Source organism: Telopea speciosissima, chromosome 10, assembly GCF_018873765.1.
Source record: "Telopea speciosissima isolate NSW1024214 ecotype Mountain lineage chromosome 10, Tspe_v1, whole genome shotgun sequence".
Classification (NCBI taxonomy): domain Eukaryota; kingdom Viridiplantae; phylum Streptophyta; class Magnoliopsida; order Proteales; family Proteaceae; genus Telopea; species Telopea speciosissima.
Window position 1 is genome coordinate 20,495,402 of NC_057925.1, and position 129,434 is coordinate 20,624,835.

Consider the following 129,434-nt stretch of genomic DNA (forward strand, 5'->3'; position numbering starts at 1 on the left):
TATTCGAAAACAAGCATCTAGTAGAAAGACCGATTTATCCGGGTGAGGTGGGTGCCTAATACCTTCCCACTCTCATAACCTGACTACTTACCCTGAATCGCTGACCAGACCATATGGAATCACGTAGCCCTTTCTACTAATCCTGGATGGGGCTACACCCATTGGGTCCTAGGCTCTAATCCTAAGTGGTGACTCCATTTCTTTATGAAGCATGATCCCAATCCCCATGATGATATGTCAGAACGATATGTCGTTATTCATTGAAACCAATACTTGTCGCCATAAGGCTGAGGAACCCTCATCCCGAGGACCATGGTACTTACAGTATCCAATCTGATACCAGTACCTAATACCAATCTGCCAAAACGGCAATACCCGATACCTAAGACCAAGATAGGTGATCCTGGTCTAAAGTTCATCCCACTAGTCTCATTAATTTAATAGCTAGTGAGGCCTTAGACACAAGCCGATTTGAGTAAATGCTATTAACATGTCACAGTTTCCTCTAGTTGGTACTTGAAGAACTCTGTGTTGTGCACTTTTGTAAGTCATTAGGTGAATTAAAGCCAATATATCGTTGAGTGTGAAGAAGCATTTCCTAATTAACTCCCAAAGATATAGAAGTGAAGAAGAGCCCATCAACTATATTAAAGAGGCCATCATTACCTTACTAAAATATGTTCCTTCTGTTGATGACATGGCCACATGGCCTCATCTACAATCCAAAAGACTTGGTCAAATAACTGAATGGAGAGAATGTAGGGGCGATTCCATGTTGATGGAAAGTGTCATTGTGCTCTCCCACAACGGCTCAATAAAGACTCCTATAAGACTAACATAGCAGGGAGTTGGAAGTACACTCAATGAAGGACATATATGTAAGAGGAGCCCTACGAGTTTGCTCAATCCATTGTCATCCTCTTGTTCTTTTCTTCTATACTTCCAATTTTCCAGCAGCGTACCCATCTCAAATTCACACTTAGACTGGTGTCAGAGTTAAGTTGTGGGGGAATGTTGTTGGTATGATTCCGTAATAGAAGCGTGGATGTTGTGCCACAGAATTTAGTCCCACATCAGCTGTGCTTAAACCATGGAATGTCTATATAAGCGACAGTCAACCTTCACATGATATAACGCGTTTTAAAGCCGTGGCGGATAGTATCGTGACATGTGGGGCTCGCCGTAGACTGTGGCAATTCATTGGTATCAGAGTCAGGGTGTGGGGGAATGCTGTTGGTATGATTCCACAGTGAAAGCGTGGATGTTGTGCCACGAAATTTAGTCCCACATCGACTGTGCTTAAGCCATGGATTGTCCATATAAGTGGCGGCCAACCTTCACATGATATGACGCATTTTAAAGCTATGCGACAAACCTTAACCAAAGCAGACAACATCGTGGCATGTGGGGTCCGTCGTGGACTGTGGCAATTCATCTTCGACTGAGTTTGATCTCTTAAAACATTTTCAAAGTGAAAACGAAATACTCAGTTTCTCTATCCTAGAAAATATAAGAGACAAGCTTATATTTACAAGGACTTCCATTCATCTTTGTTGTAAAGGGGAAACTAATTACAAAAAGGCGAAATATCTAATCTAATATTTACTCCCCCCCCCCCCTTGAAATGGATTCTAATGAGGATAAAAAACAGAGAAGAGTTTAAATTCAGTACAGCATTCCTAATACATAGATATTTTCCTTTTTTTGCTTCATGTTTTACCTCTTGTCAATTTACATTGGTAGATCACCATATCATTGTAACCTGTTTTATTTCATCACCATAATCCAAGTTAATTATGACCTTCCAGTGATCCTACTTTCTTTATTCTCCCCACCCTTCTTTATTTCTTTCCCAACCTCTTATCATTGCAATCTTTCACTCACACAAAGTGATGTATTTAGGGAAAATATTGTTGTAACCAACCATGGTTAAACATCATTTTAGTTTTTGTCAGTGTCTGCCAGAGTTGTAATGAACTAATTGACCTTCGCATAACTTATGCATGGGATAAACTCTATAACTTAAGGTTCTTATGTACCTTTTAGTGCAGAGGCAAGTTCAAGATTATGTTCCCTTGCATGTGTCACAAGAACAATATCCTTTTACTACATATCCTCTTTCTTTTCAATTTCTATGAGTAGTACTGTTTTTTGTGAGGAAAGATCATTAAAACAAACAGTCCACGCCTTTGGTCTTAATTGATTTGAAATTGATCCACAGACTGAGGGCAGAGACAATGTTAGCACTACCATTTAGCATAATTATTAAGTGAAAACTTACAACTAAGAAAGGCTGAGCTCTTTCAGCTGTTAAATATTTCTCCATCTAGTTCATTACTTAGCGAAAAACAAAGGTTTCAAGACCTGTCATCATCTAAAGATCACGCTAAACCTAATGACATATATAGGAGCTTTAGACTTGCAAAAAGAATTCAATTACTCCAAACAAAAAACCCATTCCCTAGAAATTAGATTTCCTTATCAATGTTTTGATCTTATTTTCTACAATATTGATCAAATGAAAATGGTAAATTTACTAAATTCAATCACTCCAAAAAAATGTACCTGTTTCTCAAGCTTTACTATCATTCTTTTCTCCCAAGTTAGATCATCTTAATTGATGCATGTAACAAGTTCTATATATGATTCACTTTTATCAGCTATGCTCAGATTGTCTTTAAGAGACTTGGAAAAGCAAAGTGTTTAAAACCCTTACTTCAATGCATCGTAACTAGGCTCATACCAGAGCTGGTTAATGATTGATCAAAATCACATTTCAGACCACACAATAAACTTCTGTTCTTAATGATTATTGTTGAAATATAATACAATCTAAGAAAATGTGATAGATAAAATTGTCAGAAACTTGGGCTGAACGATTGTCCATCAATTTCAATATACAGGCCTCCCTGCGAAAGATGAAAGGTGTTGGTCACACTCTTACCATCTGTGCCCCGTCTAATGAATGCCGCACAATGGAGTGTTAGGTACCTCAATTTAATTCACACTAATGTTTAGTAGTTTTAAATCATACAAATCAGGGGCTGTGTTTCTGTGTTAAGGAGAAAAAGAAAATAGTGAAGTTCCACACTAGTATTTAGTAGTTATAAAGCATAAAGACCAGAAAAGAAATTATAAGCTAACCATATGCCTGAATTAATTCTTCACTATTTGTGTTTTCTCCATAACACAGAAACAGAGTCCCCATTATGTTTGCTGCTATAAGTTAAAGTGCATCTTTATTAATTATTCATAATCTCAAAATAGAATGACAAGCCCATGATAAAAACTAAAGCAGCCAATTTATGTAAACTATCAGACTAATAACACATACATTGATAAAAAAAAAACTGAAAGCACCCAACAATAGACATTACAAAATAAGCACACTTTTTTTTGGAGTTGGGAGGGAATACTGGAAACCAGAGGATGATTGACACAATTCAAGTTCAATGCACATAACCAGTTAAGGCTTAGAAAGCAGAAGCAGTCTGTCCCTTAATAAGCAGTAAACTAGAGTTTGCATTCCATACATTAAACAAAGACCTAATATCTGCTGAGTTCAGATGGATAATAGTCTCTTTACCCATCAAGAAGAACAGAGCTAGTGCCCTTCACTTCCAAGTAAAGTAAGGAGGAAAGCCTGGTAGTCCCCTGAAGTTTCCTTGGCTACTGCATGATCAAGAGTTACAGTGCTTCTCTTGTGATACATCTCCTTGATGTCCTTCAAGTCCTTCTCAGCACGTGTGACAATCACACGAGTGAGAGCATCTTCATCAGTCCCCACCTTATTAATGGCATTCTGTAAAACCTGAATTACATATCCCACAAGTCAATGAGAAGTTGAAACAATTTGAATACTTGGTACAAATATGTAAAAGTTAAGATAATGTTGTTCATGGTATGAAAATAAAGCCTCACCTTTCCAAAGTACTTTTGAGGAGCATAGATACATCGGGTAGCTACACGCAATGCCTCTAAGAATGCATCATCCGGATCCCCCACAATGCTCTACAAATGATGATAATAATATGCAATTTAATCAGATCAAATATGCAATAAATATTAATTTTTTGTAATCAGATAATGATACCTTGGTGATGGAAGTGCTCTGCTGGTCCTTGAAGCAATTGAAAGTTGCAATGAGCTGTGCCCTACTCCTTGTGCCCATGATTCTAATCACATCTTCATGACCGAATGATTTCCCTCGGATCATTTCATGAAGAATTTTGGCCTCTGAGGCTGCTAAGCGTGAATCTATCTCATTGCCATCATACTTATAAGTGCCCACAAGAGCAAACAAAAGCTGTAATACAAAACAATAAGGCAGAACAACATAAGTGACATTACATAGAAAACTAGAATCCTGTAGGGGATATCATCAAATAGGTCTAGGAGTATTGCCTTGCGTAAGTCTCCTTTGGTATGGGAAGCAACATCTTCTTCCAGGGAATGCTTGTATCGGGAATGGTATGCCCTTTTCACCTCCAAAAGTTCATTAGGAGAGTGAACACATGAAATTTCGACGATCACCCGGTAATTAGGTTTTGCATTCTTCAATGCCACATTAGCTAAAACTGCATCTCTATCAGCAGGATCCAATATCCAACGATATATTGCTTTCTAATGTTGACAAAAAATTTAAATCATTTCATTGAAAAGAGATGTATTTCACTGAAGGAAAGAGAAAATGATGATTCCTCATTCATATCAGATTATAGGATAGAAGCATCGAAAAGCAAACCTCAAAATCCCCAGAAAGCTCAGACTCAAGCTGCTTGATGAGATCCTCTTGATAAAGCTCCTCATAAGTTTGCCTGATTTGCTTCCGCTGAAATGCATTTCTGTGCCCGAGTACTGAAATAATGGCTTTCTCATCCGTCCCCCATCCTAACAAATAATCCACCAAGAATCTCTTAATATATGGAAGTTTAAACAACATATTATTTCTAGTTCTTAAAACAAAGTACTCAAAACCCCATCATTGAAATCTTTAATAAACCATTTCTTGCTCCGACAAAAAAATTTGTAATGTAAACTACTAAGATGAAATTACAGCTATAAACTGGAAAATGGAAGACCTGAATCATTCACACAGATTTAATAGATTTACAATGTCAACCCACAGATACGGATTAAATGAATGAGAGGGGTTGGGGTGGGAAGATAATGATCATGAATAGAACCCAGAAAATATATTAAAAGGGTAGAAAACCTTTGCAAGCCTTCCTGAGAATCTCTGCATCTTCAACAGGAGAAGGGTTGTTTTCGGGCACAACGAGAGTAGCCATTGTTGATTGTTGAGCTCTTCTTCTTGGAATCTAAAAAACCTCTACGTTTATGTTTCTCTGTTCGACTTTACCAAAAAAAAAATGTTTCTCTGTTCGAGAGTGAAATGTGAGTGTTTGGGTGTGGGTGCTTGCTCTTTATAGTATTTAAATTTCGTATGGTTCTTGTGACTTTCTGTCTCCGTCACATGAGAAGCGAGCGAGGGGGGAAAACGCACATAAAACGTTTCTTAGATGGTAACGCCCCCTGACAGTGCATGGTAACGCCCCCAGACAGTACTCCGTGTTTTTACGTAGGACCCAGTTTCAGGAGGATCACGAGCGTCTCCAGGGAGCCCTACGCCCAGGGCGTGCCCAGGAGGCATCCAGCGGCTGAGTGTGCTGCACGCATCTCAATGCACATTTAGGAATGTGTGTGATAGATCCCAACGGCTGGCAGCATTCTGGGCGTACTAGGCTCCTTGAAGACGAGCTAAATTCGTTTCAGACTGGGTAGGTGAACCACTGAACCGTAACTATTTTTTTTTTGTGTGTGTAGAGAGAGTTCCCTAAAAGGCATTGTGGCCCCTTGTGCCTGTGGGGGTGGGTTAATGATAGCATACTCCATACATTGAAGCATCAATAGGAGTGAGATTTCCGCCTTTCATGGGGCAGGGTAAGACGGTCATTTCATGCCTCCTCTATGTTTTGGGCACAAGGACCACATTGTCTTTCAAGGCTTTTTTCCCCTTAAAAATTGTTAAGGTATACTTTCTTGGTTGATCCAAACCTAGCTGATCTTCTCAACGTTATAAATCGCAATCGTATCTAGGACCTGGGCTTACGTACTTGGCTCAGCTTTTCCCTTTGGGTTTTGATCCATTTAATTAAGTCTTGGGTCCTATTAAATATGACCGATAAATTGGTTTAGGGTGTTAATAGCATTGTTGGAAAATCAGGTTTTCTGACTCGACTCGTCTTCTAAAAAAGCCTGATGACTCGACCTTGTCAAACCCGGTCAAGACGAGTCACGTTTTTTAATTATAATGCAATAAATATGTATAAATTAGTAAAAAATCATAAAAATAAAGAAAAATATGAGAAAAACCAAAAAAAATAATAATCAAGTAATCACATATCAATGCATTTTGAGTTTATACCATTGAACAAGAGAAGGGAGTCGAGGAGTTGAGGTTTTCTTATTGTTTTAGATTATGGATTTACTATTTGGTTAACTCCGTTTCTAAGTGAATTGGTGTTATGATTTTTTTAAAATGACTAAACTCGCTGATTTTGGCATGACTCGGATAAAAATACCGAGTCTTATTTGACTCGGACCATTTATGACCCAATCTCGTCATTTTTTAACCTGGTCTAATTTACACGACTCTTGACCAGGTTTTTAAAATTTTGACTCGACTCGGGCGACTCGCCCTAGTTAAACCCAGTTTTCCAACTATGGCTAATAGGGGGGAATGAATATATTTCTCGTATTTAAGATCACAAGCGGCATATTACACATGGATTAAATGCACAATATTAGATCCAAGACAGGGTCGGTCATCCCAGAAACCAAAATGGGATCGGATACGGATCAGTCATATTTGCCCGATATCGGTCAATAAGCTGAGTCAGCATAACTTTTGGAATCAATCGAAAAAATTAAATAAAAAAAATGTAAACAAATTGTAAAAAAAATTCTCACAAATAATAAAATTGAAGATTTGTAAAAAAAATTAAAAATAATCAATTTGTGTGAAATACTAAAAAAATACAACAAATATTACAATAAGTTTGTAAATAAATATTAAAAAAATTGTGAAATTCTAGAAGAATCCATTCAATATAAAAACTTAAAAATGGAAATAAAATATATTTTTATGTGTTAAATATTGCATAAAATTTACGATCCCTAAACAATTTCTATGTAAAATTTCCATTTTTAGTGAGCAAGGTGTTGCTTTAATCTCGAGATTATCTGGTGACAGAAGACGCACTTGACCTTCCGATTACCCTTTATTAGGTTGTTTTGATCCGATTGAGCCACCCAGGATCCGACATTTCCTTCGGGTCTCTACAAACCATCTGTAAAATTTAAATTTTAATACAATAAATATTTATAAACATGAAAAATAAGTCAAAAATTGTTGTGGTTTGTTCAACATCAACAACCATCCATCATACTGGAGGGTGACTCTCAATTGGTTATAGACCGTCTTTCTAGAAAATCTTGCGAAGCTCCCTAGGGGATTTCTGCTATTATCAACGATTGTAAATGTCTCAATTCTTTGTTTGTAAATATTGACTTTGTTCATATCTATCGTTAGGGTAATGTTGTTGTTGATCTCTCAATTCTTTGTTTGTAAATATTGACTTTGTTCATATCTATTGTTAGGGTAATGTTGTTGTTGATCGGCTCGCTTCTTATGCAGCTCATAATTTTTTTTTATTTTTGCTTCTTGGGAGATGTCTCCTCTATCCTTTTTTGTCGCATTATCTGTTTCTAGATAACTGTAACAAGGGTCAAGAACTCAGGTTTCGACCTGGCCGAAACCAATCGAAAACTAGGTCGAAATCTAGTACTTTTTTTATTCATGGGAAAACCTTAGTTGGAGGGTTTTTTGTCAAAACTACCGTATTGGAGGGGTTTCTTCAAGGTGGTTCAATCATGTTTCGACCGAAACATGGTTGAAACTGTTGATACCAAGTCGAAATCATGTAGTTTTTAAAATACCCCTCCATCTCGTCTTGAAAACCAGTGAAACCGAGATATCTCGGTGATTTTGTTCGAGTTTTCTTTCCATGGGTGTATCTCATTGAGATCTAAAACATTCATGTTATAATAATCATGACAAAATTTTCAATATTTATTTCATAGGAAAAAGGTTCTCTAAACACAAGGCATAAGAAATGCCTACTCATATGATATATCTATTCATTTCTGGAGGAGAGAGAAAAATAATAAAAAATCTCATTTAAGTATATGTTGATATGCCTCATGTTCATTTTTACATTTACCAAAAAAAAAATGTTCATTTTTACCAACAAAAAAAAAAAAAAAGATATGCCTCATGTTCAAAGAGACTTTTCCTTTATTTCATTTTTGTAACATTTTAGAATTTAAATGTTTGAAAAAATTGCAAAAGTCACATTTCTAATGTCCTTTTACACAAAAAAAAAAATTAAAAAATTACATAAAAATTGTTCTACAACCAACATATCAACATAAAGTAGTGATTGAGGAATAAACACCATCAAAATCGAGTTAAAAAGAAGGAAAATACCCCAACTTTGATATTTGGGGAAATCACCAAAGTTGAGATTCACGAAAACCAGCCACTAAACCAAAAATTTGCACGGTTGGATGTCAAGAGGAGGCAAAAATGGTGCTTGGCTCCAAATTTTGTCAAAATCAGAGAAGCAATGAGAGTTTTATCCTAATCACAAGCTTGTAAGACCAGAGAAGTTTCTTTGGTTATAAAGAAGAAGAAGAGGAAGAACTAAGTCGTGCGATTGGGATGGGGATCGGTGTATCGGCTGCTCCGTCAATCCGGATTCGATACCTGACCGATCCGAGATACCGTCCTAGGATCAGTCAGGTGTCAGGATCAGTGGGTGCTGGTAATGATCTAAGACCAATTCCTCAAACCATGATACTAGGTCATGAATCACGATAGATCGGACCCATCATGAGTGGGGCCCATCAAAAAATAATGTGGGCCAAAATTTAGTATGATCATATGTATTTCGACCATTTGATCCGGATCTGTCATTTACTATTATTTGAGGTGTGCTAAGTTGTGATCTCAGATGAGATTGGCACAATTTTTGGTTGAGCCAAACCTTGGTTGTTTCTGGTTGCTAGCCTAACCCGCCCAATATCATCTAGGCACTTTCATTTTTGTTTTTTTGATGGATTTAAGCAGAATTGCTTTTGTATCCGTAAATTAAAATACAAGAGAAAAAGTGTTTCTAGTCTAGTGGTCCACATTAAATTCTACCATATGGCAGTTTAGATTTGGCTGAACTTTTGTGAGCCTATATGTCCCAAGGCCTCCCCTATTTACATGTCAAGTTTCAACCCAAATAGAGCTCTCCATGTGACTAAACAAAGCATGCATTAAAAGATTAGAAGTGATTCAATGATGACCGGAGTACCATTAGATATGCAATGGACATACATGAGAATGCATACCAATTATAAGAAAATAATTGAATTTGGGTTTGATGCTAATGTTAGACCCCTTAATTGCCCATTTTGTTTTCATAAATTTTAGATGGAGCATACTGATTTCTATAATGTTGTGAAAGATTCTTGGACTGTCTCTCCTATTTTTGTTCTTTCTCAGAAATTAAAGTGACTCAAGCCTCTGTTAAGGGGTTGGGCACGATCCTTCTTCCCCAACTTTGATGCAGCTCTGAAGGAGACCACTATTTCTCTTAAGGATATCCAAGAAACTATGGATACTATGGGTGTTAATAAGGTGCATGCTTTTTTGTATGGAAGCAGATGCTAAGACTACCTATATCATTGGTCAATGCAAAATCAAGAGAAGCTATGGTTGAAAAAATCAAGAATAAAATGATTGAAAGGAGGTGATAGGAACTCAAAAGTATTTCCATGCTTCAGTTATGCTGCGTAGATCAAAGAATCATATCAAATGTTTGAAAAAAAGAAGATGGGACCTTGCTTGAAGATTCTACTGCCATTGCAAGCTATATTGAGTCGTATTTTTCTCACTTTCATAAAGAAGTTCCCTTGGAAGAACATCTTGATCTCCTTGACTATATTCCACCAACCTTATCTGATGTTGATGTTGCTGGATTGGAGAGCGTTCCTAGTAATGAAGAGATAAAGCAGGCAGTGTGGGACCTCGACCTGGATATATAGTTTTTCGGGTGCTTTTTTCCTGTCATTGCTAGGAATTTATTGCTGTTGAGGTATGTAGGGCGGTGCAAAGTTTTTTTTATGTCTCAGGGATCATCCCAAAAAGAACCAATAATTATTTCATCACTCTCATTCCAAAGGTTGAAGGTGCAATGACTCTAGAAAAATTTCGCCCTATCTGTATGGGCAATTTCTTTTGCAAGATTTTAACTAAAATCATAGCCAGTAGGTTGAGCCATCTGTTACCAAGGCTGATCTCAATGGAGCAGAGAGCTTTTCAAAAGGGAAAGGTTATATTTTCAAATATAAGCATAGCCTCCGAGTTGGGTAACCTTATCCATCAATCGGTTAGAGGTGGTGGTATTGGTCTAAAACTAGACATTCAAAAAGCCTATGATTCCCTATCTTGGAATTTCTTATTCAAAGTGCTTAGGAAGTTTGGCTTCAGTGATCGTTGGACTAATTGGCTGTATCAGCTTCTTGTTTCAACCTGTATTTCTGTTCTTGTTAATGGTGGTCCGGTGGGTTTCTTTGGTGTGGAGAGGGAGCTGCGACAAGGAGATCTGCTTGCTCCCATACTTTTTATCATTGTTGAAGAAGTCCTTTGTAGAGGACTTAAGAAGTTGATCGAGGTTAACAAACTCAAAACTTTGAGAGGTCCTCGGGGTGCCCCTACCCCTGGACATCTCTTATTTGCTGATGACTTGTTTATTTTTTTGAATGGCTCTATCATGTATGTTCAGACCCTAAAGGAGTTTCTTGAGAAATATCAGCCATTTTCTAGTCAAAAAATTAGTGCGGAGAAGAGTAAGTTATTTTGTGGAAAGGTCAGTATTGCTAGGAAGCATCGTATATCGGACCTTCTGTATATCCCAATTTGTAGCTTCCCTACTCGTTATTTGGGGGTACAGATCTTCAAAGGTAAAGTGACTAGAGAAGTGATGATGCCCCTTATGGATAAGTTCAGAAAGCGGTTGTCTAGGTGGAAAGGAAAGCTTCTATCTCTTGCAGGTCGTGTGGAGCTTGTTAAATCTGTGGTTTCGAGCGTTCCTAGTCATAATTTCTCTGTTTACTGGTGGCCATCATCCCTAGTGTCCTTGATGGAAAAGTGGATGCTTAACTTTATCTGATCTGGGGATGTAGAGATCAGGAAAGCAACTACTGTTAAGTGGGAAGTGTTATGTCATCCCAAGGCAGAAGGAGGGTTGGGATTTCAAAGACCTCAGGATGTTAATACGGCTCTATTGTGCAAATTGGCGTGGTCTAGCAAACATGAGGACTCCTCTATGAGTCGGTTTTTCAGAGCAAGATTTATTAACTTGGATGGCTCCCTGAAAAGTAATTACAATTCCTCTTCTATTTGGCCTGGCGTTAGGAAGATATGGGATCTTGTGCACAAGAATAAAAGATAGGTGATTGGGAATGGATCTTCTATAAATTTTTTGAAGGATCGCTGGTTGGGTAATGAATCCATTGCTGAAGCGTCAGATCTGAGTTTGGATTTATTTAAAAATAAATCAGCAAAGGTTGCAGACTTCATTGTGAACTCAAAATGGGTGTTCCCATCTGTAGACTCAAGTATTCTAAATGATATCATTTGGAAAGCAAGATCAATTACTATTCCTTCTTTGATCTTGGATGATTCTTGTTTCTGGAAACTGACTACCACAAGACAATTTATAGCAAAGTCAGCATGGGAGGACATCCACAAGCGAAATCCTAAGGTGCCTTGGCTATATATTATTTGGGGTAATTTCCTTCTTCGTAGACATTCTTATTTTGCTTGGAGGTTGATATATGGCAGAATTCCAGTGGATGAGTTGTTATCTTCGTTGGGAGTGCTTCTCCCATCAAGATGTGATCTATGTCACAATGCCTTGGAATCAAGATCCCATCTATTTCTGGATTGCGTTTATGCCCGTCATATTTGGAATTCTTTCCTAGTGAACTTTGGTCTTCAATGGCCTTCTCCCTTTTCTTATGAAGAGTTGGTTTTGTGGTGGAAGAGGAAGTTGAAATTGATGAGTTTGAAGAAAGTCTGGATGGCTAGTGTGGTGTTGATTCTTTTTTTTTATTTGGGCGGAAAAAAATGGTAGAAGGTTTGAGGATAAATCAAAACCGGGTTCTCTAACTTACCCTGCCGTTCTGAGAAGTATAAAGGATTTGGCCCCCTCTTTTAGTTCCCCGATGCAAGATATTGCAAATTGCTCTAGTGCCACCTATTTTAAAATCCCTATTATTCCCAGGCCATCCCATTTAATCAAAGAGGTTTGGTGGTGTAAACCTTTCTCGGACTGGGTTAAATTAAATGTGGATGGATGTTCCCTATGCAACCCAGGTAGAGCGGGCGTAGGTGGTACTATTCGAAACAGCTTCGGTTCCCCTATGTCAGCTTTCAGCTTATTCCAGGGTGTCAAGACGAACTATGTGGTAAAATTTGAGGCTATAATCCAGGGTCTTTTGAGGGCTGAGGCCCTTGGTGTTTCAAAACTTTGGATAGAAAGTGATTCTGTGGCTATTGTTTTAGCCATGCAGTCTAGATCGATCCCCTAGTTTGTTAGACAAGATTGGAATGCTCTTCTTCCCTTCATGGAGCGCATACATTGGAAAATTACCCATTGCTATAGGGAAGCAAATCTGGTGACAGACTACCTCACAAAAGCTGCTGCGAAGCAAGGCAAATCTCTCCCCCAGGCGTTGATTTTTTCCTCCTTTGTGAAGAATGCCATAATGGATGATATCTTGGGTCGGCCATGTTACTGATTTTCTTAGAGGTTTTCCTCGGTTCGTCATTTGAAGGGTGAGCTTCTCAATTGATGGCTTTGCTGTAGGTGGGGTAGTTCTCTCTTTTCTTTGTGTCCTTGTATTCGTCTGGGTATGCCTGGACGTTAAACACTTGTATTTTTACCTTTAATTATTAATAATATATCTTTGCTGACCTTTAGCAAAAAAAAAAATCAAATTTGGGTTTGAAATATGACATATGATGTATTTAAATCATCTCCTAAATATCCAATAGTCGAACTGTCCCCACATGACAGAATTAGAAGTCTCGAACAGAGAAACCATTACTTAGTGGAAAAGGATTCTGTCCAGCCGTGGCAAGAGCTGGAGCGTCCAGCCCCGCTAAACGATAGCAAATGCAGGGGTGTGGTGGTCATTTCACATGTGGGTCCGGACCCACATGTGAAATGACAACCACACCCCTGCATTTGCTACCGTTTAGCGGGGTTGGAGCTTCCAAGTCCCGCCACGGCTGGACAGGAGCTAGGTCCTTTACTTAGTATGCTGAATAGGGAAACTTTTTCCAAGAAATAAATGGAAAGTGTTTCCTTCTTTGTAAATGCGGGATGCAAGTAAGCGAAAGCCAACAAGGATCTCCTATAGATTCAATCAATAACAGAGAGAGAGAGGTGTGCTAGTGGAGGCTACACCTAGGAAGAAACCAAAATATGTTGGCGAAGGCTACACCTTGGAAGGAACCAAAATATGTTAGCGAAGGCTACACCCTAGGCAGGAACCATTTTCCCAAAATAAATATAAGAAAAGGGTTTTCTGAACGTAAGGTGTAAGGTACCCCTACTCACATTCTTATTTTTTAGAAATAAAAATGTGTGTACGTGTAGGGTACACCTTAGACTCAGAAAGCCTTATCGCACGGATACAGGATAACAAATAATGGTGAAGGTTTTTTTTCATTTTTTAACAAACTAAGCCCTTCAGATACGTGACAGATTGTTAGTACTGATACGCTCAAAAATAGCCAACAAACAAGAGGCCGACACATGGCAAGATCTTATCAAGTAACCCACTTGAAGGACAATGCGACATATGTCAGGAAACTTCCCTTTGGGGGGCAAACAACCGATTTAGGGCACGACTCAAAGAGTAGTTAAAACCAGCAGTGCATAAGAGAAGATTCCATTCCCCACTAGGGAACATCCCCCCTCATTAAGGGGGAATAACCAACTCCACTCCACCACGTGTCAGGCAGTGGAGGGAAGACTCCCAACCACCTCGATAACTGTGCCATGTATAAAAGGGAAGAGGGTACCCCGGTACAAGATTCTGAATTTTACTTACTGCTCTCTCCGTACCCCTTTTCTGATTATTCATCTGTGCGCCGGACTGACTTTGGCAACAGAGAGTCAACCCTCGGAGTCCGTTTCGGGTCTCTTTGTTGTCTTTTCCCACCTTGCAAGTCGCATATGTCACCAGGAAGCTTTTCGGTGGCAACAAGTACCAAGTACTTTTTTTTATTATTTATTTTGACAAGTTATACCAAGTACTTAAGTGTAGGATGTAGTGTGGTTCAATAAACAACTATGAATGATGGAAGCTCATATATATTTTACAAAAGATAGGTTTGAATGGTTCACTATACGTTTCATTAATAGATTATCACAGTCGTGGAAGACATCAAACAATTATCTACCTCTTTCTTGTCGTGCTCTTTTATTATATTTCTAGGGGGATTAATAACGTTGTTTTTTTTTTCTTTTGTGAAAAATTAATAGTGTTGCATGTTGACTCCTGGTAAGGAGGAAGGTGTCCATGGCATGTCTAACTACCTGGCTGGCCTATATCCCGGCCCATATCCACTCCTTGATTATCTGATTTTTGTAACTCAAATACCTTGCGTTTGTCATGCCGAAATAATATATAGTTCTCTTCTTAAAAAAAAAAAAAAAAAAAAAATTTCATTAGTGTTTAACTATCTAAACTATATGCTTTGTGAACATGTTCTAGTATGAAACACCATATAACATGTGGGGAACCAGATTAGATTACCTGACTTTTTTTCGATGAAAGTGTAATCACATAAACCACACACCAATCCCAAAAGGTTAACAGACTTTTAGGACCGTGGAATGGCAGATATACACAACACATAACACACACCCAATGTAGGAAGATTACCTGGCTTTTGTTATTAAAAATATTTATTTTAGATTTGGTCGCCAAGATCTTGAAACAATTCTCTTTCTAGGCATTGAATAAAATAACATTTTTAGGTAAAAGGTTCGGAATACAACAATGTTCTAGAGAATCATTTCACAATAGCACTCTCCTTTGCAGTATATATTATATGGGAGAAAGAACACTAATCGGACAACCAGTGTTGTGCCTCGACGTGTACCTGTGCCCAAACACAGCCCAGTGCAAAAAGATCGATGCACCCCTAGACCTTTCCACTTTTTCAGGAGGGAGCACCGATCTTTTCACGCTGGGCTATGTCTGGGCGTAGGCACACACCCTGCCCAATGATTGGTTAGCTAGTGTTCCCCTTCCCATGTTATATATATATAGGAAAAGAAGACGCTACTTGGGCCTCTAGGGCTTGCACATGCATCATGGGCGGAATAGTCAATGAAAGCATACATGGAGGCATCATGGGGGCGGGATTTTCACCTTTTCATTGGTGCGGGGCGGTCATTTGACGCCCACTTGAGTCTAGGCGCAAGGGATACTGGACAAGTTAGCGCTCTTTTTCTCGTATATATATCTTAAATGATCTATCTTAGTTACCTATAAAATTTCAACTTCAAAATTTTTTTTTATAAGAAACGAAAAGAAATATATTACTAGAAAGATAAAAGAGTATGTAAAATATTATGATAAAGAACAACATGTTTTTTCTTAATAGCTACATAGGATGTCAAAAAAATTGCAATGCTAGTGATGTATATGTTCTGAGAAAAGATGATTGGAATACCTTTGGTTCCATCAGCCGCTTGTGACAAGAGGGGAATTAGACGCCAGGGTTGCACCACAGTAGTTAAGTCTTGAAGCATAGCAAGAATCTCCATGTTGCAAGACCATATTTTCTTGATGTTGTAGTTTAGTTGGCATGCATAATGAAGACCTTTAGAGAATCCAGAAATTTCTATCTCCAAAAAATCATTAGTACCCAAAAAACCTGCAGCTATCAGTAAAAGTTGTTCTTCTAACAAAATGGAACACATCCACCCCGATCTCTTCAGGGAAGATTGAGTTGTACGCAAATCCGAACAGGGTAGTGTAATACGGGAAAGGAGTTCACACACATAACTAGAGAATTAGCACTGTTACCAGAAATATATACAGTTAGGGGGAAAAGTAGGGGTGGGGGGAATATTTAAGTTTGTCAACCATTTACGAATGTTTGAAAGGACCCCCATAGGATCCAGTTTGACAAAGTTATGGACCACCTTGTTCCTAAGTTGCCAGATAAAGTGACAAGTAATAATAAAAACAAAAATAAATAAAAAAACCGTTGAGGGAGATGCTTGTCCCGAAGTTTATCAGACAGAAGAGAAGCACAAAGCTGTAGTAAAGACTAATGAGAGAGATATTCCGTTCTCGATCCCAAGGGGCCAGAAACCCAAATATGCTTAGACCAGTCACATGAAAAGAAGAGATGCCATATGGATTCAAAACAAGATCCACATAAAACATAACAAGAATCGATCTTGATCCAATTCGAAAGAGACGCTTTAACAGGGATTCCTGCATGTAAAATATGCCAAAAAGTATTGTTTAAATTTAGGATGAATGGGCAACTTCTAGAGGAAGTGCCACCAACCTGAGAACCTAGAATGAAAAGACGATCTCGAGGAAGTATCAAGAAATTTGGTGGCAGTTCAAGTAGAGAACCTACCATCTTTTGAGATAGAACATTTCCAAGAATCAACAATATTAGTTGAAGTCACAGATGCACAAGCTACAACAAAACCAGTAGGGAAGCGGCGGAAGGGGGAAGTAAAGCAGAATTAAAACTATTTTGAGCAAGTAATTACAAACTAGACCCTCCTGGAGATACCCTGCATAAGATCATTTAAACAAAAACCTGGGATTGATTTAACCCATGTATTAGTCCGGAAAAAAGAGTTCTTCAAAATTCAATCATTTATCCTCCCATCTAATGCCATACCCTTTAATGCATGTCCATGTGCCCATTATAGAATCTCAAGTTTGGACTCTGGAGCCTGCGATAATACCGATTTATTCAATTATTGAGGATGCTATAGTTGGTTAAAATAAGACCAGCTAAAAAAAAGTACGAAATGGCAATGTTTAAAATGGTTTAGAATTTGAATTTAAATAAGATGACCAAAAATTTGATCAAACATATAAGAAATGAGAAATATGGGATTTAAACTTTGGACTTAAAATACAGGATTAAAAACAGATAATATACTTAAGTACTAAGTATGATGAAAATAGATCATTGGTCAGGTTTAAATATACTTATTAGGTAGAGATTAAGTAAAACATTGAAAAAAATGGAGTCCACCCTTGGTTACACCAAGATTAGAGGGAGGTGGAGTAAAACATTGAAAAATAAATCCCACTGATGGTTATACCTAGCTGATACCATCATAGGCTTTAGGGTATTTTGTTAGTTGTCAAGGGTAGATGGGTAATTAGTAGTTAAGGGTGAATGGGTAAATCTGTTAAATTGTTAAGCAAGTTGGGTAGCTAGAGGAGGATGGTTAAATAGGGAAGAGTAGTCCATGTACGAGGTATGAAAAATATAATCAATCTCTTTCTCCCATCTCTATACTAGGAGGTCACTGCCCTCGAAACCAGCATTTCCCTTCCCCTTCTCCTTCTTCAACTTAATTTCTTTCCTTTCCAAATCTAGGTTCATATCACAAGCTTAAACCTATTTTTTTTCCCACATCCAAAAGAGAGGAGAGAGAGAGAGAGAGAGAGAGAGAGAGTAATGAATTGTAATTTATTTCCTTAGTTTCATTGATTCTCCAATGGGAGTATATATAATTACAATAGATGAGATAGCTCACCAAAATATAAAGAGAAATAAATATTGTACTACACGGTTTCATGTAGGACGGATTCCAAAAATCTTGAGCAATTTTGTCCAGGACTCCATATCACATGTGAGAATACATAGTTTTCATGTAGGACGGATTCCAGAAATCTTGAGCAATCTTGGACAGGATTCCATATCACATGTGATGAAAATCAATATCACATATGATGAAAAAGAGAAAGAGAGAGGCGCAAAATAGAAAACAGAAAGCAAAGGTGAGGGTTACCTCCTTGATCATGATTGTTGGGACCCTCAGATACGAAGGGAGAGGGTATCTTCGAATTCATAGATAAGAGTGGGAATTTGTGATGGGACAAGAGTCCTATTGTAAGGTCACATCCCCATAATGAGGGAATACTTCCCACTCCATTGGTTAAGGAAAACTTTTGCTTGTAAAAAAAATAGAATGATATTTATTCCTACATCCAAACAAAGAGAATTCTTTTACAAACCATATGGATCTAGGTACGAATTTATTGATTTTATTTTCATTGATCCGTCATATTGATCCAATGGAATAAATCTAACATTGATCTCTTGTTTTAACTAGGAGAAATATCAGGTCCCCTTATGACTTATTCTGTGTTACCTATTCTGGGATACACCTCTTGTGCATATTATAATTATCCACATCACTCTGCAGATCCTTTGCTAATTTTTTTTTTGGATGAATTAGATTCTATATTAAGTGTGAACTAGTACTTGATTTGGGTCGAGAGCTAGTATTATTATTGTCTAGGCAAATTTAGGCTTCTGGTTTTGTCTCTGGTATCTCCAAAGTTCGAACTCTTTAAGCATTTTACTTCATAAGAACTCTCTTTTGGGTGGGCTTTTTTTGATGTCGAGATTGATGGCTTATGGACAGCGAAAATAAAAGTGATCAACGAATAGAATCCCTGAGGAATTTTTATCACCTGTGGTTCCCCTGTCCGGTACGGTTCCCTAATGCCTCTACTAAAAGGGGGATGGACCCCACCCGGGTAGTGTGTTCGGTTAGGGGGTGGAATGGTCATTTCAGCCCCTTCTATGAGATGAACCGCACAACTGTACCGGTCAGCGAACCTCAGGGGATAAAGGTCCATCCTTGGGGCCATAGATCACTAGCCCAATCTCAACCCACTAGGCTGATTTTTTTATTTTTTTATTTGGTAGAAGCCCACTGGGCTGATTGTCTGAAAAGATTCATGGAGGGTGCGCCCAATCTCAACCTACTAGCCTGTGATAGTGATATCTGGTTGTTTACTTTGTCTTGTTAAACCACACTATATATGTCCTACACGTATCCTATCATTCTTCCACATGGCAGTACAAGGGTGCGCCTGTGTAGATTTTCTTGGTACATTGTCGTGTACCAAATATTTTTACCTAGCAAACGTTATTTTATTCAAATCTTTACATGTATCCTATCTGAATTAAAATCCTCTACAATGTGGGCATCTCGCGGTGCACTGCAGTGCAGCCCTGAGAGCTCCACACATGGAAGAAGTTTCATCCAATGGTGCGAGCTCGATGCAAGGTAGTTTTTTTTTCCTCTCGAGCTCAGCACCGTTGGATGTCACATCTTCCACGTGTCGAGCTCTCAGGTCCACACTACAGTGTACCGTCATATTAGGGCAGTTCAGAGGATTTTTTTCCACCCTTATCTCGTGACTTCAAAGGGGATACTATTTTTTAAGCATAAAAATTAGGTAATCTAATATCGTCATCCTATTTGTCATATGGAGATGGTGCCCCATTAGGCCGGTACCAGAACATAGATTCACAAAAGTAAACCACTAAACCCTAGTTTAGGGCTTCATTTAACAAAAAAAAAAAGGAAAAAAGAACACTATCTGGTTGCGTGGCTCCTACGCCTAGACATAGTTTCGCCCTACCCCATGGGAAGGCAGAAATCCTGCATAAGTAGATATTTGTACGCATGCTCCCATTGGCCAACGTGCACATGCTGGCTCTAGAGGTCTAGGCAACATTCTCTCGCCAAAAAAAAAAAATTAGGCTATTAGGCACCAATAAAATGTAATCTGTCCACTTAAACCTACTTTGTGGAAAAAATGTGAGCATCCATTATCATGTCCATGTTAATATTTGAAGCATTTTACTGAATGAACTGTCTCTAAGACACTTCCATATGCATAGGGTGTATTTAGAACTTCACAACTTTTTATTGCCCTTGTCTTATTCTTAAAAATTCTTTAAATTAAGATAAAAATATGTTTTAAAAATGACATGTCATTATAAAAAGATGTTATTATCGTTACACATTTTTTAGTGCAATTGTGAAATAACATGATTTATCCTTACTGGAAAAAAAAATACATTATACTAGAGGGCAGAAAATAGATATTTAAATCAATATACACCTTAAGAGATGTCAATACAAAAAAGTAGAGGAAGAAAAAATATGGGTATTTTAACCTTGGGCTTTGTTAATTAAATAAGTTCCAAATGGGTGAGGTTTGGCGGGTTCGGAGTTTAGACTTCCCAAACCCCAGAGTCTCCCGTTGTCGTGGGGCCTGAGGAGGTCATCATAATGTATGCAACCTTTTATCCCCGCTTTACAAAGAGGCTGTTTCCTAACTCGAGTCACAATGGAGCAACCTTACCATTGTGCCGAAATCCACCCTCTTGCTGCCCATTAGAAAAGTAGGGTATGGTAACCTCCCTAATACAAAAATGAACTTAGAAATGCAAAATTAAATTGTGAACACAACCATAGATTAAGAAAACTATATTACAAGCTGACTTTAAAGTCTCAAGGCTTCTTAATTTATAAGCTTGCTACAAGTCTAATGGCTTCTTAGATATTCTTTTTCTCCAACAAGAAACATAATTTGCACTAAGATTGCCCATTCCAACATGTAATCCTAGTTAATCTTGTGATCAGGCCTTTTGGGAGATCATATTAGATCATATACAATCCCTCTTTGAGCTCATTAAGAATAATTTTAGAAGCTAACCATAAGTTTAATGTGCCTTTTGGACTTCTTTCTTTCCTATAAGAACATGGATTTTACATTATATGTTCTTGCCAATTTGAGTTATTAAGTAAAACATCTTCATTAATTTCTTGATTTAACTTAAAGATAGCTTATGTTAGAATTTGGCACATAAGGAAAACAAGCTTAAAATACCCAAATGAGTAATTATGGAAGACATCATAGATAATGCTTAGAAGCCTTTGTGCCAACACCAATAACAAAAAACATGAATCTATGCCCCAAAGACCACAAAAACTAGAGAGGATGTTGGGGCAGAGAACTAGAAGAAAGCAGAGAAGGATGATTCACACTCCCAAGTTCAATACAAACCATAAATAAAAAGGATTCTAAACTCCTAATCAACACTAAACTAGACTGGCACTCTCCACACCAAACACAGACTAAAGCTCTACTTTATTCAGATTGAAAATCTTCTTCTTTTAGCCATTTGTAAGAACAGAGCTAATGCCCTTCAATCCCCACCAAAGTGAGGAGGAAAGCCTTGTAGTCCCCTGAAGTTTCCTTGGCTATGTCATGCTCAAGAGTTCCATTGTTTCTTTTGTTATACATCTCTTTGATGTTCTTCAAATCCTTCTCCGCACGTGTAACAATCACCCGCGTGAGTCCATCTTCATCTATCCCTGCCTTGTTAATTGCATTGCTCAAGATCTGAAACACACAAACCACAAGCCAATAAGAACTCCAACCTATAAATGGCATAACCCCTTTTAAAATAGTATGTATGTGAACTGTTCTTCTTCTTCTTCTTCTTTGTTTGTTTAATGAATATTCACCTTTCCAAAATACTTATGAGGATCAGAGAAGCATCGGATCGCCGTGCGTAATGCCGCTAAGAACTCATCAGCAGGATCCCCCAATAAACTCTAAAAAGCAGAGTAAAATGCAATTACATCAGATAGAACTAACTCATCAAACAATGTCTCAAAAGTTATTAATTTGCTAAACATACCTTGGTGATGGAAGTGCCATATTCATCCTTGTAGAAGTTGAAAGTTGCATTGAGCTGTGCTTTACTCCTTGTGCTCAAGATCCTAACTACCTCTTCATGGTTAAAAACCTTCCTCTGGATCACATCATGAAGGATACCGGCCTCTGATCGGGCTAAACTCGCATTAATCTCATCCCCATCATACCTAAATATTCCCACCAAAGCAACCAAAAGCTGCACCACAAAACATATAACATAGAAAAACACAATTGACAATTACATAAAGAACTAAAAAACCCTGAAACCAAATCATCCAAAGTATCTAGTTCAATAGGTGCATTGCCTTACGACAGTCGCCTTCAGTATGGGCGGCAACATCTTCTTCCAGAGATCGCTTATATCTCAAATGGTAAGCCCTTTTCACTGCCAAGAGCTCTTCAGGAGACCTAACACATGCAATTTCAGCAATCACTCTGTAATCAGGTATGGAATGCTTCAATGCCACATTAACTAATACTGCATCTCTGTCAGGAGGATCAAGCATCCAACGATAGACAGCTTTCTGTGTTCACAAAAATTAAGAAGTTCCTTCAGATGAAAAGGATGTATAGATGGAATGAAACTGCCAAAATAAAAAAAAAAAGAAATTTTGTTAAATGTATATAGTTGTTGAGGTATGAGTTTTAAACCTCAAAGGCACCAGAAAGTTCAGATTCAAGGCGTTTGATGAGATCCTCTTCATAAACCTGCTTATAAGCTTGCCTGATTAGCTTCCTTTGAACTGCATTTCTGTGCCCAAGTACTGAGATTATGGCTTTCTCATCTGTTCCCCATCCTAAAAAGCCCAAACTCAAATTTTAGATATATGGAAATTGAACAAAAGTCCAACAAAGTATTCTCTAACAGAGAGCAATAATTGATAAAACAGGAAAGAATGCAAAAGTCCATTAAAGTATTCTCTAAACCTTTGCAAGCATTTCTGAGAGCTTCAGCATCTTCAACTGGAGAAGGGTGGTCAGGAGCTATGAGTGTTGCCATTGTTGTGCTCTTCCTGCTTTGAGAAACTCTCCTTTCTGTTTCTCTGGTACAATAATGTTTAATGACTTAGTGAGACTCTTTGTATTGGTTTCTCTTCCTTCTTATAACCAAAATTCTTAATGTTAATTAATGCATTTAAAATATTCAGTTTCCAAACTTAGGAAGTAATAGATGAGGAGATTTAAATTCTTTGACTGCCTTTGCCGTTTTCTTTTTCATTTTGGTAACCCTTTTGCCGTTTTCTTAATTCATAGTTATTGTCTTACTAAAATGTGTATTTTAAGTCTCTGACTTTAAGATGAGAGAGAGAAACATGGCCCGGTCAGTTTTGGTCTGGTTAATCGGTCCCCACCAATTTAAGGCCCCACATTGTTTCTGCCTATTTAGGTAATTGAACCTCGTAGGCCAGGGCATGGACTTAAACCTATTCCGACGATTGACTTACTGATCTATAAGGGCTAATCAGGCTTTAAACATACTACAAATGGTTCTTAAGTGGATCATAAATGAGCTTAAATGGGCTAATTAACCTATAAAGTATCGGTTATTGGCCGGTCATAGTCGGGTCTTGGTTGAGCAATCATCAGGCCACTACATTGCATTGGAAACGTCCAATTAATAATCGGTTGGTGATTAAGCCCGACATGTCAAGTAATTAATCGGGCAGGTCTCAGAGTTCAAACAGTTGGTTTAGGTAGGACATATCAATGTAGAAAACCTTTTTGACACTCTTAGAGAGAGAGAGAGAGAGAGCGAGCTACAACATGACGTCTCATAGAGTGAAACGAGGATATTAGCCATCGTCAGTTGAACAACATTTTTAAAATGTTTGTCCATATCTACTCTGAAGACCGGTTCAGTTCACTTCACAAGAGTACAAAAATTGATCACTACTATCGAACACACTTCTCATGCTTTTTTGCTCTCATTAAGTTAAAAAAAAAAACAAAAAGAGAAGGTTCTTTGAGCAAGCGTAATAGGAGGATACATCAAAAAGATGCCCCAAAATGGTATTGTATGTAAGAGGGTAGCGAGATCATTTCATGTAAGGAGTAGGGAGATAGATATAGAGTTGCTAACGTACCCTGCCTATGGCTTAGAAGAATCTTTTTCTTGAACAAAAAAAAAGAGGGGCTAAAATCACTCCGCAAGTTGTCCTCAAACTTTGAAGGTGGAAACTCAGGCATAGCCTTCTTAGAATTGGGTTTGGGTTTACAAGTTTTTAGGGTTATAGTTTTATTTTTCTTTAGTAAAAGGTTATGTGCATAATCGTGCATAAAGAACAGTTATACCTTGGATAGTTGTACTTCTTCAGTCTTTCGGATTTAAAGCCACTACAAGCCCAAGTAACGTTAGTCCAACCTAAAAGGGACCAATCCAAAGTATCCCAAGTCTGCCATTTAGATAGCTTTTTTTTTTTTTTAATTGAATTGGAGAGAAATTTAACACAAGATTAATCATATTCTTTCTATCCAGTGGTCGAAATTGTCACTTCATCTGCAGAACAACAATTTCCCCTTATATAGAAAAGTGATATTTTTAATCTATTGTACCAAATGATGCAATACACACTAGTCTGTATTGAAGGTGGCTTACAAAAAAGAAAGAGTATCGAAGGTGCCACTTTGCACAACTGGTAAGGGCAAATAAAATAAGGAAAAAGAACGCCACCCGGTCATGCGTTTGGGTGTGTACCTGCGCCCAGACACAGCCGGACGTGAAATGATCACCCCGCCCCCATGGAAAGGCAGGGGTGTGCAGGTCATTTTGCGTCCGATTGTGTCTGGGCGCAGGTACACCGTACACACCCAAATGCATGACCAGATGGCGTTCTTTCTCCCATAAAATAATAACATATTCTTTTGAATCAAACCTAGCCTTCACCCTTTTTTGGGGAGGGGCTATAAGGGCATGGTATTAAGTATCGATGTTATATCAGTGTATCATTTAATACTGATACCAGACCATTATCCTTGTTTAGGGGTGAAGGAACAAAAGTTGTAGAACCAAGAAAAAAATACACTAGCGTTTTTTTTTTTTTTGGTAGAAATACACTACTAAAAAGGGTGAAAAGGAAATACAATATCCAAAGGACAATATGATTTTTCTAGAAGGTTTGAAAGAAGGTAACCTGTAATTCTTGCCATTTTGTGATAGTCCAAATTATGAGATCCACCTTCCATGCTGCTTAAATAAAAGATAACCTAAACAAGATTGATTGAATTCATCTACAATGAACATGGTGTAAGTTCATGGTATTGATTCCAGGATTAGTCACCCTGAAAATCGATATAGGATTGGATTTAGATCAGTGTATCGCCTAGCATGAGAAGTTTTTTTATCGAAAGTTTTGAGTACTAAGGTGAGAGTTATGGAATTTTAAAGCATATTGATTGTAGGGTGTGAAAAAAGGGTGGGCATGTAATGATATCTTGTGAGTTTAGTAAACACATTTGGGCAGCACAACCATTGAATTTGAGGAATGAGTTTCTTTGCAACATTTCATTACCTCATTAGTTTAATGGTCTTATTGCTGCTATCTAAAGTTCAGATTAGAGATGAGCTCTTTGTTGTGCCTATTACGTCCTATTTCCTTTGGTTTTTCAGAAATCAAGTAGCTTTCCATAATGCTAATCCTAATCCTAATCGTAATCCTAATCCTCAGAACGTGCTTCGCCGCCCTACCCAACCCGGACAGTACGCTTGGGCAATGGGTAGGCTGTCATTGTGCCCCTACCTGTGTGAGGAAACATGCCCGCAGCACAGGGCAGGCGGCAATAGATGATCCAAATTATTATTCCTTCGAGTCTCATGTTTTTTATCACACACACCACACATCAATCCCAAAAAGTTAACCTCCTTCGAGTCATGTTAGTTCTTTACGGCTCTGTGGTGAATTTCCTCCAAGGATTATCATGTGTGAATCACTCAGTTATTGTAGTTTATGGTCATGATGTGGCTTTAATAATGACGAATATATAGAGAGTGCACCGGATTCTCCAGTCAACGCCATTTTACAAGGATTGCGAGGTAGATATTTGGATCGATCCAAGGAGATATCTAAATGGTTGACAAGGTAATAAGCAAAACTGCAATGGGATTTTTATGGGTTGTTATTTGGATGGGATTAAGGGTGTCAAAAACAAACCAAAACCGTTTACCAAGATTGAATCGAACTGTTTAATAAATAGTTTGATCGAAATTGACAGTTCAACACTCTCAAATGTACATAAATGTGTCATTATCAAATAGAAACCATTTAACAAAAACCAAACCAAACCGTTGAATAAATGATTAGACTCTGGAATCAAAATTGAGACCGTTTAATTAAACGGTTTAACCAAAACCGGACTGTTTAACACCCTTGGATGGAGTTATGACCATGAACTCTTTTAAGATTGTATACACTTGTAAGATAGATGGGACTGTGGATGTGTTTGCTTGGGTGCTAGCTCTTTGGGTAAGTTAAACTGGATGGTTGTGGATGTACCTCGTTTTGCTAGTACAATACTCTTCTTGTTCATAAAAAAAAAATAATCTTTCCTGTTTCATTTGTAAGATCTCCTGCATCAAAATAAAGTGCACTGCCAATGCATGAACACCCCCCCCCCCCTTTTCTCAAACAAAGAATGCAATGCAAAAAACCATTCTTATTATTTTTTCCTTTTATCTCTAAATACTGGTGCAATACGATGATTTTAAAAACTATAATTCTCCTAATAATTATTATTTCCACAAATAACACCAACAAATAGTTTAATTTTCTGCACACTGAATGCGGATACCCTCTTCATCCAATCATCCATCCCTCAAACTCAGCAGTGGAACCATATAGCTTAGATTAGTCTATTCTGATGCCCACTGAAACCGCCTTCAACTTCAGCTGAATGTTACAGGGATACGAAACTATGAACTCTGCTTGGTGTCAAAATCATCAGAGGCCATATAATGTGATACAGACCCACAATTATAGGAAGCCAATGAAACAAAACCTACACAGACCACATAGAACCATGTCAAGGGAGAAGGGGAAAAACAGCAGCAGCAGTAACAGCAACAATAGTTTCATATACAATTTTGCAACACAATCTTTAACTAGTAGCCTCGTGGAAGCCCAACTAATCAGTCAGAAAATACAATATGAGCTTCACCAAATGCTGCAAGAGCCGAATTTGACAAGAAAAATCCAAGGAATAGTTTTCAACTCAGGTGTAGGGATAATAAAGACAAGCAGGTATCGATATCCGAAAGATCATCCAGTACTCTGCTATAACAGCTGGACACTTTTACCACCAAGCCAGGAGTGGCAACCCATTCTAACCACAGTCGAATGGCAAGAAGCACACAATGCCTGAGGCCAGGCAGCACAACTTAGAAGCATTGCATTGTGTGTACTTTTTTCCAGTTGCCAGCAGAAGTGGAGCATATTTGGCCATAAGTAGTAAATAAAGAGGAAGACGGTGCATATTTCCACTGGATGATTTATATTAATTTTATCAAACAAAAAAATTATAATAATTGTATCAGATTAATTGTTCTTCCCCCTTCCCCTTTTCATGAATTGAAACTCGTACCAAGTACAAGACTCAAACAAGGGAAGCTCAAAGAAACTGCGTTTATCTAACATAAAACACTTAGGGCGTGTTTGGTAACATTCAGAACGTTGTTCAGAACAGTTCTTTTGTTAAAAAAGAACAAAAGAACATCAAAAAGTGTTTGGCTGTGCGGTTCGTTTTTTCGTTCTTTTAGAACGAACCGGAGGTTATTAGCACCAAAAGAACATTCTTTACAGACCGTCTCTGAGACGATCTGCAAAGAACAAGAACGAGTTGAGATGGACAAAAACCATCAAAACCCGTGTTTTCGAGTTTAGACGAGAAAGTTCATCTCTTGCTCTGCCCGTGGAAGTTGGAGACGACGAAGGAAGACATCTCGCACTCTCTGCAACCCTAGGTGAGATCTCTCTCTCTCTCTCTCTCTCTTGCTCTCTCTCCCTCTCTCTCTCTCTCGCTCTTTCCCTCTCTCTGTCTCTCTCTCTCTCCCTCACTGTCTCTGTGTCGATTTTTTGCTCTTTTCCTCTCTCTGTCTCTCTCTCTCCCTCTCATACTCTCCCTCTCACTGTCTCTGTGACGATTGATCCAATTTTTTTCCCTATTTTGTCTCAGGAAGTGGATCAGCGCCTTTAATCAGCACACTTCAACCGAAAAGGTATGGATCAGCACCCCTTTGTTTCCCATTTTGTCTCAGGTTATATTATATCTCAGATCTGAATTATTGTTGTTGTTGTATATGTTATCTGCCCATCTTTGCGTTTTCTGGATGAATGAATGTGTCCATTTTTGGGACTGTTTTCTCTAATTTTAGTTTAAATTACGGTATATTTATTGCAAGGTGTTTAATTAGTTTACTTTGTTTCTGATAGTTTTGATCTTCGAAATTTGTATTCTTTGAACATACTAGCCACTCTATCCTTGAATCTCATCTGATTTTGTTTTTTGAAATTCTGAAAATAAATAACAAACCATTTGGGAGCTCAGTACTTCCATCTTTTTTTTTTTTCAATTGCAAATTGGGTTTGAAGATGCCGGTCATGTTTATTAAAGGTATGATTGCCCCTAGAGATTTTAGAAGGAATTTCTCTAGCAGCCTTGGGATGTATCTGGTGTTGTAAAAGGGGTATCTTGGATTTTTGTTTACAACGACAGGTACTAAATGCAAGTGGATGGGAGAGCTTAAATTCATTGAATTACTTTCCTCCTACTCTAGATTATCAAAAAAGCATCTCAGTGCACGAGGCACTTGCTACTCTAGATTAATAACGAAGAAAACTATTTTCGTTCTATATCCTTTTGATGGAATCCGTGTTTTATTGCCACAAGGATGGCCTTGCATAGTTCTTTAGGACTATTGTTCAATACTTCTGTTCTTCATATCTTACATTCTGCAAACTTTAACTCTTGAATTTAGGGTTACCTTTAAGGTGTACCACCCTTTAAATTTTCCCACTGAACTTCTCATGCAACAACCTAGATCTCCCCACTGTACATAGATACTGATGTCAACTCTGCTATTAAGCCTATTAGTAGTAGACTGTAACTCAATTTAAAGCTTCCATAATCTAGATCAGAAGATAAAAGACAAAAGAGGGGGGAGTCTTGTTAGAACTGAAAATTGTGGGTCATCCAAGAGTTCATTTATGGGCCCAAAAAGGGCTGGACATTCAATGGAGCCTGTTAAAGATACATATATGGGAGGGTAGTCTTAGCTAAGTAATTTGGGATTTAATTGTTATATTGTTTCTCTTTCCTATTATAGTTACATTTCAGTTTCCTATTGTAATTAGGTTCTAGGCTTAGCTAGGTAAGAGGTGTTAAGAGTCCTATTTCCTTTGTAACTCTTATTTGGCTTTCTAAATATAAAAACATGAAGGCTGGTATGATATACACACCATCTATCATCCAACTCTCTTCCCATCTTCTCTTCTCAGTGATTGTACAACTCAGAATAGATAAACAAGATTGAAATTCAAGCAAGAACTATTGGAAACAAACAGTCGAATGGACAGTTTTGCTGTCTATATGCAGGAGCTAAAGCAGGCCAACGGATTTGAACCTGAATGTAGGAAATAATATTCGGACCAATAGAATCAATGAGAAGAACAGTGCACTACAGGGGGCTGCAGAAATCAATTCTAGTTGCAGGAAACAATAAAAGGAAATTTGTAGGTGGGATGGGCTTCGTTTGGTTACTTTGGTATACTATAGGTACATTGTAGCATATAATTTATGGTTGAGTGTTGGTGTTTCACCTGATGGTATATTCTGCATGATGGAAAAACAGGTCTAAAGTTGACTGACATCTATATAAAAGTGGTGTTACTGTCTGGTTAGGAAACAGTATGTTGATAAACAAAGTCCTTATCAACTTCCTTTTCTCTTTATGACTAAGAAAACATCATGCTAATTTTGGTCAAGGCAACCTTTAGGAAAATTCAGATTCCAATCCAATAGGCAGGATCGCATATGGACACAACCAGCAAAGTAAACTGGTGATATCTCCCAAACAAGAAATCTGATCAGATTCCAACACTATTTACTTCAGATCTGTCCATCAGATTTGAGCAAAAATTTGGGAAACCATTCTTCTCCATACAATTGACCTTCGACCAGCTTTTGGACCATATCTGAAACTTTGATTTGCTGTTATTAAATTTATTTTTAAATCTGGTTTCTAAATCTGTCACTGTGAAAACCATCCAAGAGAATTTGAAACAGGTCAGATTTTAATAAGGTATTGATCATGAGATGTGATCTTCAGCCCAGAAGGACTTGATTGGATGATATTGATCTGAGTATGACAGGGGAGAATGGTTCAAACTTGAACTTTTGATTTCTGATCTGGGTACCCTAGGGGGGACTATCATATGATTGCCCTTTAAATTATAAGTTGATTCAACTTTCATATCCATACCTTTTCTTCTTCCTTTACTTTTTCCCACTCACATAGGAGAAAGGGGATTGGGGAAGACAAAGAAATTACTAAGAAAGGAAGCAATGAATGGCAGGTAAGAGCAGGGCCCATCTATGTTATCTCTTAGGACCAATTTCAAAAGGTTCTGGCATTGGCACCACCATTTTTCTGTTTGTACTAATTGCCTTTTCTTTGAAAAACAAAAAATTTCTTTACTTCTCATGTCCAAAATAGCCAAGTGCTTCAGTTAGTTAAGATCATTCAGTCTATGGAATCTCTTGGCTTTCCAGAATCCAAAAGAATGGAGAATATAATTTGGTTTAATCTGTTGTGTTAATTCATTGACAACTTGATGGGCCTTTAGCTCAAATTGGTAGAGCATTTGGAACATGAGCATGTTCCAAGAGGATGGTGGTTCGAGTCCACCAAGGCCTTCTTTATTCAACTGTTCATAGCATAGTTAGTTATGCCACTAATCCACTCAAGAACCCAATTTTAATGGCATCTTTGAAATTTGACATCTTTTTATACTTATTTTGGTTATGTTAATGAGATATTTTAATCTTATGCTAAGGTTGGTAAGAGAAGGATTTTACAAGTCTTTTTTGGTATAATTGACAAAGAAATGACATTATTGTAATTAATATCAAATAGGGAGGAACAGATTTTACCAAACACCATTTTCGTTCTGAACAGCATTCTTGAGAACGTTACCAAACGGTCGTTTTCGGTCTTAGAACGCCGTTCTAGACCAAGAACGCAAAAGAACGTTTCTAGTCAAGAACGGGCGTTCTCTGTTCAGACCGTTACCAAATGCAGCCTTATTCTTGGGGAATAGCAAGATCACAGAAGCCACAAAGAAAAGTGATCTATTGATCTATTTTTCATAATGGAAAAAGGTGGAACCATATCTATTACCTAATCTAGATTCTTTTCTCCATTGTGAATCTAATTCTTTTACCCAAACCATCATCATTAGCCATCCATCACCCCATTTAGCAAACACCAAGACAACCCTACTTGATAAGAGAGTGGAAAAGTCCTGCTTATAATAAAGGCAACAGATATTCTTGCTTTCTTGTTTCCCCACACTAATCCATCAACCATCAGAGATGGCTCAGATGATTGAACTTTCTAGCATTAAGCCATAGCTGCCTGAGGTGGCATGGCCATGTTCAACGGAGGCTTTCGGATGCTCCACTTCGGTGGAATGATGTCGTTCAGATTGAAGATACTAAAAGAGCTAAGGGCAAGCCTAAAATGACCCTAGGAGAAGTGGTGAGGAAAAACATGCATAGTTTAGGACTTGTTTCAAGTATGACGTCCAATAGAGCTGATTGGAGGTCAAGGATCCGTGTAGCCGACCCCAGTTAGTTTGTATAAGACTGACTTGTAATTGTTATAGTTGTGTTCCTTTTCCTTTTCCTTTTATTATTAATTATTAATAATTTGTCTTTGCAAGGATCCTTGTAGCCGAACCCATTTAGTTGGGATAAGGCTGAGTTGTTGTTTCTTTGGTAATTCCTTCCCTTGTTTTACTCACCACCTTATATGTATGTACGTATGAATAAGTGTCCACAGAGTCCCCCAAACCAGAAAAGGAAAGCATTTGACTTGTCACTTTGTTAGATCCATATTAAATAATTACACAGATGGACAGCATGCCAGCAACAATGTACATAACTAGCAGACAGATACTGATTTCTGAATGAAAAATGAGATTGCAGATGGACATAGAAACCGATATTTTCAGCGTAAGCGACCAAGGAAAGCCAGCAAGGTACTAAAACTTGGAACTCGGTACCAACTCGGTCCCTTGAAAACCCGACGAGTCGAGATCTTGGCGAGATCTTGCCGAATTGGTGCTTTGTTTTTTTTCGACTCGAAGCCTCAACTTGGTGGGTTTTAGACCTAGTTTGGGTCTGAAACTTGGTATTCAGCCTATTTTAGGTCATTTAAACACAATGGCACTATCAGATTTTGCAAAAACAAAGTCCAAGTAGGACTTTTGTACCGGTCAAATGCAATTTGGTGTGCACGAATGCTGTCAAAATCGCTCTGAATGAAAATATTTTCTTCGACATCAAAACAAATGAATATTTTACCGCACTTTTGGTTTTTAGCAATGCTTTACCATATTAAGATTTATGGAATTTTTAGATTTGAGAAAAACCCCAGCATTAGAAAATTGAAAATTGAACCTACCACCGAAAATCCAGTTTTTGTTATTGAACTGGGGGGTTGACTTTTTTATCTTTTGGAATTTTATTTTTTAACTATTTTTATTGGATTCAAATAGGGGGGTATTTGCTTATTTATGAATAATATCTTAAGTAAATGAAAAACATTTACTTAAACGATATTAGGCATAACTAAGTGTTTGTATACCAAGGTTTGCATAGATAGGTGTCTATATACCAAGATTTTCCACCAAGATACCGAGATTTGGCACTCATATAAAGGAGTTTGGGTCAAGATTCTCGAGATCTTGGTCGAATTGTTGCACTTTTGCAACTCGTATGCCAACTCTTCTCCGTTTCCACAAGTAAATGTTTTTGTATTTGTATTTCATTTACTTAAGATATTATTCATAAATAAGCAAATACCCCCTATTTGAATCCAATAAAAATAGTTAAAAAATCAAATTCCAAAAGGAAAAAAAGTCAACCCCCCAGTTCAAGAACAAAAACTGGATTTTCGACGGTAGGTGCAATTTTCAACTTTCTAATGATGGGGTTTTTCTCAAATCTAAAAATTCCATAAATCTTAATATGGTAAAACATTGCTAAAAACCAAAAGTGCTGTAAAATATTCATTTGTTTTGATGACCAAGAAAATATTTTCATTCAAAGCGATTTTGACAGCATTCGTGCACACCAAATTAAGTTTGACTGGTACATAACTCTTACTTGGACTTTATTTTTGCAAAATCTGATAGTGCCATTATGTTAAAATGGCTTAAAATAGACTTAATACCAAGTTTCAGACCCAAACTAGGTCTAAAACCCACCGAGTTGAGGCTTCGAGTTGAAAAAAAAAAATGCGCAAGATCTCGTCAAGATCTCAACTCGACTCGGTATTTCAAGGGACCGAGTTGGTACCGAGTTTTAGTACCTTGGGGGCAGGAGAGGGTATTCGGGGAAGACACTAAAACCCTATAGGGGTTTGTGAACCCTAAGATCAATGTTTTAAGTATCCTAATGTATCTTCCGATACTAACCGATAAGTATCTTATTTTTAGGGTGTACCGATATGAGACCTAAAAAAGGTATCGACAGTATCAGGTCAATATGTGACCCGATATAGTTGATACTTATTGATACTTGATACATCTCTTATAACTATATAACACGATCAATGACTGAAAATACTTACCAAGAGCTCCAGTAAAGCATTCTAATCAATTTTGTTTTGGCAAAATCAACTTGATTCCTTGTTTCTACTGGCAAAAGCATGTCTAGTAGTTTTGATTTCATCATCATTTGGCAATTAGACAGCCTAAAATCAAGGATCGAAACCAGACTTGTGCTAGAACAGTTCTCTATAAAACTTTGGATTTTTTGAAATGGATCACTAGGTAACTGAAAACCAACCTGAATGATTGAATCACGGTAGGTTTTGTTTTACAATGACTTGTGCATCTAAAATCAAAATCTTCCCTAAACTGAAAGTGCTGAGTTATGTGTAGCTGCAAGGGCATTATGGGACTTTCCCCCCACCCCCCCCTAGCCGACTCATTATTTAGAGTCAGCTATGAGGGGGCATTATTGTAATTATATTTCTCCTCTTTTATTTTAAATATAGGGGCTTGGTGATCTTATTGATCACTCAATCATTCAGTTCTATTGGCTGCTAACATGCTATCAAAGACAAAATTCTGATCATTTATTGATCACTCAAGCATTCAGTTCTATTGGCTACTAACATGATATCAAAGCCAAAATTCTGATCATCTGGCTGCTAACATGGTATCAAAGCCAAAATTATTGACTCTAATCTTTTTTTTTTGGAGATTGTTTTTCCGCTGCTATTGGTCAACATCTGCTCCTGTTTGAAGACTGCAGATTTGAATCATGAAGAACTCAGATTCAGCCTTGCGATTTTCTCCAGAACAGGTTTTTTGATCTAATTTTTGACAAGAATTAGGATTTTATTGGCTCATTAGAAAGTGCTGATTTTTGGATGACATATTTGCCACTACCAGAGGGAGACTCGATCCACTTTTTGGCTTATTCTGACGGTCAAATTTGTGGGAATTCACAAACCCATCTCTAGGCTCAATTTCTTCACTGGTTGAGCAGTTCGATTGACTCCACTCTCTTGTCACTGTGTCTGATCTTACTACAGCTTCGTCTGGATCAGATGGATCTGGCCGTAATGAGTACCTTCCTTTTGCTGCAACTACCATCAAGTTAGATGGGACCAATTACCTAATGTGGTAGCGATCTACTAATCTAACCGTTGCAGGTCGCGGTTTTACAGGACTATCTTACAGGTACCACTGTTAAAACTGATGAAGAAGGTCCTGCTCAGGATCGTCGGCTCTCCCATGACTCCTTGGTGATGTCTTATCTTCCATGCATCCTACTATGGCACCGGGTTATATTCTATTGGACGTTGCTGCCCATATATGGAAAGCTTCCAAGGAAACTTACTCCCAAGTTGGGAATGATGCTCAAGTGTATGAACTGCGGAAGAAGATTCATGACACAAAACAAAACGAGTTATCTGTCTCCCAATATTATGCAGAGCTTCGTAAGTGCTGGCAGGAGCTTGATCACTACACTAATTATCAGCCTACCAATGCCATTGATATTGCTGCCTACCGCAAACATGTGGACAAAATTCGAGTTTATGAATTTTTGTCTGGTCTCAACGTTGAATATGATCAGATTAGAGTCCAGATTCTCAACAGAGATCTTTTTCCTACCCTGGAGCAGTCTTACGCATTGGTTCATATTGAACACCGCCACCGTTCAGCTATGCTCCACCCTTCAACTGTAGAGCGATCAACTTTACATATTGGGTCTGGTTCGACCGTTCGAGTACTACTAGAGTTGACACCTCCAAGTCTATTAAGAAGCTTATCAAATGTGAACATTGTGGTAAGCTAAGGCCACTTGTTGGAAATTACATGGGAAGACTGCTGATTTTGAAGCAAATCGTAAACGTGGTGGTGGTGGCAAGGGCCGTGGTCAGCCTACTGCTATGGCAAATCAAACTGACACCATTGCAACCCCTCCTACAGACATTGGTCTCTCTCTGGAAGAACTTCAAGCTTTCCGTCGGATATTAAAGGCCTCTTCTACCTCCGTTGCCCAGTCTTCTACACTTGTTGCCACCTCTGGTTCTGTTTCTAACTTTGCCTCAGGTATTTCTAATGGTAGTCATTATGCATCAGCAGTCTCCAATCATTGGATCATTGACTCCAAGGCCACTGACCATATGATAGGTTCTTCTACCCTTTTTCATCAGTACTCTCCTTCCATTTGAGAAAGACACTGTCCGAATGGCAAATGGGTCTCTTCCTTCTATATCTAGAAAGGGATCTGTTTGTCGCTCTCCTAGTCTTACTTTAACCTTCGTTTTGCATGTTCCTTCTTTCTCTACTAATTTATTGTTTATTAGTAGCCTTACTAAAGACCTAAATTGCAAAGTAACATTCTTTCCCTCCCATTCTGTCTTACAGGATCTGGTGACAAGGAAGATGATTGGGGTTGGTAAAGTGCATGGTGGTCTCTACTTGCTTCATAGTGGTTCACAGACTTCTGCTGCCCTTCCTTCTCACACTCATCAGTTACATTCTGTCTCTTCTGACTTGTATTAGTGGCATCGTAGGCTAGGACATCCCCCAGTTGGGACTTCATCTCATTTGTTTCACCAGTTAGTTAAAAATTGTAATATAAGAATGAGTATTTTTATGAAGCCTGTGTTTTGGCTAAACAGAATTGTTCTAGTTATTCGCCATTAAATAAAAAGAGTCTTTCTCCATTTCACATTGTTCATTTGATGTATGGGGTCCTGCTCGAAAAGCCTCTATTTCTGGTCATAGATGGTTTCTCACTTTTGATTGTCATAGTCATACTACTTGGGTGCATGTGATGCAGCACAAGAGTGTAGTATTTCGGTGTTTTCAGCTTTTCCACACACGCTAAAAATTCTCCGCAATGACAATGGTAGAGAATACATGGAGGGTTAATCTCAACAATATATGGTTGATCATGGGATTCTTCATCAAACCAGTTGTGTCGACACACCTCCTCAAAAAGGTGTGGCTGAGAGAAAAAATTGCCACCTAGAAATGGCTTGCGCCTTGATGTTTGACCGAAATGTTCCTAGTCTGCAACTCAAAAAAGGTACAAATGCTACCATCCTCCAACAAAATGTGCCCTAGTCTCCATAGACATCATCTTTCATGAGTCCTTAGCTTACTATTCATTGTCACCTCTTCAGGGGGAGTTTGACTTGGTTGGTGAAGATGTTTTGTCGTTAATTGCTGCTCCTTCCAATGTTCCAATTCAAGAAGAGCAGGTACCGGATCAGGTTCATGTTCAAGAAGGGCATTCTTTGGATACAATTCAGGGGGAGCAGCCTACTCCTAGTTCTGTTAGAGAACACGTTGAAAAAAATTCAGGGTAGACTTGATCATCCAAATCTTTGTGTCTTTACTCGAACTTCTAAGAAGCAAGTTGAAACCACCACCACTACGCCTTTACTCATCCCATTGCGATCTTTTGAGCCAGAGCCTACTTGATGCATGTTTATCACCAAATTAGGCTTCTTTCCCTAGAAATAAGTCCAGGGTTGAGTTATAGACATGTTGGACCTTTGGTTCCATGGGTTTTCTATGTAATAGGCCACTTTTATGGGCCTAAAGTTGGGGGTACATGAATTGCATATGGTATTAGCCATATACTTAGTCTATTTCATGTTTTTAATGTTTTAAATTGAACCGGTCCAAAGCTGGTTTGAACCAATGGTTCAATTTAAGTATTTTAGTAGTTTTCTTTTAATTATTTAGCTGGGTTGGATTAGGACTCTATTTTGAGTCTATTTCAATTTCCTAGTCAGTTTAAGTTACCAAATAAGTTAATGATTGGGTTAGGCCTTTCCTTTTTAGTGTAAGAGTCTAATTTTGAGTCTTTTATATAAGGTTGTAAGAGGGTAAAGTATTGAGCACGAATTTGATTAATGGAAAAGCTTTTGTTGCTCTTCTCTTCTTCTCCATTGAAGACCTGCAACTCCAAATAAGTGATTACTATTATCAGCCATCCCTCTTCTTCTCCTAATCCTCTAAACCCAGCCCCATCGATCCCCATGCCAATACTCAATCCTTATTATCTTCCTCATCCACCATTAAAACCATAGATCCATTAGAACACTAAACCTGCAACTATTCTTCTTCCCTTCTAGAAGGTCACATGCAAGGTGATTTTCGCGAGAATTCTGCCCAACAAAATCTAACCGTTAGAACCTGCTAAACTTTTGATTGAATCTTCTTCTAACCCTAACAGAGACTCAATCTAAATTTCAGAGCCATCCATCCAGCCGATTGTCTGAAATTACACTTTTACCCCTCTCTCCTATCTCTACTAGGAAACCTCCATAACTCCAGATTTAACCATCTGATTTAGCTGTAACTTTCAACATATAATCCCCCTCCAGCCAACCCACACTCGACCTAAATATTCAGCCCATTCAACCACCTGATTTCCTGTTATTATAACCCTAGATTCCCTCATCTTCCCCCTTTCAAAACCCTAATCCTAGTTCCTGCCTAAATCCATCTAACCTAATTCTAACCATCCAAAACTTATAAACCTATTTCATTAGACTCCCCTACACCTGCCTAGCTTTACCATATAAAACACACCCTCTTTGACCTAACCCTAACCCTAAAATTAACCTAAAACCTCAACTCTGCCTCCATCAAATCGGTAGCTCAACAGGTCCTAGTTGTCTGACTCCTAGTAGGCCTCCTACCTATGTAGGACTATATTACTACTACTCCATCTGGTAAAGAGCCTTCTCTTGAATTAACTATTTCTGTTTGTAAAGGTATTCGGAGATGTACCCAACATCCCATATCTCATGTTGTTTCCTATGACTCTCTCCTTCATGTCATGTTTTTGTGTCTTCTCTTTCCTCTGTTTCTATTCAACAAAAGTGGCAAGAGACCTTTGCAAACACAAAATGGAAAGCAAATATGGTGGAAGAGATGAGAGCCTTTGGAAAAAATAATACTTGGGATCTTGTTTTTCTTCCTCCAGAGAAAAAGCCAGTTGGATGTAAATGGGCGTTTGTCGTCAAGCAGAAGATGGATGGCACCGGTTGATAGGTACAAAGCAAGACTCATGGCCAAGGGTGGAATTTTTATCTGCTGCTGTAACTGGAGCGCTGCTGTGCACATCGTGCAGCGCAGCAGCAGCCATGTTGTGCACACATGGCCGCTGCCGCGCCGCACGATGCGCACAGCAGTGCTCCAGTTACAGCAGCGGATAAAGGTCCCCAAGGGTGATGTAGAATCTGGCCAGAGAAAGAGACACAAGAAGGCCCATCGGACCAGGCCCCTTTATGGGGCAGAGATGGACCAGACCAGGCCCCCTCCTGGGCCAGAACTGGACAGCCCAAAGATGCCCCATGATCTGAATGGGGATCCAACTTGACCAGTCAAAGATGCTCCACAGCTTGAGAGGAAGATTGCTCCACAATTCTGCTAAGATCCTCTTTGACCAGTCAGCTGGGCTTTAGTGCAGTTTAGAAGTTTCCCTATTTACTAGTTTCTAATTTAGAAGTTTCCACAATTATTAGTTTCTAATTTGTGGCTGAAGTATAAAGCCAAATATTTTTTTTTGAGTCAACTTCTCTTTAGATAGGATTTAGTAGTTTCTATCTTATTAAGTTTCTATTTTAGTTTAGTTTATTTTTGGAAACTCTATTGTAATTCTGCCTGATGCAAAGTCAGATCATTAGAGAAAAGAATATTTGGCAACTTTAGCCATCGTGTATGGGAGCTCCTCCTATGCTGCAACAGCTGAGATACCTATGGGTGAGAGACCCAAGGTGAAAGGCCCATCCCCCCTAACCCTATCTTCTATTTTTCTATCTTCTCCATATCCTCTGCCTTTCATCGACCCTTGAGAGCTGCTGTGTTTGTGACTGCTCCACACACTGAGAAGATCAATCGAGTGTGATTATTGATGATACAGTTCTGCTGCTGATGCTATTCTTCAGTCAAGGAGAACGAGTCATCTTGCTGCTGGTGTAGTTCTTCCCATCGAGTGCAGGCTGTTGTATCCTTGTGCTTGGAGATTTGCTGCAGATCTTCTGAGTGTGATCACCCCTCATCCTTCCACCAAACCCTGTTGGGTTTTGATCACCATTCCATCTCACCTTCCACCCCACTCGACCACCTTTTCACTCCATTCCACTGGTGGGATCTAGCCTACACCTAAACCTTCTAATTTTGGATCAACCTCCGGATCCCATAATCACACCATCAGATTAGGCTGGAATTTTCCGCAGAGGTTACTTCCTACACAAGCACCACTCGATCAGAACTTGGGCCTCTTCTATTGGCTGGCTTGACAAAATTCCTAACCTTCTATTTTATGGTTCAGTTCCTAGTTTGAGTTTTGAGACTGCTGAATATTCTTGGGTTATTTGGGACTAATTTTAACCTAAATTAGTTCTACATTAAAGGGTTTTTCTCAAACTTATGGGATCAACTACCAGGAGACCTTTGCTCCTGTTGCGAAATCGAGTACTATTCATATTTTATTATCATGTGCTATAAATTTTGGGTGGGATTTGCAGCAGCTTGATGTCAAGAATGCTTTCCTTCATGGAGAGCTTGAGGAGAAAGTATATATGGAGATTCCTCCCGGTTTTTCATCTGAAAAAAATCAAGGCAAAGTCTGCAAACTGAAGCGTGCACTCTATGGGCTGAAGCAGTCTCCTCGGGCTTGGTTTGTCAGACTTCACAAAGCCATGATTTCGGTGGGATACATACAGAGTAATGTTGATCATACTCTGTTCATCAAGCGGTCCAGGGACAGGGTCACTATTCTCATAGTCTATGTCTATGACATTGTAGTGATAGGAAATGATGGTGCAAAGATCTCCCGTCTAAAGAGCTTCCTAGGACGTGAGTTTGAAATAAAAGATCTAGGGAAATTAAAGTACTTTCTTGGGATTGAAGTTACTCGTTCCTCAAAAGGCATCTTTCTCTCTCAAAGGAAGTATGTCCCATAGTTGTCACGGCGTCACGGCGATCCAAGTCGGTGGAGGGGTGTCACGTCGATATATCGACATGTCGCCCGCCATGGCGAGCATGTCGACCATGTTTTATTTTTTATTTTCTCTATTTTTAATGTGTTAATAGATGTATACTCAAGCCATGTTTTATTTTTTCTCTATTGTTTATCAAGTTTTAAGAAGAAAATTCAGAAATCGAAGAAGAAATCGAAGAGGGAAAGAAGAAATCGAAAGAAATCGAAGAGGGAAAGAAAGACAGAAGAAGAAATCGAAGAGGGAAAGAAGACAGGAAGAAGAAATCGAAGAAGAAATCAAAAGAAATTGAAGAGGAAAGAAGAAATCGAAGAGGGAAGAAGAAATCGAAGACAGGAAGAAGAAATCGAAGAGGAAAGAGAGTCGGGAAGAAGAAATCAAAGAGGGTGCCATGGCGTAGGTCGCCATGCAGCCCTCTCGCGCAGACGCCAGGCGTCGCCATGGCGACGCCATGACAACTATGGTATGTCCTAGTCTTTTAACGAGATTGGTTTGTTGGGTTGCCATCCCTGTGATACACCTATAGAGGCTAGTACTCGACTGAAGGGCCATTATCAAAGACTAGTGGGAAAATTAATTTCTCTTTCACATACTAGACTAGACATTGCGTTAGAGGTGAGTTCGGTCAGTCGGTTCATGCATGATCCTTACTCCGTACATATGGTTGTTGCTCTTTGCATTCTTCATTACTTGAAGTCAGCTCCAGGAAAAAGGGCTCTATTGTCTCCGCATGATCATCTTCGTATTGAGGCATATACTGATGTTGACTAGGGTGGATCTCTTGACCGTAAGTCTACTTCAGGTTATTGTACTTTTGTAGGTGGAAAACTTGTCACTTGGTATAGTAAGAAACAAAATGTTGTGGCAAGGTCTAGTGCTGAAGCAAAGTTCTACTCTATGGCACAAGGAATCTATGAGTTACTGTGGATTCAAGGTTTACTTCAAGACCTTGGTGTTTCTGTTCATCTCCCAATGATGTTGTATTGTGATAACAAAGCCATGATTAGTATTGGCCATAATCCAGTGCAGCATGACCGTACGAAGCATGCGGAGATTGACAGACACTTCATCAAGGAAAAGTTGGAAAATAGACAGACTTGTATGCCTTTGATGAAGTCAGACGATCAGTTGGCAGATGTCTTCGCTAAGGGCTTGGGTGAGAAATTATTTCATCTGTTTTTGTTCAAGTTGGGCATGTATGATATCTATGAACCAACTTGAGGGGGAGTGTCGAGTTATGTGTAGCTGCAAGGGCATTATGGGACTTTTCCCCCCATAGCCGACTCATTAGTTAGGCTTGGCTATGAGGGGGCATTATTGTAATTATTTTTCTTCTCTTTTATTATAAATAAAGGGGCTTAGTGATCTTATTGATCACTCAAGCAATCAGTTCTATTGGCGGCTAACAGAAAAGGGCATTTTTTTTTTTGTATTAGTACATGTAAGAAACTCCATCCTTAATATATAATCGATTGAATGCACTTTTCTCGTCAGACTTTGTTCTCCTCTTTATACATGATATGTTTGACATATTACTTATTTATAGTGTTTTATTCTTCAAAACTGTATTTCGCATGTATCCTAAAGATTTCCATGTGTATTTTTAGTGTATTTTGTGTCTCTCCGAAACGATACTTATATGTCTCTTAATATCACCTTTCCAATACGATACTCGATACCGATACCTTAAACCTTGCCTAGGATGGAGGGTGAACCGTCCTCTATGGGTCGAGGAAAACTTTCTCCTTTATTTATCATTTGAAATCTATCAATTTCATTCAACAATGTATCTTGTAAAGGAACTAGATATAATTCCAAAAAAATGGAAAACTAAAAATTTAAATCCATTATCACCTGCATATTATGCACTTTGCTGGACCTGCCGGTGTATTTGCATTATATAGTCAACATAGCCACTAGTTCCACCATTTTGATCCTCCACAAGGTTTGCAAGTAGCAACATACTCTCTCTTGGTTGTTCGGCTTGTCTTAAAACCTGGGGCAACTGGTAATAGGAAGGGTCACTTTCCCTAAATCTCTTTAGTAACCCCATTAGCTTTCTTGACATCTCGTTGTCTCTCTCACAAAGGATAACCTGAATTTCAAGAAGAAAAGAGCAAAACAGCATTAGAGAAGGTTGACTATGGACACATTAAAAAACTGGAAAAGAGGGTGAAAGAAATTATGAGAAAATCAATCCAGGTCACAATGTCAGTAAGCATTAGCTCCATATAATTACCAAGAAATGATCCATGATACTAGGGGCATATGCTGACCATAATAACAAGAATAAATAAGGTAGTAGCCGCAATTCATAGACAATATTAAAGGGATAGACTATACTATTGTTATGAAACTTTATATTCTGATTTTTATAATTGATTTCTAAATAATCCAATCATAAAATATGATTCGAAACCCTTTAATAGCACTGTTTATCATGTTTCAGTTGCATACCCTACAGCACATGTTGCCATCTCCCTTCAAGAAAAAATCAATTTTCTTAATTAATTACAATACAGTGTCCATCTAATATAGCTTCCCGATTTCTCTCTTTTATTCATATCTAAATTCTGTTTTATGTTTTATTAGGTTCCTGATTTAATTTTTTTACCTATCATATATAATTCTAGCAAATCCCAGCAAGCCTTGCCACAATTTCCTAAGTTGGGATTACTTTGTAGTCTTAAAAAATCATAAAAATAACAGCTCACTTTGAGCCACTTTCCTTGCTTGTTACAGGCTGAAACTCGATATAGTGAGATGGGTGCATAGTCCATCATCAAATGGACCAACCCATTAGCCATGTCCACCATGTAGTCACGAAAAATACACAATCATACAAAGTTCATCAAGGCTAATGATTAGACTTTACCATGATTAAATTGCATGAAACAACAAGAGAATTCATGTAGAGGCACATAAAAAGCTAAATGAATCTTAAAGAGAGTGATATTGGAATTTGGAAGACAGCCCAATAGAAGATTCTGCCATATCTCACATCATGCAAATATCCTGCCTCATAGCTGCCTTCTTCAAAGTATATGACATAGTATACGACATAGCAATCATTATATAAGTATACAACATCGCAACCATAACTTCTTTATCCCATTGAAAATCAGCAGAAGTGGGCAATGTTTGGCTTAGCTCCTACTTCTTATATTCTACGATTCTAGATTCCTGCTTCTGAAGTTGGAGAAGCAGAATCCAAGAATCTTGCTTGGGAGTCTTCTCACCAGATTCTTGGATTTTATGCTTTGACGGACACCAGAAGCCCAAGAAGCTCAAGGTCCTGCCCTTCCATCCCCCACCCCCCCCCAAAAAAAAAAAAAAAAAAAAACCAGTGCAGGTTATGATGCCATCTGGCTTCTGCTTGTAGAATCCAGGGACAAGGAACTAACCCAACATACTGTACATACTGCTTTTTTGGACTGGCTTGTAATTTTGGTCCAGAAGCCAGAAAGATGGGAGCAACCCAAATGTGCACGTGCTAGCATAAGGCCATAACCCAGTGCAGAAATGGCATAGTAGAACTTGTATTCTCTTACAGATATGCCCTCATCTCAATTGGTGAAGCCTCAAGTGTAAACAATCCTCATGGTCAGTAGGAAGAAAACCTCACCCTCCATGCGTTTGATCTCAGCCCAATATCTAAAGGCTCAAGAACTTATTTGGCAGTTCGCATCTTCTTTCCACTCCAGCACAACATGGTTGTACTTCTCATCTTAATAGCAGCAAAGTCGCTTTTTTTTTTAAAAAAAAAAGGATCTTAGTCAGGCCATACCAATTAAAAGAAAATCTCTAAATTATGTACCCAGTCATCTGTGCACATGGTTTTCATAGAATTTAGCAACTAGAACTTAGCTCCCCCTTAAGTAATCATAAGGTTGGGGGGCTACACTTCAAAAAGCAGCTTTATTAGGGTTGTCATCATAAAGGCTCAGATAGCATTGAATTTGGCTTCTCGAATCAAATTTCACCTTCATAGAATTAAGTTGATTGGTAGCTTTTTCAGTGGCGTTCATGCAGGCAGAGATTTAAAGGGATCTAAAAAACCTGCAAACAGGAAGTACTGTTCATTTTCTACAGCTCAACTCCCCCAATTAATATCCCTTAGCATTCTTAATTGGGTACATTACCCGCAGGGCCGCAGGATGTTTAGATCCTTTTTGGATACCTGTCTGCATCAAGCATCCTTAGTACTTTCATCTTCATCTAATCTGATGATAGTTTTGGTGTAGGAAAACTAACAAATAGCCACATATCTCAGGTTTACAGGAAGAAGTTAGTGTTTGCCAAACTATGGGTTAATGCAAGTACTATATATGGGAAAATCTTTAGATTGAAACAGTACACTTGATAAGAAAAATAGCATATTTTTACAGAAAAATCATAGCCAGCAAACAAAGAACAGAGCGTCTTTATTGGCAAACATTAGTAGATGCAGTTCATGTGGAGATCAACAGGACATTGTCTCATTTTATGCTTGTTTTTTCAGTGGCATGGAGTTTTTCGAGACAGGTTCTCAATGAACAGCAAATGGTCCTATCCCAAAAATAGTGGTAACCATTTGGAGATGCTATGGCCTAGGAGAAATTTGTGGACCTCATGCCCTGACTGTATGTTGGCACTTACGGCTTGAGAAAAATTCAAAAATATATGAGGGGGGTAAAACTGTCATTAGGTTATACATTTATAACACATTGTCACTACAGGTTTCAAATTGTGTTGAATTTACAGGGATGCACGGTCCGGTTCTTAGTTAATTTAGGTAGGGAAAATACGGTCCAGAATACGTTCAGGTATAATTCAGGTTGGATTTTCAACAACATGGGTCAGAATGAACAAAGATGGCAGAACGATTTAATAGGTGTATAATATGTTTGCATTTAAGAAGTTCATGACCAAAATAACAGAGACAAATATTAAACAAGGTTTAATTTAGAGAGAGAGAAAGAGAGACCATATTCATCTCATGTAAGAATTGTAAGCCTTTATGCTCACAGACAAACCATTGAAGTCACAGTTACAATGTGTACATTTTCAACTGAGTTCAGAAAAAAAGAGTGAGGTAACATAACATTCTTGCTAAACCTTATCATAGATGATTAAATTGTAAAACCTATAGTAATCATGCTTTATCACTATCAAAAAAAGAAAAAATATCTAAATATAAGAAAATCCCAAGAATTTTAGCCCATAAAGCGAAGGAGACCATACCTTAGATAGATCAGGAAGCACAGACAAGTCAACTCCAAGTAAATTGAAAGATATAGCAGATGAAAGCATTCTGCCAAACCAAAGAATGAAGCGAAACCCATCATCATAAATATAGAGACCTCTTTGATCCAAACTTTCAGTGGATAAAGGTAAACTTTTTGAGAAATTCTTAAAATCATCGGCCTTAGTGGATCCCTGCATGCATGAGATGAGTAGCATTTTGAGATATGACAAATTAATTATTTGAGCAGGCCACACATGCAAGGGATCCTTACCTTTTCAAGATGCTCATCAATCCGGATCAAGCTGGGATAGAGAAGCTTCAGTAACCTTCTAACAGGCAAAGTCATCATAGTGAATCCAGCTGCACAGCGTTCATCAAGTTGAGCATCAGCATATCCCCCACGGAGAGGTGTGGATTTCCAAAGAGTTAATCCATACAAAGGCAAGAATTTCAGAGATTCTGGATATATCATCCTGCCCCCCAAGCGATGTTGCACAGCATGGAGATTTCGATATTCCCTAAGAGCTTTCACAATCCTCAACTGCGCAGAGTGTCGTGCATCTTCCAGCTTATGGGTCAGAGTTTTCTCAATCGCTGTAGCACAAGTTTTCATGACACACTGAATTTCACAAAATATTGGCAAAGTACCAACTATCAAATAGGAATTTAATCATACCAAGCCTAGTAAGCAAAGAAACTATGGCACCAGTATCAGCCCGGCGGTACATTTCTCCAAGATCTGATACCACAGGTGCTGCTGCTGTATGGACTCTAATACGCCGTTCACCTGAAGATGATGTGTATCTTTCCCTCGCTAAGGAACTCTTGATTATTAGTCAATAAAGGCAACAACATATTTTCAAATGTTGGCTACACTAGGGGTATCCGAAGCTCCAAAATGGACGAATGGATTGTACACCAAGCTAAAAGAGTGAAACCGTTGAAAGTACCTTTCATGATACAATACAAAGAATGATAATTCAATTGTTGAGATGGAAGGAGAGAGGGGAAAAAGAAACATGAAAAGAGGAAGTGTTATGCATAGTTGTCATGGCGTTGCCTAGGCGCCACTTAGGCGTCTACGCGGAGGCGGATATCTAGGTGCCTAGGCGGCTGCCGCCTTATTGTAGGGCGCCTTGCATTGGTTTAATTGGAATCGAACCAGGTTCTGACACTTATTTATGCCAAATATCATTTAAGTAAATGTTTTACTTAAGATATTATTCATAAATAAGCAAATACCCCTATTTGAATCCAATAAAAATAGTTAAAAATCAAATTCCAAAAGGATAAAAAATCAACCCCCCAGTTCAAGAACAAAAACTGAATTTTTGGTGGTAGGTGAAATTTTCAGCTTTCTAATGCTGGGGTTTTTCTCAAATCTAAAAATTTCATAAATCTTAATATGGTAAAGCATTGCTAAAAACCAAAAGTGCGGTAAAATATTCATTTGTTTTGATATCTAAAAAAATATTTTCATTTAGAGCGATTTTAATAGCATTCGCACAAACCAAATAAGGTTTGACCAGAACATAACTCCTTCAATACAAATCAGATTTAAGCAATCTTGGATTTGTTGGAAAGCTGGTTTTGTGCTCTAACCTAATACAAAAAGTCCCATGTAAAAATCATATCCTTTGATTAATCAAATTTCTTATAAACAAGAACATTTCTCTAAATTGAGAGTAGGTTAATTACTTATTGATAACATCATATTTTCTAAGAACAGTATAAACCAAATGTGAGACTAGGTGCACTTGAAAATGGCCAATTTCAAGAACATTTAAACCAAATGTGAGACTAGGTGTACTTGAACTGATATATTAAAAAAATAATATTGGAACACGATTTGGGCCGCCTAGGCACTGCTTAGGCGCCGCCTAAGCGCTTAGGGACGACCTCAACCGCCTTGGATCGCCTAGCGCCTTGACAACTATGGCGTGATGATAACTGGCTAGAGTTATATAGGTAATCAAATGGCCAATGAATTCCGGACTAATACAGCATCCATCCACAAAAAATGATACAAGCATGTATAAATATTCAAGATGCAAACACATCAATTGTACAATCTGGTGCAAGAAATAATGGGTTGCCATTGCAAAAATTGATTTTTGGTATTATATATGTTTTCCAATCTAAGAAATTTAAGCATATAGATTAGATTAATGTATTTGAGAACAATAACACATCCAGATACAGGACAAGCAGAAATGCATAAGTAGTTTTGCAGAATATAGAAGCACCCAAATTCATCATAAAGCGAAAGACAAAATATGAATATCAGTCAGGAATAAAGTCTTATATTCAATTCAAGAACTGCAAACTGCAATAATCTACTTATAATTCGAAGGATACAGCAAAGCAACTTGGAAATATACAGTCTGAGTCGTCAATAATGTTTCTTCCAGAGACAACTGTGCTGCGAAGGCTTTATCACAGTCAACAGCTGGAAGTGCCAGTAAATCTGTAGATCTTAACATAAAGTGTCCATGATAATTTGTAAATCGGATCCCTGAAAAGCAAGAAAGATTCATATTCAAAATAAAAATGTCTGCAACAGATCTTCTGCGAAAGAAACAATAGATCTTGAGTTCCCTAGCTAATTAGAAAGCAAATATTTGGAATGAACCTTTGCCACATCTTATACGCATCACAGCTTCCCAAGCAGTTTCCCTTGTAAGGTCCCTGGCAAGCTCATATCTCAGTCTCTCACCATGGATAGTTGATTGGAAACCTGGATAGTAATATACTTGTCCACCAGTATATTTTGCCAGAGTTCCTATCAGGGGGGAAAAGATTAATTGTATGTGAAATAAGGATACCACCATAGATAATTCAATGACTAATTTTAAATACAATGTACCTAGTGATGCTAGATCAGTGTACTTGTCGCTGAAAGCATATACGTTCACCCCTATCTGATACTTGGTAAGATCAGCAGCCATTTGCTTGTAGAACGGATCCTCAGGTATTCTCAGTACATTTTCTTTATCTGTTCCATAAACACGATGATCATCTCCTCGTAACCTTAAGCGGCCAATGCTAAGTGATGGTAGAGTGTTCTGGAAGATCAACAATTTACCCCCAAGTTGGTTCTGTTGTTAAAGAACAACACAAGTCAGCATCAAGTTGTTAATTAAGTGCTACCCTCAGGCGCATCAACAAACCTAGTAACTTGATAATACAATAAACATTTCATACGATATCAATCATAGTTATCAAAGCGTCGCCTAGGTGTCATCTAGGTGTCGGAGCGGAATTTCAAAGGCTGGGCAATCACCCACCTTTTGTTAACTCATTAAGGGGCGCCTTGGATCCAAGGGCATTGGCTAGTGCGCCTTGGGCTGCCTAGGTCCCTGGGTAGATGCCTTTTTGTTTATTAATGTTTTGTTTTTGTAAAATTATAATATTTCTCTTACTTTTATTGGCTTGTGTACAGATTACAATGTAGGTGAGAAGCATAGAATCAGTTTCTTAATAAATAAATAAAAAGTGAAAGACTGCAACTTGATACAAAGCCTTATATTCTCTTCTCCAAAGAACCCTACCTGGACTGGATGGTTGGCGGCACTTGGGGCATGAGCAGGCTATACCCTCTTTTCTGGTGACACCTTACCTTTCAGGCGGCACCTTTCAAGTAAATTGAGTTCTTTTTTTTTTTCCCTACTTTTTCCTCCTTCTTGGTCCCAAAGTGACACTGAGGGGGGGTGAATCAATGTCTTATAAAAAATTCAATCCCAACTCATTCGCTTCTCAACTCGCTCATTGGCGTCGCCAATACTCAACTATGATGTCTAACAACCCTTAGTCAAGCACATACTCACGTCTCCCAAAACCAGAATGGTTATCTCTGGCCTTTTTACCAATCGCACACAATCAGTCGTGTGGCACACACTGCCTCTCAACCAAAGGCACACAACCGTGTTGGAAGGTCTACCCCCGGTGTTCAAACCCATCCTGTATCAAATACACTCTAAATATATATCCACACAATCACAACATAGGAGACAGGAAATTTACGTGGGTCGACAGTGTGCCTACGTCCATGGAGAAATGCCCAACTCGGGGCTTCGTATATTGCTCAATACTCTATTAAGATTTTGATTGCTACAATGATTCAGGAACCCCCATCCCTGCTTTCACCCTTGCTACAACAAAGGCAAGGGCTACAACCCCAATTTACACAGCCACAACTGTGAAGATGCTACAACACCTCTCTGTCCAGCCCCCACAGGACACCAATAATACTAAGAACAATGAGCTTATAATGTTGCTCCAATTACAAGCTCAACAACTACAAATCCCACCCCAATACATCATGGGTATTCATATAAGCATTTTCACAAACATCTACACGTACTGTGAAATTCAATAACAAGGGATTTGTTCAACTGGCTACCTATGTCGCTGGGTAACGTCTGGAGACGCTGTAGATCGGACATCTCCAATCAATTATGCACTCCTCTTTCTCTTCCTCTTCTTCACAAACCCTTGTGATGTCTCTTGAAGGCACTTCACCAAAGCTTCACAATAAGGCTTAAGCCATTAAGGAAACATGAAGCTAGGAATCTAGGGTTCCACCTCCTGAATCTCTCTCCTTCTTCTCTCCTTGAGGTGGCTCTCTCCTTACATCTCTCTCTTTGGGCACATAGAAGAGGTAGGGACTAAAGCCCTAATTGCACATTAAATAGTAAGAAACCAAAGGTCAAAATCCATCCTTGAACCACCTGGTTTGGCCATCTTCTGCATGTTATCGGGTAAATAGTCGTAACTCCCTCATCCGATGTCGGAATGACTTGGAACTTGCACCACTTGAAAAAGGACTTGAAGATCTACATCATTCATGTTTTGAGCTACTCCATAATCTGCCATTAAGCCACCTCGAAATTCTCTTAAAGTGACGTTTTGTAAAACAGGAATTCTGGAAATTATGTGCAACAGCTAATGTTTTAAGCCATATCTCCCACATACAAATTCCGATTGACCTGTGATTCCAAAGCCAATGAAAAGAGGACTTGAAGGGCTGTAGTATTTGTGTTTCGAGCTTCAACAGATTGAGCCAAAAATCAGAGTTCTGAAATTGTTTTACCTACAACGTCCAAGGTTCGAGAACTCGGGTCTCGGTGGCATCTCGGCTAGGCCAGAAACCGAGTCGAGCCGAGATCTCGCCGAGATCTCGGCGAGTTGGTGCAATTTTTTTTTGGACTCGGACCCCAACTCGGTGGGTTGTACACATATTTTGGGTCTGAAACTTGGTATCCAGCCTATTTCAGGCCATTTAAACACAATGGCATGCCCAGATTTGCCAAAAAACAAGTCCAAATATGAGTTTCACTTTGGACCATAGGTTGGTAGGCGACGAGTCGTACTAAAAGTCTAAAACAACATAATCTATATATATCAATGGGGCTGTAGAGCATCCCAAGTAGTTTAACATATATCAAAATCATTTTCAAACAATCACTATTCATCCTATTTTTTTCATTTTCTTTTTTCAAATAAATCATTTATTTTTCCAGAAATTATAATAAATAATTTATTAACTGAAAAAAAAATCCGACTCCATGAAGTGATAGATCGGGCAAAGATGTTCAACATATATTAAAACCACATGAATCTAACAAGGATTACAAAATTTTTTGGAAAAAATAGATTTGGGGAAGAAATAGAAAACACCTTTGAAATCTTGCAAATAGGTGATGATGCTCCAAATTGGCACTTGAATCTTCACTTTGGCACTTCAATCTAACTCCAAAGCAGTGCATTCCATCCAACAATCGAAAGAAAGAAGAAGAAATTTGAAGGAGAGGTTTTTCCCCTTGGTTTAGAGCCTAAGAACTTCTGTTCTGCTCTCTCTTATGTTGGAAATGGTTTTGGGTGAAAATTGGGCTAAATACAACTAACTAGCATCTTTGGGCCCAACTGAGATCTCCGAGATCTCGCCGAGATCTCTGCGAGATATTGGTTTTTGTACTAAAAACCATGATTTTCACCTTCGAGATCTCGGTCGAGAAATTGTAGTTTTTGTACCGACTAGGAACTCGACTCGGTTTTGCCCAAACGAGAAACTCGGCGAGATCTCGGCGAGATCTCGCGAGTTCTCGAACCTTGACAACGTCTAAGTGTCTAGGCCACTTCACCTTGATCCTTTTCTCTCTATACTCAGCTCTTCCATACATGTCATCCACCAATGACCTTTCACAGCAACACCAGAACCACTGTGTGAGTGTGTTGAATATCTGACCATGTTGACAACAATGACAACATCAACAGTTAAAGCTCTAACTCCTTCCACCTTCTTCTTTGATTCTGTCCCCCCTCCCTTCTTCTACTTCTTCTCCTCTCCGATTCTTTTTTGCTTTTCTTTTTCTTTTGTTTCTTATGTTTTTTTTTCCCATCTTCGTCGTCCTGCCCCCCTCCTGATGCAGTTGCCTTGGCCTGGCTGGACCGACATGACCCACTTTGGAAGCCCAAACCAAGGACTGGTCCTAAACCGGTTTTCTGGTCTGGTAAGGGCTGGTAGTTCACTTAGGATGCAATATTTAGTTTGGTTTTTTTTTATTTCATGGGTAGATTACGTAGGAGCTTCTTAGCTACTTTCCATTTGGGGTTGTTTCTATTTTAGTTAGGTTTCTATTCCTATGCAAGATTGTTTTCTATTTATTCATTGTAATTGTAGAAGAGCACAGATTTGAAGATTTGACTAATGGAAGTTATTTGTGAAGCTATGTGAGAGTGTGTATGAACGCAAGTTCCCTCTTACCTTTCCCCTCCTTTCTTCCAACTCTTCTATGCTTCTCTCTGTGAAGCCCACCACAGCAGATCACCACCTTTGGTCTGCACTATCTGGTATCAAAGCTGAAGGATCCATTTTCTTCCCTGTCCATCTCTCTCATCCCATTCTTCTTCTTCTATATCCCCTATCTTTCGTTACTGTTCTGCGACCAGCAGAGTGAAAAAAAAAACACTTCTGCAATAATGTCCCCTGTGGCATCACAGCAATTCTATCCTCTTTTCTTCCCCAACCCATTGAAACCTAAACCCATCCCTCCCTTTGACATCCACTGAAACCCTAACCCCAGCCCATTCCTACGATTCCCACCAAAAAAAGACTCACTCCTTCCGTCGACCCACCCCACCCCTGCAATTCCCACCGACAAACCCCCATTCCCATCTCTTTCGATTCCCTGACCATAATCCCCAACCCACCATCACCCACTTCCTTGGTTCCGCCAGAACCGAACCGAAAAAAAAAAAAAAAAGGTGCAGAGAGCAGAGAGAGTGCGAGACACAGAAAGAAGAAGTGAAGAGAGAAATCGAGAAGCAGAAAAGGAAAAAAAAAGGTACATACCTGTTTCAGAAGCTTCTCACGATTCAACTCCCCGACTGGCTCCCCTGCATTGTCGCGTCCATCGAAGTCATCAGCCCCTCCTTCCCCGCAGCGCCTTCCTCCATTCTTCCTCTCTGGTTCGACAGAATCAGGCTAAGCAGGAGACGGTAATCCCCCCTACCCACAATCCCACTTTCTTATTTTCTATTCCTAAACTGCCCCTCAGTCTTTTATTAATTCTGCTTTATCCTTTTATTCACCCACTTCCCAGTTTGCCCTTCACCTTATACGTGAAATTCCATTCCCTTTTGTGTTTGTTGGTGCACTTCCCATAATTACAGTTCTGCCATTAGTGTCATAAAATTCCCTTTTAGTTACTATTTTGCCATTCAACCTTTGTCTTTTGAGTGTTCTCTTGCTTTAGCATAACCATGGTAACCAACAGTGAACTTCACCAACAGTTAAATTCTTATAAAGCTGAAACAGATGCCAAACTGGACACTCTCACCACCACTGTTAATTCCATCCAGACAATGATGGAATTTATGCAAGCTTCGATTGATCGATTGATGGCTTCTGAGAAAGGAAAGAGTCTCATGCTATCTGTGGCTTCTTCCAACTACACACCACCACCATCACCATATGGGGCTGGACAATATGAAGGCGTGGACAAAGCAGCATGGTTGGAAGTCATTGATTTTAATGGAGACCTCGACCCGGAGCAATATCTTGACTGGGTTCATAGCTTGGAAATTTTCTTTAGATGGTACAATTTGCCAGAGGCCAGGAAATTGATATTTGTAGAGGGTAAGTTGAAAGGCACGGCCCAGGTTTGGTGGACCAAACACCAACAGTAGAACCGCATTCGAGGTCTTGGCCAAGTTACTACATGGGCTGAGATGTGAACTGCAATGGACCGAAGATTCCAACCGAATGATTACAAGCAGCGTGTACACCTTAAATTTGCAGTTGAGACAGGATAGTTTGTCAGTTGACGAGTACGTGGCCAAGTTTTATTACTTCGCACTCAATCTGAGTTTGAGTGGGATGGGGAAGTCTTAGTGGCGCAGTTCCACAATGGCTTGCATCCACAAATCAGTGCTGTACTTACCGCCAGTAGACTACCTACTGTGGAGGAAGCAGTTCAGGTGGCCTATCAGGTTGAGGAAAATTTGAGGAAACCTTACAATCGAAGAAATTTTATTAACACATATTCTAGAGGTGGTAGCTTTCGCACACAGCAGTCTTCTTTTCAGGAGAAGTCAGCTTCGTTAACAAACCACAGGCATGGGTTCTTCTGTGGCACCTACACGACCAGTTCGTCCTTACTCCCCACCTCGGTGAGGCTCAGATAGACCTTATTCTCCACCTCAACATGGATATGACAGAAATTTGGTGATGCCAAAAATAGCTATTCAGTGCTTCACGTGCAAGGGGAATGGCCATATGACTGCTCAGTGCCCTAACCGTTTGGTAGCCCACATTGACAAGGACAATTTTATACCATTTGATCCAAAGGAGCAACGGCCCACAGCGACAGTCAATCTGGTGGCTGAACATGAGCGTGAGCCAATGAGGTTGATTATGATGATAGTGATGACGAGCATCAGTATTGCTATGTTATTCGCCCCCTCTTGGCTATGCAGAAAGTTTCTAATGAGGAAGATATGGCGTCATAACAGTATTTTTCACACCAAGGTGTGATGCAATGACAAACTATGTGATATGGTGATTGATTCAGGCAGTTGCACCAACATTGTCGCTGAAGATGTTGTTCGCAAGTTGGGATTAAAGACGGCACCTCTTCCAAATCCCTACAAGGTTGCATGAGTGAGCAACACAAACCTCAAGGTTAATGAAAGGTGTTTGCTCACATATTCCATTGGTGGACTGATTGATCAAGTGCAGTGTGATGTCCTCCCTTTGAAAGTCTACCACATTCTTTTAGGACGCCCATGGTTGTATGACAAGAAAGCCAGGCACTGTGGGTATGAGAATAAATATTCCTTTCAGCATGGTAGACTTGAGATGAAATTCCTCCCAGGGAAGGATCTTCCATCTATCAAACCCAAGAAGACAGCTGGTACATTTCTCCTACGGCAAGTTGACTCAGATAGCATTCTTGGACCCTATCTGAACTCGTCGGAGCCGAGTTCTTTTCAGAGGAGGAGAGCTGATGCAGTTGCCTTAGCCTGGCTGGACCGACATGACCCACTTTGGAAGCCCAAACAAAGGACTGGTCCTAAACCGGTTTTCTGGTCTGGCAAGGGCTGGTAGTTCACTTAAGATGCAATAGTTAGTTTGGTTTATTTTATTTCATGGGTAGATTACATAGGAGCTTCATAGTTAGTTTCCTTTCTTTAGCTATGGTCCATTTTGGTAGTTTCCATTTGGGGTTGTTTCTATTTTAGTTAGGTTTCTATTCCTATGCAAGACTATTTTCTATTTATTCATTGTAATCGTAGGAGAGCTCAGATTTGAAGATTTGATTAATGGAAGTTATTTGTGAAGCTCTGTGAGAGTGTGTGTGTGTGAACGTGAGTTCCCTCTTCCCTTTCCCCTCCTTTCATCTAACTCTTCTATTGTTCTCTCTGTGAAGCCCATCATAGCAGATCACCACCTTTGGTCTGCATTACCTCCTTGATTCTGTTTTCCCCCCTTTTTCTTCTACTTCTCGTCACCAATTCATTTATTTCCCTCTCTCCTTTTTCTTCTTTCTTCTATTTATTTATCTTCTATCCTTTCCATTCTTCCCAACAAGTCAGATTTTTGTCTATTCTATAGCTTGCGATATCTCTATTTTGCAAATCTGATTCTGGTTTTTATTTAATCACATATTTCCATATATATATATATATATATATTGATCTGTTTTGCACTTTTGCACTTTTGCTTCCAAATTGATACATCAGTTTCTGTCTTATTGGACTCTGAATTTCTGAACTCAGATCTGGAAATTCCTGATCAATTGATTGGTACAGCTCTAATTCTGTTGTTTATTTTCCCATCAGAACAAGGGCTCCCTGAAATTCAAAATCCTGCTATCAGAATTTCTTCAAATTTTGCAGGACTGTTCTATCATCTGAATAGACCACGAACTATTTTTGGAACAATCTAAGTTTTCATTATTGAGTTATACAATTTCTCTTCGACCTCAAATGTGTGTGTGTAACTGTGCATACAATGATGTAGTTGGTTACTTGGTTAGCTTTTAGTTGCATAATTGTATGTAGGGTTAGGCTGAAGTCCTTTTTTCTTATTACTTCATATGTGAAAGTGTGTGTGTATATATATATATACACATATATATTTATTGATTGATTGAGATTGTTATTGCTTTAATGGGCTGTTAGCATATACTGATTAAGATTTGAGATTGCTAGTGTTGTAATGAGAAGTTAATTTATATGATTGTGTAGCTTACTACCTTTAATGAGCTATTAAGTTATTCATAAATCATACCATAGAGTTGGATTTTAGATTAGGTAAACAAGTAAGAGAAGAAGGAAAAGTTGGAGGAAGAAGAAGAAGAGAGGAAGAGAAGAAGGAGACAAGAGGAACGGAACAAGGATATTTCGGTTGTAATGTGTGTTATTAGAGAGAGAGCTCTCCACACCTATATTACTTCACTAATAGGCTTTGAGAATATTACATGCACCTCCCTAGGGAGGTAAAAGATAAGAAAGGTAAAAAAATAGAAAATACACACTAGGACAACTAGATATAAGACTAGTTCCAAACTACCCTTATCACATTAGATCTAACAACACTAACACATAGTTGTCAAGGCATCGCCTAGGCGTCCAGGAGGTTTTGTTGGGGCCTAGGCGACCTCCGCCTTATTGCAAGGCGCCTTGCACTATTTTTTATTGGTATCGAACCTGGTATTGGTCCTTATTTATGTCAAATATCATTTAAGTAAATGTTTACTTAAGATATTATTCATAAATAAGTAAATACCCCCCTATTTGAATCCAATAAAAAGAGTTAAAAATCAAATTTCAAAAGGATAAAAAGTCAACCCCCCGGTTCAAGAACACAAACTGGATTTTCGACGGTAGGTCAAATTTTCAACTTTCTAATGCTGGGTTTTTTCTCAAATCTAAAAATTCTATAAATCTTAATATGGTAAACCATTGCTAAAAACCAAAAGTGCGGTAAAACATTCATTTGTTTTGACATCTAAAAAAATATTTTCATTCAGAGCAATTTTGACAGCATTCGCACATACCAAATGAGGTTTGACCGGAACATAACTTCTTCAATATAAATCAGACTAAAGCAATTTTGGATTTGATGGAAAGCTGGTTTTGTGCTCTGCCTAATACTAAAAGTCTCATGTAAAAATAAAATCATCTGACTAGTCAAACTTCTTAGAGAACAAAAACATTTCTCTAAATCGAGAACAATTTAATTACTTATAGATAAGATCATATTTTCTCAAAACAGTATAAACCAAATGTGAGACTAGTATAAACCAAATGTATGTTTGATTGTTTCAAACTTCCAATAACTTGCTTCTTCAGTTCTGTTGTCTTCTAGTTTTATGTTGATTTTTGATGACTTGATATGGCTTAATATTGATTTTTTATGACTTGATGTGACTTAATGTGGCTTAATGTTGATATTTTGAGGAGGCTTAATGTTGACTTTTGATTGTAAAAGGTATATATTGTAGCATACTAAACAATGTTAGAAAAAGGGGAAAATAAAAAATAACACTTGGGGGCGCCTTGGTCGCCTAGACGGGCGCCTTTACACCTAAGCGCTTAGACACCCCTTTGCCGCCTTGACAGCTATGAATTATACATTGTTAATTGGAGAGTATTCTTTTTTTAAGTTTATTGTAGAGTATTATGTGTTTGTGACTTTTTGTTGGATACATAAAATAATTAAAAAATAAAAATAAAAAAAATAATAGGCAGCCTTGTCGCCTAAGTGCTTAGTCGGCCCTCTAATGCCTTGGTCGCCTTGTCGCCTCAACAACTACGATATCAATAGAGAAAAGAATTAAGAGTTGGTGAAAGTATTGGAAAAGTGACATACCATAACCATGAATGCTGCCTTCAGAGCTGGACCAAAAGCAGATTCCACATTTACATTGTCCTGGAACATGGATGGCAAGCTATCTAGAAATGCATCCACCACATTTCTTGATTCAGACAAGTTGACAAGCAGATCATCTGGCAATGGTACAAATATGTCTTCCAAATCCGACACCACCATCATTTGAGGCTGTGTCAAAGAGGACTGGCACATGAAAAAAAAAACAAGTTAATATGATTTGCTAGACATGAAGACGTATTGACAGTAACTTGAGGAAAAGCATCAATGCAACAACTCAACCGGTGGATTATGAGTAGCAGCAGAGAGCTAAATAATCAACATTAATCAGAATCACCTAATGATGCCTGCTCCTATAATCAGTTGATGGAAAATTCACTTGCCTTCATATTGTAAAAATGTATCGTACTGTCAAAAGTTAAAAACCCAATCTGTGTTCTGGGAAAGCCAGGCAACTCATCCAAGCAAGATTTAATGGTCTTTGCTACCACCTGCCAAATAAAGTTGAAGGTCACGACATGTCCAAAGATCTACAAAGAACGCCAAATGAAGCACATTCGATACATGATCATTAAGGAACAAATGAATAAAACATTATCCCCTCCCCCACCCATATACCAAGAAAAAGCCTAAAAGCCTCTTCAATGGCCAACTGATCCACAGCTACACAGGTGCATTGAAACATATGTCAATGTGCTAAACACTACAATTATAGGGGGAAAAAATTCATAAGAGTACTCCCTTCCTCCCCCTCCCCGAGCAATATAGTAAGCAAAAAACCTAAAAGGGTCTTCTATGTGCAAAATTCTTTCTTACTATGAACTTTATGCCATTTGTCAAATCTGAACTACAGGTAACAGGTATTAATTGGCTCCAAGTTAATAGAAATGTACAGTAAACTAGCATGCAAACTGATTTATACACATGAAAATCATCCTTCAACTAAACGTGCTTACCTCAAGCATACCACTTCTAACAGCAGATACTGATACATCAATGAGGAAAAAGTATAGCGGTGGCATTGGAGGCCGCACCATATATTCGGTTGGAGCCACAAATTCTACACTACCCTTTGAGAGTTCAGGTCGTTGATCCAAATCAGTTCTTCGACCATTTGCATCCAAATGTGCAAAATATTCACCAGGAACTGGAGATGGAATTGAAACAGGTTAGCATTTTTGTCTTGCTTAGAGATGAAGAAATCTACAAGAGAAACTGGCCTCCTTATACTGGCATCTCATCAACAAAATATATATTTTTTAGGCATTAAAAAGGTACAACAGAAAGAAGGAGAAAATGAAAACTATTCTACTTTGGTCAAGCCAACAAGCATAAATCAAAATTGAGAACATAAAGAAAGATCCTCTGATGTAGATAACTAACATAAATGGGCTTATCTTATCAGAAATAAGCCTTGGGTTGGGTTATGTATGTGTTGATCCCATGTGTTTCCATTGTAGAGGGCCACTTTAATGGGCCTAAAATATGGGTAGAAGGTAGGCATTGTAAGGGTATTATGGTAATATCTCTTCATATGTTCTAATATAATCCTACTAGTATTAAAGCTCAGGCTGTGAGGGGAAATCTAGTAATTAACCCATCTGACCTAAACCCTAGTTTTCTTATAAATACTAGCTGGAGGCAGCCGCCTGGCTATTCCAAACTCGATACTCAGGGTGTAATGCTTTAAGCAACCTTGTGCTTAAACCCTAAACCCTAACAGGCATATGGGATTAGGCTTAGTTGAATCTTTTTAAGTCTAAGTTGTTTAATAGGCTTTGAATCCCCTCACCTTGGGTGAGAAGGTTTTCTTTTTAAACTATGTTTTGTTATTAGCACTAGGATTGAATTTTCCCAGTCAGATTAGGATTCCAATCTAGTTTTCTATATAAAGCTTGTAAGAGCCAAGGCTCAAAAGAGGATTCAGATGAATGAAAGTTTCAAGTGTTTTTCAATGGATGCTGCGCGATTCACTAGGAGTTGAGAGATCTTTAGAGGGCAGTGAGATTTTGTTCCTTGTTTTGGAGGGAAGCCATAGTTACCTATTCTTCTTTTCTTATGTTCTGTTTTCCCTACATTTAAGGTACTGATTTGAATCTTCTATTGATCGATATTGCTGTGTAATGTTCTATTCTCTAAATCAGGTAGTTCAACTCTTAATATTCATCTGCTGTTCTTAAGCATTCTGTTATTGTTGAATTTCATCTGAGAGTACTTGAATACCAACCTGCGGACACTCTGTTTTTAGAGCAATATTCAGTCCAAATTGAGTTCACAATTTAGTAAATCTGACCATCAGATCTAGTCAACCTTTTGGGGTATTCAAGGCGTTGTCTAAAGGGGGCCTTCGACCAGGGTGGTTTGCTGTTCCGAGCTTCTGATCCAATCTAATGAGAAATCTCCTAATTTCTATCCTGTTTTAAATCCTGAACTTAAGTATCTTTAATTATTTTAAATCTGACCATTAAGTCTGAGATATTTTGGGAATTGAATCACCCATCCACGAGTGAAATTCAACCAGCAATAGAGACTGATCTGCTTCTTTGATTTCGAGGAACTAGAATTCAACTATTTCCTGAATTCTTAGTTTCAGATTTGACTATTTTTCAATTAGTTTTAATCTGACCTGTAGATCACTTCTGCATTTGAAGATCATCTATTCTATTTATTTGTGAGTGATTGCTAGAGTTTGACCTTCATCTGAGAAGGTTGACTTTTCTGATTTGGGTGACATGGGATCCTGTAAGAGGGGTGTTTAGCCTGAACCTAGGGTTCATCTTACCTACTGCCCCCACCATCCTCACTGAGAAAGAAAAAAGTGAAAGTAGGACTAGCAGCAAACAGATTCTCCTAAAAATGCACTTCAGAAAACAAGAGGATCCAGTATTAGTAGTGATTAGTGAATGCTGTTTCACTCAACCGAAATCCGGAATATGGTGGCCAACACAAAATAGTAGTTTACACAAATGCTTTGCCTAGAGGCTACAGCCATTCCGATCTTTTCAGTGGTGTTTTGGTCGTTTCACCTCAATTCCATTTTTCCTTCTGAAACTGAAACGATTGAGAAACAGTGTTTTAGAATCTTAAGAATTTAGTGGGCAAGGATAATTTCAAGCCTAAGGCCATAAACCCCAATAACTACAAATTAGGACTTTGTTTTCCCCTATTTCTGTCTCAAATAGAGGATCATCTCTTTACACTCCTATCACAATACCTGTTATATTTAGCAAGACAAAATTAAAAAATCACAGAAGGAAAACATTGATTACTTCATTTATTGTTGAAGTGTTGAAGATTGGTTTGGTTCGGTTCTCTTCTGGTTTGGTTCTCTTGGTAATGTGTGTAATGTAACTAGGTACGTTAGAGTGCCTAGATTTATTATGCACATGTTTAATGTGTTAATTGTGTGATTGTGCAATCATACCACATTTGTAATATTCTCAAGATTATAAATAAAGTGGTGGCCTCTGTCTCATTGACAAGCCAAATCATTCTCTCTTTTCTCTCTTTCTCTCAACCTGGTATCAGAGCACAATCCCTTTAGGGATTTATTTTAGAGTCCGCTGCCACCGCCGAGGGCTTCGGCCTCTTGGTTCATGGTTGACTCAACATGTGTTAATGCATGTTACACCATGCTAACCATTGCTCACCACTAACCACCACCATGCTACCTACCGCTGCCGCCCTACCGTGTACCTTCGCTGCCACCACCGCTTGTTTCTACTTTCTATGGCCTTTTAAGGCTCTGCCTGCTTGCGGCTTCGTCTTCCTGGGCCCCATCCAGCCCCTGCCGGTACATCTCCAGCCCTTGTTGGTGCTCTCCAGCCCCTGCCAGTACAACTCCAGTCCCTGCCAGTGCTCTCCAGCCCCTGGTGATGCAACTCCAGCGGTGCCTTTTCCGGCCCTATATTTGGCTCTACAACTGCTGTGGATTCTCTTTGATGCATCTTTGAGGTGCTTCTGCCCTCTTTATGGTTCTCTGCTTCTCCCTATCTTCTGAGTAGCACTTTCTTTCCAATTTCTAGTGCATTTGTTGGGTTTTTCATGGAGGGATCTAGTACATTTGATGCTACTGGGAGCGGTGATCTAAGTCACTCTATTGCTCCTCACCATCGTCCTTCTCTCCAACCTGGTCCCACTAAGTTGAATGGAACAAATTACTTAGCTTGGTCTCGTGCATGCCTCCCTACCATTCGTGGTAATTCATATTTTGGGGTATATTAATAGTGACACCTCTATGCCCACTGAAACTCCGGCCAAGGATAACCAGTTAGTAAACAATGCCCTAGTCATGTCATTCCTTTGGAACTCCATGGAGTCATCCATTAGTTCCAATTTTTCCTCCTTAATTCAGCCCAGGAGTTATGGGATGCTGCGAAGCACACTTATGTCAAGTCAACAACTAGGCCCAAATATATGAAATTCGTCGTCAAGCTTAGGAAACTAAATGGAAGGATCTTTCTGTGTCTACGTATTATTCTACCCTTACGACATTATGATAGCAATTGGACTTCTACCCTATCACTATGACTAGTCCAGTTAATGCTGCTACATTTGCAAAGGAATGGGAAATGAAACAAGTTAATGTTTTCCTCACAGGCCTTGATCCGGAGTATGATCAGATACGAATTCAAGTTCTCAATAGGAGTACCTTTCCTACTTTACTCGAAGCCTATAATATGATTCAGCATGAGGATCACCACCATTCTGTCATAATGCCTCCTACTGCACCTCCTCGGTCTGCTCATGTTACTACACCACAGACTTCTTTACCTCTGGACAGTGTTGGTTCAGTCGGTAAAACTAGTTCTACTCGTCCTCCAATACAATGTGACTATTGCGGCCGCCCCCATCATACTAGGGAGACTTGCTAGAAATTACATGGACGTCCCAAGGGGGTGGAAAGGGAGGGAGTGCTAAAACTCCTGAGGTTGGTGGTACTTCATCCCAATCAAGTATATTTCTGGCCTACCTCCCATCTTGCCCAATCAAGTATATTTCTGGCCTCCCACCAATATAGCTCTTCATGGCTTCTTGATTCTAGAGCCTTTGACAATATGACCGGCTCCTTAAACTTGTTTTCTTCTTATCTACCTTGTTCGGGTAAGGACAAGGTCCGAGTGGCTGACGGTTCTCAGCTATTTTTGGTAAAGGCTTTATTTCTTGCACCCCAACCATTTCCCTATCCTCCGTTTAGCATGTCCCTAATCTCTGTGCTAACTTACTTTCTATACATCGTCTTACCACTAATCTTAATTGTTATGTTCACTTTTTTTCTACCCATTCTGTTTTTCAGGATGTAGCGACGGGGGCAACGATTGGCTATGGTAGAGTATTGGATGGTCTTTACTAGTTGGATCCTCGTCTCACTACAGCTCCCTCACCAGTTTCAGCTAATATTACTAGGGAAGTCAGTGCTCCCCAACAGTTGCATCATGAACACCGTCGTCTTAGTCATCCCTTTTTTTATATTTTGGGTCGTTTGTTTCCTTCTTTGGTTAAACAATGTAACATGGATAATTTTAACTGTGATGTTTGTGAACTTGCCAAGCACACACACTCTTCCTATTTTCTAAGTGATAATAAAAGTTATTCCATTTTTTGTTATTCACTCTAACTTAGTGGGTCCTTCTCGGACAATTACTCGGGGTGGGCATAAATGGTTTATTACTTTTATTGATAATTGTACTAGACTAACCTGTGTCTACCTTCTTCACACCAAGTCTAAGGCTTTTTCGAGCTTCCAATCCTTCCATAAAATGATCAAGACACAGTTCAATACACAGGTTAAGGTTCGCCGAAGCGACAATAGGATGGAGTACCTTGATGGCCCTTTCCTCCAGTACCTTGATACCCATGACATCCTCTTTCAAACCTCCTGTGGTCGCACACTGGAACAGAATGGTATTCCAGAACACATGAACCGCCATCTCCTCGAGGTCACGTGCTCTTTAATATTTACCATGCATGTCCCAAAGTATTATTGGGGTGACATTGTTCTCACTGCTGCCTTTCTTATAAATCGGGTTCCTTCCAATGTTCTTGACTTTAAGACTCCTGTGAGTCAGCTTCCTAATCCAACTATTGCCTCTCACCTTCCTCCTCATGTGTTTGGATGCGTTTGCTTTGCTCATAACTCAACTCCCTCCCGGTCAAAGCTTGACCCGCAGGCCTTCAAATGCATCTTCCTTGGGTATTAAGGTTATAAGTATTATCATCCTCCCTCTCGCAAGCTTTTTATTACCATGGATGTCACTTTCCAAGAGGATGAACCTTATTACCAGTCTTCTCTTCAGGGGTGACTCTAGAACAAGAGAATCATTCATCTTTGTTCATCATAGAAACTGTTCGACTTCAGGAAAAAGATATTGTTCAGGGGGAGCAAAAAGATATTATTCAAGGGGAGCATACTAATGAGATCAATGCTGTCACAAAACACAAGGATCTTATCACCTATCACAAAAAGGAAAAGACTATCCCAACCTACCATGTCCACCTACGCTCCCTAAGCTGGTCCCACCAACTCAAGCACCTGGTAATACATGTTCTTTCTCTGATGATCGTCTTATTGCCCTAAGGAAAGGAGTCAGAACTTGTACCAAACACCCTATTTAACTTTGTCTCCTATGAATCTTTTTTTTTTTGGGGGGGGGGTGAATGTCTCCTATGACCCTCCTACCGTGACTTTGTTTCTTCATTGTCTTCTGTATCTATTCCACAAGGTTAGAAGGAGGCTATTGCTGACCCAAAATGGAAGAATGTTGTGGTAGAAGAAACGCTGGCCTTGAAGAAGAATGACACTTGGGAGCTTGTACATTCTCCTAACGGGAAGAAACCAGTTGGATGCAAATGGGTGTTCACAGTAAAACAAAATGCAGATTGGACCATTGCTCGTTAAGGCCAGATTAGTTGTCAAGGTATTCACACAAACCTATGGCATCGATCACTAGGAGACCTTCGCTCCAGTTGCAAAAATGAACTATGTTCGAAACTTGTTATCCTGCGCTGCAAATTTTGGATGGAGTCTCCAGCAGCAAGATGTAAAGAATGCCTTCTTGAATGGCGATCTGAGGAGGTCTACATGGATGTATCTCCTGTTTTGACTCCCCTACCATAGCTGGCAAAGTCTGTCGACTCAATCTATGGGTTGAAGCAATCTTCTTGGGCATGGTTTTGGAGATTTCAGAAAGCAATGATCAAGTTGGACTACAAGCAGAGTAATGCTGACTATACCTTATTTGTCAAACACAAGGACGGGAAAGTCATTGCGCTGATTGTATATGTAGATGACATAGTACTTACCGGAGATGATGAAGTAGAAATTTCATCCCTGAAAACTCAGTTGGTAGCTGCATTTGAAACTAAGGGTCTAGGACATCTAAAGTACTTCTTAGGGATTGAAGTAGCCTGATCTAGCAAAGGGATCTTTATATCCCAACGAAAATATGTCTTAAACCTTCTTGAAGAAATTGGGATGCTTGGGTGTAAACCTATTGATTCTCCCATTGAAGTCAATCACCAACTAGGCAGCCCAGCTGGTGACTCTGTCAACAAAGAGAGGTACCAACGCCTCTTTGGAAGACTTATCTATCTCTCCCACACCAAACCAGACATTGCCTATGTTGTAGGTAATTAGCATATTTCTTCATGATCCAAAGATCACTCACCTAGAAGCAGTATATAGGATCCATCAGTATTAAAGTCAGCCCAGGGAAAGGAATCCCGTTGCCAAACAATGGAAGTCTAAAGTTGGATTTCTATACTGATGCTGACTGGGCTGGCTGTACCGACCATCTACTTTAGGTTATTGTACATTCCTAAAATAGGTTATTCAGCCTATTTTAGGATTTAAACACAATGGCACTAACAGATTTTGCAAAAAACAAAGTCCAAATAGGAGTTCACTTAGAGGGAAGCTAGGACAGACACTTGTGCCGGAAATCAGGACAGACACAAGACAAACACTTATTTATGCCTAGTATCATTTACTTAAGAGATTATTCATAAATAAGCAAATACCCCCTATTTGAATCCGATAAAAATAATTAAAAAATAAAATTCCAAAAGGAATAAAAGTCAACCCCCCAGTTCAAGAACAAAAACTGGATTTTCGGCGGTAAATGCAATTTTCAACTTTTTAATGCAGGGGTTTTTCTCAAATCTAAAAATTCCATAAATCTTAATATGGTAAAACATTGCTAAAAACCAAAAGTGCGGTAAAATATTCATTTGTTTTGATATCCAAAAAATATTTTCATTCAGAGCGATTTTGACAGCATTCACGCACACCAAATTTGGTCAAACCGACTGGTAATTCTGTCAATGTCTCCTTTACCAGTACCTAACAGCAAAGAGGATGCATCAGGCCTTGTTCCACACCAAACTACTCAAGTCTTCTCAGGTACCATCTAAACTTGGTGTTAAAGATTCTACCAATATTCATGAGTCTACTAAGGCTTGGATTCACTCCCATTGAGGCTGAGTACAGAATTGAAGCTAGCAGCTCCCTCGAATTCACCAGTGAGGCTCGGGGCCAAAGAATCAATGGAATTAACTTCGTCAATGCAAAACGAGTCAAGAAGGAAGGACGTCAAGCCCCTCAGAGGCACTCGAGGATACCATTCAATCGTGAGGTGTTTCCAATAAAGGATCGAATGCTGGATTCCAAAAGGAACATAATGGGATGTCGGTCTCATACCTCTGCTAAACAACTGCTCTTCGATCCCGATCTGCTGCCTTTGCACAACCGGCACTGGCTCTGTCGATGCTGCTGGCCTCGACCAGTCCGGGAAGTAGCAGGTCCTGTCTGACAAAACTCTTTCTATCAGTACTTGTAGATCTTTTGGGGATTAGTTCGTTTGCCATCCAGAGCCAAGTATAGTAGAAATAGGTCACCCTCAAATATCTTGATTTCGCTGAGTTGAATGTTAATGAGTTAGTGTCCCGGTAAGTTACCCGGTTCAATTAGTAGCTAGATGATTGATTAGTGAGGTGCAACAGCAAGGAAAGGCCTACTCTAATCATAAGGGTGGTCTATGATCAGCAGCAAGAAAAGGCCTACAGCTATATAAACAGGCTAACCCACCCCAGCAAGCAAGAAGCCGTGCTCTTCAGGTAGCCGGGAGTGAGCCGGACTTCAAAATTCAAGTGAAAGAGGGGTTGGAAACAGATTTTATAAAAGCTTCAACACTACATCAATGCATGATGCTATGGGATGGAGAAAAGTTCAATACCATATTCGCCGACCCTCATACGTCGAGTGTGATATGCTGCCTATTATTCCACCCATCATAGTAGCTGAATGTGAAAATTCTTCTTCTTCTGAAGAATCAAGCCTCCTTTCCTGCTCTACCTCGACCCCAACTCATCGGGCGGAAAGAGACTTTGATTTAAATCATACAGGGGCTCATGACTACTACAACCTATGGATCTTCGACGAGTTCCACGAGCCTGTCACGGACAACGGAGTGATTGGGGTCACAGGGGCGGGAACTGCCTTTGCAAATACGATGTTAAAGGTGCTCGACTGGACTAAAAAATAAAGGTATTTACAAAAAAAAAGAAATGTCCCCATAGTCCCCGTTTCTGGTGTTTCAGTCACCTTTCGATGGCTCCCTTAATGTATGTGCCAGGAAGTGTATGAAGAAGCGGGCTACTCCCCGAAAATGCCCGCCCGTAGGTTCGTTTGTCGTTGGGGCTCAACAGCAAGCGGAGGCTCGAAAGGTTTACTAGAGCAAGGGTGGTCGTAAACCAGCTCGACCGCAGGCTGGTTGTAAATCAGGTGGTCGTAGATCAACTTTTCTTGCCTGCATTCAAATTTGGTGTGCGCGAATGCCGTCAAAATCGCTCTGAATGAAAATATTTTTTTGGACATCAAAACAAATTAATATTTTACCGCACTTTTAGATTTTAGCAATGTTTTACCATATTAAGATTTAAGGAATTTTTAAATTTGAGAAAAACCCCATTATTAGAAAGTTGAAAATTGCACCTACAGCCGAAAATCCAGTTTTTGTTCTTGAAATGGGGGGTTAACTTTTGTTCCTTTTGGAATTTGATTTTTTAACTATTTTTATTGGATTCAAATAGGGTTATTTGCTTATTTATGAATGAATCTTAAGTAAATGATAATGGTACTTGAGATAAATGAGGTGGTTCAATCAGGTTGAGGTCGAAAACTCCTAAGTTTCGTCGAGTTTCGATGGGGACAAGTGAATTTCTATGGGCAGTTCAGGTTGAAACTTGCAAAAATATGGCCAAAACATGTTGAAACCTGTCGAAACCAGGTACAAATTGGTACCGCATATCAGTTTCGTCTCGGTTTCTTGCGAAACCAAGATATCTCAAGTTTCGACCAAGATTTAGAACCACGATTGTGGATGAGAGAAAGTAAGAGTTTTTGTGGATAGGAGCATTTTGCAATTGTACCTAGAAGTAGGGAAGTTTTTGTCTGATGCATCAGATAAGTTTGAAAGGCATTAATCTCGTCGAGCATGGCAAGATACTTATAATTTTTATGAAGTTTAGAAGGAGCATTTTGCAGTTGTACCAAAAAATAGGGAAGTTTTTGTCTGACGCATCAGATAAGTTTGAAAGTCATTAATCTCGTCGAGCATGGCGAGATACTTATAATTTTTATGAATTTTATAGTTATGATCTGTACAAAAACATGCATTGATACTATCCATGTATGTATGCATCTACTATTTTTGTATGTGAGTGTACAGATTATGCAGGCAAAAATGGAGACAGAAATTGGACCGAAAAATATGACATACTTGCATATGGAATATAAAAAGCATATCTTTAGAACTAATTGATTATGCAAGGAAAATTATAGACGTGACTATGTAGGGAAATTACAGATATGATTCATCTATAAGATGATGAATGAAAGCAACATACTATTAGTAAATCATATTCTATAAAAAGCTATATACTAGAAAAGAGAGGAAAAAGGGGGTGAGGGACTATGCACTACTAGAGACATGTCAGTTCACTGTGGACAAATTTTACTTCTCAGAGCAGATTCTTGATTTGTAATATACCATCATTGAGCAAAGCACAGATGTTGCAGCGCCACTTTCTACCCCCATCAGTAAATGTAACATAGGGATTGACATATGTACGACATCTTCTACATCGAACTATTCCCATTGGTCCAAAATTAACTGTAGGCACTTCCTCCTGAATAATACAAACAGTTAATAAGTAAATAAATTACAGACAAGATAAAGAACTGTATCATCATATCTTCCAATCAACATATCTGGATTGAGTACTATTGTTACTGACCCCATCAGGAGCTTCAGCAAGCGGATGAACTACTGCTCCTAGAGGCAAGTGCCACCTAGAAAACAATGATTGGGAGTTCGGTATTCCACTGGTTGTAAGCCTTATATATCTTGGATGGCAATTTAAGGGGTACATCTTAACAAAGGACTCTGGCTCTACATCACCATCCAAAGGCCTGGGGAATGCTTTAAAATTGAGTGCTGGGTCACTTGCTCCCGGAGCAGATCCAAAAGAAAGTGACTGGAACTCCTCCACTAATCCTTGAATGGGACCCACAGGAAGCACTGCACCGGGGTGTTGCATTTGTTCCCTTAGATTAAGACCCATCGGAGCTGTTACAGGCGGCGGTGGTATATAAGCTCCTGGTTGAGCAAAAAATGGAGGCCGAGGAGAAGGAACTTGTGAAGCTGGATTAGCTTGCACATTGGAATATCCATGCAGAGAAGGCTGCAAATTTGCTCTGGAAGCAGGAAACGAGGACTCTAATGAAGAGAGGGGCACATTCCCTCTTGGTGGTGTAAAAGGTACATTTTGAGCAGGAGGTCCCATAGGCACTAAAGGAATCTGGGGTTGTGGATGGAAAGAAACAGGTGGAGGTGGAGGCAAAATTTGTTGACCTGCAGAAGGAAGAATCGATGGGGAAAACACTGGCTGCCCAGCAGGTGGACCATATGAGGGAGGTATTGATTGAGCTGAAGGAGGCAATTGTGGTGTTGGAAAACGCTGAGAAGAACCAACATCCTGTGGGACATAAGAAGATGGTGGAGAATACATAGATGGACCATTAATTCTAGCTGGTGGTGAAGCTCTATAACCAGAAGCCTCAGATCCAACCACTGGACCGGAGGATAAAAAGGGCATCGTTGTTGGAGGAGCAGCTGCAAAGGGAGAGGCAGCAGGTCTTCCTGGGAAATTTGGTGGTCCAGTCTTATCATTTGCCATCGGTTGCATTGTACTCACTTGATCTCCTATAATGAGTTACAGTTCCATGTGCCAAGCCTGCTACAGCCAAATATTTCAATTGTATAATTAGAGAATAAGAAAGAAAGAGAATATAATATACTAAAGAGTTGTGCCACCTTGAGTGATTGGAGGACAAAATTTTCATCCTTCATGAGTCTAGAAGCAACACGTGCAGATAAGATCTAAAAAAAGCTGAGAATTTTGCAGTGTTTTCAAATTCATTCTCTAACCCTGGCTATTCAATATACACTTGCCATCATTCCATACATGAGATAACAGAGATTTCATCCTCAGGTCAGTCATTATATTTTTCACACACCCAAACAGCACAAATATTTAAAATACTAGAAACAACTAGCATTTAACATTGTCAGACTGGAGGAAAGATATTTTCTTTCATATTTATGAGAATTTCAGTGAAACTAATTAGAACAAGCAACTGAGCTTTGACCTTGAAGAGAGTATTAGGCATCGAGATCACAAGAATCGAAGTAAATACAAAGAGGGAAGAGGCCACAGCACAACTCCATTCTAGAAACACCATTCTTGACAAGAGAATCAGCTACCTTGCCAACCTAAGCATCCAAAGGGAGAAGATTTTCAGAATCGAGGCTAAGGCCTGCTAACTCTCCAACAATCAAGATTCAAAATTTTTTGATTTTGACCCTCGCCAAAACCAAAATGTTTGATGAAATGGTTGAAATTCCAACAAAATTTGGTCCATTTCTGTGGAAATTTCAAAATGTCCATTCCAATGGCCAAAAACCTGAAATTTCGGTTTGAAACTTCAAGGGTTGCCTATTTAAGCATGTTTACATATGTTTGAAACATTAGATTGAAAAAGAAAAACACCCAAAGTGGTACTTTACCTTCAGACCCTAGAACATATGATGGCCATGTCATCCTCTGCCTGAAGAGTCTCCCAAAGTCCATCAAAGCAGCCCCATAGGTGGGAAATTTAGCCAAATGATGATTCAAATCCCCCCAAATGTTGAATTGGATACATCAAGTCGACCACCAAGCCTTGATTCAGCAACAAAATGAAGGATTTTGCCCCAAAAAAAAAATGGTTTTCTAGCAATCTGGAGTCTCAAGCCAAAGGGAGTAAAAAAATGAGCATCCCAGTGCATGAGGCTCCCGCTACTGCAGGGTCTGGGAGGGGCAAATGTACGCAGCCTTATCCCCTGCTTCGCAAGAGAGGCTGTTTCCCAGTTTCGAACCCGCAACCAATAGGTTGCAAAAGTTACACAGATATATGTTAGAAACTCTGACTGACAGAGAAGTTCAATTCCATCTAAGACTAAACTTTGACCTTGCACATTTTCTCAGGACTGAAGACGGAAAATTTTAATCTCTGGCAAAGAACCAAGGGGGAAAAGAAGAAGAGTTAACTGGAGAAGCTATCCATGTACAAAAAACCAAACTCTCTTAATTGCAAATGTGATGACAAATTGGAAGGACTAAAGTTGAAGATGACAATGTTATATCTGATTAGTTCAAAACCAACTTAGTCATCTTCCAAAATAAATTAAAAGTGCAACTTGAAACTACAGTTTTAGGTGCATCAGTACACATCTTTTTCCTTTACCATTTTGTGGCTGAGTATACTAAAGAGATATAGCTGGCACAACAAAGTGGGCATACCAGTATCCAACCCAACTCTTCCCAAGTCAGTGACCTGTTATAAGGCCTTTCACACTAAGGAGGAAGAAAGCTGAGGTGGGGAAGTTCCTTCCTGGGAGTTTCTTCTGCCTTAGTCTCAAGCCAAAGAGACTGAAAGCTCAAAATTTCGACGAAATTCCGTGAAAATTTATCGTAACTTTGCTTTTATATATGAGTCAATGTTTGAAATTTTGCTGAAATGAGTCGAAATTTCATTGAAATCTGGACTTTCCGGTGTTTCTCTTAGAATTTTGTATCGATTAATGTTGCAACTGAGTTATTTCACTGAAATTTTGACATTTTGGTCAAAATTTTGAATCACGCCAACAATATAGCATTTTCATTAACTGAACCGTCCTAAAACAATACCAAATACTTGTCAAACAACAACCCATGGATTAGAAGAGAGAGATGTCATCTCAGTCCCAGGAAGAAAACAATAATCTTTGCTCCAATAATCTCAATCTGCCTCTAGACCTTTAAAAGCATAGATTCCAAACTGTTCTTGGAAAAACCACCTATTCTGAATGTGTTTGTGTTCTTAGAGCAAGCATGAAATTGAGTCAATGGATAAGAGGATTATGACACTATAATATAAGCTGGTGCTGTAAAAAGCTGCACCATAAATACTCGTCCTGATGTGAAACTGTTTTAAGATCCTACCTATTTGATTACTAGACCCAAAGAATCAATGAAATCAAGAGCAGGGCTACAAATCAATTCAGAAATAATGTGTACAGGATCGGTTGATGGAATAAGGAAATTATATAATTATATAATTATTTATCAAGAATAATCAAAACTATTTCAGAAACTGGACAGAACTCACCAAGAAGTTGAACATAAGCTGAAACATAATATGTTAACAAAAAAAACAGCAGAAAAGCGAGCAATCCAACAACACCACAGCAATAAAAATGCCCAAACAAGTATATCTATTACCAAGGAAATGACTTTATTCTTTTATCAGCCCCCTATACATACCCCTATACCCAGCTTGGAGCCTAGATTTATAAAAGTAAAAATACTTTATTCTTTTATAAATGTTCTCATAATTCCAGTTTGCTTAAAGTAACCTTGACTTCTAATTCCATGTTTCTATTCAGGTTTTTCATGGTCCAGTGGAGCAATACTAGCTGAAGTATACGAGGGCAAGCCAAGCTCCTCCTTTTTATTTTTTCCCGGAATTAACTGGTTATTAACTGTGACTAATGACCAATCCTCACCGCCTTATACCAATATGTTTGTAAGCATCCCACCATACAAATTTAAGACGATAAAAGGCACTTTCTCACTCCATTGCAACTTATCTTGAGTGATAACTATTTTAGAGAACTCCCATCATTTGATTCAGCGAACTGTTAGGCACAATCATCTTTTGATTCAGCAAACTGTTAAGACAAAATCATCTTTTGATTCAGAAATGGTCAATGGGTTTTTTATGCAATGGGCTTCTTTAATAGACCTATATTATGGATAGTAATTAAGGCCACAAGTTTTAGAGTATAATTCAGAATACCTTATAATTTCTATTTTCTATTACTTAGTAAATCTAGGCTAGCTGGAGTTTATTTTAAGTTACTATTTTGCTGCAGTTTATTTTAGTTTTCTATTGCTGGTAGTATTGTTTTAGACTATTTTAGTTTCTTTTTTTTTTCCCTAAGTGAACTAAGAGTTTCACTACACAAGCTTTTTATTTTTGAATAGATTTTGTACCCCTGCCATTGGAAGCATACGAATTTGATGAATAAAATTTTGAGATTTCCTCCCTGCTATGCTATTTGAATTCATGGCTGATGCAGTTGCACTTCCATGGCTGGACCGGCTGGACCGGCTGGACCCAGACTGAGAAGAACCATGTCCAAACCTGGGTTTTTAGTTAAGTATTAGAGTTACTTTTGTAATTTATTTTTATTATTATTTTATTCCTGTTGTTAGCTCGTAGGAGTAGATTACGAGTAGCAAAAGTTTTGAGTCTATTTATATGCTTGAAATCCATCGATTAAGAGGTTTTGGGAATGAAAATTTATTTGGTGTGATATATGCTGGTGCCATGAGAACCTGGTTCGATTGGTGATACCCCCTCCTCCATGGTTACTTACTTCTCTTGTTCCGATTCATTCTTCTTCATATCAGGTCTCTTCACTTCCTTAGTTCTTCCCTCGTTCTTCACCTTTGTTCCTTATTTTCGTATTCATTTTAATTCCCTGTTACAAGCGTTTGTTTAACCAAGCAGTGTTCTGTTCTGGGAGATACTTGCAGCCCAAGTCTATTGGATCGAATTCTATCGATCCTACTCCTTTCACCTTGAGATTTTGTGTAAAGGTTATGCTCCTATAGGCGACATAGTCTGTCCAATTTAAGCCCGTAAGAGTCTTCCTTGGCAGAGAGATGAATCATTCTTTCAGTCATTAAATATTATTACTTTGCTTGTTATTTGAGTGCTTGTTGAAAAGATTCCATAGTTGTAAGGGTTGGGAATCTCTGCCTTGAATCTTGTTTGGATTGGATACCTATTGAGAGAGATATCCCACCTGAAACCAGTTAAGATTTTCTGATGGCTTGTGTGTAACATGGGAAAGAAGGTACCAGGTTATGGATTTACAACGGACAACAAACTGTTTGATTTAGACAAAATCCCTTCTATCCTGGTTCTCTTATATTTCACTCCTTATTCTGAAATTAAATTCCAGATTCATCCTTTCTTCAAAATTTTAATTACCTTTACATCACTGACTCTGTTTCTTGCTCAAAGAGGTCCTAAACTATTCCCAAAAATTACGAAACTGACACAACTTCATAATTGGATTTTAATCCCTTTGGTGGGCCCATAACAACCCAAATTAGTGTTTCGTAACGTGGGGTTGCATTAATTGGTATCAAAGCCAAAATTCTTACAGTTGTTCTAACTATGATAGGACCCCCTCACATCACCAACACTGAGTAGTACAAGCTATATCAGGAAGGGCATGGCACATTCCGAACCTAGATGTTAGGAAAATTCAAAAGTCATAGCAGCTCTCACTTCCAAGATGGATTTAACTTTGGACAGTCTAAATATCAACAGAAGAGATCAAGCAGGACCGTGATATACTAGTTCCTCAGTTTGCTACTCTACAGCTTATAGATACGCCTCTGAGACCACCACTAGAGCCAGTTATTCGCAAAGACATCACACGACGACAGTTCATAGATAGGGATTATGACATCAAGGTGGAGATTCCGAAGCTCAATGTTGGAACAGAACCTGAAGTTTTCCTGACTAGTTGACCAAGGTTGAGACGATTTTTGCCTAAAAGCCCTTCCCGGGTGACAATAAATGCAAGCATATCCTCACCAAATTCACTAGGTATGCATGTTCATGGTGAGATGATGTGCTACAGTCGAGATTTATCAGACGATTTGGACCCATTTGTTACTCTTAATTTTGAGAAGATGCTTTTCCACCAAAGGCAGTAAAGATGTTGATACCTAAACCATAAGATTCAGACTCAAGGAGACAGATCAACAACAGATATTGAGGTATATCAATAGGCTGAATACAGAGATCCGATTAGAGCTTGCTTATAGGGATTTTAGATTGGTCAATGTGACAGCTGCAAATTCCAAGACAGCCAAAGAAAAGTACAACTACTTGAAGGACATACTCAAGACTTCTTTAGCTTACAGGCCTGCACCCAAAACTAAAGAAAGAAAAGCTGCACCCTATAAGGTTAAGAAGCCAGAGGTCTCCAAGGGTAATAAGTGGTTGATAAACATTGGGTTCACAATTGGGGCAAGAAAGGTCACTTCGACAACAAGTGTCCAAACAAGACCCATTCTCTGACTATGATTGAGAAATTGTTGGAAAATACAGACAACAAAGATGACATTGAGATTTTTGAACCTGTTCCTCCTGATCCAGATGATGAACTAATGTAAGGTCAATTTACAAGTAAACTAACTTCAAATTACCCATAATACCATAAGTTCCAATGAGTAGACAACCCCCCTAACCGCAGGTCAGTCAAGGCTAGCAAACCAGAAATAGAAAGTATCACAGTTCACCAATATCCCACCAGAAAATGGACCTCAAATTCTGATCAAGTCTAGGCCTAGTTAGGAAGGGCTAGCCCTTCAATTTTGGGCCTGTTCTGATGGTTAAATATGGAGATAGATGCTGGTTACAGAAATAGAATGAAATTACAAGATGACAAGTAACAGACAAACCAGCCAGTAGAATGGTCTCAAACTTGGTTCGTAAATAAGCCTCAGTGACAGAAAACAATTCCCCAAATCCTAGCTGATTCTGATCAGTAGTTGAAGAGATACGCCCTCTTCAAGTTGTGGCAGCAATAGACTTTAAACAACCCCAGCCGATTGTATAGAACAAGGGAAAAGTCAATGGCTTCTGGTGCTTGATCAGCAAGACCTCATCAGGGATCAACATGGCAATTGAATGGAGCCCTTGGGTGGTTAACTGAACCTCGGAGTAGCAGCACAATAAAGCCTCTGGTTGCTGACATAGAGTAGAGCAGAACAGCAGCACAAAAGTAGGAAGGTAAGCTATCCACAGGGTTCTGGACCTTCAGAGCCAGCAAGTAAACTTCCAGTAGCAACTAAGGTTGATAGTAGCCTTCAATTGATCAGAGAACTCCAATAAAAGGCCATGGTTGTAGGTTGCAGACTAAAAAAACAAAATTAAAAGTAGGGGAAAGAGAAGAGAGATCAATGGGAAGAAGGGAAGGGGATAGGGGGCTTCCTCAGCCTGAGCATCTCACTCTTCTCAGCCTCTTACAGGACAATGCATTGCAAAACAGCAACATAACTTCATTTTTTTAAATCGAGGGGGACTCCCTCTGGAGGCTATTACACTATATAGGACTTAGTTTCCAAAATTAAAACTTGAAAAACTTGCTGCCTAAGTAACTCTAACTTGTTTGTTAGACAACTATTACAAGTACACAAATAAAAAGAAACAAAATAGAAACCAAATCTCCTTATTGCTAGTACATGAAATAGAAAGACCGAAATTAGAAACTACCTAAGATTCTATTGCAATGAAATAAAACCTACCTTATGAAACTAAAAATAGAAACTAAACTATGGCAGCATTAGGATAGAATATTTCTCCACTTGATATTTTCAATGTGGCCCACAAGGGCTGTGACACTGTTCATTTGAACAAAGGTTTGGTCTTCTCTTCTTCGTGTTTCGATTTACATCATGACCCTGATTATGGTCTTGATGAAGAGGTTGAATGTTACGCACGCGGAAGTGAAGAGAGAAAATAGGTGACAGAAAGAAGAGATAACGTAGGATAGTATGATAGGGTTGGTCTTACGGGCGAAGCATGACACCTTGGTTTTACTGAGGAAGCCGGACCTCCTGTCTCAGAGAGAAAACATAGGAACCAATTACATTCAAAATCTATTCATTGTCCTTCAATTATCTATATAAATAAGAATTACAAGTAGTTAAAACTACTCAACCCACTACTACAATAACTTCCCACTAAGAGTCAATATATAGTCCTATTAAGACTCAACTTTACGTACAATGCTTAATAAATAACTACAAAATAATGATAAATAACAATATAATATTATACTCTTTACGCACGAAACATTGAAGCTAACTAATCTAGTCTGGAAAGCCATCTCTTTCGATGGCTCATCCAAGCTCAGTTTTATCCCTCATAGATCCATTATTGATACCCCAAGGAACAGGAATATCATTGTGTCTTGGAGTCTTGATCTTTCTATTTTGTAGGCCCCACCTCTGCAAAGGTTGGCTCTCGGCTGCCCCCCCTTTCTCTCTCCCCCTCTCCTCTTTGTATATCCCCTCCCCCCGTTTTTCCTGCCCCCTCCTGGGGTTCGGTAATATATTATATTCACCAAAAAAACCTTATCTAGTCTTGCTTTATTAGGTTTGGAGACCTAGACTGAGAAGAACCAGGTCTAAACCTGAATGTTGATCCACTAGAGACATTTAGAAGTTTTTTTATATAATTATTGGGGTTACTTTTGTAATTTCATTTTATTATCATTTTATTAAAAAGTGGGATTTTCTGCCTAAGATATTCATCAGAAAATCTCACTTTTTCTCTTATGTCTTGATCTGATTTCCTGTTCTAAGTTTTTATACCAATTATCCTTATTAGTTATGGTTTCTTCTTCAAAGTCTGACCTCCTTTTACCAATCCTACTACATCCCCAGTTCCTGATATCAGAAATCTGTCTAGAATCCTCATATCTCCTTATTAGTTATGGTTTCTTCTTCAAATCGTAACCTCCTTTTCATAGTTTTGTTACACCCCCAATTCCTGATACCAGAAATCTGTCTAGAATCATAGTTTTGGTTTTCAAATTATACAATTCCTATCACAAAATCTAATTCATCTGTTTCTAATTTCCAGGATTTTCTGTTTATTTCTGTTACTGTGATAAGATATCAAAACCAGTTTTTGTTATACCTATTTTCACAATGATTCCACCCTTTTAATCCGTCCATAATCCTTGCAGAATCCATTGCCCAAAGCTAGGTTTTGACCATTGTCTATGGAGTCCTGGGTATGCACACTTACATTTGTTATCCTACTGTTGCTTGCCTCCACGATTAGCCCTGCAATCAGAAGTCAGACCCATCCAACTTAATGGAAGTTGAGAAGATGTATATGATACCTAACAAATTGTTGTTTATAGGCTTCACATCCAAGGTTTAAAGTATCGGTATAGGGTATCATATCAGATGGATGATTTTAAGAGATGTATCATATCTTATCGAAGAGAGACAAGATATGCTAGATATGTATGGAAATGGTCAAGAAACGTATGGAAATGCTTAGGATATATGCAAAATACAGTTTTGAAGCATAAAACATAATAAATAAGTAATATGTAAATATATCATGTATAAAAAAAATAAAAATAAAAACAAAGTACGACGAAACAAGAACATTCAATTGATTATATATAAAGGATTAGGTTTCTTAAATGTACTAATACCAAAAAAAACTTAAGGTTACATATCGGTACCTTAAAGATACGATATGTATCGGTTAGTATCGGCGGATACAAAAGGATACTTAAAACCTTGCCCTCGTCAGCAAAATGAAGGAAAATTTTTAAGCCGGATCAAGTTTCGGATTGCAATTTCAGACGCTGATTTTGGAATGGGGTGATCTACACTGATGGCAGGAAAGCTATAATCATTGTTTTGTATGAACTCTACGCATTTATCCATATCGCCAGCAAACAGGGGGGAAAATGCATCAACTAAAAATTAAGGGATGGAGGATGTGGGCTGAGTTGCAATTATGACCAAGAAAAGGCATATGGCAACATGGTGTGGCTGTGGGAATTCCTTTGGAAGGTGATGGCAATTAGCTTGTATAAATTTGGAATATGGCTGCCCATAACCAATTCTTCAATAAACAGTCTACCCACCAAATCCAATCATAGATCTGAACCTAGACATCAGAGCATCTCAAGCTTAAAACCATATTCTTTCTTCTTCAGACTGCCAATATCCCTGTTTTTGATAATTAAAAATGGAATGGTCACTGAAACGGTCAGGGAAAATATGTGTCGTTCCAACATCCTGAACAGTTTCCCAGCCTTTCTATGATGGTAGTGAAAAAGCAAAGATTAAAATAAAAAAAGGTGTACCCAGTGCAGGAGGCTCCCGCCCTGTGGGGTCTGGAGAGGGTCATAATGTACGCAGCCTTTTATGATGGTAGTGAAAAAGCAAAGTCAAAAAATAGAAGACATATATAAAAGGGAAAAGGCAGGGAGAGTGAAGGGGACAAAGGGAGAAATCAGAGGCGAGAGAGAAGAGAGAATCGATCAGAATAGAAGACAATTATATGGATAGAATGAGACAGAGATGAGAGAAAGGAGTCTAACAGAGAGAATAAAGAAATCGAGTCAGAGCAAGTGAGCAGAAGAATAATTAGAAATATGAGAAAGAGACATCTGGCCCCGGCAAGATTACCGTAAGCCTGTAATTCTAGCAAAGGAATGACTAATTAAGGAGCGGGGTCCTTGTCCCCAACAATAGTTATTAGTGTCAGGCTGAACCAACATAGAAATAGCATCCACACCAACCTGTTCTTCTGACAAAGACAACAAAAAACAACAAACAATTGTTCTTTGAAAATGCTGGCCATGTTCAAATCGAGGGAGGTCATCTAAGCATGGGTTTTGATGAACAGTTTTCTTTTTAAGATTTGAGTCACTCTTATGGGTTATTCCGATCACTTTTCTTTGGGATGATTCTAGACAAGTCAAAAATTGTCCTTTAGTGCCATTTTGGAGCCATTGAAAGCTTACTCAGTTAACATTCTAATAAGACAAATAACATCTGATCTCAATATGGTCTGGGAAAGTTTTGACCAATTCACTAATAGGGTGCCCATTTGAAGAATTTTGATTCAATTAGGAACTTGATGTACAACCTATTTTTATGTAACAATTTCATTTGTCCAGTGAATAAGTTATGCACCCATATGAGGTGCTAAAGTTGTACTGTAATAGTCCAAATTTAGTAAGTTGAAGTCTTAGGTTTAAAATCAGGAAGTGATTTCTATAATTCGTTTTCGGTAACTTAGCTGGGTTGATTACTTTATAAATTCTGTTTTTATTTCTTTAAATGAGTACAACAACAACAACTAAGCCTTATCCCAACAAAATGGGGTCAGCTACATGGATCCTTACCCTCCAATCAGCTCTATTTGAAATCATACTTGATACAAGGCCTAAGCTATGCAGGTCTTTCCTTACTTCTCCTAAGGTCACTTTAGGTCTACCCTGACTCTTTTAGTTCCTTCAATCTGAATCAAATCACTCCTTCATACTGGAGCATCTAAAAGGCCTCCGTCGACCATGGCCATGCCACCTCTAATTAGAAAGTAGGGAAAAACTAAGCCTAAGTATGTAATTACTAATCTGAAAGGATCTTAGCCCATATAGTTCTCGTTCTTTTCCCTTCATCTTCTTTCTCTTTTATTTTCCACTGTTGCAAAGTAAATTCACTTTCAAGTTTATACCCTAGAATCAAGGAGAAATTAGTGTCAGGCATGATCATAGTAAGTAAATATGGGTACAGCAAAAAAAGGGAAGTATGTATTAAAAGGACCTTGACTTCAATAATACTTCTAAAATATCGTCGTAAACACATGCATGGCAATAGTATGGTACGCATTTTATACCTGTTTAATACGGTTCCTCTTTAAAAATCCATGAGCAAAAATACGGCATATATTCACTATGCAGCAAGCATGTACATCGCTCAACAAACAGAATAATAGCATGTAAAACACACATTTATCAAATGGAAAACCTCCCCACTGAAATAAACTCAATATAATAGCTGGGGATGAACACTTGGCACTCAGCACATTAGATCTGGTCAGTGTTGCTTACGTTAGTCTCCTTACGCAGTAAGAGTGTAATACCAAGGTCATTGATAGCTCTGAACTATGGTATAGTGATCTAAACTTCTACTGCTCCGATTTTAAAACTAGATTGCTTCCTCGCATCCGTCATTAAACTTCTCTCTAATTATTCATTTGTTCTGTAAGCAAGCATGTACATCACTCAACAAACAGAATAGTAGCATGTAAAACACAAATTTACCAAAAGGAAAATCTCCCCACTGAAATAAATGCAATATAATAGCTGGGGATGAACACTTAGCACTCAGCACATTAGATCTGGTCAGTGTTGCTTATGTTAGCCTCCTTAAGCAGAAAGAGTGTAACACCAATGTCATTGATAGCTCTGAACTATGGTATAGTAATCTAAACTTCTACTGCTCCGCTTTTAAAACTAGACTGATCAGTTTCTTATGTTGAGCTTCGAAGCAAACTCAATTATTCCCATAAAATACATGAATTATTCCGTATCTTTGGAAATATAAAGAAACAAAAAAACATTTTTTCAACCATTCGTTACAGTAAGCTTATTATATGCATATTTACTAACTATGGGCATGATAACTTTGCGGAACAATTTCCAGTATTGCCACCTAGAAACCCTAATGCAAGAATTTCCAGTAATAGGGGGACTTTTAATTTCTCTAAACAGAGGATATTTGCTCTCCTAATTCACTTACCGATTGACACATTTCAATCTCCGAGAATATTCTAGTGACAGATACCATAGTCATATATCATCGCTCTATTACCGCTTCCATTTTACTAATTCAAGCCAGGGAGGAGAGACTAGAACTGTCACAATAATGCCACTGATCCCTTTCTAATTTCTCCAGTTACAGCCTCTAGGTGTTCATTTTAGAATGTTTTCTAGATACTAGTTTTTATTCCATGTTTCATCGACAATCTAGTGCTTTATTCTAATTACTTTTTATTGCAAGAATTTGTGATTATGGTTTTGATCATTGATTATTTATGTGATTACCCAGTGAACACAAGCACCAAGTTTTGACAAAAGCTCAGAATACTTTTAATTAGACTCTAAAAATCATAAGAAGCATGCAAACAACAAAGATTCTCTAGGGTTTAACAGTGGTTGTAAATGGTGCAGTGCTGGTGGCAGTTGAGCACCTCTATAGGGTTTCTCATAGTGGGTCTCAAGTCCCAAACCAGTAAGAAAATCCAATATAAACTCAAACAGCCGTCAGTCAAGTGCTCTAATTTATGTCACATCCAGATAATATCTTATTAATGATTCTTCACTGTGCTATTGCTTTTGCTTTTGTGTAGTTGTTATTGCCACTGCGCCTTTTCTTTAATTTATTCTGGTTTATGTTTGAATTGTTCTTATTTCTCCAAATGATATGTCAGTATCTCAAGGGTTGATTCAATTTTCTCATCCTCCCCTTTCCCTCCCCAATTTGTGAGGGAAAATAATAATTTTTTTTTATTGGTTTCAGATAAATATGTATCCTGTTAAAGCTAATAACTACAAATATGTTACCCAAATTACATCAGGATAAAATTCTGCACTCTTTGAGAAAAATTTTGAATACATTCAATACCCTACCCAACCTCGTTTTGCATCGACTCCCCAAATTGTTAAAAGGATACTACATATGTAGAAAGCATTATTGAATCATACCCTCCTCTCCCTTAATTCCTGATGTATCAATAATCTGTTAATCGTTCTTGCATATCAAGAATTCACCAGTATTTCTGAAATTTTGCAATTTCAACTTAGACCGCAATGATAAAACCCTACCAGACTACTTTGCCCCGAAAGATTTTTCAGCAAAATAATTCAACAAAAGAAAAAGAGTTAATAGATGAATAAGAGAGATACAGGTGTAGATTGGCAAAGAACTCTTACGTGGATTAAGAAGGAGGTCTACAGAATGAGCAGTAGCGAATTAGTAGAAACAGAAGAGAAAATTTAACCAGAATCAATGGCAGTCGAAGAAGTAAATCTAGAGAGGAAAAAACAGAACTGAATTTGAAGCAGAAGGCCTCGTCGTTTTATAACAAAGCGAATAACATGACAAACGAAGAGATCGAAACTAACCTTTAGGGAGATCGATAGGAAGCTTAAGAAGCTGGAATGAAATCGAGTGATTCTTGATCCATCAAGCTTTGCTGAAATTGCTATTTTGCGTTCAACTCGCGAGATTTAACTATTTGGACGAGAAGGGGAAGTTTGTAATTTTTATACTACCCCTTTAATTAACTTTACTTTTTCAGAGAGTCGCTATTCAGAGTAACGTGGGCAGACGTTACTGAGTCCGTGTCCTGGGCTTAGATTGGGTTTGCTAAGTCCGAGCCCAATTTGGTTTAGTTGTATGTTTAGGGGAAGCGCCGCTCCCTTCTTTCCGCCGCCGCCTCTCGTCTTGTGGCTGGGGACAGGAACTGTGGGACACCAGCTTGGGATTGGATCCTCTAGGCTGCCCGTTCTGCCTGTGCTGCGCAAACACAGGGCGCACACAAAGATCACCTTACCCCTGCCCTAGCACCTTGCCCGAGTGGGGGTAAAGCGGTCTTGCACACGGCCTTGTGTTTTCGCAACACAGGCAGGACGGGCAGCTGCACCGTAGAGAATCTGGATCCTACCAACTTGACCACCCTCTTGGGCCGTCATACCTAGTGGTAAGAGTGTGAAATGGTTTGGTTTCGGTGTAATCGGTTTGGTTTGGTGTAAGGATTTTGAGGTGAAATTAGAACCGAACCGTATATTAAACGATTTTATTTATTGAAACCCAAACCATTTAGTAAATGATTTTGGTTTCTCGGTTTTTAAACGGTTTCGATTTATTGGGCCTAAATGGTTTTGGTCACGATTTAAGATACTTGGTTTCTAAACAATTTGCCCTTTTTACATCAAATTTAATGCTTGTTGAACGTACTCAACAAGCCGCATTAAAAAGGATATGATTCTAATTTATAGAAAAGCCAAATATTCATTGTAACATTGAATACTATTATACTAATGTATTTGAATAAATTCAACCCAATTATTTTATTACAAATTTCACATATACACTTATATCAACCATAGTTAGTAAATATGTGTATTATACGCATATTCAAACGTATGAATAAAAAAAAACTCCATATTGTGTATAATACTTTAGAATCGATAAAATACATATATTTTAAGGGTCGTCGTATGATACTCGAATAAAACACATATAATACGTATATAATACTTTTACATATATATTAAAAAAAAAAACTAAAATCTCTCTTAACCGTTAAACCAATTCTTAATACTAACCGTTAGATTAAAAAAAACCTAAAATCTACCAAACCCTCATCTCCTCTCCAGCGGAAAACCAAACCTCTAGCGGCTGGTTCCCCTTCTCCATTCCTCTCTCTCTTCTTCCTCTTCTTGCATTCTGCCGACGATTGCAGTGGTGGTTCTTGCATTCGTCAAGCCGACGATTGCAGCGGTGCACTTGAAGCGACAATTCTTCAGGTATTTTTCAGAAACCTTTTCCCCTCCATTCTATGGAGGGGAATCGTAGGGAGGGCTTAGAAATTGAAGCCCAATAACAACACAAGACAACTCGTTCAGTTTTTTTCAAGAAACCCAACCAAACGAAACATATACAATCTGTGAGAATTCAAAGCTTTTCTTAGCCAAAAACTCCATGACTGTAGATTCAAAACCATCCATTCTTTCTGTTTCTGATGGTCAAAGAGACAGACTTTGGGATTTATTAAAGTCCAAAACCCGTGAAGCATGAAATAAACTCAGATTTAGTTAATATTTAATAACAAAACTCAATTTAGCAGCAGAACTGAAATCTAAAATTAGAAATTGAAAATAGAATCTGAAACTAGAGATGAAATTAGAAAGAAAAATATAAGAGAGGGGGGGAAGGGAGAGAATGTTGCGGGAGAGACGTTTATCTTGTTCCAGAGATAGCAAGATTTTATGAATGAAGAGAAGTCATGTTATCTTACTTCTTGTTTGGTACATAAAAGCTAAAAAGACTCTTTATAATTATAAACAATATTTATTTCAATCATCCCTTTTGATTGGTCATTCTAATCCCTACAATAAAGAATATAATGAATCTAGGCTTGTTAACCAATCAAACTATGTATTTAGGCACATCAGTAAATGCTTTTATTGTGTTTATTAGGTGTATATGTCTATTGCATAATGAATATATGCCGTATTTTTGTTCCCGGATTTTTACATAGCAACCGTATTATATACGCATCTTGTATTATTATTGTACCGTATTATTATACCATATTTTTGAAAAGTATTATTCTTTATCAGATAGTCCATTTGATCCGTGACGTATCCATTTTCGTATTATTGTCGTTCCGAACTTACTAACTATGCCACCAATCAATCCATGTTTGACTCTCATTGCTTTCAAATTTAGCAACAACCTATTACATTAAAGCACTAATGGCTAATTATTACCATTACATATTACTACTATTTGTTTCGGTTTAAATGATTTTTTAAACGGTTATCCATGGTTTAAATGATTTGGTTCGGTTTAAACCATTTACCTAAATGGTCCTAACTTTTAAAACGAAAACCTGAACCATTTAATAAATGGTTTTACGATTTCGATATAAATGGCTCGGCCCAGTTCGATTTGATTTTGACACCCTTACCTAGTGGCCTATGGGCCTTTGGCCTTTGGTAGCATCTAATTAGTGAAAAAAAAAAAATTTTGTATGTTGAGGTAGGCTTATCACAAAACGTGTTTTCTTTTTCATGAGAATAAAAAAAAAAAAAAGACCTGAATGGGGAGTGTTCGTATGAAAGCTTCTTTGCCTCCTAAGTCTCTCCATATAACCCCTTAAGCCTGCTCCCAGCTTCGTTTATTCTAGCATTCGTTTAAGGGTGCTTCAGTCTTTTTATCTTTTGTTGGTTGGATTTTGATTCAATTCAAAGTGTAACATGATTAAAACAAAATTGAATCCATGCCAATCCAATCCAATTTGGTTTTGGATTTTTGTCCCCTCCAGTTCCCTGCCCTACCCAGTTCCCCTGTGCTTGTAATAAGGGAGCGCAATGACCACCCTTCCCCTACCCGATCACTATGCCTTGGTGGGGTCCACCCCTTCTTATTACCGGCCCTGGGAGCTAGAGGAGATAATTTTCCTTTGTTTTTTATTATTATTTTTTATCTATTTTTTAGCGAAAAATGATTTACACACTAGTATTTTGTAATGGAATCATAGGTCTGACCGCTCAGTATGGCAATGTTCTCAAAAAGCATTTTTAGTGTTTTTTTCATTTTTTTTTTAATAGAAACAAGATAAAAACTGTATGGTATGTTCGGTTTGATTTTTTATTTATTTTTTAAACAAACCGGGCACTTGACACATTAGCACACATTTGTAAAACATCAAAATCATGTTTCTCATATTAGAGAAATACTTCTACAAATTTTCAAAGAAATACCTAGACCGTTCTTTCTTAACCTCTGCAACTCTCCGTCGCAATAGGTGTCAGCTAAAGCTTTAAGCAGTTAAGCAAGCAACACAAAAACAAAAAAAAAAACTCAAAGCAGCTAAGCTCGAACCAGAAATCTAATCGAAGTAACAGAGAGAACGAACAGACCTTAAGTGGACAATTCTGTTTGCGAATGAATTACGGCTTTCATTCTCATCGAAACCTTCATCCATGGCTTCTGTACGTCTCGTCTCCTTATACTCCATCTACACGTCTTCCTGTCCCGCTTCCTCAACCTGTCTCTTCCCCGAGAGATTCAATACCTTTCTCCAGACAACGCTCCAGAGTACCCAGAAAAAATAGATATATGCGGTAGCTTGTTCGCCTCACAAAGCTCTTTCGACGACCGAGCAGGAAATGGAATGAAAGAGAAGAGCCTCCCCAGAGAGCTCTCGCATGCTGATGGTGGCGAAGCTGGAGATGAGCACATTGCTTTTGGTATGCCCACCATGGTCATTGAGACTATATATTTCCTGGTCCTTCAGAAGAGAACAACACAGTCTCGACCTGACTGGTCAGTTCATTTTCTCGTTGTCTCATTTCTTCTTGTCTTTCTTTTGAGATTGTGGACTAACATTGGAACCTTATTTCTACCTCCAATTTGTGTCTGTCCATCTGGTATTAGGAACCAGAGTCTTGAAATTTGGTTTACCCTGGAGGAAAAAGGAAGAAAATTATTGTATACAAAAATCTTGAGACCTTATTTATACACTTAATTTGTGTCTGGTATAAGAAGCCGCAGTCATGAAATATGGTTTATACAACGGAATAATGAGAAAAGTAGAAAGTTTTTGTTTGCAGGAGTGATGTTGTCAAGTGATTTTTCATCCTTAGAGAAGGTTGGCTTTAGATGTTGAGGTGCCTCCAGTTTATTGTTGCCCATGTTGTATCTCTTGCCTTATTTCTTTAATCCTTACTGTTAAATTTTGATGATAATCTAACTTATTCTTTCTCACGTCGTTGAGTTGCTCAAGGTCCCCATGGTTAAGTCATTTATTGAGGACATAGGTTTAGCTGTGGTGTAGGTGGCAGTTTATATAATTTTTGGTAAACAACAGCGTTAAGTGTGACCCATACAAATTTAGTTACAGAAACATTTTTTTTTTTTAATGGTGTTACCATACAATATTTCAGGATCCAAAAGCGCTCAAAAAACACAGAAACACATAAAACAGTGGTGGACCCAAAAAACACTCAAAAAACACATAAACGTTGCCATACAGGGCCTTAGGGCCTACATGATAGCACTTCTTTTATATATATATATATATATATATATATATATATATATATATATATATATATATATATATATATATTTTTTTTTTTCTTTTTGTTTTTTTGTTCCTTGGAACCAAAAATAACAGAAAGTCGTTTGTTAACACCGATTCATTTTTTTGTTTCTGGAAAAAGTTGCTGAGAAATTAAAAAAAAAGAAGCTCCAATTTGAAACTTCTCTCCATAAATAAAGAAGAAATAAAAGGGAGAATTGCTCTTTAATGAGAACATGGTTAATTTGATGGGCAAAACAGTAACTTCAAGTTCAAAATAAAACACCACTTCCAATGCAATTTCAACCACCACCACCTCTACCTCTACCACTGCCACCTCCACTATTGCCACCACCTTCATCGCCACCATCACTGCCACTACTACCACCTCCACCAGCACTACCACCACCACCGCCTCCGCCTCCGCCTCGACCAAAATTTTGGGTATTCAATGGCATTTTTGAAAATTTATAAAAGTTTCAGAGACAGAAATTATTGTGCATAACAAACGTGTTTCTGTTTCTTTTCTAGCCTAGAAATAGAAATTACTATGCATTACCAAACATGTCTTTTTTTTGTCCAAAAATTTGGCCCAACAACAAAAATACAAAAGTTATTTCTGGAATAGAAACATGGTCCAGACACATAAGGGTTATCATGCAGGCCCTTACATGCTAGGATCATATGGCCGTCGGATCCCCCTCTCTGCATCTCAGATCTTCAATCATCAATTGTTGTAACCCCATATTCTCTCTCTCTCTCTCACTCATTGGTAAATTCAACAACACCTAGGGTTTATAGTACAATTTCAAATGTAAAATCAATAACCCATTTTGTTACCGACACGGTTATGTCCATTCCATCTGTAGATTACAAAAAGGTACTTTATTTCTGCAAATTAATCCCTAAAACAGAGCTACCAGCATCGCATGCCCAAACATCTCTGGGTCTTCCTGAGATAGGGGGTAAGTTATTGACTAGTTAATGCTCCAGTACAAGAGGACTTAGCAAAGTAAGCAAGCTATCTTTATCTTGCGGGAAGGTCAGTGTTGCTCCTTTACTAGATTGGTAGGTCGGAGAAAAAAATTTGATTTCAGCTTTTAATGGAAAACCATATCGCATATAGAAAATCCATATTGCATATAGATATGGTCCACAGTTGCCATGGGTTTTACCATGGAATTTCTTCTTCTCTGAGATAAAACCTTCCTTTCCGTTTTTCTTCTATTCCTTAACCTCAGCAAGCGAAAGTCCGTGTCATAATTTGAAACTCAAAAGAGGTTAAACGAGAAGTTGGGTGTTTTTACCACAAAAATACCATACATGAACAGTAAAGAAATTAAAAACCCATCTCTTATATCAACATTGGAATACACCCTCTCTTCCTCCTCATCCGTCTTTTAAAGAAATCACACAAACTGAAAAAAGCAAATTTCTGGACATGAATCTTAACAAAAGGAAACAATCTGTTAGAATCTCACATTCTTGATATCCCTTTAGTCTTCTTTGTCCAATGTCTAGATTCCTTTATTTTGGATTAGGAGAGTGCCAATCCTTTTATAGGTCCCATGGTTTCAACTCTTAAGATTGACACTGTGAGAGAGAGAGAGAGAGAGTAGTGGACAACAATGTGGAGAGGGGTATTGATGGGTTGCAATGGCCAACAGAGATAGAGAGGGAGAAAGAGAGGAGGTATAGCAGCGATGGAGAGAATGGGGTTGCAACAACTGATGATTTGAACGGTTGAGATGCCTAGGGGGGATTCAACAATCAATAAGATGCTAGCATGAAAATTTCCACTACATGCTGCTACAGGATAGAACCCTCTTCCCCAATTTTTTACGGTTTTAATTTAGTTTTTAAAACAAAGATTGGGGGATAGAATTTGCAAGGGTTGAGGAGGGAGTGGGAGAAGGGGAGGGGAAGCCAAAGCTTGAGGGAAAGGAGAGGGGAGAAAGATATAGTCAAACAGAAGGGAGGGTGAATTTGCCATGTTGGGACATGTGGCCAGGACAGCAGAGAGAAAGAGAGAGAGAGAGTTAGTTTAAAGAAAAACTAAAATATAAACAAAGATAGCTGGTGAAGAAAGAGATTTTTGAGGGCCACGAAAATGAAATGTGGTTGTTTCGATTTGTTCTTTTTGCCCTTCCCCTCTCTTTTGGATTTCAAGGCTTTCCCCTTACTATCCTTTTTCTTCTTCTTCCCTTTTGAAGAAGGCTTAGCATCAGTGGTATTGACTTCCGACTTATTACCCTTTAGGGTCTTCTCCGCCTCTATCAAAACATGGTCAGCTCGGTGAGCTCTAATACCTTATCGCTAATATTGTAAGACATGCGAAAAGGAGCATAGGTAGTGGGCAGAGAATTTAAAATAGCATTCTTTTTGTACAACAGATCGAATGCTGTCCCCATGGACTCCAACTTCTCAAACAGTTTAATCATTACATGACATAATCCATCACTGAAGCCCCTTAGGACTTCCGGGTGTTATGGATTTGGCTTACCACATCGTAATGTGCATGAGTGAACTAACTGTTAAACAGCTCAGCGATCTTACGCCCAACCGTTCTTATGTGTTTTATTGAATCCACCACTATCTTATCCACGGACCCAAGTATATACAGTGAGGCTTTAGAGTCCTAACTGCTAGGTCATGAGTTGTCATACTTTACTAGGCATAATAAATGTAAGGGAAAAAAATGCTGCGTGGTCATGTGGCATGTGTGGCTCAACGCTTAGAGACAAAAATGCACGAATCCATGACTAATTGTCCAATCACACCCTTTCTCAATGGAAAAAAAAATGTTGTAGTTTCACATTTTATGGGTCATACATGAATTAGATGGATAAATGGTTTAGTTATTTTCTAATGGCCAATAGCCTCAATAGAGGTTTAGGGCTGATTTGGTATGATTTCTATTTCAATTTCAAGAAGTGATTTCTATTTCTGAAATTGTTTGGTTTGATTTTTACACCTTATTTCAGTGAAATAGAAATCAAGTGGAATAGAAATTCTGAAATAGCTGAGGAGCTGTTTCAGAATTTCTATTTCATTTGATTTAGCACTCTTGCTCTTGAATGAGCACATGGTTAATTTCATGGGCAAAGTAGTAATTTCATGTTAAAAATAAAATACCACCCTTCTTCTCCTAATGGTCTCACCACCACCACCCCACTCCCACCATTGCCACCGCCACCACCACCACTACTACCCCATTACCACCACCACCACTACTACCCCACTACCACCACCACCACCACTACCCTACCATCACCGGCCAGCACCACCACCACTGCCATTGCCACCGCTACCATCACCACCATTGCCATTGCCACCACCACCACCACAACCACCGCCACTACTTCCACAACCACCACAATCATCGCCACTTCTTCCACAACCACCACCACCACCGCCACTACTTCCATGTCACCACTACCCTGCCACCATCATCACCACCACCATCACCACCGCCACTACTTCCATGTCACCACTACCCTACCACCACCGTCACCATCACCACCACCACCGCCACTACCCCGCTACCACCACCACCGTCCTTCCCAAAGAAATATAGAGAATCTATTCTCAAAATTTGAACTATCAAATGGATTTTTTTTATTCTTAAAATATTTCATATTGATACAACCAAAACAATTTCAATTTTTTGACCAAAAACCTATTTGTTGACTATTTCAAGAAATCAATCCAACATTGAAATAGAAATCATACCAAATCAGGCCTTAGTCTCAAAGTTCCTTTTAAAAAATCAGTCCCAGGGATTAGGTCAAGCCCAAATGGACAAAAAGGATAAACCCAATTCCAATAATCCGGCTAACCTGGTCCTTTGTTGACTTGAACCATAACCTTTGAAAAAGTAGATAAGAAAATGGGATACATAGGCAGCAAAGTATACTCCATTTAAAAAAAAAAAGACACTAAGATTGAGTTAGGCACCTTCATAGGTATGAGTTGGAAAAAGAGGTAATTTCCTTACTCTAAATTGGAAAACAGGCAATTTCATAAATTTGATTACCAACTTTGGATTATAAAATAGGCAATTTTATAAATTCCATAACCAAGAATTCGAAAAATAGGCAATTTCAAAAGGGTTTTTTTTTTTTTAAATAGAAAAAATAGTCAACTCCATGACAAAGAATTATAAAAATGGCAATTTTATAACCCTGAATCAGAAAACAAGCAACTTTATAAATTTCATAACTCTCATTTAGAAACAGGCAATTTGAAAAGGTAGAGAAGAGATAAATTGGATACAACGCCAGTAAGATATTTGAATAAGGCAATTTCATAACTATGAGTTGGAAATAGAGGTAATTTGATACCAATGAATTAGAAAACAAGAAATTTCATCCCTCCCATAGAGGGAAAATGAACCCTGAAAGTGTGGCTATTGCATCTAGACACAGAGGGGCACGAAATTACCATTCCATCCCTATGAAAGGCGAAAATCTTACCCCTATTGATGCTTCTATGCACACTCTCATTGGCCCCTTGCGCTGGTGCAGAGGCCATGTGACCTTCAGGAAAACTCTTCCTTTCATAAATTTCATAGACAAGAGTTAGAAAAGCAGTTAATTTTATTACTCTAGAAAAGGGAGAAAGAACGCTAACCGGTGCTGTGTGAGGGCATGTACCTACGCCCAGACACAGCACGGTGCAAAAAGACTGTTGCACCCTTGGAACTTTCCACCTTTCGAGGAGGGTGCGGCGATCTTTTCACGCTTGACTGTGTCTGGACACAAGTACATGCCCACACACAACACCAGTTAGCATTCTTCCTCCCATTGGAAAAATAGGCAACTACATAATAATGAATTATAAAAAAGGCAATCTCATAACTATATTCCAGAAAGGTACAAGAGTAAATGATAAGAGTTAAAACCTCATCATTTATTTATTTATTTTTGCCATTTAAACTCCTCATTTATTACTGGCCAAATTTAGGAATACAATATTATGAACAGAGTTGGTTCTTATGAGCATTTTATGTTTGAATAAATCGATCCGTATAGGAACAAAATCTCAAAAGCCAGGATCTCCATAGGGCGTTCAAGAACGCAATCAAATAAATAATAGAAAACAGGGATAGAACCACCAACCTTGTTTCACATCCATAGTAATGATGATTGCAGCGGAAAATAAAGAACAAAGATCTAGGTGCTTCCCCTCTATTCCCAAAGTAACTGGCTTGATGAGAATACCGAATGCGCAGGGACGACGAACACTGAATATCTCCCTCTCTTTCAAGAATGCACTCTTCAATAGCAATTGAGAATAATAAGTTGTGATGGGTAGAGGGGGACCTAACTCTCCTTATATAGTAATCCCTATAGGGTCTGACTCATCACAATCCCAATAGGAATCTATCTGGCCCATACTAAGTCAGTCCACATTAGACTTCTAATATAACTTAATGACCCCACTTTATTAGACCAAAACCCTAATTAGCTTGGTTTAGGGATTTAATTATGTCCATATGAAATTTTATTAGAACTAAAATTCTAACATTCTCCCACTTGGACTTACATTAAATTCCTTATTTTTTAAAAGGATTTAAAAACAGTTTTGACCAAAACAAATCACAGGCTAACAACTCTTTAAGAAAACTTTATGTGTACAATTTTTTAAAATAAATTGGTCTAGAGGTCATATTAGAAAGTTAATCCTATCCAATAGAGTTTTAGATACCGAATCATGGCGGTAACTGCATCTATGATCAAGCGACACAGAGCCTTTTATGGTCACAAGAGCCCTCAACTCTACTAACATGGATGTAATATGGTAGTGTGACAATGAGATAATACTCACATAGTGATTCCTTATGTATTATCAATTTGTCAGTCCAAAATTTCTCTTCTTTAAGTGGCACAGACTCACTAGAGAAATAATCTTTATGATTCTAACGAATCTGTATGTCTCATCTTGAATAACTCAAGTTTTATTTTATGTGTTACAAGACATACATTTAGGCTAATAACTTAATGCCCCAACCTTGCTTAAGGTTAACACATTCCTTAAGTCTTTAAAATTAGATATATATACATCATGTCAATAAATGAAACACCCAAGTGTTCAAAAGAATTTTGCATGCAATGACAACTGATACATATAAGCCAAGATTTACTACACGATAAAAATTATAGATGAAAATAAACTTCATTTTACAATGGAACAAAACAACTCCCACTAACCAACCGCATCCCATGATGCACCTAAACCCATGCTTATGACATGTCTTTCAAAACACAAGGGTGAAGACCTTAGGTTAGGGGATCTATAACCATATCATCTGTACTATATGCTCCACTGCAATGTCACATTTCTTTACTGTTTCCTTTATGGTCAAACACTTGACCTTCATGTCCTTAGACCCTCTAAGTTCTTTATTATTGTTTATAAACAACATAGCAAAACTATTATTACTATATATCTGGATGGGTTTATCCACAAAATCTAAAATGGTCAACTACTTTATGAGATTCTTGAGTCAAATAACCTGAGTAGCAGCCCTATGGCATGCTACAAACTTTACCTGTATAGTCAATGTGGTTACCAATGTCTGTTTTGTACTGTTCCATAATACTACCTTTCCTGCCATCAGGAAAACATAACCAGATGTGGATCTCCTATCATTCTCACAGCTAGCAAGGTCGGAATCTGTATGACCCACTAGCTTGAGTTTTGGAATATGTCTTTATGTTACATATAATCTTTTGTCCCCTTCAAGTACCGTAATACTTTCTTGGTAGCAACCCAGTGGCTAAGACCAGGATCTGGCTGATATCTGCCAAGAAGACCCGTCACAAAGGTAATATCCTGGTCTGGTATAGAACTGAGCATACATGATACTACCTAGTGCGCTATCATAAGGCACCTCATTATGTCATCCTTCTCAGCTTCATTTTTTGGGCACTGTGTCGAGCTCAGTTTGAGAATAGGAACATTCACAGGTTTGCAATCCAGCATGCTGAACTTCTCCTGAATACGATCAACATAAGCCCTCTGAGAAAAACTTAGTAAACGGCGAGAATGGTCCCTATGGATCTCAATGCCAAGGACAAAAGAAACCTCACCAAGGTCCTTCATGTCAAATTCCCTAGATAATAGTTGCTTTCATTTATGCAACATCCCTAGGTCACTGCTAACAAGCAGGATGTCATCCATATAAAATATGAGAAAATAGAATTTGCTCCCACTGACCTTGTGATATATACACTGATCCGCTTTATTTTCACAAAATCGAATGAAGTCACGACACTGTCGAACTTCAAATAACACTGCCTGGAAGCTTGTTTGAGACCATAAATAGACTTCTTGAGTCCACACAAGATGGTCTGAACCATCCACCGCAAGACCCTCAGGTTTAATTCAACAAGCTCCCAAACATCATTATGTTTCATCGATTTCACCTCATCTCTCATTACATCAAACAAAAAATCTAACTGAGGACAAGAAACAACGCCCGAATAAGTATCTGGATCAACCACATAACCTATGTCGTAGTCATGTTCTCCCAGATAGACCTCATAGATAGATGGTATAATTGAATTTCTCTCCCTGATGGATTTTCGTAATGGTGCTACCACTGCCTCACCCTGAATCTGAGGAATCTCAACTGGAACTGCATCAATGATAGGATCCTCAACCACATCCTGATTAAGAGGAATCTCATTAGGTGCTATATGAATGTTAAGGACCGTATCAATATCAGGATCCTGAACACCAGCAGGTGTAATCAATGGCATAGTATGCCCCACATCCGTCTGAATAGGTAGAAGAATAGGTACTAATGTACCAACTATGTCATTATCTTGAACAGTCTGAGAACAATCATTCTTTTCGACCACATTAAATTTCAGAAACTTTGCTGTCTATGAGTCCACAATCCTAGTGCCTCTACAGGGATTATAAAATTTATATCCCTTCGAATGATCTGGGTAGCTTACAAAATAGTAACGAGTAGTTATATGATCCAACTTGTTCAAAGTCGGATAATATAGTTTTACTTCTGCAGGGCACCCCCAAACTCTAAGATGGTTTCTGGGTTTAGTAACTATATGGTTAAGGATACAAGGAGTAATTTTCAAAAACTTCTCCCATAAGAACTTAGGTAAATTTTTTCTTACTAATCATACTCTTCACCAGTGCGGTTATGCCTTTCGGCGACACCATTTTTCTCAGGACTTCCTGGCATAGGAAACTGACCAACTATCCCAGAGTCCTCTTAGTACTTGGCAAACAGACCCTTAAGCTATCCAACATTGCCATGTCTGCCATAATACTCACCCCCACGATCGAATTTAATAATTTTAATAACTTTCCCCAACTGTTTCTCAACTTCAGTCCCAAAAATCTTGAACTTGTCAAGAGATTCAGACTTTTCTTTAGTTAAGAACAGATAGCCATATCGGGAGTAGTCGTCTGTTAAAAGTGATGAAATAAAAAATTTCTACACAATGTGGCTGAATAAGGACCACTGATGTCAGTGTGAATGACCTCCAACAGGTCAAAACTATAGACTACAGTTTTCTTTTTTATCTTGGTCATCTTTCCCTTACATCAGTCTACATAAGTTTCTAGATCACTTTCGAGAGTAGGTAGGATGTCAGACTTTATCGGCCTTTCCACTCTTGCCTTAGAAATATGACCAAGCATCTTATGCCACAATGTGAAAGACCGTTCTTTAGGAGGCATAGATATCATTGGGAGATAAACACAGTCTGTACAATTTATTGGACATAATGCAGGAACCAACTTTATTCGAAACAATAAAAAAATGGTAACTACCAATGTCCAACACTGAAAATGAAATTAAATTTCGCCTGAAGGACGGTACATAAAAAGTGTTCTTTAAAGTCAAATTAAAACTAGAAACTAGTAATAAAATGATATCTCCCACGAACTCTACGTCAACATATCCATCGTTCCCTACGATAAGCCTTGATTCATCCTGATTTGGCCTCCTCCGATTTATGAATCCCTGTATGGTGAAACCAACATAGTTAGTTGCCCCACCATCTAGCCTCCAATAACTGGATGAGGCTTCTGATAAATTGGATTCATAAACAAAAACCAAAGAATCAATACCTGATGGCTTGGGTTTTGATAACCAAGTCTTGTATTTATTGCAGTCCTTCTTTATGTGACCCTTCTTCTTGCAAAAGAAGCAATGATCACTCTCTTTCTTGAAAGAGTCTTTCTTGGGTTCCAAATTGTTAATCCGATCGCACTCTTTATTGGCAGACTTATGAGTATGGTTTTTAGACTTTTCACTCTCATGGGATTTGGAAATAACAAGTAGTTTCTCTTCCTCAGATACAACCCTAGAAATAAGGTCATCGATATTCCAGACACCATCCTGGGAAAGGTAGTTGGTTTTGATGATGTCAAAATTAGAAGGTAGGGTATTAAGAACTTGATGAACAATCAAGGCATCAGGAAAAGCAATATTCAAGGCTTTGATTTTGGTTTGATAGTCAACCATCCAAACAATATAATCTCTAACACCCCCAGAACCATGATATTTCATATTAAATAGCCCTTGCAGAAATCTCCCAATCTCAACATTCGATGAAACTTGGTATCTCTTGAAAATTACATCCAGCAATTTCCTGGCAGTACATTTATCAGGTAGAGCACTCTTAAGGTGTTCCAGTATTGACCTCTTTATAGACAGTACAGTTAAGCGATTACTCTTTTCCCATGTAGAATGCACAGATTTTTCATCATCAGTACTATCATCTGTTAGGTCCATTGGTTTATCTATAATAAGGGACGTATGCAAATTCGCCATCTCCATGGCAAACATAATGTCCTCTTTCCACTTCATAAAATTTGACACAGTAAGAATCTCAATAGTGACCATGTTATTGTTGACAGAAAAAGTGACTGAAAATTTAAACAACGAACAGTACAACAATCAGCATGATGCAACTATAGCTTGAAACCTTATAAGCTAATAAGATTTTTACACACATCATTGTGAAAACACCTTTGGGCTGAATTCCCAACATGCAATTGTAAAAATCCCTACATACCAGTGGCCATGGGAATACAGCTCAACTTTCAAAATCCACCACCTTTGGGTGTGCAGAATTCTAGGGTCAGCATATTCACATGCATACTATATATGTACCCCTTCAAGTACCAATACATGATCACCACCTTTGGGTGTATGACCACACATCAGATTTGAAGGACATCCCACAACTGTATGAGACTGGTGTTTCACAAATCTAACAAGGAAAGTCGCTTTGGCGGCTGTATCCTGTTGAACCCATGGAACCCTCTTGGGATTTTTCAAAATTACTTACATCCTTAAACAAATTGTGTTATTTTATAATTTATGAAAAGGGGCTTAACTGTCTCAAAATTAACACAAATATGCCAACAGTATTGTTCATCAAAGTAGGTATTCGAGCAAGCCAGAAAATTAGTTCGGTTCCAAATGGAACGAACCGACAAATTCTAGAATAAGGCATGCATCAAAAGAATACCAAGAATATTTTAAATATGCATATATGTTTTTAATGTCTTAAAACTAACACAAAATCCAATGATTCTATTCATCAAGGTAGGTATTCCAGCAAATCAGAAAATTAGTTCGGTTCCCAATGTAAAGAAACGATAAATTCTAGAAAAGGATATGCATCAAAAGAATACCAAAAAAATTAAAAATATGCATATCTAATCAAAACAAAGGCCACCACTGTGTAGAGCACAGAAAAACAGAGCCAACGCAAAAAACGGGACCCCAAACGGAGTCTCGTAGCCCCCAGAAAACCCAATCAAAGTTTTCAGCCCAAAATGGTTGATTGTACTGGTTTGACCGGTCCGAATGGTCAAACCGGTCCAATCAAACCGAATCAATTCATGAGTCAAACCCGGTTCAAACACCAGTTCACCCAGTCCGATCCAACCGCTTTCGGGTGAACCCAAAATGGGTCAATGGGTCGGATCTCCAGGTTAGAAAATGGGTCAACCCGACCCGGGTGGCGCACGTTAGCAGCCCTGTATTTCTGTCTGGGGCGCACGATAGCAAACCCTGGAAAATCCTTTTTTTTTTTTTTTTTTTTTTTTTAAAGCCAACCGGAGAGTGAGATCCACTCGCCGCTTCAGCCGGCGAGTGAGAGAGCGTCCGACGGCCACCGGCGGTGATCCACCCATCGAAATTCTCAGCGTCCCGAGCTCTATCCACTCATGTGGTTTATTTCAACTTTCGCCGGAGAAAAAATCCGACAAAATACCAGTATCCGTACGGGTTTTCTGAAAAATTGAAAAAACCCTAAAAAACTTGATTTGAACCGAATTTTTTTTGATTCCTTTAATATGATCTATTACTTTGAATCCATATAGGTTCAAGAATGGATCTATGGAGGCTCTGATACCACATGTTTGAATAAATCGATCCATATAGGGACAAAATCCCAAAAGCCAGGATCTCCATAGGGCATTCAAGAACGCAATCAAATAAATAATAGAAAACAAGGATAGAACCACCAACCTTGTTTCGCATCCATAGTGATGATGATTGCAGCAAAAAATAAAGAACAAAGATCTAGGTGCTTCCCCTCTATTCCCAAAGTAACTGGCTTGATGAGAATATCAAATGCGCAGGGATGACGAACACTGAATATCTCCCTCTCTTTCAAGAATGCACTTCTCAATAGCAATTAAGAATAATAAGTTGTGATGAGTAGAGGGGGGACCTAGCTCTCCTTATATAGTAATCCCTATAGGGTCTGACTCATCACAGTCCCAATAGGAATCTATCTGGTCCACACTAAGCCAGTCCATATTAGACTTCTAATATAACTTAATGACCCCACTTTATTAGACCAAAACCCTAATTAGCCTGGTTTAGGGATTTAATTATGTTCATATGGAATTTTATTAGAACTAAAATTCTAACATTTTATGTTATAAAAAGGAAGGGAGAGCAACACCAAGAGCCTCAGTAGAGACGAGACGGTCATAGATAAACAGAGAGAGGTTTGTGTGAGTAGAAAGATCTTAAAAAAATGGCTACCCTCGTAGTTCCTAACCACCCTTCTCCCATTGAAGATGCAGAGGTCCTTAGGAAGGCTATTCAAGGATCTTTCTCATCTCTCTCTTTTCATCTTTTGTGTAGATTATTCAATCTGTCATTACTTACATTTCATTGATGGTTTGAGTAGCAACAATTTTATTGAAAGATCAATTTCACCAAGTTTAGAATTTATTCTAAGTAGTTTGTTGTTTCATTTTTCTGGAAACGGATGAGAAGGCCATAATCTCTATACTTGGTCATAGAAATGCAATTCAAAAGAAGCAAATCAGGCAGGCTGATGAAGAAAATTATCAAGAGGATCTCATCAAACGATTTGAATTTGAATCTGAAATTTCTGGGGGTTTTGAGGTTTTTATTTATACTTCAATATATATATATATATATAAATCTAACAAAATCATATTTACTAGATTTTGCTCTAGTAAATTTTATCTTAAATTAATTTGATTTTAAAATTTATGTAAACATAGAGAATAGTGTATTGGTGGATACTAGACCCTGCCGATCGAGATGTCGTGTTAGTTAACATGGCTTTGAGGCATGGTGCTTATCGGGTGATCATCGAAATTGCGTGTGTCAACTCTCTCGATGAACTCTTGGAAGTGAAGCAGGCCTACCATTTACGCTATAAGCGTTCCTTGGAAGAAGATATTTCCTTACATACCAAAAAGAAACCCTAACACATCATAGTTTTTGGTTGAACTATGCAATTTCATCTAATGATTTTCAATGTTATGGTTTATGTTTCAACTTTTGGTTGCATTAGTTAGCACTTACAGGTTTGTTGGTGCTGACATAAATGCAAGCCTAGCTAGGGTAGAAGCTAATAGTCTTCATGAAGCTATCAACGGAAAGCACAGGAGTAACCATGAAGAGACAGTTAGAATCCTAGGCACAAGGTGCAAAACACAGCTAAATGCAACTTTTAGTCACTACAAGATTGAGCATGGCACTTCAATAACCAAGGACTGTAAATTTAATCAAAATGGAAAAGAATTTTATCGTGAAATACCTTTTCTTGGTTTTTAGGTCTTGTGGAAAGTTCCAGATGATGAATTCTTAATAGCATTGGATACAACTATCTGATGCATCAATGCCCCTCCAAAATACTTCACAAAGGTGAGACATGTTTATTATATTGCTCTTCCTTCCTTTTCTTCTTTGAGGTTCTCACGGGCTTCTAGATTGTGTGGTTCAGGTGCTAGACAATGAATTTCCTAAGGTGTGGACTAATACGGACAAGGTCACACATGTGATTGTTACGTGTGCGGAGAAGGATTTGAAGGAAATTAAGGAGCTTTTTTTCAAAAAAAAAAGACTCTTGAGTATGCCATAAGCGGGAAAAAATTTAGGGCCTATAAGGCTTTCCTCATCACCTTATTAGGAATTCAAGGGCATTAGCTCAATCTAATTTTACAAGGCTATAGCTTATGCTTTGAGTTTGGAGACAATAATTTTTTTTGCTTCCTTAGTGATAGTTGAAGTATAGGCCATGTGTGGATCATATTCTTTGGTTTCCAGACCTCCCCCTCCCCAACTCCACCAATCACCATCTTTCAGTTTGTGTTGTGTTCAGGTCTCAGACTATAGTTTATTATTGCTTTAGTGGTGCTTTTGGGTTTCTAAACTTATATTGATGCCTTCTTGAGTTTTCAATAATTCTGGTGTTTTTTTTTTCGACATTTGTTTTTTTGGGGTGAATTGTAGGGATTTGGAAACCTCATTCAATCATTCACATGCCCATATAGATTTGGAACACCATAATCTAAGAATCATAGATAACATACCTTGTTTAATGGCGGCTGTAGTCGATCTCCAAGCTTTTTCCTTCTTTTTATCCTTCCACAGCCTTTCCACTATTGCTCCCGTGAGTAGGAATACAAAATAACAAGTGACGGCTGTGGGGACCTTAGTGTTGAATATATATTATGTTCTCCCTGACCCTAACCACACTCCCACAATATGTAAGGTCAGTTATACCCCTGACTTAAACCTAGAGTGAGTTATTAATATTTACCTTATGGGCCCAATAAAGATAAGATATATTAATGAAGCCCAAAACCCAGCAATCTCCCACTTGGGCAAAATTAATACACATATCTTTATTGGAATTGGCCAGAATCCCATTTTCACTCAAATTACTTTGATTTTTATTAATACCCACTTGTGCCGAACGACAGTAGAAGACATGCCTCAATATACGGCATACAACTTTCTGTCATCACAGCCACAAATGACCTAGTAACTCGAACCTCTTTGGGTATATGTATCAATAAGGAAACAAGAGCATAACAAGTGATCAGTAAGTACATGCTCATTTCCTTATAGGTCCTCTACCTTGAAATCCTCACAGGTAGTATACTTTGATATTAACTCATACTTGGGCTAAACCGCCATGAACTAGAGTTAACACCATACTTTGGCTTACCGCCCACGGCTTTATCCGCCATTCTAAAAGAACTTTAGCTTTATACTGCCTATGGCTAATCGCCACTTCATTATCTTTGGCTAAATACTGCCTATGGGTAATTGCCATTTTGTTATCTTTGGCTAAATACCACTATCGCAAAACTTTGGCTAAATATTGCCATTGTGTACATATAAGACATTTCATGTAACAATGTACAAAGAAACCATAACCAGTAAATGCATCAAGATGACAGGAAATACAGAAATCACTGGTCAAATAAAGAGCTCAAATAACAATCAAAAGGGGAGCAACATCCTCCCACTAAACCGACATATCATGAACATAATAGTCAAAATTGTCAAAACAACACAGACTCCCACTAAACCTCGGGAATCACACTGCCATTACCCAAACAAACATGTCAAGTACTATGCTGTTTTATACCTCCATGAATCTAGGGACTTTTGCTCGTACTGTACTAGTTGGTCTCCTGAAAGCATGACCACATAGAAAAACCCTACTGAGCGAAACCATAGAAAAAGATTCAGTCACCAATTGCCCAGTAGGGACGTAAACACCATCGACCTCTCCCTCACTTACCTTTTCTCTGACAGGAGGATACTTTGTCCCTATACATCTTGAACTGTTTGCCTTTGTTGTTCCTTGGGTAGATAACTGCAGAATTCTTGTCTCACCTCAACCACAAGGGTTTAGGGATAGAGTCAGCAACCTTTAGTTCTGCAGTGAAAAGCCTAACCAAATAGCCCGCTTGATCGCCTCAAAATCGTCATCACGCTTTTTACATGGTGGATAGAGCAACAACAGTCTAATAACCGTCTGCTTGACACCTTTCCATTTTCCTATAGAACTCCTCCAACCACCAAGTAGACACAACTTGAAATCGATTCCACGTCATCAGTATAACCACTGAAGTCTGAATCTGAATACTCGGCCATTCCGAGACTAGCCCAAAACCTCTAGCACTCAACAAGTACCTCACTACCTTCTCATCCGTGGTCCAATGACCCAGTCCTACAATGGACTGAAAACTTCCAAGCACGTTAACTTTTAGGCAATATCAGGTTGAGTGCACTCCTATGCCTACAACAACCTTACCGCAGCTGTGATATGAGGCTTATCCTTAATGGGAACATTCCCAAGAATCTTCTTTGAACATCATTGCTTGTTTAAGTTGTCCCCTTTGTGGATAGGTGCATCCTTCCAGATCATTGGATAAGTTGAACCTCAACTAGATCTTGTTAATATAATCCCTCTGCGACAACCCAAGATGATCTTCCTTTCCATCACGACTTACCACGAAACCAAGTACATGGGTGTCCTCCTCTATGTCCTTCTTTGGTCTCTCAAAATAGGTCAAGATCACTACATGCTAGCAACATGCCATCCACAAAAGGCACCTAAAAGATGAACCTTCCCCTGGCAATTTTCTGGTCGATGCAATTGCCAATTGCATCCTCAATCAAAACCATATGGAGTCATCATCCGAATGAACCTTAAAACATTGTCATGCTCCTTGCATTAGTCCTTACTATGATTCCGATAGCTTAAGAATTCGATGGTCCTTTCCTTTCCTCCTCAAAACATTCATAGTCACACATGTGGACTCGCTTTGCCTGATTATTTGCAGTTCAACTTACTAGATTGGTGGTGGCTTACCAGTTGAAGTTCATGTCCTCGAGGAGATCCACGATATCGACTCTCAAGTCTTCCTACATTTGTGACTCCACGGTAAGGGTGCTACATTAATGATTTTGAAAGATCCCTGCGAGGATACTGGAGAAACAGCTTCCTAGCAATCAAACCCTCTCCTTCTCAGGTGAGATCTTCGGTACTGTTTGGAATTGAGGTGTTCTGTCTTCCGTGGTGTTCTACCTTCCCCTGAAGGTCAATATCGGTTTTAAAACAAATAGCTTTGATGCAACAACCTTGCACCCCTGAGGAAGCTCTATTTAATTTTCAAACACCATTTCATCATTAAACCCTTCCAACCATCTCACAAACGCAGACACTTTACCCTCATCCTCAAGGGACTTCGCACAAGTGAGCTTATTAATTCTACTCTCTGAGCCTGGGTGTCAAATCTATGACCCAACGGTCTTACTAAATATCCTTCAAGCTATCACCCGCCTTAGATTGTAAGAATTTCTTGAGGATAGTTCTCAGGTAATCCTTGGTTGTGTCCGATGGGGTATTTTAATTGACTAGTTCGAAAAAACTATAGTTTCAAATATCATACCCCAAAATCCCAAAATCTCAACCTTTAACAGAGGGGCTCAGGATTTTATTTTTCTTTCTAGTTTACTTCCTTCTCAAGTGTTGACTAGCATCACCACTACTTTTGTGACACTTCCAAGTACTGTGGGACTAATTTTCTCTCGAAAGTTATCATCTTCCCCTTGATGCAATCAACACAGTTCCCTAAACCTTCAAGGGCTAAGTATCATTAATGCCTTCCTGTATAGGCCCGTCTTGACCTTTGTTTGGCTAGGTTATCTAGTTGCATAAGTCCAAGTCTATACTGCGACTGATTAAACTATGGGAGAGAATAACAATTCATGTAATCATCAATCATATGATCAAAACAAAATGAAAGAACTAATTGATGAGAATACCCAACTTTATTAAAAATGTATAAATGCTTATCCAAGTAAAACAAAATTTTTCCTGAATTAAACAAAACTACATGCTTCAATAAAAACAAAACAATGAAGGAAACATGAACAGAATGGTCTAAAGGTTCTCAATGGCTCCTATGGCTTCTATATTTTCATAACCTCATCTCTCACTAAGACCTTCACTTCCCCTTCACCCCTTGATCATGAAACAAAAACTCATCTTCCGAGGGCTGTGGTGAATGGTCACGAGACCTGCGAGTGTAGAATGATGATTCTGGTCTATCCACTTCCTCAGATTCGGCTTCATCTCTTGGTGGGGACCTTGGAGTATAGTAAGGTGAGTCCGACTTATCCACTACATCAGAGAGGATTTTCTCAATTGGTCCGCACCCAGGTGGCCAATCCCTCATCACCAATGGTCTTGGCATCTTGGATCCTTTGAAAATCGCTACGCATGCCCTCATGATAGCCCTATATGTTCGTGCATTCAAGCGCATCTTCTTACTTCCTACTCGAGTGCAGTTTCCTATGCATTGGGAAGAATCTAAGGCACAAGTATTACAGTTTTGCATTTATCGCCTACAACCGACTGTTCTTTGGTGGGTGACATCTTGTCAAACAGAATATCAAATCAATAACTAGCATTTGCCACACCCATAACTTCAATAATTATCCAGTGTCAAGACTGTGTTGGTTCCAACAAAACAAACTAGCGCAGTGGCTAAGAATTTTAGTCTGGTGTATAGTCCTAACCTATGCTTCCTGAGATGCAGTGGTCCACATTCATTGTCAATGGGAGAATGACTAGGGTGTGTTACAAACATGCCATAAAAGACAAGCTGATGCTGAAAGCCACACAATTTACGAGCAACATAATCGGAACATATCTTCCCCTCTCTGGGCATAAGATGTGTAGAAGCTTTCATAAACTTGCCGTAAAACCAAAAGTGACTACAGTAGTCCTATCACTTTTGGGCAAAAAGAGCCCCAGGGTGCCGATCCTTTGTATACTTACATGTGCATACCTAATCTCTTTAAACTTGGGTAGCAACTCTTCTAAGCATGTACTACCAGCTTTGCAGCCATGACCGAACTGCAGAGGAAATTGATGTGCCACTGTGGTGGTCAGCACCTCATTCCCCTATAGTTCTAATAAATGAAAAACTGCAGCTAATCACATATAGCAATGTACTTTCTTACAAGCACGTGTAGTATCGTCAACCACCTTAACTAATGCTAGTGTATAAGGTTTTCTATGCACAATCAAGACATTTCGTTAATTTAAGTTTTGGTTATTGTTAATACCTATAACTTATAGTCCATGCCAGTTTCTAATAAACTAGTTTATAAAATCAGAAGAGTATCAACTGGAACTGCATTTCTAACCTTTGGGTTTTGAAATGCCCTGGTCCTCTTCACACTTTGCTAGTTATACAATACAATGTTCCAGCACCTAACCAAGAGTGTCAACCGAATCTACATCCCTAACCTTTGGGGTTTTGAAATGCAATGGTCCACTCAATACTTTGTAATTACTGCGGTAAACAACTATCCCTAGGCTAGTCTCTCCCTATGTGTGTGTGTCTATTAATTTGGTTTTAGATGACGCTACCTTTGGGTGAGCATCACCTTTCTTTGCTGCAATAAGAAAACCCTCAAGTTATCGAGCATTATAATAAAATCAGATTTTACCACTTTTGTGGATTCCAACTGACCTTATTATAGCACCCAATTACTCATGATGCAGCCATGGGATGTTTGTCTATAAATTCAAACAATTATAAATGAATCTTATCACACACGATGATTCCACAAAAGAAAAAATACTGTTGTTTTGCATTGCATCATGTCATAGTATTGCAAGTGTATGACGCCTCATAAAAAATAGAAAATAAAATAAAAGGAGAAATGCAGGAACACACCTTTTAGGAGTTGTAAAAACACAGAAAATGGTCACTTTGGGTCCTAGAGGTCACATTTGAAGCAAGTGAGGCATACCATTGCGTAGCCCTTGAAAAAACAAGCACAACGAAAAAAATGGGGACCTCAAACTCCCTCTCACGTGCCCTCACACGCGGTTTGAATCCGATGCGTGATATCACACGCGATTGGTCAAACCAAACGGTCTGAACCGAGTTGGACCGGACTAGTTGGACCACACGGGTCGATTTTTTGGGTCAAAAATCCTGGTCAACTGACCCGTCCAACCAGGTTTGGGTCACGGGTCCGGGTCAACCCATATTCGTCGGGTCGGGTTACCCATTCGGATTGGATCTGGGTCAGCCTACTTGGATTGAGACTGACCTGACCCATTTGGGTTGGGTTCGCTCTGGTCCAGCTGGGTTGGGCCTGGTCTGGCGCACCTGGGTCGGGCTGGGTCTAACTGAGTCATGACCCGCCAGCTCACCGGGTTGACTCAAAAACCCTACCGAGTCGACCCTGCGATGAATCGTCCGCCGCCGTCTCACCAACGTTTTTTTTTTTTTTGGGACGAAAATCAGGCCTGTGAGATCCACACGCTTTTTTTGAGAGCACGTGGAGACGATTCCAGCGAAACGACTTATATGGCCGTGACCGCCTCGACTTCCTGTTCCATTCCATATAAAAATTTTCAAATTTTGGTGGTCGTACACCACCGGCAGTGACCGTACAAGGTCAATCCAAAATCCAAAATTTTTTAAAAATTCTTTTCATTCATAAACATGGATTCCAGATCCATATGGGTTGGCTTTGATACCACATGTAGGGATTTGGAAACTCCATTTAATCATTCACATGCCCATATAGATTTGGAACAGCATAATCTAAGAATCATAAATAACATACCTTGTTTAATGGCGGCTGTAGTCGATCCCCAAGCTTTTTCTTCCCTTTAGCCTTCCACAGCCTTTCCACTATTGCTCTCGTGAGTAGGGATACAAAATAACAAGTGATGGCTGTGGGAACCTTAGGATTGAATATATATTATATTTTCTTTGACCCTAACCACACTCCCATAATGTGTAAGGTCAGTTATACCCCTGACTTAAACCTAGAGTGAATTATTAATATTTACCTTATGGGCCCAATAAAGATAAGATATATTAATGAAACCCAAAACCCAACATGAATAACCAATATATTCAACAAAGCACAAGGAAAAGAAGGCCCCCCTTGCAAAAAAAGTCGGGGAAAGCAAAGAGAAAAAGAAGAAAACAACTTTACATTCAAGAGCAAATCTCCCTTAATTGGGAGAAACAACAGTCCGACGAGCCTAGTAGATTAACCCCAAGAAGCAACCAAAAACCTATTGTGGGGAGTATCAATACAAGAGTCTTGGAAGGCTTGCACTTTACCCCTAACATCAAATGAGATAGAAACCCAAATTTGGTGAATAGTTCTAGATCGCCTAGCCCAATTTATAAGGTCCGTTCCATCCTTATATGATAGATGGAAGCTCCAAACGTAATCTTTCCAATTGAATCTAAAACGGTGACTCTTTAAAATATTTCGTTATCCACCTCCACTCTACCTCAAGGTTCCCAATCCTTTGGTTGTTAGGCCAACATTTATACATTAACCCTCACCATAGACGAGAAGAAAATGGACATCGGAAGAATAAATGTTGAATATCCTCGACTTTATTTCAACAAAAATAGAAAGAAGGGGAGAGGGAACTTGTCTCCTTTGAAGGAAACCCTGAGTTGGGAGGATTTTAGTCAACACTCTCCACACAATAAAATTGTGCCTAGGGATGTGATTCTTGAAACACATTACATCAAACCAAAGCACCAGATTTGTTGAAAATCTCACTAGATTCCAGGCTGAATTTGAGGAAAACCTCTCGTGGGAAGCATTCCATATTACCAGATCCTGAGAACCTCTAAGCTTTCTATTAATCTCCTCACAGGCTAAACGTACCTCAAGCATACTAGGAGCAAATACCTAACCAAGGTTCCATCTACCATCAATAAGAATGGAAGATACCTTGACACATCTATTAGTCTTAGAAAGATAACGAATTGATCCTCTATAAACTTTAAAAGGAACCACCTAGGGATGCCAATTGTCTAACCAAAGAAGGGTGGAAGAGCCATCATCCAATCTGGATTTAATAACCAAAGCAACCAAATGCCTATATTTTAGGATCTTCCATCAGGACCAAGATCCATCTAGTGGGCAACATACTGTCCAAATGCATCCTCCTTAAGTTACCTGGAATATATCCAATCAACATATACTCTTACTCTTGGATGCCAATTCCAAATGAATTCAAAATGTAATGCCCCACTATTGAATTGATTAATTTATTATTGTGTTGACAGGTGTGCCAGTGGGGTCGAGTTGGAGCCGACCATGATTGACTGTGATTGTTGTCTGATGGACCTTATGAAGCATTTAAGGTTTTTTTTTTGAGTGGTTTTATGGCTGATTTCTATGGTTTAAATAAGGATCCAATGGGTTGGTTTATTATGGATTTAATTGATGGTTTGGACCAATGGTTTGGTTCAATGAGTTCAACATGGTCTAATTTAAGTTGTTGGAGGTTTTTGTGTTAATAGGACTTGGATCCTAGGGTATTTTTTGGAAAGAAGAAAAGTTTAATGAAGATTAAATTAAAATCTATTGGATTAGAGGATAGTGTGGTGGCTTGTGGTAGTTTTTTTTTTCTTTGACAACCCTTGTTTGTCTAGTCTTTTCCTTGCTCTGCTTCAAGGTTTTCTCACATGTGTTTGGGTTTTTCTTAACTCTTTAATTTGCCCGCTTCAAAGTGCCTTCATTCCTTCTCGGGCTATCTCTGACAACATTTATGTTGCTCATGAGGTTCTTTTCCATTTGCGGAAATCTAAAAGGAAAGAGGGGCTTATGGCCATTAAATTAGACCTTAGCAAAGCCTACGATAAGATTGAGTGGCTTTTTCTAGAGAAAGTCCTTCGTTTTGGGTTTGATAGTACTTGGGTTAATTCGATCACGCAATGTGTTAGCATGGTTAAGTTTAGTATTAAGCTGAATGGAGGGATAATTGGGCATCTTTCTCCTAAGAGATTCTTCGTCAGGGGTGCCCCCTTAGCCCCTACCTCTTCCTTTTGTGTCAAGAAGCGTTTTCACATGCTTTGCTTCAAGTTAAGCTCTCTAAGACCATTTCAGGCATTAAAACAAGTTGCTCAGGTCCTACCATCTCCCATTTGTTCTTTGCAGACGACTATATGTTCTTTCAAGAGCTAGTTTGGGGGACTACAACAATATTGTCAATATCCTTTAACAGTATTGGGAGGCGTCTGGTTAGGAGATTAAATTTGGGAAGTCTAATATTAGTTTCAGCCCTTTAACCACCCCCAGTACCCGACTGGATATTTGTAGGATTTTCTCCTTGACTCAGGTCACAGATCATGGGAAGTATTTAAGTATCCCTACGGCTCCGTTTGGTTGCAAGGGGAATTAAAGGGAAGGGAAGTGAAATTTTCATACTTAAAAAATGAACTTTTTTAATCATTACCCCATGTGACACCAGGTGACAATATATCTAACTCCAAATCATTCCATATTTGGTTATTAAATTTCACTTGCATCAATTTCCCTTTGGTTTAAAATGTAAAATAAATATTACATGTAAAATGTATCTTTACTAGATATGGTAAGAAATTTAAATAATTTATACAATCACATGGGATAATTAATGATTACAAAAGTTTCTTTTGTAGGTTTGAAAAATTTCCCTTCCCTTCCCTTTAATATCCCTTGCAACTAAACGGAGCCTACTCACTTTGGTAGATCGAAAACTAGACTCTTCTCTGATCTTGTAAGTCGTGTTCAGTCCAAGCTTGCTAGCTAGAAGAGTGTTTTGCTATCCCAAGCAGGGAAAGAAGTCCTAATTAAAGCAGTGGCCACAAGCCTGCCATCCTATGCAATGTCTATGCTTCTGCTTCCAAATTCTATTTGTTCCGACTTAAGCAAAGTTGTCCGTCGATTTTGGTGGAAGGATAGTAATGATAAAGGTATATTTTTAGGTTAGTTGGGACAAAATGTGTCGAAACAAGAAATCAGGTGGGCTGGGCTTTAGGGACTTCAAATGTTTTAACCTAGCCTTATTAGCTAGGCAAAGTTGGAGGATTTTGCACAATCCTAATGCGATGTGGGTAAGGGTTCTTAAGGAAAAATATTTTGCTAATTTGACTTTTTTAGAAGCTCCAGCTAGGAAATCTGCATCTTAGGGCTGGCATAGCATTCTTAAAGGTCGAGATCTTCTACTTCGGGGTTTGCGTAAGAGGGTAGGTAATGGGCAGTCCATTAGTATATATAGTGATTCTTGGGTTCCATCTCTACCCTCAGGTCGCATCTCAAGTGCACCAATACCTGGTGTGACTATGGTCTCTGATCTGCAGCCACGCCAGGTTCTACATTGGGATGTAAGTTTGATTTCATGCTCTTTTTCTCCTGTGGAGACTAGGGTTGTCCTTGGGATTCCACTATCCTTAAATCCTCAGACTGATACTTGGTTCTAGAAACCAGGCTAAGAATGGTAACTTTTCCATTCGGACAACTTATCACCTAGCATATACTATATTTTGTCCCCCATCCCCCAGCTCTTCTCGTGCTCTGGTTAGCCCTATTTGGCATAAGATTTGGTCTATTCTTAATTTTTCAAAGTTGAAGCATTTCTTGTCCTTTAATTGCCCAGGTTAAGTTCGAACCAAACAGGTAATCAAACCAGAAGGACCAGCCAAAACCGGAATCAAACCAAAAACCAAAAACCAACAGACCAGTAAGGATCTGGGCCAAAACAGGGGCACAAAGTAAACCGATCGAATCAGAAAAGCAAAGCTACGAGACGTGCAGGGGACACACATCGCGCCCAAGCCCCACGATCTAAGGCGTAAAAAAAATAGAAATCAATCACAGCCATCAATAGAGATTCCATTGCAATGAACGAACCCTAACTAGGGTTTCTGCCACCGCACAAAGAAAGCAAACCAGGAAAACGAAGGACGGTGGAGAAGATGACCGGCGCAGGGCTGCTTGCGCCCAAACTACCGGCGAGTCTAACCCTTGGCAAGGGCTATTCATCGAACCGAAAAGGAGCTCCAGCTACGCTCTAATCATAAAACAGAGAAGACAGCCCATAGAAGGGTGGCCGGGATCAGAGAAGATGGCCAGAAATTGGTTAGGGAGATCAAATCCATAACCGAAAATCATCGAAGAAAAGGGAGAGAGAACTGCTGCCAAGAGCTGTACAGAGGTTGGGGGTGGGTTTTATTACAAACCTGCAAAAAAACTAAATGGGGATGCAGAAATGGGGACAGAGAAACTTCGCCGGAAACACAGCAGCGCCGGAGGGAAGCATTTAACCTTAAACCCTAAGCCAGGAACGGGGCCAGTGAACACAGGACTTCAATGTCCACTGAAGACGAGAAGCTTCACCAAGGTTTGATCGAGGTGGGCAGAGAAAGGAGAGATGAGCCATGACCAGGGCTCATGGGGAGGAGTAGGGGTTGCAGAGCTGCGGTGGTGGCGATGGTATTCTCTGGTAGAAGATGTGATTAAGGATTAGGGAGTAGACGGCATGGGTTAGGGTTCATAAAACCCTAAACCCCTAAGCAATTAATAAAATGCCTATTACAAATCAAACAAACTAATTAACATGCTAATCTATCTAACCCATAAAATAACTAATTTAATGTGACACATGCAAAGCATTATATAATTGACTAAACTAAGCATAAATTAATTAAGTAAGAATGGAGAAATTACCTTAATCCAATCCCAGTATAGGATCAGTAAAAGACGGCTTCTAACGCAGGAATTAAAATAATCCCAAGCTCAAAAGACCATGCTGCCCTCCACTGCTCTCAAGCCTTTGCCTTCTTCTGGAATTTCTCAACAACTCTCCTATTTATTATAGGAGGCTGGCCCAGTAGGGAGGGTTTGCTAAGATTAAAATGTCTAGGATGGTGCCACTTGTCACCATCTAGAGGCCGCCTACAAATGCAATATTCTGATAATACAAAAAAAAAAAAAAAAAAAAAAAAAAAAGCTGAAATTGCAATGATCGTAACTTTTGATCCGACGATTAGATTTTGCCATGCAATATGTTGTCAGAAAGTTCGTTCCGAGCACTATCCAATGATGTGGGATACGTGCATGATCGCAGGTACAAGCTTGCGGAAAGCAATTGAAAACTCAGGATGCTAACTGTACTAAAAGTGGGGGAATCGGAGGCCGATTCACACTGCTTTTCGCACCAAAGTGTATTGTTTAGACCAGGACATTAAACAACACTAATCTGCAATGTCATCATCCAATTTTCAGAGTAATTTTCATAAAAACATTGGCAAGCGTATTTTGATCAATTTTACGTTAAAATTCGTATATTGCTAGAGAGTGACTGTGAGGGAAAATTAATTCGTAATCATCGTTGGGGGGTAACAAAACTGGGGTGTCTACAGATGGTGTAGTGACTTGTGTAAGAACTGTGTGAGGATCTAGATAGTGAATTCTTATTCACAATTGGATTTACATCAAGGATCAACTTTAAACCCTGATTTGTTTGTGCTTATTATGGATGATTTAACTAGAGACATTCAACATGGGGTTCTTTGGTGTCTGCTTTTGCTGATGATATTGTTTTGGTAGATGAGACAAAAATAGAGATTAATGCCAAGTTGTAGTTATGGAGTCAAAAGATTTTAAGATATGTGGAGTTTGGTTGGATTTTTTAATATTGGTGGGAGATTGGGCTTGGAGATAATAAAGAGACGTGTTTTTATTTTCTTTTATCTTTTTTTTTTTTTCCTTTGTGATAAGGCATAAAACACCCCACCAATCAGAGGCTACCGTGTGGCCGAGCTGAACTCGGTCTAAGAACCGAACTGAGCTGAGCGGGAAGCCGGGCCGACCCGGTCTCCGATAAGCCACACGACTAGGCCAAACACTTGGTCGAGCTTGCAAAGCACCACCCAAGTCAGCTACAGACTCTGAGCTGAGCTCACGTGAGTCAGCCGAGGCCGACCTCGAAGGCCGAGCACTGAGGCCGATCTCTGAGGCCAAACCCTCCACCAAAGCCATCGTAACGACCAGCCAAAAATAGCGGGGCCACGTCAGCACAACCCGAGAATCGCGGGATAAGGATCGAGCCACAATCCTAACGCGATACAAAATTACACTCAGACATGGACTTTTACCTTAACAAGAATCCGACCCCGAAAATAACTCTTCACTCCGCTCTACACGATAGAGCCTTCCAAGAAAAGAACTCCTACCATACTAGGACTTTCCCAACCGCCTCACCTCATCCTATAAATACCCAGGTATGGAGCACCATTATTCATCTAACTCTTTACTAGCTGTTACGCGGTTGCATTGGAGACCTGACTTGAGCGTCTGAGAGTCCTAGGCCAAAGCCACACCGGCTCTCTTGCACTTACTCGGTTTTTGTAGACTCATTCGTGGGCGAACCGGGCATCCGAGGTTTTCACACGCAACAGATTTGGCACCGTCTGTGGGAATGACGTCAGCAAGCCATCGTCGTTTCTACCAACTTCAAGAGCAGGAACAATGGTGCATACGAGATCAGGGCAACATGGCTCGACTTCCTGTGGGGACAAACAACAGTCGGTTGGGCAGGAGAGACATTCACCGCCCCCTGAAGCATCACAACAAGGCGTGACCGGAAGACCCCCTCGAGCAGGGGGTGTGCAGCCCAGCACGGGTGCCATGGCCAATCCAATTCCCCCGCCGGAGGGTGGGAATGGTGGAAGCGTGCTGGACACGACGGCGGCTGATCGGACATAGGTCGAGCCAAACTTGAACTGGCTGAGCCTACCACCGTCGTCACCCTTACCGAAGAATTTGGATCCCGAAGCCCTGAAAAATAACCGATAAGTTATGGACTTGCAGCTGCAGATGCTCCACACCAATGAGATGCTGCGTACTTTCATGACCCAGATGGCCAGGGCGGGCTGATGGGACAACCGCTGGTCAAGCCCCCTCCAGCCCCGGTGCACGTAGAGGAAGACCCGCGCAGGTAAGGTAGCAGGCGTCAGGCCAAACTGAGCCGGGCCGCGTCATCCCAGTCGTGTCGTCAGAAGACTCCTCCTCCATGCCCTAGTAGGGGCGCTCGACGGGATGAGCAAGAGCAACATCGGAGTCCGAGGGTAGGATAAGAAATTGAACCAGGCGGCGTCGGCCGTGAGAAGATCGGTATTCTCCGGTCGGCTCAGAGAGGATGGATAGCCTGGAGGAAACCGAGATCGAGGTGAACAACTCCGTGCCAGACAAGACGCGAGGAATGGGGAAAGATCTCGCCATAGCCCTCGGCATCGAAGCCTGCCTCTCCGAGAAGAGCAACAGAGAAGTCCCCACAGGTCAAACTTCCATGGTGAAAGAAGAGCCGGAAGGGGTGGGGCTAGCCGAGCCGAGGACAATGGCAGACCACGACGAGACGACCGCCCAAGCCAATCCCAAGTCGAAGAGCAGAACAACCGACCGAATGAGCAGGATGACCTGCACTGGGCGGACGAGCCGAACAGCCGAGCACCCGAGACTGAAGTGGAAAGAAGGTTGAGAGAGTTGGCTGAGCAAGTCAAAGGGTTGAAGAAGCAGGCGACTCCGGACGCCTTCTCTCTGGTTGGACGACACCCATATCCTCCGGAGATCATGACAACACCCTTACCAGTGGGGTTCACGCCGCCTCCTTTTGATCGGTACGACGACACTACAGATCCAACCGACCACATCAATTACTTCAACATGGTGATGACCATGTACGGGGGGACCGAGATAATTTCCTACCGAGCCTTCCCTTCATCGCTTAAGGGAGCTGCCACCTAGTGGTTCTCGTGGTTGCCACCAAACTCCAGTACCAACTTCGATCAGCTCTGCCAGGACTTCGTCATGCGCTTCTAGAGCAGCATAAAACATAAGAAGACGGTGGTCAACCTCCTCAGCGTAAAGCAGAGGCCCGACGAGTCGATCCGTGCGTTCGTCTCTCGCTTCAATAAGGAATCTTTGGACGTCAAGGATTTAGATGAGGCCACGGCCCATACCGCGATGAGCAATGGGCTCACCAACATGAAAATAATTAAGGACTTGGCCTGGAAGCCGACCAAAAGCATGGCCGAGCTCTTGGACAGGTGCAACGAGTTTACAAACATGGAGGATGTTCTCCTAGCCCGCAAGGCAAGCGAAAGCAATGGGGAGAAGAAGAGGTTGGCCACTGACAATCGGAAAGATGAGAAAAGGACTCGGACAGATAGCCGAGCCGAGAGGTCAGACCGAGCTCAAAGCCCCGAGTACACACCCTTGAACACGTCACGAAAGGTGATCTTAATGCAAATCCAGGACGACGGATACATCCGCTGACCTCGGCCAATGCAAGCCTGGTCATCCCAGAACCCCAACAAGTATTATCTATTCCACAAAGACCCCGATCATGACACTAAAGATTGCTATCAACTAAAGCGAGAAATTGAAGAGCTGATCAAGGCAGGTCACTTAAAGCGGTACATCAAGGGAGGCCGAGAAGATCGCGAAGGTCGAAGGCTCGAAGGCCGCGATCAGAAGAGAGCCGACCCGAGGTCTAAGAATAGGCGAGCCGAGCAGGACGAGGATAAAGCCCGAGCCGAGAAGAAAGACAATGGATCCAGGCCGACCAATGACAAAGGAGCTCCCATATATACAATCCTGGGAGGGACCGAGCAAGAGTCCACCCAAAAAGCCAAGGCAAATGCGTGGTTCGTCTGGGTCGCAGAGATGTCGAACAAGAAGTCGAAGTCCGAGACGACAATCTCCTTCATCGAGGCCGACCTCGAAGGTATAAATTTTCCTCATGATGATGCTTTGGTGGTGCAGGTAGAAATTGCAAAAAGACCCATCCACCAGGTATTGGTCGACACGGGCTCATCCGTGGACCTTATGTCGCTAGACGCGTATCGACAATTCTACTTCGGCGATGACGCGTTCAAACCAGAAGGCACCTCACTCCATGGGTTCTCGGAGGCCCCGCCACCATCAAGGGCTCAATCGACTTGCTAGTCACGTTCGGACAAGCTCCATGTCAAACGACGATCCAAGTCAAATTCATGGTGGTACGGTAGGTGGTGATTTTCAATGCCATACTAGGCCGCCCATTGCTAACCACCCTCCATGCCATCATCTCACCGATCCACATGAAGATGAAATTCCCCACGGAGAACGGTATAGGAGAGGTCCGGGGGGACCAAAGGAAGGCTCGGGAATGTTACACCACATTCGTCAAGCAAAACAAAGGCAACGTCCGAGGAATGGCAATGTGCGTCGAACACTCCCTGGAAGACCAGAGGGATGAGCTCACTGAAAGAAGAGGACGACCCGTGGAAGACCTGACCCCATTCTCCCTCAGCGAAGAAGACCCAACGAAGACAGTACAGCTCGGATCACTGCTGAGCGAGGAACAAAGAAATAAGCTCGGGAATTTCTTGAAGGCAAATGCCGACGTCTTTGCCTGGTCGGCCGCCAACATGTCCGGCATACCTCAACATATAGCCGAGCATCGACTCCACATAGACCCGAGCCGAAAGTCGGTTCAACAGAAGAGAAGGAACTATGCCCTCGATCGCCAAGCCGCCATCAAGGAAGAGGTGGAGAAGCTTCACCGATCAGGATTTATTCGAGAGGAAAAATTCCCAACCTAGTTGGCTAATGTCGTCATGGTCCCTAAGCCTAATGGGAAGTGGAGAATGTGTGTCGACTACACCGACCTCAACAAGGCTTGTCCGAAAGATGAATACCCGCTACCTTGGATTGATCTCTTGATCGACGTCACGGTAGGGCACGGAATGCTAAGCTTCATGGATGCATACTCCGGCTACAACCAAATCATGATGCATGAGGAGGATGAGCCATACACGGCATTCCAAATTGACCAACAAAACTTTTGCTACAAGGTCATGCTGTTCGGATTGAAGAACGCCGGAGCGACATACCAGCGGCTCGTGAACTATATATTCCACGAGTAGATCGGAAGAAACATGGAAGTCTACGTGGACGACATGTTAGTGAAGAGCTTGAAGATTGAGCATCACTTGGCCGACCTGAAAGAACCCTTCGATGTGCTAAGGAAGAACTAAATGAAACTGAACCCCACCAAGTGTGCATTCGGCGTGACCTCGGGAAAGTTCCTCGGGTTCATGGTCTCCATCAGGGGCATCGAGGCCAATCCGATGAAAATCAAGGCCATCCAAGAGATGAGCCCTCCAAGGGCGATCCGAGAAGTACAAAGGCTAAACGGGCGAGTGGCGGCGTTAGCACGATTCATGTCGAGGTCAGGCGACAAGTGCCTGCCGTTCTTCAAGCTCTCAAGAACATTCGAAACCCGAAGGACTTCATTTGGTTGGGCGAATGTCAACAAGCTTTTGAAGAGCTGAAGAAATACTTGGAGAACCCGCCTCTTCTCAGCCGACCTGAGCCAAAAGAAGAGCTTCAAGTTTACTTAGCCGCTACCCCGATGGCGGTCAGTGCGGTGTTGGTTAAGGAAGAAGGCCTAGTTCAGAAGCCCATATACTACATCAGCCATGTTCTTGTTGATGTCGCGACGAGATACTCCAAGTGCGAAAAGGTAGCATTCGCCCTTGTCACAGCTGCGAGAAAGCTAAGGCCATATTTTCAATCTCATCCCATCGCGGTGCTGACCAACCAGCCTCTCAAGAAGATATTGCACAAGCCCGACGTATCAGGTCGGCTGATCACTTGGACAGTCGAGCTAAGTGAGTACGATATAAGTTATCGCCCGAGGACCACAATCAGTTGGGATAAGGTTGAGTTTGTTGTAGGATTTCTGCAACATCTATAGGGCTTAGATCTGAAATTTGGGGCTTGGTACTTGAAGATCAGACTTGGGAGTGAGGGTTTCTTCAAAGACGTAAGATATGCTTCTCCCCAAATTCTGTTTAGGTATTGTTTTGGGTTTGTTGAGTAGTATTTTGGAATGTCAAATTAGAAAATTTTAGAGGGTTAGGAGCAAGATGATAAGAGTAAAAGGAAGATGATGAAATGAAGAAGAGGAGTATAATGAGAAGAAATAAAACAAGGGAAGGATGAAGAAGTGGGAATTGAAAGGGAGGAGTTGCTGCCGCACCAACAGTCAGTGCAGCCAGTAGGTCTGGTTGCACCACCGTGTTGGCTAGCCTATTGACCAACCTGTAATACCCCTTTAATGCCTTTTTTTCCTTTCCCTTTGGTGTGTAAGTGTTTGGGTGGTGTTTGATTATATTGGGACCTTTGTTTTTGTTAGGGTTTAGGGTTTAAGCACTGGTTGGTTAGAGCATTACACCTTGTGTATCAAGTTTGGAATACCCAGGCTACTGCCTTCAGCTAGTATTTATAGGAAAACTAGGATTTAGGTCAGATGGGCTACCTACTAGATTGCCCCTCACAACTTGAGCTATAATACAAGTAGGATTATATTAGAACATATAAGGGGATATTACCATAATACCCTTACAGTTTTTTCATCACCACTGCTATTTGTGTGAAGAAAAATAAAACAAAATGATGAAAAGAAGAGAAAAACCTGTCATAATGCTTAAATACAACGCAATGGTTTGATTTGGCTACATGCATCGTTGATGTCAAATTGATCTTATGATTTATGAATGTCATGATTAATGTTGGGTCCTAGATGCTTATGTGTATGGTGTATTCCAACTCTAGATTCTTAGTTTGGTGCTTGCATTTGTACCAGTATATCTTGAGATGAATGGTGATGACAGCTTAAATTAGTCTCCAATGAGCATTGAATTGAACTCTATTTGTTTGTTATCTCTTTAGTTTCTTAAGTATCTCTAATTACCTTAAAATGCAGCTCATTGTGAATGCTCTGTGTTGAGTTCTTAAGTATTATCCCATACCACTAGTGTACAGGTGCTTAGCTGAATCATTTTTCTTAAGTGGCCAAAATGCCATTAATGGCAATCATATGATGTATTTTGTGATGAGCTTCCCAAGTACTTTGTTTTATGGAATTACAGGTGAGAGGAATCCAGCCACATACTTGCATGTTTTCCTCATTTCAGTATTTCTATTGTTCCTCCGAGTTGTAAAGTAGTTTTAAATTTAAAAGAAATGTTCAAATGCTCTGGTTGTTACAGTAACGTATGTTTTTTTGGAAGATGAAAAATCACCAGAATCATTGAGGTTTTGACCAAGAAATGAGCGGTGAAATGGAAAATCACCAGAACCAATTAGGTTTCAATCAAGAAGTGAGCGGTGAGATGGAAAATCTCATTGAGATTTCAACCAAGAAGTGAATGGTGAGATGGAAAATACCAGACTCATTGAGGTTTCAACCAAGAAATGAGTGATGAGATGGAGAATCACCAGACTCATTCATGTTTCGACCAAGAAATGGGCGGTGAGATGGAATCACCAGACTCATTGAGGATTCGACCAAGAAGTAAGAAAATCACTAGACTCATTGAGGTTTCAACCAAGAAGTGAGCGGTGAGATGGAAAATCATTAGACTCGTTGAAGTTTCCACCAAGAAGTAAGCGGTAAGATAGAAAATCACCCGACTCATTGAGGTTTTGACCAAAAAATGGGTGGTGAGATGGAAAATCACTAGACTCATTCAAGTTTCGACCAAGAAGTGAGCGGTGAGATAGAAAATCACCAAATTCATTGAGGTTTCAATCAAGAAATAGACGGTGAGATGGAAAATCACCTGATTCATTGAGGTTTCGACCAAGAAATGGGCGGTGAGATGAATCAGGACATCAGACCAGTACCTAAGTAACAGTACAAGAACAGTATAGAACAACACAAAAAGAAAGAAACATTAAGAACAAAAATAAATGAAGAAAGAAAAGAACAGAAGATAATAAAAGAACAATACATAAAGTTATAAGTAGAGAATAACAGATTTATAGGCACAGTAAGCGATAGAAAGAGAATAAGAGAATGACAGTTGAAGTAATGTTATAATAAGAAAACAACAGATTGACAGACACCACAAGTCATGAAACAAGAAATGGTAGATATATGATGGTTTCATTGTTTACAATTTTCAAGAATGACAGTTATTTTTATGATCATTAATAGCATATCAGATTTACAGACTTTTGTTACAGCATGAGTTTTCCAGCATTAGCATGACTTTTATAGCATTAACATAATCTTATATTCATGAGTATGATATGCTTTGATTTCCTTCTCACTGAGTTAGTTGCTCACCCCATAGCTAATATGTTTTTACAGCGCACACATACATGGAGTGCCAACATGCCTATTGCATCCAGAAGGCTAAGGGGAAAGGTGTCCAGCCTTCCTAGTAGAAGATTGGAGGTACAGTTTATAGGAGATTCTTTTGTGTATATAGATATTTTTGTTGTAATTAGATAAATAGACTTTTAATGAAACTCACAGTTTATTGAATTTCATAGATAGATAGCATTGCGTGGTTTATTTGAACAACTATTTATGGACATTAATGTTGATGGACTGCTGGTCTTCCAGTGTTCAGAATGTAATTTGTTTTTCTTGGTGTGTTCTTTTTTTCTTTTGTGGCTTGTGAGAGTGTTCGGCACCTTGGGTTGGGGTAAGTTGGTGCCTACCATTGGGATTTTCCCTACTATTTACCATTATAAGTATTGGTAATGCATTGATAGAGACCAGAAACAACTCAACAGCTTGGTTTGGACATGAAAGAATGCATAATAGTTTCTGGGAGTAAGGAATATGTGCATGGACATAAATGGGGTGTTTGATTGAATATGAGTGGTGATCACATCCTCTACTTCCTCCTTGTCCGGTACTTACCACCTTACCCCTACCTGAGCAAGGGTAAGGCGGTAACTTCCACCTTGCTTGTGTGTGGGGCACACACGGCAGTAGGGGGCAGGCAGAAGGAGAGGATGTGAATTTATATGAATACGGAAATTTGAAAATTGGCTAATCCAGACCATGCCATCGCTATTCAATGGTCACATCATCTAACGATGTGGCATATAATGTGGGTGGGCCATTTTTGAGAACTGAACCATGTGAAAGAGTTCCATTAGATAGAACTATAGAAGAATTGGTAATGCATTGAAAGCGACCAGAAACAATTCAACAGCTTGGGTTGTTCGAACAGAATTCAAAACTTAACATTGATAGGGTAACGCATTTAGACAAACAGAATATGATAGAACAAAAGGGACTTCCATTTACCATATTAATTAGAAGAATTGGTAATTAATGCTGCATTGATAGAGACTGGAAACAACAACTCAACAGCTTGGTTTGCTGAAACAGAATTCACACAAATAGAATATCCTCTGTGCCTTACAAATATTTCTTGTATCGTCTTCTACTCTGTATCTATCTATCTCTATATATATAGCAGTAAGAACTCTCCAGTTCTCACATCTCGTTCTACATTATACACAATCAGGGTTACCAACTATTTTAGTTCTTGTTCACCCCTACCTGCTCTCATAGTCTTCTCTGTTTACTTTATTTCCACATTTTCCTTAGCTCTTGTTCTCTGCAGAATGCGTTCCGTCAATCACTGATTTGTGTATAATGAGCGAGTAAATGGCCTAGAATTGGCCTAGGCGGGGGTCCGCTATCACTGATTTCACAATTGAAACCATCTATTAATGGTGCCAAGTTCTCGGATCTTTTAGGTGTGTGTGAGTGTGGTGTGTGTTGTGTATATCCGCCATTTCTCGGTCCTAAAAGTCGATTAACCTTTTGGGGTTGGTGTGTGGTTTGTGTGATTACACTTTCATAAAAAAAAAAGACCTCGGATCTTTATCCTCTCAATTTGCCTGTCCATACTTGCCGTCAAGTACATCTAACAAAGGGGGCAGAAATGACTATTCTACCCCCTGTCCAAACACACTGCTCGAGGTGGGGTCCACCTCCCTCCATTAGATGTACTTGATGCCAATACGGGCAGGTAAATTGAGAGGATAAAAATTCTAAACTCTATGGTTACATTAACAAAACAGTTGTGGAAGTGGAGCCTAAGTAATGAAGCACCCATTCATGGAAGTGGAGCCTCGATTCAGGTACACCTTTGACATATCTCCGATCCGACTATAATCTTGAATCCGAAGTGAAGAAATTGATTCATGGTGAAAGTGTTCACAGCCCTAAACCATTTAAATTATGTTACAAAGTTGGTACTGATGTCAAAAATGTGGCAATCACTGCCCATTGTTCCGGTGGTGCCGATCTGAAGTTGAAACAGCAGAATACTTTTATTAAAATATCTGAAAAACTCGTATGCTTTGCCTTTGTCCCGAATATATATCCTCAGGATATCTATGGGAGCACGGTTCAAGTGGATTTCTTGGTTGGCCATGATCTTGATAAAAGGAAGGTGTATTTCAAGCCAGCTGATTGCTCCAAGCAGAAGTTTGACGTTTCATGAGTTGAAATTTCATGGATTTGTCTTTAATTTGAACTATGTTTATTCATAAATTCTCTCAATAATAAAGTGCTGGTATTTCATGGATGTGTCTTTAACTTGAAATTTCATGCTTTGTCTTTGATTTGTTTTTTATTTTTTATTTTTTATTTTTTTATTAGTTTTGAAGATCTTTTTTATTTTGGTAAGGATTACTTTTGAAGATCATATCTTGGAAAATCTCTCTCTCTTTCAAATTAATTTGACTATATGAAAAACATAGCACTCCTGTTTTCATTGGAAAGGATAAATTCAAAGGAGGGCATCTTTGTTAGGATCGTGATCGTCTACGGCCTGCTGCTTGTAGCGGCCATAGCAGTGCACTAATGAGGCGAGACGTAATGACTGCCTTACCCCCGCTCGGGCAAGGCGCTCGGGCAGGGGTAAGGCGGTCATTGCACCATGCCTCATCAGTGCCCTGTTCTGACCGCTACGGGCAGGCAGGCCGTAGACGATCTGGATACTCTTTGTTACGCTCTACATAAAGAAGCTTTAGAGGGATAGCCAAGGCTTTAGCCGCTTTACCTTATGAAAGGGCCCCTTTTTGTCTATTAGACAGAGAGAGAGAGAGAGAGAGAGAGAGAGAGATGTCTCCAGGTAGTAGCTTTTTCTCGATTCCTTAGAGTTTTCTTTGTATACAATCAAGAGAAGTACTAATACTCCTTTGATAACAGTGGTCTCTGTTTTGCCACTTCCTGTTTTAAGAAAGTATAATCAGGGGAGTGAGTATATAAGGCTTTGGGTCATAAAGGTTGTTTTTTGTAATCATGGATATATAGTGAGGACGATCATACACAAAGAAATCATCAGTCATGCTATTAGCAATTTGGTTTCAGAAAACCCAAAACATCCAAAATAGGTTATGAACCTTCCTTAAAACATTCCAATAATCAAGATGTAAAACAAGGTATAACAGTCCCCTAGCTTCAAGAATTCAAACATCCATTTGTCTTAACAAGAGACATAACTAAATCCATGCACCTCACTTTTAAATAACATAGCATGATCCTAACATCGATTTCACATAAAATAGTCCCAAAATCATGCTATAAACTTATTCCTAGTATGCATAAAATCCCAACTTCCAAAAAACTCTAAAACTTACTTAGTATTGTGAATCATAGATCAAAGCATCTTTCTTTCAATTATCAAAACATGATTCCATTCTTAATAATACTAAACAGCATTCACGGCATATGAATCATAATGGTTCTTCTTAATTTTGACACAAATTAAACAGCCCCTAAAAACATACCATAGTCCCTACATGCTTTCCAAATATCTCAACATTAGTAGCTCAAAAATCATACATAAGCATGTAAAACAAAAGCCTAAGCATGCTTTCTAACAAAAATAAAAATAAAAATCAATCATGTATGAAAAATTACTAGGAAACATCTCTCAAAAGACCAAGATTCACACATTGTACTCGCATATAGATTGGTCATCCCTTATTCTTTTGACCCCTGCTATACTCGCATATGGATTGATCAATCTTAATTATTTGACTCTAGCTATACTCGCATATAGTTTAGTCAACCCCTACATCCTTAAACCCCGCTACACCCGCGTATAGATTGATTGAAGCCCTTTTGACCCTCGTTATACTCTCGTACAGATTGGTCAACCATTATTTTGGCCCCCGCTATACCCATGTATAGTTTGGTCAACCATAGATTATTTGACTCCCGCTATACTTGCGTATAGTTTAGTCGACCCCTACATCCTCAATCCTCGCTACACCCGCGTGTAGATTAATCAAAGCCCTTTTGACCCCATTGTACTCGCGTAAGGATGTCAAATGGTGCGGTTCTGGTTCGGTGCACATTTTGCAAGGTATAAATCAAAACCGCACCGGATAAGGATCACTCAATATCAGAATCGTTTTATATGCGGTGTAGTTTTAGTGGTTTTTATTCGATTTTCGTTACCTGGTTTACATGCAGTTTTTAATACCAGTTTCACCTATGTACCCTTTAATTTTATTTTCATATCCTTGTTATCTAGGAGAAATTATATTGTTTCAAACACATCTAACTCTAGGAAAAGTTCACTTGGAGACATGCTAGTTGCAATAATAATCATAAGTGATTACTCAAGGCCGCAAAGTATCGCAAGGAAAACCAACATGAGGACATCACCAATCCACCAATCAATTCATTAGCAAAGTCCACTAAGACATGCTCGTACCAAAACCTTCCGTTCCTTCATGAATTTGGCACTCAAACTAAAATTCAAAACAATCTCAGTAAGGAGTCCTAATAGTTTTAGAGTGCTTAACCCCATTCTAAACAAATTAATATTCCTAATTTTGGTTTTCTATCTTGTATCTATTTGGTTAACTGACGGTTTTCCGATTTTGAATCGAACCAAACCTATAATAGAACCTATAAAATCAGAATCGCGTTGTTTTTATATGGTGCGGTTCGATTTGATCGTAAACGATTGGTTCCGGTTCCGACAATCGGTTTCGGTTCCATTTTGACACCCTTATTAACTCGCGTATAGATTGGTCAACAATTATTTTTGCCCCCGCTATACCCACATATAGTTTGGTCAACCATAAATTATTCGACTCCCGCTATATTCGCATATAGTTTAGTCAACCCATATATCCTTCGATCCCCGCCACACTCACGTGTGGTTTGATCAAAATCTTTTCAACCACCATCGTACTCGCGTAAAAATTGGTCGAATCTTTCGATCCTTAGATTGATCAAACTCCTGTACTTGTTATTCCAATCTTGAACATTGATTCCAGATTGAACACATTCACACCTCTTATGCTTGTAGTTGTGTTCTGTTCGATCAGTCCCATATTTTGATTACATCTGATTGCATCCTTTTTGAATCTTAGTTTTAACTTTCATTTTGTATCTATCTTTGCATTATTGGCCATCCTTAAGCAACATATCGGCAGTGTATACACCCTGGTGTAAGGGTGTCAAACGGTGCAGTTCCGGTTCATTGCACATTTTGCAAGGTAGAAATCAAATTCGCACCGAATAAGAATTACTCAAAATTAGAATCGTTTTATATGCAGTGCGTTTTTAGTGGTTTTTATTCGGTTTTCGTTATCCGATTTACATGCGGTTTGTAATACTGGTTTCACCTTTGTACCCTTTAATTTTATTTTCCATATCCTTGTTACGTGGGAGAAATTTTATTGTTTCATACACATCTAACTCTATTCAAAGTTCACTTAGACATGCTAGTTGCAATGATAATTTTAAGTGATTACTCAAGGCCGCAAAGTACCGCAACGAAAACCAACCTGAGAACATCAGTAATCCATACCCCACTCAATTCATTAACAAAGTCCATTAAGACATGATCGTACTAAAACCTTCTGTTCCTTCATGAATTTGGCACTCAGATTGAAATTAAAAAAAAATCTCAGTAAGGAGTCGTAATACTTTAGAGTGCTTAACCCCATTCTCAAACAAATAAGAATATTCCTAATCTCGGTTTTCTACCCAGTTTCTATTCGGTTAACCGATAGTTTTCCGGTTTTGAATCGAACCGAACCGATAATAGAACCTATGAAATCAAAATCGCATCATTTTTATATGATGCGGTTCGGTTCGATCGTAAACGGTCGGTTCCAATTCCGACAACCGGTTTCGATTCCAGTTTGACACCCTTACCCTGGTGACAAAATTTTGGTGTTCTTTTTCTTCTTTGACTATCGTCCGCTAGTGCCTTTAGTTAAAAGGGGGCATTCTATAGATTTGTCACCCCTGCACACATCTCTACATTGGTTTCCCAACTTTTAGCTCATCCTAGGGGCAGTTAGGTCTTTTCACACTAATCCCAATATCCCAAGGATAGATAGTGTATGATTTCAATATTCTAGGGGCATATATGTCATTTCCAAATCATCAAAGTTCATTCAAGGTTTAGGGTCATTTGGCACTTTAGTAGGGGTATTTTGATTGTTTAGAAGGGGAGAAGTTTGAAAGACATGTTTATTAAAAAAAACAAAAAAGTTAGAAAGACATGTGGGTTCGGTTATGGCAGTTTAGGGGTGTGTTTGGTTGCGTAATTTCACAGAAAGTATTTTCCTGTAATCATGATTCTCAATTATTGAAAGTGTTTGGTTAGTAATTGGATCTGATCTTGGGCAGAATCAAATGAACCACACCTAATTCCACATTTTCTACTAAAAGTTGCTTTAGTCCTGAATGCAATTCACATATGTCACCAAACCAAAAAAAAAAAAAGAAAAAGAATTCAATTCACATATGAACCATCTGATTCTTTTTTTTTTGTTTTTTTGTGTGTGTTTTGGTGTGAAACCATCTGATTCTACCCTCCATATAAATAGCATAATGTCCTATGGAAAAGGATTCTGTCCCACTTGGGCCCCACATGTGAAATGATCACCCCACCCCTGTTTTTGCTGCCGTTTGGTGGGGTTGGATGCTCTAGCTCTTGCCACGGCTGGACGCGAGCCAGGTCCGATGCTCTATATCAAAACCCCTGGAGAAGCTCGAATGGAACTGCTCGCGCTCAAAGTCGTCTTCTTCGTTAGGCAGTTGCATTTCTACTCGATTGTATGATGATAACGTTTAGTGACTGTGGGTATAGCTTTGCCTCTCTCTCTCTCTCTCTCTCTCTCTCTCTCTCTTTCTCACTAGTTTAGGGTTGAAACTTGCAGAGCAACTTGAAGCTTGAACATAGTAGGTTCTTAAAGTTTTTGGTTGCTTGTGTTTTCCTTATTTACGCCCGTATAACAAGCATAAGATGGACTTTTGCTCATTGCCATGTGTTTTTCTTGGCTATAGCCCCTCTCACACTGCTTATCGTTGTCTTCACATTCCTTCTAATCGTATCTTCATAGCTAGACATGTTCGTTTTGATGAGAGTTCTTTTCCTTTTTCTACTAGCATTTTAGGACCTCCTCCACCTTCTTCCACCATTGCATCCTCTCCATGGGTTGCTACCTTTATTCGGATCCCACCTCACCATGGTGTGCCCTTACCAGTGCCAACACACATATCACATGTGATGAAAATCAATATCACATGTGATGAAAAAGAGAGAGAGTGTGTGTATCGTACTATTAAGTGTAAAGAAGTCATATGAAGTTAATGGAGCTCGACCTTTTTTCCCTCTCCAGTCCTGGGCAAATGGCAGTTGTTATTGATACAAACTAGTTACAGGGAAAGGTAAGAAATTAAGTAGAGGAAGAAGAAGGGGAAGGGAAATGATGGCTTATAGGGCAGCGACCTCCTAGAAAGATAGACAAAGAAGAGAGTTTGATTAATTCTTGATGCCGTTTACAACCGATCTCTTACACTATATAAAGCCATATCTTATCAAATTAGCCAACTACCCTTAACCACTAATTACCCATTTACCCTTAACAACTAACAGAATACCCTAGAACCTATGATCGTAACAGTAACTAACATTGTTCTTTTCTTGGCCACAACCCATAGGTATCTGTGCATTGATTGCTCAGCCATCATCAATTTCACCCAATATTAATGTTATG

General features: G+C 39.2%; 3 protein-coding genes across 5 annotated transcripts; all 3 read right to left on the minus strand.

The window, feature by feature from the left end:
- Nucleotides 1–3,433: 3,433 nt before the first annotated feature.
- LOC122641499 (annexin-like protein RJ4) lies at nucleotides 3,434–5,409 on the minus strand. Its single transcript, XM_043834756.1, has 7 exons — nucleotides 5,389–5,409; nucleotides 5,216–5,328; nucleotides 4,745–4,890; nucleotides 4,405–4,623; nucleotides 4,094–4,306; nucleotides 3,922–4,011; nucleotides 3,434–3,811 (listed from the first exon to the last, which is right to left on the minus strand). Exons 2-7 carry the CDS (start codon nucleotides 5,289–5,291, stop codon nucleotides 3,605–3,607), a joined length of 951 nt encoding a protein of 316 aa, XP_043690691.1. The 5' UTR covers nucleotides 5,292–5,328; nucleotides 5,389–5,409; the 3' UTR covers nucleotides 3,434–3,604.
- A 15,992-nt stretch (nucleotides 5,410–21,401) lies between these two features.
- On the minus strand, nucleotides 21,402–22,976 carry LOC122642394 (annexin-like protein RJ4). The gene is made up of 6 exons (XM_043835843.1): nucleotides 22,864–22,976; nucleotides 22,588–22,733; nucleotides 22,242–22,460; nucleotides 21,920–22,132; nucleotides 21,741–21,833; nucleotides 21,402–21,615 (listed from the first exon to the last, which is right to left on the minus strand). Exons 1-6 carry the CDS (start codon nucleotides 22,934–22,936, stop codon nucleotides 21,412–21,414), a joined length of 948 nt encoding a protein of 315 aa, XP_043691778.1. The 5' UTR covers nucleotides 22,937–22,976; the 3' UTR covers nucleotides 21,402–21,411.
- A 3,697-nt stretch (nucleotides 22,977–26,673) lies between these two features.
- Nucleotides 26,674–83,858, minus strand: LOC122642392 (protein transport protein Sec24-like At3g07100). Of its 3 annotated transcripts, none has more exons than XR_006330037.1 (15): nucleotides 83,721–83,858; nucleotides 69,616–70,614; nucleotides 69,369–69,507; nucleotides 59,277–59,467; nucleotides 58,704–58,811; nucleotides 58,303–58,506; nucleotides 48,790–49,021; nucleotides 48,556–48,705; nucleotides 48,282–48,438; nucleotides 46,600–46,727; nucleotides 46,195–46,517; nucleotides 45,920–46,114; nucleotides 42,551–42,791; nucleotides 26,863–26,928; nucleotides 26,674–26,827 (listed from the first exon to the last, which is right to left on the minus strand). XR_006330037.1 is itself a non-coding variant. In XM_043835842.1 (14 exons), the coding sequence occupies exons 2-13, from the start codon at nucleotides 70,564–70,566 to the stop codon at nucleotides 42,558–42,560; spliced, it is 3,012 nt and encodes a 1,003-aa protein (XP_043691777.1). In that variant the 5' UTR covers nucleotides 70,567–70,614; nucleotides 83,721–83,858; the 3' UTR covers nucleotides 27,053–27,093; nucleotides 42,551–42,557. The 3 variants fall into 3 exon arrangements, 1 of the variants encoding a protein (XP_043691777.1); XR_006330038.1 differs by lacking the exon at nucleotides 83,721–83,858 and adding an exon at nucleotides 83,529–83,584; XM_043835842.1 differs by lacking the exons at nucleotides 26,674–26,827; nucleotides 26,863–26,928 and adding an exon at nucleotides 27,053–27,093.
- Between the last annotated feature and the right edge of the window lie 45,576 nt (nucleotides 83,859–129,434).

What these genes read in the sequence shown, in the direction of transcription:
- LOC122642394 (XM_043835843.1), bottom strand. Translation starts at nt 22,936, where the DNA reads ATGGCAACACTCATAGCTCCTGACCACCCTTCTCCAGTTGAAGATGCT. An exon ending in CTGAAGGCGACTGTCGTAAG is followed by an intron (nt 22,133 to 22,241) that starts GCAATGCACCTA and finishes TTTGTGGTGCAG; the next exon opens with CTTTTGGTTGCTTTGGTGGG. An exon ending in ATAAGTATTTTGGAAAGGTG is followed by an intron (nt 21,616 to 21,740) that starts AATATTCATTAA and finishes GTGTTTCAGATC; the next exon opens with TTGAGCAATGCAATTAACAA.
- LOC122641499 (XM_043834756.1), bottom strand. Translation starts at nt 5,291, where the DNA reads ATGGCTACTCTCGTTGTGCCCGAAAACAACCCTTCTCCTGTTGAAGAT. An exon ending in TCTCAGGAAGGCTTGCAAAG is followed by an intron (nt 4,891 to 5,215) that starts GTTTTCTACCCT and finishes ATTATTTGTTAG; the next exon opens with GATGGGGGACGGATGAGAAA. An exon ending in CTCAAAAGTACTTTGGAAAG is followed by an intron (nt 3,812 to 3,921) that starts GTGAGGCTTTAT and finishes TATGTAATTCAG; the next exon opens with GTTTTACAGAATGCCATTAA.
- LOC122642392 (XM_043835842.1), bottom strand. Translation starts at nt 70,566, where the DNA reads ATGCAACCGATGGCAAATGATAAGACTGGACCACCAAATTTCCCAGGA. An exon ending in AGGCAGCATTCATGGTTATG is followed by an intron (nt 49,022 to 58,302) that starts GTATGTCACTTT and finishes CTTTAACAACAG; the next exon opens with AACCAACTTGGGGGTAAATT. An exon ending in TTGATGAGCATCTTGAAAAG is followed by an intron (nt 46,115 to 46,194) that starts GTAAGGATCCCT and finishes TCATGCATGCAG; the next exon opens with GGATCCACTAAGGCCGATGA.